We start from the raw sequence: 144,179 nt of genomic DNA on the forward strand, positions 1-144,179 counted from the left end.
CAGAGATGCTGGTGCTACAGTAAACCCCCCCCCTTACATCCTCTATTTCAAGCCCGCAAGAAATTTCTCCAAGAGGAGAGGGGCATGGATGTTCCCCCTGGGCTCAAATGACCTTTCCTCATGACCAAACCCATTCCAGTCCACCGGAAAAACGTTTTTTTCTCTTACCAGCTTGATGGGCAGAATGTTTTCTACCTCACAAACATCTTCAGTGCTGACTGAAGCAGGAGTGGCACTAGGATCTTTAAAAAAAAGGAATGAGAACGACAGGCTTGAGGTGAGACACATGAATAGAATTGGGGGTCCGTAGAGAGGCCTAGCGTTTGAGCTTGAAGGTTACTGGATTAATCTACTTAAGAACATTGAAGGACTGATGAAGAAAGGACCCAGTTTATAGAAGGATATCTTGAAACGGATATACTTAGATGACACCCAGACCTTGTCCCCAGGACGAAACAGAGGTAGAACCAGACATCTGTTGTCTGCGTGTTTCTTCAAACAATCAGGGGAGTTCAGCCCAGTCACTGTGGTGGGCATTGATGAAGTACCTCTACAAGTTGGTCAGCATCTGATTGACCCACTCCACGTGGCCATTAGACTAAGGATAAAAAAATCTGGAGTGACTTCTAGTAATTTGCACGTGGCCCTCCAGAAGCAAGAAATAAACTGGAGTCCTCTATAGATAATGTCGAGCGGTAGGCCATTGAGGCTGCTGATTTGTAAAATAAACTTCTCTGCAAGCACTGGATCAGACGGAAGACGGGATAGTGGAGTGAAAAGGACTGTCTTGGAGAAACTATTCCCAACCACCCAGATGATGGTACACTCGGAAAATCAATGATAAAATCCATTGCCATATGCTGCCAGGTAGCAGATTGTGTGGGCAAAGTAAGTAGCCAATCGGTCGGAAGCTGTTTCAGAGTCTTGTTCTGAGTGACAGGCAGAGATGATATCAGCAATATCCTTATGCAGGGTCAGCCACCAATAATGTCGGGAAATGAGAAAAGCTGTTTTCTTCTGTCAGACATGACCAGTCAACTTAGATGAGTGACCCCACAGAAGAATTCGCTTCCTGTCAAATTCGGCAACGTAAGTCTTTCTTGAAGGGAGCTGTGATAAATCCAATGTAGTGACTGTAATAATTTTGTAGTGCTTGACAATGTGTTGAAGCCCCTACTCCTGGTCGGAAGCCTGGAAGAATCTGGAGAGAGTGTCCACCTTGATGTTTTTATCAGCTGGACGAAAATGGAGAGTGACGTTGAAGCAAGTGAAGAACAAAGACCACCTGGCTTGTCGAGGGTTAAATCGCTGTGCAGATTGAAGATAGGCAAGGTTCTTGTGGTCAGTGTACATAACCACAGGGTGCGTTGCTCCTTCAAGCAAGTACCGCCACTCCTCCAAAGCCATTTTAATCGCCAACGGTTCTCGATCACTTATAGAGTAATTGTGTTCAGGAGCCGAGAAGATCTTGGAAAAGAAGCCGTAGGTCACCATGCAACCGGATGAAGACCTCTGGGTGAGAACGGCACTGGCTCCTGAGGAAGAAGTATTCACCTCCAGATAGAACTGCTTGTTATTGTCTGGACAATGCAATACAGGAGCTGAGGAGAAAGCCTGTTTCATAGACCCAAAGGCGTTTTCTGCTTCTGGAGACCACATCTTAGGATTGGCCCCTTAGCAAGTCAGGGTAGAAAATAGGAGCGGTCCAAGAGGAGAAATGCGGAATGAATTGGCGGTAGTGATTCACGAACCCTAACAAACCGCTGGATAGCCTTTAGACCATCTGGATGGGGTCACTTCAAGATGGCGGATATCTTCTCGGGATCCATTTTCAGGCCGGTCTCGGAGACGATATACCCCAGAAATGGAAGAGAAGTCTGCTTGAAGATGCATTTTTCATATTTGACGTACAGACGGTTCCTCCTTAACCTCTGCAGAACGTGGCAAACGTCCCTCCTGTGTGTTGGAAGATCGGGACAGAAGACCAAGAGCTCATCTAGGTAAACTACCACACATGTGTAGAGGATGTCCTGGAAGATGTCATGTACCAGTTTTTAAAAGACTGCTGGGGCATTACAGAGTCCAAACAGCATAACGTGATATTCGTAATGGTCGTAGCGGGTGTTAAAGGTCATCTTCCATTCATCCCCTGGCAAATTCAAATCAGGTTATACGCCCCACCTAGGTCAAGTTTCGTGAAGACTATAGAACCTTTAAGGCAATCAAATTGCTCAGAGATGAGAGGTAGAGTATATGTCACGACTCTATTGTTCGGTGTCCTGGGACCAGGGACTCCTTCCCTGTCCTTAAAGGGAACCTGTCACCTGAATTTGGCGGGACCAGTTTTGGGTCATATGGGCAGGGTTTTCGGGTGTTTGATTCACCCTTTCCTTACCCGCTGGCTGCATGCTGGCCGCAATATTGCCTTGCGCTGGCGTGTACTCCGGAGGACAGAGAATGAACTTCAATCCAATATTGCGGCCAGCCTGCAGCCAGTGGGTAAGGAAAGGGTGAATCAAACACCGGAAAACCCCGCCCATATGACCCAAAACTGGTCCCGCCAAATTCAGGTGACAGGTTCCCTTTAACGCTAGGGGCACCCTAGCTCGCCCTTTTCCCCGGATTATTTCTGATGGTGAAGTCGCCGGGGCCACATATCTTGCCTTAGCTCCTGAATCCGCAGTCTGTAACCTTCCCCCCTCCCAGGGAAGATTGGAGTTGTAGTGTACCGTAATACACCAACCAGACTAACAAGGTAATACGAACATGGGTAATGAAAAATACCAAACATACAAATATACACACATATAACAGAGGGATACACCGGGGAGTGGAGGATGGGGTTAAACCAAAGTACCAAAGTAGGAGAAGAAAGGGAATTATCACACACTCAAAACCTAGCAACAGTCTCAGATAAATCTACCAACTGCCTACTCTAATAACCACCAAAAACAACCTTCATCACTGCCAAAATAAATTTACACCATTTAATACAAAGGTGAAGTGTTTCTAATATGGAGGAAGGAAAATCAGACGCTGCGGTCTTCTAGCTCCTCTTTGTCGCGGTAAACCCATGACATGTTATTTATTCTTGATCGTGATTTGGTTGAGACCCCTATAATCGATGCAGGATCGTAGAGAACTGTCCTTTTTCTTCACAGGGAGGAAGATTTCCAGATAAATCCCCTGGAAAGCTTCTCTTCAATATATTCGGACATGGCACGGGTCTCAACCTACGATGGGATTGATTCGGTCTCGTGGAAGCAATGTGCCCGGCAGAAGGTCAATCGGACAGTCATATGGCCTATGTGGTGTTAAAGTCTCAGCTTCCTTTTTATCAAAGACGTTCGCATACTCCCAATATGCCGCACGCAAATTAGCATAGCAGGAGAAGTCGTAAGTTAGTCAGGACGAATGGGAGCAAGACAACTTTTGTGACAGTCTTGACCCCAGCAGAGTACTTCTCTGTACTTCCAGTCCAAGACAGGCTCATGTTTTTGCAGCCATAGCAGACTTGGGACAGAAGGTGAGACAGACTGGACAGTACATGATGAGGAATCTTTTCCGAGTGCAGCATTCCTACCCGAAGTTTCACTGGTTCGGTAACGGAAAGGATGGTGTCACAACTCTGTTGTCGTAGTGCTCCTTCCCTGTCCCTAATGCTAGGGGCATCCTAGCTGACCCTGTTACTTGCCCCGGGTTACTTCAGATGGTGAAGATGCTGGGGCCACGTACCTTGCCTTAGCTCCTGAATCCACCCTCGGTCTGTACCCTTTCTCAACCCAGGGAAGAGGGGAGTAATAGTGTTCCGAAATATACCCACTATACTAACAATGTAATACGAATGGGAGTAATGAAAAATACCAAACATACAAATTGTTAGCACCAGATAGGATCCCTGCTCTGACAGGCAGGGTCGCCGGCGTGTCTCTTCACTCACCCATGTTGCAGACAGTTCTTTCCTTCCCCATGCTCGGTATGCTTCCAGCCAGTCCTCTAGTCATGTCGTTAGGGCACGCGGACGTGCGCTCTCGCCCTCTTGAAGAGCCAACGCATGCTCTTGCTATTTCCTACCCAGCCAATGACTATGAGACATTATGTATATATTGCTTCCTCCCCACTGGGGAGGTGCCTGAGCAACCTTCCTGTTTCGCAGTCTAAGTTGTGTAAGGTTGCATACCAGTCCCTGCTGCATTCAACTGCAGACCCTGCTTGTTGCACTGTAGTGCAGACCTTGCCTGCTGCACTCAACTGCAGATCCTACCTGCTGCACTCTAATGCAGACCCTGCCGGCTGCACTCTAATGCACATCCTGTGAGCTGCACTCTGATACAAACACTGCCTGCTGCAATCTGATACAAACACTGCCTGCTGCACTCTGATACAAACACTGCTTGCTGCACTCTAATGCGAACTCTGCTGCACTCGGATGCGAACTGTTTGCTGCATTCTAATACAAACTCTGCCAGCTGCTCCCTCCAGTCTGTCCTCTGGGTCCAGCTGCTGCACGTCCGTTGGTCTGCCCTGGAGTGGCACCTGCCGTTCATCGGGAGCCAGGTCTAACCTCACCATCAGAGGCTCTAGTGAACAGTCAGGTGTTTACTTAGTCACGCCCCTCCAGGCTCTTCACGGTCCGTGGCACAGTGGTTCCACAAACCACGTCCGTGACACAAATGTACTGTGACAAAGTCACTGGTAATGTAATAGAGGGGAGATACTGTATGTGTCACTGCACTTTTTGGTATCAGTAATATGAAACCAAAGTGTTTTATTCCAGCATGCTATACAGTGGGGCAAAAAAGTATTTAGTCATTCAGCAATAGTGCAAGTTCCACCACTTAAAAAGATGAGAGGCATCTGTAATTTACATCATAGGTAGACCTCAACTATGGGAGACAAACTGAGACAAAAAAATCCAGAAAATCACATTGTCTGTTTTTTTATCATTTTATTTGCATATTATGGTGGAAAATAAGTATTTGGTCAGAAACAAAATTTCATCTCAATACTTTGTAATATATCCTTTGTTGGCAATGACAGAGGTCAAACGTTTTCTGTAAGTCTTCACAAGGTTGCCACACACTGTTGTTGGTATGTTGGCCCATTCCTCCATGCAGATCTCCTCTAGAGCAGTGATGTTTTTGGCTTTTCGCTTGGCAACACGGACTTTCAACTCCCTCCAAAGGTTTTCTATAGGGTTGAGATCTGGAGACTGGCTAGGCCACTCCAGGACCTTGAAATGCTTCTTACGAAGCCACTCATTCGTTGCCCTGGCGGTGTGCTTTGGATCATTGTCATGTTGAAAGACCCAGCCACGTTTCATCTTCAATGCCCTTGCTGATGGAAGGAGGTTTGCACTCAAAATCTCACGATACATGGCCCCATTCATTCTTTCATGTACCTGGATCAGTCGTCCTGGCCCCTTTGCAGAGAAACAGCCCCAAAGCATGATGTTTCCACCACCATGCTTTACAGTAGGTATGGTGTTTGATGGATGCAACTCAGTATTCTTTTTCCTCCAAACACGACAAGTTGTGTTTCTACCAAACAGTTCCAGTTTGGTTTCATCAGACCATAGGACATTCTCCCAAAACTCCTCTGGATCATCCAAATGCTCTCTAGCAAACTTCAGACGGGCCCGGACATGTACTGGCTTAAGCAGTGGGACACGTCTGGCACTGCAGGATCTGAGTCCATGGTGGCGTAGTGTGTTACTTATGGTAGGCCTTGTTACATTGGTCCCAGCTCTCTGCAGTTCATTCACTAGGTCCCCCCGCATGGTTCTGGGATTTTTGCTCACCGTTCTTGTGATCATTCTGACCCCACGGGGTGGGATTTTGCGTGGAGCCCCAGATCGAGGGAGATTATCAGTGGTCTTGAATGTCTTCCATTTTCTAATTATTGCTCCCACTGTTGATTTCTTCACTCCAAGCTGGTTGGCTATTGCAGATTCAGTCTTCCCAGCCTGGTGCAGGGCTACAATTTTGTTTCTGGTGTCCTTTGACAGCTCTTTGGTCTTCACCATAGTGGAGTTTGGAGTCAGACTGTTTGAGGGTGTGCACAGGTGTCTTTTTATACTGATAACAAGTATAAACAGGTGCCATTACTACAGGTCATGAGTGGAGGAAAGAGGAGACTCTTAAAGAAGAAGTTACAGGTCTGTGAGAGCCAGAAATCTGGATTGTTTGTTTCTGACCAAATACTTATTTTCCACCATAATATGCAAATAAAATGATAAAAAAACAGACAATGTGATTTTCTGGATTTTTTTGTCTCAGTTTGTCTCCCATAGTTGAGGTCTACCTATGATGTAAATTACAGACGCCTCTCATCTTTTTAAGTGGTGGAACTTGCACTATTGCTGAATGACTAAATACTTTTTTGCCCCACTGTATGTTTTGAGGGTTAAGTTAAAGTTGCATAATGGGCTGATTTCATGTGGACCTTCATAGAGTGTGAGGGAAGAGGTACCCTTTATCTTCACCTGTAGAGCTGCCAGGACCTGTGTGATGTTATGATCATGTGGTCAGTCACATGATGGAAAGAGTCACATGGTCTGGGGTTTAAATAACGGCTCTAGAGGCAGTCTGTGTTCAGCTAAACTGGAGAGAGGATTCTCCAGTGGTTTGGTGTCCTGAAGAAAGTCTAGACCTGTATTGCTCCAGAGCGGGATGCCACCCACATACGTATAAACTGTGATGCAGTGTTTTGTTTTTTTGTTTTGTTTTAGCAGGAAAGGCTGCATTTATTTTCCCTTCTTGTTGATTTATGCTGCATAACAATAAACCAACCGAAGATTTAAAGAGACGGTGTTCCTATTTTCTACCTCTGCATACCGCCACGTGAGTTGAACTACCACAAGTGATGTTTTGAATATGGGCAACTATCTGGGAATATGAGTAGCAGCGGTGGACAAACCACATGTCCCTGATAAAGGCAGCCATAAGATGGGAGACGACAAACAAGAAGGAGGACCTGATTAAGCATTTGGTGAACACGCAGCAGCAACAACAGCTGGCACATCAGGAGATGAGTAAGTTGCTTATCCAGCAGATGCAGCAGCATCAGGACCAGTTCAGACAACAGCAGCAGACTTAGTTGCTTGCCGAGGCGGTTCGTGGGAGACTGGAAGCCCATTCCACAAGTCCAGGTGACGACACACACTTCGGGAAGGCGGTAAGATGGACAATGCAGAAAATGACCCCAGGTAATGATATAGAGGCATTTCTGATTGTTTTTGTGCGGGTAGCAGAGCAAAAGAGACTGCCGACAGACCAGAGGGTGGAGGTGTTGGCCCCCTATCTAACTGGCGGGCCCCAGAAGGCTTTTTATGGCCTTACAAGATGCGCGGGAATATGCCAAACTTAAAACTGAGATACTGGCATGCTCAGTGGTGACTATGTCCGAGCGCAAAGGGTGCATCACTGAGTGTATTGCGGGGATAAACCTCTTCGCTTCCAAATGTTCGACTTGCTGCATCTGGTGCAGAAATGGTTGCAGCTGGAGTCCTCCACCCGAGCTCAGATAGTGGAGTGGGTTGTAATGGACAGATTTATCTACTCCCTACAGCCATGGGTTGCCCAAGGAGATCCCCGGAATGAGGATGACCATTTGGCATTGTAGAAAAGTACCAGGTGGTTGAGCAGTCCCTAAGGATACCCAGTGGGAGCCCGAGTCCCAAAAGAGGTGTAGCAGAGCCACCACTGGGAGAAGTTCGAGGCCCCCAAGGACCCATTTATGGCTTGCAAAAGACTGCTGGTAAAGACGTGATCTTTGCCTCTGTCCTGGACACATAGCGGCCAGTTGTCCTTTCTCTTCTGAGCAGATGGATTGCAGCCTAGGCAGGCACTGCTCGTATTATGCTTATTCCGCTTGCAGTATGGAGCATGAGCCCGGAGATGGCCCTCAGTCATGTCCCGTGACCATAAATGGTGTCAGGACTATTGGACTCAGGGAGTTTGGTGACCCTGATAAGGGCCACACTCCCCCACCAGTTGATCCCAGGGAAACACGTGGGGATCCGCTTATCCATGGCGATGCCAAGGACTACCCTGTTGCCAGAGTATATATAAAAACAAACTGTGGCACTGAGTCCCATGAGGTCGGAGTTGTGAGAGACTTGCTACACCCCGTGATAATAGAGCGGGACTTCAGCCTATTTTGGGACTTGTGGAGAAATGCGGGGTTGCTAAGTGACTCAGACAGATGCCAACTCAACCCTGATTAATCCCTGTCACAGCCAGAGGTGGAGGAGTTCCCCTTGTGTATCCTGGTGAGTGACGAGGATGAGACGGTGGTCAGTGAGGCCGAGGTTCCTGATCTGGGGTTTTTTGGGGAAAATTTTGGCTCTGCTCAAATGAGGGATCTTACCCTAAAAGGGGCTTTAAAAAATGTGTGTTAGATTAGGATGCCCAAGAGCCAGGGGCTGACACCAGGTACTCCCACTCTGCAGTCAATATTGAGTCACTGTATCGAGTGACCACATTGAGGGTAGGGGAGATAGTGGAGCAACTGTTGGTTCCAGGTCCCTACCGATGGAAGGTTTTAGACATGACCCATTCACATGTTTTGGGGGTGGAGAAAACGCAGGTGAGAATAATACAGAGGTTCTATTGGCCGGGGTGTTACCGGGAGATCCTAAATTATTGTAGGTCCTGCCCCACCTGCCAGATAACCGGTCCCTCTACTCACTTCCAAAGCCCGTAGTTCCATTACCTGTGATAGAGGTCCCATTTGAGAGGCTTGCCACGGATCTAGTGGGTCCTCTGGTTAACTCTGTACGAGGGCACCAATACATCTTAGTGGTCATGGATAGTGATGAGCGAATATACTCATTGCTCGGGTTTTCTCAAGCACGATCGGGTGGTCTCTGAGTATTTATGACTGCTCAGAGATTTAGTTTTCCTTGCTGCAGCTAGATGATTTGCGACTACTAGATAGCTTGATTACATGTGGGGATTCCCTAGCAACCAGTCAACCCCCACATGTACTCAGGCTGGCTAATAGCTGTAAATCAAGCAGCTGAATCAACAAAAACTAAATCTCCGAACACTAACAAATACTCGGAGATCACCCGACCGTGCTCGGGAAAACCCAAGCAACGAGTATATTCGCTCATCACTAGTCATGGACTATGCGACCCGGTACCCTGAAGCAGTACCATTAAGAAGGTGATGCTTAAGATGGTCATTGAAAAGGATGGTTGAGACTGGAACTATATGCTTCCATTTCTGCTCTTCTCAATCAGAAAAGTTCCACAAGCCTCTACTGGCTTCTCGCCATTCGAGCTCTTGTTTGGTCAACATCCGCGAGGGCTCATTGACATCGCCAAGGAAACCTGGGAAGCTGAGGTCACGCCATATCGGAGCATCATAGAGCACGTTGCCCAGTTACAGGAGAGGATGGGAAAGTAATGCTCATCGTGAAGTAGCATCTTCTCGAGGTGCAGGTGTGGGTGTATAACCATTCAGAGAGAGTGAGGCAGTTCCAGCCCGGGGACCGTGTGCTATTGCTTATCCCCATGGTCGAGAGCAAGTTGTTAGCCAAGTGGCAAGGCCCATATGAGGTGGTCGAAAAACTGAGCGAGGTGAATTACAAGATACAACCAGCCAAGCCGAAGGAAGCCGCACCAAATATACCATGTGAAGTTGCTCAAACCATGACGAGATTGGGAGTTGCTGGATATTCCTTGCCTGGGAGCCAATCGCAAAGCCACAGTGGACGATGTCACCGTTGCAGAGACTCTAACGCTGACCCAGAGACAATAGTGTCAGGAACTGTTGCAGCAGAACCATGACATGTTCTCGAAGTTGCCACGGCATACGCAGGTGGTCGAGCATGACGTGTTGACAGAGCCACACGTAAGGGTGAACCTGAGGCCCTATAGAATTCTCAAAGCACGTCGGGAGGTAATAGACAATGAGGTGAAACGGATGTTAGACCTTGTGGTGATTGAGGATTTGAAAAGTGGATGGTCGAGTCCCATCGTCCTTGTGCCGAAGCCCGACAGTGAGTGGCAATTTTGCAATGATTACCGCAAGATGAATGAGGTCTCCAAATGTGATGCATATCCAATGCACCTTGTGGACAAACTTATTGAGATACTGAAAACCGCGAGGTACATTACAAACCTCTATCTGACAAAGGGCTACTGGCAGATCCCCATGTCCCAGAGTGGCAAGAAGAAGACGGCCTTCTCAATGCCTGATCGGTGTTTCCAATGCAACAGCATGCCCTTCGGACTGCAGGGTACCCCAGCAACCTTCCAGAGGGCGATGGATTGGGTCCTGACTCCCCATAAGAAGTATACTGCAGCCTACCTAGATGACATTGTGGTCTTCAGCACTGACTGGGGTAGTCATCTACCAAAGGTGCAGTCAGTCCTGGATGTGTTGAGGAATGCGGGATTCAACATAAACCCCAAAAAAGTGCCATAGGGAAGGAGAAGGCCAAATACCTAGGCTATGTTGTCGGGAGGGGCGAAATCAAGCCCCAGATGAACAAGATTGAGGCAATCTGAGGCATTAAGGCGAAGTGAGGGCGTTTCTTGGAAATGTGGGTTACTACCGGCGGTTTATCCCAAGGTTCACCATGATTGCCGCGCAGTTGATGGACCTCCTGCAAGGCACAAGATCGTTGTTGATTAAATGTCTGCTGAGACTGAGATTGCTTTCCAGGAGCTGAAGCAGGCTCTATGTAAACATCCGGTTCTGGTCGCACTTGACTTCAGCAATTAGTTCGTGGTCCAGACAGATGCATCAGAAGTCAGTTTGGGAGCTGTGCTGTCTCAGGAAGTGAATGGGGAGGAGCATCCCATCCTGTATCTGAGTCGGAAGCTCTCTTCATGTGAGAGAAACTATGCCATCGTTGAGAAAGAGTGCTTAGCCATAAAATGGGCCGTAGACACCCTGAGATATTACCTGCTAGGTTTAAGCTCGTATCTGACCATGCCCCTCTGAGGTGGTTGAGGGAAAAGGAGGGTAAAAATGCTCTGGCAAATAGATGTTTCTTAGGCTAGGTTCACATTGCGTTCTTGGCGTCCGTTAGACGGACTACGTTACACCGCGGCATAACGCAGTGTAACGTAATCCGTTAACGCCGCCATTGAATGCAATGTCTGACGCATCGCTAGCGCACGCCCACAATGGGCGTGCGCTAGCCATGTGCCGTCATTGAGTGACGGACCCTGAGACGCGGGCTGCAGCGTTTCCGGGTCCGTCACTGCTAGCACAGATAGAGCTAGCAGATGCTCTATCTGCGCTAGCGCGATGTAACGTCGGCACTTGCGTTAACAGCAGCCCGTTAGCGTATGTGCTGAATGGGCTGCTGCTAACGCAGTGTGAACCTAGCCTTATTAGGCCTTCACGATTTCACTTTTCACATCGAGCATAGGCAGGGAAAGTTGCATGGGAACATAAATGCCCTGTCCAAACTCTCCTACTTAGTGAGTGAAGGTGCCAAAATCCCCGGCTTTGGGCAGAGGAGGGGAGAATATGTGACAAAGTCATTGGTAATGTAATAGAGGGGAGATATGTGTCACTGTGCTTAATGGCATCAGTGATATGAAACCAGAGTAAGTTGCATAATGGGCTGGTTTCATGTGGAAATTCTCTCTGGACATTAGCGGATCACATGCTCAGAACTGCCACAATAGAAGCTGACGTTGCTTGGCCATCATCACCTGGTCAACTTGTATAGGCTCTGGGGAGGATGCCGAGGCGGAGGCTTGCTGTAAGATCGCCTTTTGAAAGGAAGGTGCCAGGCGTAAAGGTTTTCTCTCAGGAGTCACCTCATTGGAATGCTCCTGGAATATGACGTCAATCCATGTAGTCAGAGACACCAGGTCATCCATTAAGGTGGGTATGTCACGACCCGCCAGCTCGTCTGATACTCACAGAAAGGCCATCCCAGAAGTTGGCTACCAGAGCCTTGTAATTCCAGGCGAGTTCAGACGAGAGTGCCAAACCATACAGCGTACTGGACCACTGTGAGGTTTCCTTGATGCAGTCGGTGGAGAGAAGAGGCTGCTGAGGACGCATGACCGGGTTCATCAAAAACCATCCCGAAGGCCTCTAGAAATGACTGAAGGTTAGACACAAAAGGGTCCCCCCTGTCCCATAGGGAAATGGGCCACGCCAAAAGCTCACCAGTGATGTGGGATACAGTGAAGGCCAATTCGAAGGCCAGTTCGAAGTGTAGCGTGCACTGACTAACCCCTTTTTGACATTTGACGTGATAATCCGTCCTTGTGACCTGGGTGTATCTGACCAGGGAAGGATTATTACCTCTGCGCGATCACCCGCTCACACGGTGATGTACGGGCGATTGCCACCGGGTGTCAGCTTATTCTGACAGCTGACACCTGGCACTACCTGCCAGGAGTGGTCACGCACCGCTCCCGGCACTTTAACCCCCCAAATGCTGCGATCATATGAGATTGCAGCATTCTGATAGGCAGCAGAGGACTGACAGCCCCTCTGTCTTTGGATCGGAGACACTGAGACGTGACGCAGGGTCCCGATCGATGCCATGGTGACCTGATATCGTCATGACGACATCCGGTTCACCAGAGCTAGGAAACTTGCTTATCATGCACAGTGCATAATCAGCAAGTTTCTTTGTCAGAAATGATAGTCCCATAGTGGGACAAGGTAGAAAACATAAAAAATAGTCTCTATGCCACAAAGAAATGTGAATAGCGGCACCAGTGTTTAAACATATAGTCCTTTTTTACAGAGGAATTAAGCCGGATTATGGACCCGATGAAGCGTGGTATCGCAAAACGGCCGTCGATCCCTCCCTTGTCTCCCTGCACACCTCTGCCCGCTGATGCACCTTACCATCTAAGATGATATTCACGAAATAAAGGACTTTTCATTCAAGCTGCCATGGTGAGTGCCGCATACTTTATTCTGAATTAGTCATGAAAAATATAAAAAAAGTAAAATGTTTTTAAATCATTGAAAAAAAATTAAAAAAAAAAATAAAAAAAAAAAAATAATTATATATATATATATATATATATATATATATATATATATATATATATATATATATATATAAATTAATAATAATAATAAAAAAATCCAAAGATATTGTATCTATAAATAAATATTTGAATAAAAAAAACCAAACAATAAAAGTACACATATTTGGTATTGCCGCGTCCACAACTACCGCTCCTTTAAAACTGTCCCACTGGTTAACCCCTTTAGTGAACACCATAAAAATAAAAAACAAGGCAAAAAACAATGCTTTATCATCATACCACTGAACAAAATGTGGATTAAAACGCTATCAAATAAACATGGTATCGCTGAAAACAACATCTTGTCCCGTTCAGCCATTCAGCTCCATCAGCCAAAATATTAAAAAGTTACAGCTCTCAGAAAAAAGCGATGCAAAAATAATTATTTTGTCTATAAAATAGTTTTTATTGTGTAAAAGTGCCAAAACATAAAAAAACTATATAAGTGGGGTATCGCTGTAATCGTACTGACTCGAAAAATAAAACTGCCTTATCAATTTTACCAGAAATGGAATGACATAAACCCCCCCTCATCCCCCTCCCCCACAAAAAAAATCCTGCTAGTTTTTACTCATTTTGCTTCCCAAAAATCTGAATAGAAAGCGATCAAAAATTGTCATCTGCCTGAAAATGGGACCAATAAAAACGTCAACTCATCCTGCAAAAAACAAGCCATCACATTACTCTGTGGGCCAAAATATGGAAAAATTATAGTTCTCAAAATGTGGTGATGCAAAAACTATTTTTTGCAATTAAACGCGTTTTTTAGTGTGTGACAACAGCCAAACATAAAGACTGGATATAAATCTGGTATCGCTGTAATCGTACTGACCCGAAGAGTCGCTTAATCACTTACACCGCACAAGGAACGGCATAAAAAATAAAATCAATTCTTCACCTGCTGTTGATTTTTTCATTCTGCCTCCCAAAGATCGCAGTAAGGCTTGGCGCACATTTATCCTGCGCTCTCCACTGAGCGCTTGCATCAGGGTTTCAGTGAAAATCTCTGAAATACGCAAAGCAGACAGAACCTGTGGTGTAAGACTCCCTATAATGAGGCAGATGGAGGCACTGTGGACGCTGTCTGATCTGTGATCCGGCGGTGTCCGTCTTTTTAGGATTGCATAAAAGTGCCATCGGCCACACTTTTGTGCACTTCTGAAAAGAAGGACACCACTGGACAGAGGCCAGGCGCAGTCCAGAGAAACTCTGCTGCCTCATTATAGTGAATGAATCCCTCGGGGGTTTCATCTGAATCGCGTCACTCAGAGATTTAGATGGAAACCCCAAAGTAAGTGCTCAGAGTAGAGCAACGGATAACTGTGATCCAAAATGTTATGAAAAAATTTTCTCAGTAAAGGCTTCAACTCAATCCACAAAAAGAGCAAGTCCCTACTCAGGTCTGTCATCAGTTAACTGAAATATAAGGGGCTTCCATGTTACTGGTAATAAAAAGGCTCTGCAAAAGCGAAATGGCTCCTCACCCGGCAAAAGAAATTCAGCAAATTCTGCACTCCCATATCCAAATGCCCCTCCTTTCTGAGCCTCACAGTGTACCTAAACCACGTATTGCGTTTGGTATTTCTGAAGCGATGAGAGCCTGCCTAACTTATGGGTGCATGCCTCCAGAAGCACGGGCTAGGCATAAAGTACTGTTGACTGCAAAGTACTGGTCACTACAGCGTACTAGTCACCACAACGATAGTTTGCAATTTTCACTCAGCAACATTCATTGCTGCTTGTTTCTGGAAAATACACATGGAGTCCAAATAGTCACTACACCTGTAGATAAATTCCCCAAGGGGTACAGTTTCCAAAATGGGGTCACTTGTGGGGGATTCTGCTATTCTAGCAATTAGGGGCTCTGTAGATGGAGTCCACAAACTGTTCTAGGAAAATCTGCGCTCCAGTAGGCAAATAGCGCTCCAGTCCTCCCGAGTCTCTCTATATGGCTAAGCAGTACTGTACAGCCACGTGGGGTATTGCCATGTTCAGAGTAATTGTGGGACAAATTTTAGTGCCATTTTTACCTTCTTCACACCATGCTGTGATTTTAATTACATCCAAACACAGTTGGTTCCGACCTTCCTATAAATGCAGGCTTTACCATGATATTAGCCAGAGGTAAGTGTTCACACCAGGCAGTCAGGTCAGGGACCCATCCGGTCCATGAGATTACCTTGACGTTTGGTGGATGGGCTCACATTTTTTGGCCAAATTTTGTGCTAAGCATCTCATGTGTTTTTTCATAGATTTCATGAGCCATTATGCTATTCACATTTGATGTATCGCACATTTCCTTGCTTTAGTACAATTGAGTGCAGCCATTCATCTATTTTCTACACCCATGTTATCAATATGAACAGAACACTGCACCCCTAGATGAATTAATTGAGAGGTGTAGTTTGTAAAATGGGGTCACTTATGGAAATTTCTGCTGTTCTGGCACCTCAGGGGCTCTGCCAATGTGACATGGCACCCTCAAACCATTCCAGCAAAATCTGAACTCCAATATTGTGCCTATGGTGCATATGGGTTATCTGTGTACTCAGGAGAAATTGCATAACCATGGTGCAATTTCTCCTCTTACTCTTATGAAAATGCAAAATGTGGGGCTAAAATATCATTTGTGTGGGTACATTGTGATTTTATTATTTTCACGGCTCAATGTTATAAACTTCTGTGAAGCACCTGAGGGTTTAAGGTGCTCACCACCCATTTAAGTACAATCCTTGATGGGTCTAGTTTTCAACACGGGGTCACTTGTGGGGGTTTCCTATGTTTAGGCACATCAGGGGCTCTCCAAATGGGACATTACATCCGCTAATGATTCCAGGAAATTTTGTATACAAATATTTATATGATGCTCCATCCCTTCTGAGCCCTGTTGTGCGCCCAAACAGCAGTTTTCTCCCTCATATGGGGTATCAGCATACTCAGGAGAAATTGCACTTCAAATTGTATGGTGCACTTTCTCCTGTTACCCTTGCGAAAATGCAATATTTTGTGCTAAAAACATATTTGTGAGGAAAATTTGATTTTATTATTTTCACGGCTCAACGTTATAAACTTCTGTGGAGCAGCTGAGGGTTCAATGTGCTCACCACACATCTAGATCAGTTCTCTGAGGGGTCTAGTTTCCAAAATGGTTTCACTTGTGGGGGATTTTCACTGTTTAGGCACATCAGGGGCTCTCCATATGCAACATGGTATCCAACAATTGTTCCAGCAAAAAGTCAAATAGCACTCCTTCCCATCCAAGCTCTGCCGCGCACCCAAACAGTGGTTTTCTCCCTCAGATGGGGTATCGGCATGCTCAGGAAAAATTACACAACAAATTTTGAGGTCCATTTTTCTCCTGTTACCCTTGTCAAAATAAAAAAAATTGGAACTGAAGTCAAGTTTTTCTGAAAAAAGTTAAATGTTCATTTTTTTTCCCAAAAATTCCTGAGAAGGACCTAAAGGGTTATTAAGCTTCTTGAATGTGGTTTTGAGCACCTTGAGGGGTGCATTTTTTAACATGGTATCACTTTTGGGTATCTTCTCTCAAAGTGACTTCAAATCTGATGTAGTCCCTATAAAAAAATTGTTTTGTAAATCTTGCTGGAAAAATGAAAAATCACTTGGCAACTTTTAACCCTTATAACTTCCTAACAAAAAAAAAAAATTGGTTCCAAAATTGTGCTAATGTGAAGTACACATGTGAGAAAGGTTATTTATTAACTATTTTGTGTGACATATCTGTGATTTAAGGGTATGAAAATTCAAAGTTAAAAAATTGCTAAATTTTCCAAATTTTCTCAAAATTTCCGTTATTTTCACAACTAAATGCAAGTCATACCAAAGAAATTTGACCACTATCATGAAGTACAATATGTCACAAAAAACATTCTCAGACTCACCGGGATCCGTTGAAGCGTTCCAGAGTTATTACCTTATAAAATGACAGTGGTCAGAATTGTAAAAATTGGCCCGGTTATTAACATACAAACCACCCCCGGGGTTAATGAACCCCTGACATAGAGTGGGGTCCCCGCCATAGTGTTGGAGGACAGACAGTCGGGGTCCAAAACTGGCAGACTGTTGAGGCATATTTGAGGTTTGTTACCGCTTGGGCAAATGCGGTGTTACGGAACTGCAACACAGAACTAGGATAGAAGGGGGAAAACTGACCCTGCACTGAGACTAGGCTGATACCCTACGATGGAGTGGGCAACCCATTCCTTGTGGATAGACCCACCCACGATCATTGGTTAATCTCAGCGAAGACCTATAGCTAGGGGGAAGCAGGTCCCTGAAAGATCTAAGGACTGGGTATAAAAACAGGTCACCTCCTAATAGAAAACACAGAGACAGCTGCAGAAACCAACTGAAAACAGAAACTAAAGATAGCAGAACCAGAGATCCCAGAAATGCACAATATAAAACACAGAAAGCTATCAAAGCACCTAGCCAGAACTCTAGCGGATTAACACTGTTGTCCAGCAAGGAATGGGAGGCAGGTGGCGGGTAATAAAGTGTGATACAATCACCTGACCTAAGACAACCCAGCACCAGGGGAAAAAGACCAGCAGCCAGAAAACCACAAGATGGCGGATGGTCAAAACAAAACAGATTCTAACATGCGGGTGCAGCCGGAGAAGACAGTGTGTCCAGGAAGGTGTTCACCAGTAGGTAAGACAGGATCTTGTTCTGTTGGTCTTTCTGAGGAGAGACCTCCTGGCACAGGTAATAAGTGAATTCCATGGCCTGTGCAAACTGTAACAGACTGGGTGGTGGAACCACTGTCCAGTAATCCGAGAAAAGTCTGGAGGGGCTAGGTGCCTCACCAAGTCTGATCTTGGATGCATGGCGGCTGATGTTACCGCGATCCGAGGAGAAATAAAGGAGGCGAAACGAGGTGCTACACCAGGACTGACTTCAGGTAGATGGCAGCTGACCCCAAAGAGACACAAGGCAGGAGCTGGCAGAGATGATAGATTTGGCAGGCACAGGCAGACACGGCTGATAGGCAGACTGGCATGGCTGATAGGCAGGTTGGCATGGCTGATAGGCAGGCTGGCGCGGCTGATAGGCAGGCTGGCGCGGCTGATAGGCAGGCTGGCGCGGCTGATAGGCAGGCTGGCACATCTGATTGACAGACAGGCAGGTATACAGGAGTACGAGCACTGGAACCTGAGAACTAACAAGCGTGTTATGAACAAACTTACAATGTTGAACAGGCACCTCCCATCACGTGCATTATGTATTGAGTGTCTTCCACTTTAGGGGACACTTTAGGATGTTGCGTACTGTCCTTTAAAGAGGATGGGACCGTGCCCTAATCACAGTGCCCGGGGATCTGCGCGCACCCCATGTATCAGCACCCGAAGCAGGAAGTATGGGATGGGGACCTCGGTGGTGAGTGAGTCGGCGTCTCTGCCAGGGAAGCGAGGCAGAAGGCATAAATGCTGGAGCTTACACAGAAAGTAGAAAGGGAAAAGAAAAGGTGAGGCAGAGCAAGAAGTTACTTAAACTTCTAAACATACCTCTTTTCACACTGCTCACACCTTCAGCTCCAAATCGGGTTATAGCAAGCTATCACTGGCAGCTACACAAGCTAAGAGGCAAGTATTTCTACCAGAGGGGAGTGTAGAAATCAGAATAGCTGAGATAACTAAGGACAGAGAGCTCTAGGAGACAAACAGCACACTTTAACCCTTGCAACAACAGAGCAAAGGACATCTACACAGATAACTGGAAGGCAAAGCAGATCCAATAAGTGCATGTGTAGCCAGATGCCATCATCTTCCCGCGACAGTGGCATCATCCTAGTATACATATATGTTCCCATCCTGGTATATATGTCCCATATCATGTGCCCCATCTGGTATATATATCCCCCATCCTGCTGTGTGTGTGTGTGTGTGTGTGTGTATATGTATATATATATATATATATATATATATATATATATATATATATATATATATATATATATATATATATATATGTTCCATCCTGGTATATATGGCCCTCATCCTCGCTCCATCCTAGTATATATGTGTATACTGCTGGACGGCACTCATAACTATCTGGCAATGACAACCACAGGGGTCTCCTGCAGACCCCGGTTGTCATGCCAACCCATTGGCGACCTGCAGTCATGTGACACAGGCGCCGATGAGCGGGGCTAGTAACTTTTAATTAAACAAAGCTAAAATCATGTTTTCGGAAGATGTTAAATGCTGCTGTCGAAATGCAAATGAAAAAACGGTCAGCGCCACACCAGGAAGTGAAGAAAAGCAGCTCACATTTTATTCTGCCTCCTGTGGCAACGTTTCGGTCCAAAGACCTTTGTCAAGCAGGTCTTCGGACCGAAATGTTGCCACAGGAGGCAGAATAAAATGTGAGCTGCTTTTCTTCACTTCCTGGTGTGGCGCTGTCCGTTTTGTCATTTGCATTTGGATTTCTTCGTCTGGGATGGACCCCCTGGTGAGGACGTGCGCCCTTATGTCCACAGAGACAATGCTATTTTAGGGTGCGGCCTGACATTTATCTTTTGGATAAATGCCGCTGTCAGAGATTGACAGCAGCGTTTAACATGTTTACAGCAGCGGGTGAATTGCAGTTCCACCTGTGGCTGTTAGGGGCACATGTCAGCTGATCATGTACCGGAAAAGTTGAAGGTTCAGCACCGGAAGCCCGCAACAAACGGGGAGGCGACCTTAGGTATACCTATACGGCTAAGGTAGGTAAGGCGTTAATCAGTATAACAGCGTCAACCTGACAGTGTCTGGTAGGTTTGCTTTAAAGTAACTCTAAACAATTAGTGTTAGTAACTAGGCAGACTAACATTCAAAGATAACAATAAACTTGAAAAAGCAAAGGAAGTCTTTCTTTAACGTCAATGTTCTGTTCACAACAGTGGTGCGCCTGGTTGCGGGAGCCATCACGTAAGTTCTCTTGCTGCAATTCTGGCCCTAATGGGGATTAGCAGACTTTCCCGCTAGGCCGCAAGTTACTCTCTGACATAGTTTATCAAAGCCCATTAAGCCTCCCACACACCAACCAGCCCCCTTCCAACCTGAGACCCTAATCCCTGCCTACCCAGTACTGTAGAGGATAGCTGGAAGTGATGGCCCTGCTCACGCGCACTGTCCTTCCACAGTTGCAGGCGCGTCCCGCCTGTTGAAGTCTCCTCACAGATCTTCTCGGCTTCACCGTCAACGGAAGTATCTCCGGACTGGACCGGGGTGGACCAGGCCTCGGCTTCCGATGGGCAATATCTGGTCTCTTGAGCTTTACTGGTTTGGGGCACAGATCTTGGTCCTGACTAGCACAGGCGATGGCTGATGCATAGACATAGACTTTCCGTTGAGGCCTTATTTCTGGCCTCAGCGACATCCCTGGAGTGAGTCTGCTCTGCTCTCCTTTCTGGCACCAAATCTGCATGTGGTTTGGCCCACAGCATTTTTATATCCATGAAATCCTTCCTGTGGGTCGCCTGATCAGGTCCATCACCCAAAGTTGCTCCCCCTGAAAATTTTCCAGCACCATTTGGGTCTGCTTGATTTTTGCCTGGCCAGCAGATGGCATTCTGTTCTCATTAATGGCACATCCTGCACAGGGGTCTTCGGGAATTTCACTGCTTGTTATTACAATTGCAACCCCAAATCATTTATGATACGAAGGATCGATGTTATTCATTGGTATCAGGGGGCAATGTTAAGAAATTGCTTGCACAAAAGGAAACAATGGATTGTTGCATTGTGATTCATCACTTTGCCATTTGTTTTTGATTAATTTTTAATCTTAATTACTTTTGTTATTTTGTAATTGGTAGCTTCTATCTTCACAGTTACATTATTTTCATCCATCATGTATTGTATCATGGTGACTTGTCCTTGCCTGCGCCCATGTGCAGACCACCTTGATAGGCACGGTTTGTATGGTTGGCCAATAGCTCAGATTTTGTCACATATATGTTATGGTGGCACAATTTGAGATCTGGAATTTTTCCTAACCATTCTGCCTATTATCTATATATTTTCTATTGTGATATATGTGATGCAGTAACCCCTGTAACAGGTAGGGGGCGCTGCATGGTCTCCCCGGGATGTGCACGGAGTTGTATTGAGGCCATGAGAATTGACCTGCAGTGATGTCAGGATCACGTGACCAGCCCATGTGATCCATTACTGTGGGTGTGGTTACAGGTACATAACGTGACCAGAGTGTGGGTCACAGGTTCCTGTGTGGTTCCAGTGTTTGGACCTGAAGGGTCCAAGTGCAAAATCCCTGAGGGAGTTCCTGAGGGCTCTGTGTGTTCCTGTGTTGGAAGCCTGAGAGGAGGCTTCCTGGAAAGCACCTGCTGGCGTGGGAGGTCCTAGGAGGAGGACCGGATCCCGGAGCAGTGCACAGTGGAACTGGGGAAGCTACAATCCTTCAGTGGCTCTGGACTGACTAGTGTGTGCCGGCCAGGCAAGTTGGTGATCCCTGTAAGGCAGCTTACCCGGAGGTGTGGACTGGCAAGGAGTCAGCAGGTGGAGCCGGAGCTCCCGTCAGGTACCGTACAGGCCGGTAGTGCTTGTGAGTTCTATGAACTGTGTGGTCTCCCTTGGGAGCTGGTTAAGGGAGTACCAGCGTGTTTAGAGACGACAACCCGGAGTCACTTGTGCTGTCTGTGACTTGGGACGTTGGTGAAGTGTACGGCGTACGGACACCCTGGTAACTGGGCGAAGTGAGAGGCCCAGCACGTTAGTGTCCGTGAGGCAAAGCCGTACACTGAAGTGTTTGAAGATGCAAGTTAATATCACCAGTTGGTACCTGTTGTGTTCCATGTTATGAACTGTGCGTAACCCGGTTTATGACGCTTAATAAACCGCATGGACTGCTTTGTTTTATAAACCCGTGCCCGTGTGCTTGAATATCGCGGCCAAGTGAGTGTCCCCCAACACTCTCAGTAAGAGAAACCTTACACTATGTACCGAGCTAACCTTTTTTCTTTGCACTCTTTGGTTGCCATACTGGTAATCGTCATTTGATATATTGTCTTTAATTTTATCAAGTTTTACATATTTGTATTTCCAAATAAACATTTTATGCTTTTATTCATTAAACTCCTTGTTTTACGCCTTATATAAATTGACTATTTTCCAGTAGCTATATTGGTTCTCATTGGCTTAGCTCTGAGCTTTATTTTTCCAGATAACCCATAATACTGAATCTAAATATGCACCTGTTGGATTTATCATTTCTCATGTATGAAAAAGATGTATAAAATACATGAAGTGTTGGTCGATATTTTGTCCAAAATTCTCAAGCTTGCCCCACACATCATGGATCCTCATTGTCTTGCCAGTCTCTGCACGAAAATTCCAAATACTCACCAAAAAGGGCATAAAATTAAAAAAAGTCATAGAAAAGAGGTAGCCATATGTACTAACACCAAGACACAATATTAATGCACTGTAGGATGTAGCAGCACCTATGATAAAAGGCAGAGTTAGCACAGGGGCAAAATACTGATGTGTGCAAAATTATTAGACGAGTGAGTATTTTAACTATGTCATTATTTTCATGCAGATTGTCGTACTCCAAGCCGTATAATATTGAATGCTTATTGACTGATAAAAAACTGCTCTGCTGAAAGATCCAGGATGACTGCTACTTCTTTAAAAATGTATATTCTGAACAGTCAACGCTTTTCAAGGTCACAGAGGTCCCCTCCTTCAGGACAAAAACCTCAGATCAGCTGTCATCCACCCGTGACTGTTAACTGGTTAAATGCCGCTGTCAATCTGACAGCAGCATTTAACTTGTGCAAACCGCATGTGCCTCTTAGCTCCACCCATCGGCGCCCATGTCACATGACTGCGGGTCACCAATGGGTGGGCGTGGCAAACCGGGGTCTGCAGGAGACCCCTGTGTTTGCCATTGCTGAACTGCTATGAGGGCTGCCCAGTGGTCGGCGATCATAGCAGATGAGCATTTTTGCTTCACACCGCAGGGCTGCAGCCCTGTGATGTGTAGCACAGGCGATCAGAAGATCGTAGCTTCTAGTCTCCCATTGAAGCAAGTAAAAAAAAAAACAGTTTAAAAAAAAGTATAAAAGTTCAAATCAACCCCTTTTGCGCCATTCAAAATTAAAACAATTAAAAAATACACATTTTTTATATCGCCACATTCAGAATCACCCGAGATATCAAGATATAAAAATTATTAATCCGATCGATAAACGGCGTAACGAAAAAAAATATAAAACCCCCAGAATTACATTTGTTCAGTCACTACAACATTGCAATAAAATGATGGGCGAACAAAACATTGTATCTACACCAAAATGGTGTCAATGAAAACATCAGCTCGGCGCGCAAATAAATAACCCCTCACCCAACCCCAGGTCCCAAAAAATGGAGACGCTATGTGTGGCGCCCCTGACGTCTGGTCGCCACAGAGGTACTGCACCTCATCCAGAGGTGTGGAACTCTGCTCTAGGGTAAGGAGGGGGCACTAACCGGGACTCCACACCAGCATCCAACACCACAACACTCCAGTCAGGGCATCTGGGTGTACCCTAAGGGAGGATGGCCTCATCCCAGTCTGGAGAGGGTAACTAGGTAGAGGGTGTGGGTGGACTGAGTAGATAGGGGAGTAGCTAATTAGGAGAGAAAGTTAGTCAGTTTGTGAGAGGAGCTGAATGGAGTAAGACGTGCAGAAGCTCCCTGTCAGAGGGAGCTAGAGAGAGAAAAGGTTGAAGAGAGAGAAGCTCCAGAAGGAAAGAAGGGGTCCTATGGGCACGGGAAGTGTGCAGTCCACCCGTGGGGCCTGCATCCACGCTGACTATCGCCACGTGGAGGGACCAGGTTGCATTGGGGAACCGGCCCCAAGACTAATGGAGAACTATAAGGCTCAGCTAGCCAGCCAGAGGCTGCAGCATCTGCAAGTGCCCCATCCAGCACATTCGCTGTAAAGGCAGCCACATAGGATCCAGGGGACCAACAGAGATTGTTGCCTGACAAGATCTGAGGCTACTGGATTGGGACACTGTGTGTGAAGCCGCAGGGCAGAAGGGTGAGAGCCAGCGCAGCGAGACGGCCAGGAAAGGAACATAGAAAGGGGGTTCTGGAAGGTGCTCCCAATTTATTTGGGAGCTGGCTGGACCACAGACCCGGAAGACACAGCACCCCGGCTGGTGACTACAACTAAGAACTATGAGGAAACATGTGGAAACTGCACCCTGCTGTGTCCTCTGAATTATTACTGCGTCACCTGCCCTGCACTACAACAACCACCATCACCCTTTAACACCATCACCACCCTGGGGTGTAGCTCTACCTGTGGAGAGCTGCAACAACACTGCTGAATCACCATCAGCCCCAGCAGTCTCTTCAAGCAGCGTCGGCTAACGTCCTATTTGCCGAATACCACAGGTGACGTCACGAACAATTTCCTTTTTCCCATAAACTTTATTCCCCTTTTCATCATCACTCTTTTATTGGATGCCCAGGGCAACTGCTGCCGTGACACATCCCTTTAAGAACCGGCCCTGTACCGAGTATCCCCATGGCCCTAGCAGGCGCTCCGCTACGGGTCTCAGAAAATGGAGCCATGTTATTTTTTTACAAAATTTGGATTTTTTTTTTTTTACCACTTAAATAAAAAAGAACCTACACGTTTGGTGTTAATGAACTTACAATGACCTTGAGAATCATAATGGTAGATCAGTTTTAGCATTTAGTGAACATGGTAAAAAAAAAAAAAAATTGTGGAATTATAAATGTTTTGCAATTTCACCGAGCGTAGAATTTTTTTTCCCATTTTCCAGTGCACGATGATAAAAGCAATGGTGTCATTCAACAGTAAAATTCGTTCTGAAAAAAAATAAGCCCTCATTTGGCCATATTGACCAAAAAACAACAAAGTTATAGTTCTGGGAAGAAAGGGAGCAAAAAATGGAAACGCAAAAATGGAAATATTCCTGGAACTTTAGGGGTTAATATTATTTTGTGGTGCTGGTAAATATGGCTGCCTTTTTTCTGTGAAGCTTTTTAAGTAGAGCTCTGCTACCTGAGAATGGATCTGTACACAGTGTACACCCTGTCTTAGTATGAGCTGCAGAAACTGGTCGGTGGAAGTGTGGGATGTTAGACCACCACTAATCTGGTATTGGTAACTCATCCTTAGGATAGGTCATAGGTGCCTAAACACCCCTTTTCGGCTATTCAAGAGCCCACAATAGCCCTTCCTGATATTAGTCTTAGGCCAGAGTCACACTACCGTATAACACAGCCCAGTGCAATGCGATAAAACATCACATAGCACTCAGCCCAGTGTTATACTATAGGGCAGCTTATGCCAATTCTTATAGATGTGCCCTTTCTGGGGCAACTTTGAGCTGATGTTTTTAGCCTGGGGGGAGGCAGTATCCATGGACCCTTCCTTAGCTATTAATATCAGCCCGCAACTGTCTGCATAGCCTTTGCTAGTTATTAATTATGGGGGAACCCCACATAATTTTTTGGGAGGTTCCCCATTTTAATAGCCAGTAAAGGCTAAGTATACAGTTGTGAGCTGATATTAATAGCCTGGGAAACTCCATGGGTATTACCCCCTTCCCAGGCTATAAACATCTACCTCCAGCTGCTTAAGAAAATGGCGTGGGAGCCCACGCCATTTTTTTCAGAAAAATAATCTTTTAATAATTAAATACATGTACAATAATTTGCACACGCACTGTACTAATTTTATTTGTCACCATCTCTTCTATCCTGTCGGGTCCTGCAGTGAATTCACTGTACGTGGCTGCTGAATTGCCAGCTTTTTTTCTATCTATCTATCTATCTATCTATCTATCTATCTATCTATCTATCGTGTCACTGACATCTTTATATCTATGTATTCTATGTGTATATATCAATTCTATTCTTTACTGTCAGGTCACGCTGTTATTTTTATTTACACAGCAGATGAATTTCTGGCATTTCAAAGGAGATCGGTGTGTAAAAATTGGCCAGCACTCGCATGGTCCGAGTGCTGTGCGATTTTATTTTTTCTCGCACCCATTGACTTCTATTGCCGAATGCGATCCAATTTCCGATTACAAGGCTATGTTCTCACCAAGGTATTGGAGCCAATTTGCTACAAAATCTTCTTCAGAAACACAGAGAACTCTTCTTATTCATGCCCATGGGATGTCCACTTTGCTGTTTCTATGAGGATTTTTTTGAATGTTGTGTTCCTGAATAGGTTTTGTAAAAAGCCAGTTGGGAGAACAGAAAGCGCATGTTGTTTCTTTATGCCGGGATCACACTTGCGTGTGCAATGTTAGAAACTCGCTTGAGTCTCTTGCATCAATACTCGGCACTGCTGCCGGCACTTGGGGCCAGAGTGTGCGGCTGCCTGTATTTCTATGCAGCTGAACGCTTCGGTCCCGAGTGCCAGCAGTAGTGCCGTGTTTTGATGCAAGAGACTCAAGAGAGTTTCTAACATTGCACACGCAAGTGTGACACCGGCCTTAAAGTGACATCTTGATGGAAACCACTCCAAAAATTGTCACTGTCAAGTCAAAATGCATAAACACTTCAAGAAAAAGTAACAAAACTCTTCAGAAAAAGAAAACGCCTCCAAAAAGCAGCGTTTCTGGAAGAGGAAAAACTGTTTTTTGAACGCATATAAAAAAAACTAATGTGAAGCACGGCATTAGGATTTTTTCATGTATGTATTCAAAGCGGTAATTTTTACAGGAAGAAATAACGCAGAATGCTGCTTTATTTTTTTAAGTTAAAGGAATGAGCACAATGATGGAAACCAGACAGATCCATCCCCTGCAGAAATGTTGCTTTTTTTTTCCCCCTATAAAAAAACAGAAATATGGGATTCCTAAAACAGATGTGAACACAGCCTTAGGGCTGTCCCACATGTCCAGATAATTCCGGTACCGGAAAAAATCGGTACCGGAGTTATCCGTGTCCGTGAGCTCACGTAGGCCATACGTGCGGCACACGTGTGCCGCCCGTGTGGCGAGTGGGTACCACACGGAGCGTGCAGGAGACAGCGCTACAGTAAGCGCTGTCCCCCCCACATGGTGCTGAAGCCGCGATTCATATCTTCTGTGCAGCAGCGTTTGCTGCATAGAAGATATGAATAATAGTGTTTAAATGAAAGATCTATGTGTCCGCCGCCCTCCCACCCCGTGCGCCCCCCCGCTGTTCAGAAAATACTCACCCGCTCCCACGTTGGCTGTCGCTGCTTCCTCTCTGCCCCGCGCCTTCTACTGTATGCGGTCACGTGGGGCCGCTCATTTACAATCATGAATAGTCGGCTCCGCCCCTATGGGAGGTGGAGCCGCCTAGTCATTACTGTAAATGAGCGGCCCCACGTGACCGCATACAGTGGAAGCCGCGGCCAGACCAGGAAGGAGCGACAGCCAACGAGGGAAGCGGGTGAGTATTTTCTGAACAGCGGGGGGGGCGCACAGGGGGTGGGGGGGCGGCGGACACATAGATCTTTCATTTAAACACTATTATTCATATCTTCTATGCAGCAAACGCTGCTGCACAGAAGATATGAATCGCGGCTTCAGCACGATGCAGGGGACAGCGCTAAACTTTAGCGCTGTCTCCTGCACGCTCCGTGTGGTACCCACTCGCCACACGGGCGGCACACGTGTGCCGCACGTATGGCCTACGTGAGCTCACGGGCACACGGACACGGATAACTCCGGTACCGATTTTTTCCGGTACCGGAATTATCTGGACGTGTGGGACAGCCCTTAGAAGTTTGCTGACTGTCAATTTAAAGTAATTTCAAGGTATTGAACATGTTACTAAAACAAACGATACCTCAAGAACCGGCAATACGTGATTCAGGGAATAGAAATGATCACTTGATTTTTTTAGTTCATTTCTATATAAATCGCAAAAAACTAGTTAAATAAGTAAAATAGGTTTCCAAAAAAATCTTGGTCGGAACTATGGCGAAGCCTATGTGTAATAACTAATGCTGTAATTTATACAAGATCTGTCATTTTATCAAATAAAATTCTGAAATAATAAAACTGCTTCTGTATAAAAAAGACAATTTATTTGATACATTTCACTTTATACAATAAAAGGTGGCAGATGAGAGGGTTACAATTGTAATCCCTTTGTATATTTCCCTTTACAAAACATTTGGAACAAAGCAGCTTGTAACCCATAGCAATATGTGTTCATGTTTTAATTTCCAGTGCAATTTAGAAAATTAAAGGGCGTCTGTCACAAAATAACCATTCAAATCCAGCAGAGGCACTCAGTGCACCCTTGGTGTAGCCAAAGTGTTCCCACCTACTTGCTTTGCATTTATGGCCATAATTTTGTTCCTTGATTGACAGCTCTGGCTTTATCGGAGCCAGAAATGGATGGAGGTAGGCAGAAAACAAGGTGGGAAGGTGAACTTAATTGTTTGGCCATGAGGGTACTCCAAGTGTGTGTGCTTGGTTTGAACAGTCATTTTTTGCAGACAAACTCCCTTTAAAGTCGACTTCTGTTTGCTACGAACAACAAGACCACATTCCTCCTACAGTTTGGTGAGACCAGTGGAGAACGACCCAATATATCTGTTACCATTCTTATTCCTGTTTGAGTGGTACAAAAATAATGTACAAAAATAGACTCTGGATAACAATGTTCATACAAGTGTACAAAACCAAGTGTTAGAATACACAGAAAGGTGAAAACATTAGCAGACTGCATGATTAACGTGTACACAGCATAGGGTAAATGTTTTATGGTATTGTTGTAAAAAATTGTAGTAAAAATTTTTTTTTTTTTTTTTTTTTTGGTGATGGCTGCCATTGTGTTTCCACAATAATCCATACACTATGGTGATTATACTAGACACTCGTCTTATAAAAAGAAAAGACATTTCTTATCAGTAGCTTTACACTCCAAATCCATCTCAGTGGAAAATCCACATTGTCATCAAATGAACAATCCGGCTTATACTGTGACTTATTATCAGTGCTAACCACGAGCTCCTGCCAGAAGGTAATGGCAGCATCTTCAGCCTGTTCGGAGGTTTCACTCCAGCAAACTAATATGTAACACATGATTGCAGAAGTTATGATGACTGACATATAGGACTGAGATGAGAATATGTATTGGTGTGGTGTGTATTCATATCTATGCACGTGCTGATTATGTTTTCCTTGCAGATTTGAACATCAAAGAGTATTTTGCAAATCTGCAGCACGTCAATTCTTTTGCAGTGTTTTTCACCTTTTCAAACAAATGGGGGGAAAAACACAAGTAAAAGCGCATCAAAAACACTATTTTACTCAGCATTTTTTTCTGTCAACACTCAATTTTTTTTGCTGCAAGTACTCAACATGTGCACCTATCCTTCACTATATTAGGTTACTAGCGTTGTCTTCATTGTGTTTTTAGTGCGGTTTTTTCAGCTGCAGTGTTTGACTCTTTTTTTGTATGTCATGATTTAAATACAGCTGCTTTGTTTTTGATACTTTCTGATTTTTTTTTACATTTTATTGACAGTCATGTGTGCTTTACATGTGTTTTTAGTGTATTTCTACAGAATAAATGCAGCGAAAATGCATATGTGTTTTTTTTACCTGCGGATTTTCCATATCTAATGTGATTCAATGGACGAAATTTGCACATAAAACTCAGCGAACCCGCAATAGTCACTGACATGTGGATTTAAAGAACCTAAAAGCACAGCGGGCATAAGATTTCTATAAATCCCACCCACTTAGGCTAGATTTGTATGTAAGACGCTGCTTTTTTTGCGCAGCGAAATAAAATACCTAGCATTAAAAACTTATTGTAGGAACCTAACCTAAGGAACCGCCAATCTTTACCCCAATGTAATTGTTAACTACATAGGGATTGGATGCAGTCGGTGAAAATAATAATTTCATTATTGGCCAGCATTTGGTAGGGGTACATGAAAAATGTTCTACATTTTCAGCAGGGGTCTTATCCCCCAATTGATTAGGACGTCTCAAGCTACATTTACTGCGGCAGTGAAAATATTTGTACAATTTAGTACTCAGAAAAGTAAGTGCTTAAATGATCATAATGCTACCTGAGACTAAAAGTCACCCGGTGTATCCAGGCAGGTGAGAAAATAATGTATCTCAGGCTTAAAGGGGTTTTTGGTCATGGATAACCCCTTGTTTAAAAACAAACTGAACTTTACCCACCCTCCCCGGGTCCAATGTTGAGTCTCCATCAGTGTCGGTTATTGCCGTCCTCTTGTCGACAGCAGCCAATAACGGAGCTCTCCGGCTCTCGCAGTCAACTAGAAAAGACACGAAGAGCTGTTGTGAAGATTCACAGCTGGACCGCGGGAGGGTGAGTAAAGCTCAGTTTGCAGTCGATGAAGAGGCTTTTTTTGAACCTGCAAACCCCCTTTAGGCTGTGTGCACACGTTCTGAATTATTTGCGGATTTTTCGCAAATAAAGCGCTTAAAAAACTCTTTAAAAATGCATAGATATGCATCCCATCATTTATAATGGTTTCCGCAATTTTTGTGCACATGTTGCGTATTTTTCGGCGAAAAAAAAAACGCATGCGGAAAAATACGCAGCATGTTCATTCATTTTGCGGATATTAAGCGGATTTCCCACTATATTATTGCATTGGGAACCTCTGGAAAAAAACGCGAAAAATCCGCACAAAAACGCGTGCAGAATTCCTGCGGAAAACCTCAGGATTTTCTCAGGAAATTTCTGCATACTTTCTGGACGTGTGCACATACCCTTAAAGCAACACTGTGTCTTCTACACTTGTTTTCTCCTGCAACAAGAATGGTGCTAAAGTCATCATACAACCCAAATCATGAGGCAATATTTCATTGACCGGATCATTGATCATGTAATCCTGAATACTCGTATAGAGGGACGTGTGTGTAGGCGTACAGGAGAGAGAAGATAACCCTCATAACTTCATTTCCTAGAATCTGACCCCAGGAATAGGCAGACGGGTAACTTCTGCTTAGCATATAAAATGTTCCCTTATTGCAGGAGTTTCTGATGATAAACCACTGCTGATATTAGCGTTTGGCTTATCGAATATCCCTTATGTCCCAGGAATCAAGAACGATATTCCTGCCGATGACTCCACAAGTGGACGGTGCATATCAGGGTGATATTCTATTTGAGCGCAAAGATAACAGTGAGAAAGGAATCAATCTTCCAGGCACATTAGTGTTTTTTTATGTCCGTTGCAGGTCACTCTTAACAAACAGACGGCTATGCCAGTAGTCCGGATTATCAAATGCACAGTCTTTTACCTCCATTTCCCGCAGAGGCTGAATGTAGCCTCTTTGTAATGCCTCTCTGTGGCATGTTTGTGGCACCACTGTGGGTTTGTCCAAGGATTTTGCCTGGCTTGAAATTAATTTCATGTCCTCATAGCCCTGTTTGTCATCTGAACTGCTGTCCTTTCTGACTTTGCTACTCCGGTTCATGTAGGTATACTCTGTGCTTTCGTCTCCTAGTTCTTGGCTCTGGTTGCATTTTCCCTTCTCGTTCATATACTCATAGTCCTCCTTGTTTTCATATTCATAAGAATTATCTGCACTGTCTTGCCGTGAAGCTTTTATGGCCTCTCTGTTTCCATCCCGTGATCCTCGGATGTCCATATACTCATACTCCAACCTCTCTGACGACTGCCTCTTCCTGTTCATATACTCATACTCATCATCGTCGTCTTCAGTGGCACTGGCCATACAAGGGGTTAGGGATTGGGATCTTTGAGACTTTAGTGTTCCATCCTCCGACAAATCTGAGTAAGAATGCAAAGAGATAAATGACGGCATAGAGTTAATATTCAATATAGACCAGGACCAGACGTTAACCCTACGTATATAATTAAACCTTCCAAAATGAACTTCTACCCATCCTGACTCCCCTTTTTAATTCCTTTCTCAATGGATCTCCTGTTCCTGAATCTTTGTTACGTTCTTATATAACTTTAATCCCTAACCCAGGTAAGGATAGAATGGATTGTAAGAACTATAGATCTCTCCTTAACTCGGACAGCAAAATATTTGATAAACTACTTGCAGTTTGTTGAAATCTTTACCTGCCTTTGATACGACCCTACCATTAGAACTTCAAATGTTCTTACTTAATGTTTTCACAGAAAATATATATCCAAGAGTACTATAAGACTTCTTTTGCATATATTGACAGTTGCAAGATGTTTGATAGCTACTATTGGAAGCAAACGTCTCTCCTGTCTCTACTCAACCTATACACTAGAATCAAGGACATTAGAAATGATGAATATCGCACTGCTGTGAATGTGAGAAAATTGGGTTGAAAGATTTACGCTCATCTGGTCCCCTTGGGACTTTTTCTGAATACCCGTAAATATCTCAGTCATCTCTTTTGACCTACTCATTAATTTCCTCTTTTCTTCCTAACAATACCTATATTTATCCTTTGCCCACATTTGTCTAGTGTAAGTCTTGTATGTCTTCCCTCTTCTCAAACTATTATCTAATATCTTAAGCATAATCTAATGCAAATCTATTATGTATTCGGTTTCACTTATTGCCATTGAAATTTTGTTTAAATATCCGCCTTTTTATTTTCTTTTTTAAAATTTCTATATTGTGAAATATGAAAATCCTTCCATACAAATTTACAGTTTTAAAAAAAATATTCTATACAGAGAATCTTCGGTTACACTTACTAATATACTGAAAAACTATTTTTAATCAGCAAATACATTACCCCTGAAAGATCTCAAGAGATTTTCTAGTGGCATAAACCTTCGGCTACACAACAACTTTTCCCATGTCACACGACCAAAGGTCGCACTATGCTGCTGCTTTCACAGTGTAATATAAGTGGATCTAGTCGCGTTTCGACCAGCAATTTTCACACATGTGAAAAGAAAAATCTGAAATTTGAGCTTCTCGTGACTTGTGTGTTGTGGTTGTGGCGGCTTGCTGTTGCAAAAGGATTCACTTATAACTTCCATTCCGCTGTTATATTGCAACAGCATAGTGCAATTTTTGCCCGCGAGCTGTAAACTGCAGCCAAAGTTGCCATGTAGTCCCAGCCTAAAAATATTCACAAGTCAGTCTGAAGTTAGGTTTCCCATTTTTGTTAGGAAATTCTGTTTTTATTTTCTGTTCTTGGAAACGAAATATGGAATACATGCAGGAGACGAGCACACACGACATCTCACAGACCTCATTGACTGTAATGGAAATCCGTTGGGTTTCATTCATGGTGTCCATCATTTTGGCAGAAAAAAAAGGAGCAGCATGCTTCCGGTGCCATTTGTATCTTATTTGACTGATCTGTCCGCAGCAAGAATTCCACCTTTCCTGCCTAGTCTCATCTATGCTCATTAGAGCCTGTTGGCAGAATTGTGTGTCCTATATCAGTAAGGCACCCGCTATTTCCGACATATGCAAATCTCATTCAATCATGGATGTTTAATGCATAAGGGGGAATAGGAAGTTGTCAGAAGCTTTTTTTCTCCTCCAGACACTTTATGCAGAAGGCGTACAAATGATTGGGTATGTTGAAATCCCCCCAACCTTGAGGACTGTCAGGCTACTGTCAGGCTGCCTCGTGCACGTTAGGTGGTTGGTAGTGTCAGGCACCTTCAATCTAACGTGGTGTAATGTATGCATGTTCTTTTTGCTGTTCAAGCTTACAGTTATATAACTATTCAAATCTATTGATTTTTGTTTCGCTCTTGGAAAAACAATTTCTACTTCAACTATTATACTTCATTTACTCCTACAAAATAATCCTAAGTTGTGTGAGTATATCTCCAGTTGAGGTGTGTACGTACCTCCCTGGCTAAGCTCAGGCATAATGTACTCGCTGTCCGTATCTGGGGTACCAGCAAGTAGGCTTTCCCTCTGCGAGCGATATGCACTGTCCAAGCGTGAGCGAGGGCTACGACTGAGACTCCCAAACCCAAACGATGTTTCCTCCGTTGCCTCCATGTCGGATAAAGTACAGCAGCCCTCGGATGACTCGGACACTGTGCGGCCTATAGAGTCCTGCCTTCTCCTGGTCATGCGCCTTGGGCTTGGATCGGTACGATGGGTTGAACTCTGGAGCAAAAAAAAACATTTTTAAATTCAATAATCAAAAAGTAATATTTAAAAAAAATTTCTGCACAGATATCAAATAAGTATCAGCTCAGTACTAGACAGGCTATCAGACTTGGTGTTATTCATTTTGGAACAAATGTACAAATATGTGAATGGTCGCTAAACAGATTTCTCTAAAGGTCTGTAAACACTTAGGTCTGTGCTCAAGACAAGGGGCCATCCATTAGCTCTAGAGAAAAGCAGGAGTCATCGTTATCATATTTCATGATTCTTTACTGTAAAAACAGTGGAAATATGGAATGATTTGCCACACCATAGTTATTTACCAGTTCAAGGGACTTGATTAGTGACGAGCTAGCGTGTTCACCACTTGATTGTGCAATGGGGTGCTCGGGAAGGCATAGAGGATAGCGGGTGCTCAAGTGCCACGACCCACATGTTTTGTGGCTGTTAGACAGCCAGTAACTGTGTATGATATACCGTATATATATATATTTTTTTTAAAGAATATTTCTATAGTGCAAAACAGCGTAATACATTGATTTTCAGTAATGTAGTTACCTTCTTGTTGATGGCACCAAGACTCTGGTTCATAGGAAGATATCCAGCAAGTGAACTCTGCACACTCTGACTCTAAATACAAAGGAAAGAACCATATGGTCACCTACAATAAGTAGACATTATGCTCACCGGAATCCACTTTTCAGCTTCCATATGTTTGCATTATGCACTAATGTGAAAGTTTTGTTCACAACCTGTCTACACAATATTTCACCAAATAACAACTGATCATTCTAGTTGTTGGCCCTCTTCAAAGAGATGGAGTGAAAGAAAACCTACAGTTTTAAAAAGCTTTTGAAGTTTTAGTGATATGTCAGAAGTTTTGAACGGCAGGGTCCAGTTTCTGAGACCATCACCAATCTCAAACAAAGGGACAGAAGTGCTCGTCTGAGCGGACACAATTCTAATCGACTCTGCTTATCTCTCCTTAAAGACGCAAGAGGAAATGTTGACGAATAGCAGCGGATGTGTTAATGAAATCCTTACTCTAGAATAGTCTATCCTCTGCCGGGATGCATAGACGGTGCTTGGAGTTTTAGGATGTGGTCCCATATCTTCATCTTCTTCTGTGCCTAAATCAGTTTCAATTTCCTCCACTTCTTCTTTGTCACTCAGTTGTGGCGCTTCCCCAAGTAGAGGAAACGGTGCAGCATCGCTGTCTCGCTGTATGGAGAAAAAGCAGGAATAAAACTTACTAATAAATCCTAAAGAAGGGCAGACCTGAATTATTCAGGAGAAAACAGTGTCAGTATAGATATCAAATAAGTAATTGCTTATTAGCAAATTAAGGTACTTGTCTTACTAAAGGGGTTTTTCCATATTCAACTTTTTTAACTAAATTGTCAGGGCTATGTTCAAAATAATAAAATCATCTGTTATTTATCATCCCCATGTCCAGCACTGACTCTTGGCCTCTGCTCCTGTCATGGTGTACAGGCTGCAGTGGTGACGTCACATCTACAGCGCTGCAGCCGATCACTGAGCTCAGCGGCTCTGCTGATGTAATTGACGCAAACTGCGAAGCCCAGTGACTGGCTGCAGCGCTGTAGATATGACATCACTGCAGCCTAATTTAATTAAAAGGGGAAAAACTTTTAAGTGCCACAAATTAAAGGATGCTTTTTTGTAGGATTGGTAAGATTTGTAGATGTCATATTTTTGGGAAGGATTCTATAAAGATATGAATAAGAAGGTTTTTTCCCCTGCGCAGTACACTAAAAGGTTATTATAAAGGTCGACGGAAGCTGCATCTCATGAAGGAGTTATAGTACACATTTTATGCTAAAATCAGCACCAACTAATGTTAAATTACCAGTGAAGTACACGTCTAGTTAACACTAGTGATGAGGAAAATACCAGTGAAGTACACATCTAGTTAACACTAGTGATGAGCGAATAGCATTGTTGCTCGGGTGATCTCCGAGTATTTGTTAGGCCTTGGAGATTTTGTTTTCCTTGCATCAGCTGCATGATTTACGGCTGCTGGACAGCCTGAATACATGTGGGAATTTGCCTCAAACAGGCATTCCTCACATGTATTCAGCCTGTCTAGTAGCGGTAAATCATGCAGCTGAGGCAATGAGGAAAACTAAATCTCCGAGCACATCCAAATACTTGGGAGATCACTCGAGCATGCTCGGGAAAACCCGAGCAATGCGTTTACTCGCTCAGCACTAGTTAACACTGTTCTCATCATTCAGTGCCACTACATAAATAACGTGGAGAGACTGGTTACTGGTTGTGTTGGGGTTTGCAATAATCAGACCACAAAATAAGAATAGGATCAGATTTAAGAAACACTCACTTTTATGACCAGGTAGCGGGGAGGATCCCTGGCCATACGGGTGAACTCATTTCCCAGCTCCTTGAATGTAGGCCGAACATTCTCATCAATCATCCAACCTAAGATGGAAATAGTACAAGTCAGACTTCAGCGGCATGAAGAATAAGAATTGTGAGACTTGGAGAAATCGATGAGACTCACATTTCACCATGACCATGTAGACATCAATGGTGCAGATTGCAGGCTGAGGGAGTCGCTCTCCTTTCTCTAGAAGGTCTGGTACTTCAGACAGACGGATACCTGGATATGGCTCATCTCCAAATGTCATCATTTCCCACAACGTCACTCCTGGGAAGAAGCACAAAATACCACCAGATATTAGTTCTTGAGAGGTAGAATCCTATGAAATTGTAAAATGATGAAGAGGAAAGACATTTCACAGAAATGCGCCACTTTCAGACAACAGACTCACCGTAGCTCCAGACATCACTTTGATGAGTATATTTCCCGAAGTGTATACTTTCCAGAGCCATCCATTTGATGGGTGTCTGCATGGAGTCAGAGTCAGAGAAAAAAACAACACAGGTAATTAAAAAGGTAGAAAAAGTAAAATCCTTCACAGCCATAGCGATCTATAATTATATACTATGCTAGGGCCAAAATTATTATTTGTAATGATAAAGTTTGTTAATCACATGATCTAGTGAATATCATACTGTAGATGGCAGTTTATGTCTCATTCATCAGTCACCTAACCGCTGCAGCCAATCACTGGCTTTAGCGCCATATATGTACACAAGTGTGACCGCTACAGCTTGGTGGCTGATGAACAGGACACCGGTCCCAGTGGTAACCAGGAAGATTTGGGTGGCGTGTAATACTTATTATATTTTATAGTAAATCCTATAAAAACACCTTTAATAAGTGTATAAATTGACCGGGAAAATCAATAAAAATGAGTGTAAAGTGGAGCTGGTTCCTATAGTTAATAACCAGATTGGTACTTTCAATTCTCAAAAAGTCTCGCAATGCGGTGTGTTGCTTCAGGCATTGCTTCCACTTCCACAGTTTTGATTGATCTCTCCTGTGCTAATTCTACAGCAGATCTGAAGCTGTACATGGAAAACGCCACCTTGATCTCATTGTAGCAATACTTCTTATCGTCTGGGTACAACAGATCGGCTACACCGAAATCTGACACTTGCACGTGATTGAGACTCTTCATGAGGACATTGCGAGCCGAGAGGTTTCTATGAACCATGCGATGTTCCTCCAAGTAGTACATGCCCTGGAGAAAGATGAGAAATAACACACTTTTAATTAACTAATCATATAAAAAGTAGGGCATGCTGATCAGCCGGGTCATGTGTATGGCGAGCTACACTCTAATATACCCATCACTGTATACCCAGTTACAGAAAATGCAAGTTTTTTCTGAGTGTGAATAGCAAGACTCACCCTGGCAATCTGCACACACCAGTTTAGCAGCAGTTGGGGCCCAATGGCACCAGTGTCCTTGTTCTGCCTGACGTACTGAAGCAGTGAGCCCATGGACAGAAGCTGGGTGACCAGCTGCAGCTGTGTTCCTGGACAAATGCCCAGCAGTCGTACGATGCATGCATGATCCAGGCTTCCCATCGCAAGCATATGCTGTGGAGTCAGACAGCTGTTAATGAACATCCCGACATGACAAAAAAAAAAAAAAAAATAGTATTTTGGTCTGTTGTAATTTAGACATCAGCATGGTGTTTGTATGTTCTCCTTCTACAAGCATGGGCCTACAGGAGAAGACCACACCTCACAAAACAGAGGTCCAGATTTACCAAGACTGGCATTGGACTGGTGCTGGACTAAGATTTAAATGTAATTAATTTGGCAGATCTTTCAACTGCAGCGCCCCATCACAAGGAACGTACTCTATACTGGCACTGGTGTACATTTCTGTTGTAATTTATGCTAATTTTGTGTAGTAAATTATTGGCCATGCTACAAAACAGCTTGATGAATTGGGACCAAACAGCTTAAAGTTAATAGCAGTTGATAACTTCCTATTTAATAAGATATTTATTAAAAGTAAATTTAAAGGGATCCTTCGCTTTTAGCACCTACATCTTAGAATAAAGCTGCATGGACTTACATCAGTGACAGCATGGAATGTCTGACAACCATTGCGATCTTGTATCACTTTGATGCTCACAGGGATCTTTACAGAATCACCTTCTGGGATCCACACACCCTATAAGGGGGAAAGTATACGTGAGAAAAGTATGTTTCAAGTGGAAAAAGCCCAAAGATAGTAATCTTAATACAGATTCAGAATCATCTAGGAAGAACGTGAATATATTTAAAGCATCACAGTATCATCACAGATATCATTCTGGCTAGATCTACTTATGTCCTGTAATAAATCACCCTGACTAAATCCTGCTGTGTAGACTAAAGGGACCCTGTCACTAGGCTTTACCTTTTTACGTTGACACCACATTCTTCATGTTTTTAATATATTCCTGAGAAGTCCACTATATCCCATAGACAGCTCTGTATACTTTGCAAAAAAGAAGCCTTGAGGTTGTCCAGTGCTGAATTCTACTGAGCACCAAGCGGTCCAATGGGCATCTCCAAACCGTGCTTGGTGGCCCCGCTCTGCCTGGTAACGCTGCCCCTCCACCTATGATTGATGTACATGGCTAGCAGAGAGCAGCGCAGGTGTGAAGCTTTGCTGGATATATGAATGGAGTTGAAGTCATCACTCATAGGCAGAGATTGGTGGGCTGGGGACAGTCTGGTGGCCATATTGGACCACTTGGTGCACATTAGGGTAAGGCAGGGGACAAACTCAAAGTGTTTTTTTCTAACTGTCTGGGGAATGTAGAAGTCTTGTAAGGAATGTATTACAAGACTGAAAACCATGGTGGCAACAGCATTTATAGGGAAAACCTGATGACAGTTCCCCTGTAAGGATATATACATGCACGTATCATATACAGTGTGGTTGGTCCACATATTGTACCTTGTGCACAGTGCCAAATACTCCAGATCCCAGAACCTTCAGTTTCTTCAGCTCTGTGCTCTTGAAGATTCGAGCCTGCACAGTGTTGGTTTTTTCTGATGGGTCCAATATTTCATTACCCTGAGGAGAAATATCTATAAAGTTTCAATTTACGCTTTGTACATTTTTTGTCTACCTAGTAGTGTAAAGGTCAGAGTAAATATTGGGCACTTAAAGCAACATTCAGGCGCTATTTTTGTTTCAGAGCTGGACAGGTGTCACTAATGTAAGCTCCCTGTACCTAGTATTATACTTACCAGCCACCGTCCTCATCTGTCATCGGTGCCGCTCCGGACGGTCTTCTGCAGTTTGTGACCTGCTGGAGCGCTCCTGAGTTTGCTGGGAGATCTGGAGGTCACTACTGAAAAGGCAGAGCAAGGATCTCATAGACTTACAATGAGAGCTTGTGCCTGTTATCTCTGACTTCTGGTCAGTCAGGAGTTGTGGTCACAAGATGGCGGATCGGGAGGGGAGCGGCACTGGGAAGAGCTGAAGATGGCAACTGGTATTTTACTAGAGGCAAGGAACTTACATTAGTGGCACCACTGCAGCGCTGAAATAAATAAAAAACTGTCTGGAATGGTGCTTTAAGGTACTCGTACACACCAGAAAGCTGTCCTTCGAATCTCCCATACATAGGTTTATTTGGCTAAGAATATTCATTCTGTACTTCAAAGGGATGAAAATCGGTCCTGGTCATGGGATGGACACTTAGATGTATGACTTGTTCCATCAGTGCGGCATCAGTGTGTCCACAACATGGCCAGGGCTAAGAAGTGAAGCAAGATGACATTCTGAAACCATGGCAAGTTAATAATGACATTGTCTACATTTCAATCATACAGAGCACAATCTATATGTGCAGAAGTAAACCCATTTGTCCAGTGTGGACTCCAGGTCTACACAAGGTTGTCACCCCTTCTAGTGTTCTTGTAGATGACACATGTCACGGGCACTGCTAGCGAACGGTACTTACGTCTCCCCTCTCCAGGTAGCGTCTCATGGCTCGCTTCTTTCGGATTCTTAGCCCTCTCCAGTACAATAGTGTTAGGAGAGAGCAGCAGCACAGAACAAATATGGATACGACCACTGCCCCCGCCACCATCGCCTGGGTTTTACTGTAAAGAAAAGAGAACACATTTTAGTTTTTGTTAACTAAAATATTAAACAGTGGGGCAATGATAGCACCAAGCAACTGGCACCAAGTTACCTTGATTCCTGCAAGTAAAACAAAGACCAAGCGAAGAATACACATAAAAGCGGTACAATAACAACAAAAACTAATAATATGCATTTCAATAAATATTAACACATTATTACGGGCATAAAAAAGCTCAGAAACCCAGAGTATATATAAACCATAATGAATCTTTACTATTAAACATACAATTAACAAGTTAAAAACATAGTGCTGCTATGTAAATATGAGGAAAATATCAATACTTGTATACCATCCAAAAATATACAGTTGTGTGAAAAATGATTTCCTATTCTTTGCTCGTTTGCCACACTTAAAGGTTTCAGATCATCAAACAAATTTAAATATTAGACAAAAATAACACTAAATGGAGTTATTAAATGCTGTGTTTTATGGAGCGAGTACATGTCTCATTTTTCTAAAGTGCATTTACTCTGTGACTATACCCCAACATGTCAATCAGTTTTTCTAGCATAAAATATATACGTTTAATAGAAACAATTTCACATTAGGAAACATTTCAGGGAATTAATATTCCTGGTGACGAATTTCTAAACTCCTATTACAGCTCTGTACAACTCATTACATCAGCAGAGCAAAAGTGTGCACATGCACAGGACGTTACTAGCCACTAGAGGGCAGCACACTACTCTTCTCGGGTCCTCTAACATGCAAGACTGCAATATTCTGTACTGTAATTGGTCAGAGACCTGAAAATTGTAATGTGTGGAAGAAATAAGGATGATCTGTTAACACTAAGAATTATGTCAGCTGGAAAGAGCAAAGGCAGTACCCATAGTGCCCCCTAAGGGTTAATATTAGGGCTTGTACACATGACCATATTTTTAGTCCAAGTGCTGCCAGTCGAAAAAATGGACTGCAATCAGATCAATAATATTCAATGGGTCAGTGCAAGTGTGCGATTTCTAACTCTGACCAAATCGGTGTTCGAAAAAAAAAGTCACAGTATATCACAGTATAATTTTATTTTTATAGATATGTTACAAATCTGTAGCATAGGAAATTGTAAGTTGTCTAGTAAATTATTAATACTAGCTGCTGAGTAAAAAAAACACAAATGATTGCACATGTATGTATTAGGGAATTTTACCCTGTGTAGTTTAACCTGCAGTTAGTTTCTTTCTAGGTCTGCGTTTGCTTCACAAGTGCATAGGGCCTTGTATAGGGGCTGGATATACTTTGGCTTGATCCTATGTATGAACTATCAAGCTTAGGCCTCGCTCACATGAGCGTATAACATGGCCGAGAGCTATGTGATGTCTTATCGGATTGCACTCGGCCGTGTTACACTATGGGGCAGTGCAGATCTGCTACTCTTTTCTCAAGCCGATTTGGCAGCGTACTGCATACAAACAATGGAGAAGAAGGAGAAATTAAGTTCTCCATCTTCTCCACACCTGTGCTGCCATTGTCTCATATAAGAGAATCAGATCCCACTAAGATGACACTGGGATCACACTGCACAGAGGCCTGATTCTTCACATGAGAGAATCATTGCTCGCATGACTCCGGCCTTAGAATGAATGTGGCTATCATATGAATGCATCTTGTACTATGCACTCGGATGACCTGGATGGCAATAGGACTCAGCAAGATGATGTATAACACCATTGTTAAAAATATAATTGTCTATATAGTGTGTCAGAAATATCAGTGTATATTCTGTGTGTGCAGACTGTGTAATAAAACATTATAATTGGGCATTAATCAGGGTCGCTAATCCCAACCCCCATACTCCTGCTACAAGGGGAGCTGCGTGCCATTACTTCATGTGGGCGGCTTCATCCATTTTATGAGCATATCGCGCTTTGCTGGGAACCGGATTCCTAGGAGTAACCCGTGTGCACTTTAATAACGTCAGCTAGCAGTAGTCAAGATGTTTCGCTGAGGAAAGCAATCATGTTCAAGGAGATAATTGCAGTGATGTCATGTGATGAGTAATGTTCCAATGCCGGTGGCTGAAGCAGCGTGATAGAGGCAGGAAGGGTGTACGGCACAGGGATTTCGCCTAATTCCTGCCCTGCCATACCGACTTTTGGAGTCCACTCCTGCTAATCACAGGCTGGTTCCTCATACAAGGAACACAAGATGATTGTGCTCACAGTTCCTCTCACCGACTGGTACTCGAATTAAAGGGTGAACAGAATTCTGCCAAAAATCATGACTTCTCTTTATCCCACATAGTTGGAAATACCACGTCAATTTCAACAATGTTGGCACATGAATTCTTCATTGTTCTACTGCTGACATATATACCTGCGGGTTATCCCGGTTCTGCTTCTATCACTGGTTATAGTAATAGTTTGTGTTAGATAAACTATAATAACTCTAGAATTTCTTTACTAATATGGCTTCTTATTATCGGTTTATTTAAAGGGAATGTGTCATCAGAAAGTGACCTAGGGTAAAGCTATTTAGAAAGCTCTTGAATGCTTGCAGTTTTCTCTGACCACTAAACCTCATAATATGCTGACACTTCTGTAGAGATCAGTTTTCAGCATTACTATCACCTGAAGAATTAGAATAAAAGATATCTCCTATACACAGACAGCACGGGATCCACCATTCATAATGGCTGATGGTCACAGCTCACATCCTCCCACTCCCCGCACAATCCCAGGAATAAGGGTACTAGGTCGCTTTTATTAAGGAAGAGGTTTCTGTATAAGGCTTGTCACTCTCGGTAGAAAACAATGATGATAAATATGCTATTTTATTCACATATGATACTTATCATGGATAAAGCCATAAAGAACAATCAGCGGAAACTTAAATTTAACATTTAAATATTTGTTATTTTTAATATGGGCGGATATGGCTAGAAATACGGCCAGAATCCCTTCTCTGGAATTTTTCAGGATGAATAAAATGAAATTCTGTTGAAGATGAGAAACAAATGGCATTTCCTAGGTTTACCTTTCAGCTGCACGCAGAACTATGTTATTGCAGTCCTGTATGTCTGGACCTACACACCTGTCAGAAAAGGATTACTGCATTAATTCAGATCATATATATGCCATAAAGACAGACTGACACATATGAAAGACCAGACTAAAACTGCATTAATTATGGTGCAAAATATTATTAATAAATGTGTCCCACATCAGTTTAAATATTACTTTTGCATAAAATGCGTCAAAAATAGACATAATATATTGGTAAAAGTGGGTATATGTGTTTTTTTCTATTTTGCCTGACTCAGTTGGGACCCATACAACAGATACCTGCCAGTGTTATTATTACAGGATCGGTGATGAAGTCTCCGCACTATTTCACAAACAAAACCCCTTAACGCCATTTCTCCAACCAAATTAGATTCCATGTATCTGCCGCACAACCATAAAAATAATGTTGGGTGGATTTAATGTACATTGTGGATAATCCATTCTAGTTACTATTTATTGGATTCGTGAATGGGCTGATGATTGAGAACTATATGCCTCACTGAAATGCCATGAAAGGTGACCTTACCCCTCTGTACAGTTCTCATGGCAGGGCAGGCAGATCTTATTCACACCGGGGTACTTGTAGATCGGTCCTTTTTCTCCCATGACCCCATTAGGACATCTGTCCATACAATGTAGCCCATCTCGGTAGTTGGCACACTGCATGCACGAGTCCGCGCCCTGACAGAATGAAGATGATCACTTGGAGCAGACAGAAAAGGTGGAAGTAATATTGTAATGAAGGGTGGGAGCAGCAGCTGGGATTTACCGTTCCGTTGCAGGTCACTGATCCCTCCACCCTCTGACATTCCGGGTGGCAGAGCAAGCAAACACCATCCTTGGCAAACTCCCTGCTATCCCTATACAGAGAAGTAATATAAAGCTGTTACCGTAAAGAACCAGACAAGGCCATTCATTGCCATAACTTCACGCTGAATATAAATAAATGTAATTACCCCTGATATAGGTTACAGCGTGGCACACAGATCCCATCTCGGCTAAAGTTTCTACACGACAGACACTGTTCAGGTCCGGGGCCCCAGCAGCCCTTGTCAGAACAGAGCGGGTCACATACTTTTCCTTCATTGACTGCAGAGATAAAATAACTCTATGAGTTCTCATTGGAGTGTACGCATCGTCTTTCCAGCTGTACTTTTTATATTAATCTCATCAATGAATGTTCTAAGATGCATGTAGTGCACTCCCTAATGTACTGCAAATGAGAAAGCCGATTATGAAGGCATAAAATAAGTGATCAAGTGGGGAAAAGACACTTATTGAAGGAACAGGCCTCCACTTACATATGCACATATGGTACTGAGAATGCTAAAATGGTCACTTTGATCAGATCTTATTAATCTGATCTGACATGTATCAAAGCTTTTAAAGGAAGTCTGTCCCCCCACAGTGACAGTATACACAAGGCTCTTAGGCTTGTAGATATAGCCCCTGTATCATTTGCATCTTTAGCGTTCTAATTGCTTGCTCTGTTCTCCTTACCCATACTCAGTACATACATAAATGCTCAGTGCACCCTTGGTGTGGCTGAAGCGCTAAGTGCACCATTCTGCCAGCTGGTTTTCCATATTCCTCTCTCCCTCATTGGGGATTGTCATCAATGGTTTTCCTGGAGTGAGCAATGTCTGCAGAGAAAGCTCAGGTGAAGTTATGCAAAAGCAATGCACTGAGTTCTTTGGCCACACCAAGGGTGCACTGAGCATCCTAATTAGCATATCTGATTAAACTTAAATTTCTGCAGAATGCAGAAGTGAATTAGAATACTAAAAGTGTGATTTTTACAGAGACTATATCCCTACTAGGCTATGTGCTTTAGCTGACAGCCTCCCTTTAAAGAGAATCTGTCACCGGGTTTTTTTCTATGTTATCGGAGAGTAACATGATGTAGGGGCAGAGATCCTGATCCCAGTGAGGTATCCCTTACTGGACTGGTTGGTGCAGTTTTGAAAAAAATCACTGTTTTCTCTGCTGCAGTTTTAGCAGCTCTCTGAATGCTGAGCTCTGTATAACCCCAACCAAACCAATGATTGGCAGCTTTCTGTGTACACTGTGCACAGGCATAAAAGCTGACAATCACAATCAATGGTGGGGACAGGGATACATAGAGAAATAGGACTACATGGCAGGAGACAACAAGTCCATTAGTGATAATCTCCTGGTGATAAAACATTGATTTTTATTAAAACAACAACACAGCCTAGTAAGTGACACATCGCTGGAATCAGAATTTCTGCCCCTACAATATGCTGTTCTTATATTTAACAGTAAAAACCTGATGATAGATTCATTTAAGATACAACCAAAATAATTGTCATAATAGGAATGTACAGTTCCTTGAAAAAGTATTCATATCCAGTGAACCGTTCCACATTTTCTTCACATTACACCCACAACTCAAGTATATTTTATTGGGATTTTATGTGATATAACAACAAAAAGTAGTAACTAAAAAGTATTCATACCCCATCAACTTTTACATTAACTAAAAAGAGGTGTAAACTTTAGATAGTATTAAAATGAGACACATTTATCAAGCAGCATGAACAATTATGATAATTCTGGGGCATTTTAAGACTGTCTGATCTAAGCTTTGCAGTTTCTAAGAATCAATATATCTTTACTAATTCTTTACTAATATTATACTGTATTATTAAGAAATTAAAGTCAGAATAAGAAGGAATTACCACAATCACTGGCAGGCTTGTTATTCTTTATATCAAAGTTCTGCCGTTTAGTTGGGGATAAGTATTTCCAGTTAATGGTGTTATAATAGCACAGATTCTCGTTTTCTGCAATATAAACCTTGCCGGCACTGATATCACGCAGTGAACGAAACCCCAGAGACGTCACATTGCTGTTCTTCATCACAAGAAGTGACACCCCACGTCTGTAACACATCATTGAGAGATCAGGTCTCTTGTCGAAAACACAAGATAAGTAAAACACAATATGGGACAAGGGAGAAGTAATAGGGATGTAGATTACCAACATTTCGACAGCAATGTGCACATATAACTCCTTATCTATACCATAAATCAGTACTGATCGTTTACCGATAATCCACTGGCAATGTACAATGATATATACCACGCTGAAAAACAGCAATTCTTCACCGATGTCTAGGAAATGCAATTAGTGATGAGTGCAAGTGCTCGTTCCTCGAGTTTGCCTAGGGTGTCCGGGTATGCACTGCGTATCGCGGGTGATTGAGTGACATGTTCGAGTCCCCATGGCCACATGTTCAACGGATGTTAGACAGCCACAAAACATGCGGGGACTGCCTGTGTTTGTCACTCAAGCACCCGCGATACTCGGTGCATACTCTAGAACAGGAGTCCACAACTTGTGGCTTGAGAGCCACATGTGGCTCGCGGGAGTGTGAAATGTGGCTCCCACCTGTCTGCCCACTTGGTGTGCTAGAACCAGGTCTAACAAATAGTTATGAAGAGCAGGTCTCCAGATGGGGACTTTTCTGTGTAATCCTACACAGGAAGATCAGATCTGGATGTGCATGTACTTGGCCATGGGGGTGGAGAGATAAATATGGTAAGCTGGACATAGGATGATCCTGCCAGATATTGAGGGGTGCTTGAAACTGGATACGACAGTGTGGTGGGATTGTACTGAATGGGGGTAAAGTTGGATCTCTTGGTTGCAATTATGCGGCCTATAAGGCAGGGTGGTACAGAGGACCAGTGTGGTTTCTGTAGGGAAAGCTTTGGCTGTCATTATACCAGTAATGGGGGACTCCGGGTGTCACTACTCGGAGGGCTATGGATGTACCTCTCAACTATCTGTCAGAGCTGGCACTAGAAAGTCTTCTGCATTTAGTTTCCATATAACGTAGAAGACAAGATACTCACATTAGACTTCGACCACCAATGGTGGTGAGGCTCGAAAAGACACTGAAGTCATTCATATGCTTTGGCCATGACTGAATGTTCAGGTACCCTAAAGTGAGATTTGTCATTAGTGTTAGAACAAGATATTATGCTCATACCCCAAGAATATAACTTGCTAATTTATCTAAATATTCAGTAGCCTTTCTTTTACCTGTTATTTCTTGCACGGTCTTGAAGACGTTGAGCTTGTTAGGGTCCAGAGCAGTAATATTCATAAACTCATCCCTAGAATTATACATATAATCAGGAAAAAAAAAAATGAAAAAAATTATACCTTCAATGGTTCTCACGCTTCTGCTAAAGAACAGAGTCCAGATTTACATTTTACAATCATCATGCTGCATGTTGCTCTGAAAGCCACCCAACAATGGAGGATATAGAAAGTATATCATGGATACTTGCAAAAACATTGGGAACCTAACTTGTCTTTTCAAACAAATGCGTTTCTTTTTCTTCAAATCAAAATGAATGTCAGATGATATAGTTATTTTAGATTACAAACTACAGCTTTTATTAAAGGTTTTAAAGTTTACGTTTGTCTGAAGGCCATAATAATTTATAGAAAACCTGTCATCAGGTCAAAAGTGGTAAATTTTTGCTCTTATTTTATTCTTGCTGCTCTTCTGAGTAATCCATTTCTTTAACCTTCCAATATAATTCCAGACATATGGGCCACTTAATTTAGTGCTAATTTATATGGGCTATACCAAGTGTTGTTGTGCCTAATACGTGATCCTGTATTTGACCTTGCTACAAACTTGGTTGGGTGATAGGTCCATTGGGTATGATTTGTTAGAAACTTTATCAATATTGTTCAGTATGCGAAAATGAAGCTTTCTTTTTTTTAACGGCCTTTGTCTCAATCTCGAGCAATGGCGGCTTTATGGATGAGCGATCTGTAAGAAGATTGTTCTTGTGCATGCCTAGATAGGTCCACCAGGGTCTTCTCTACCATTATCTTGATTGTATCAAGCCATCGGGTTGCTGGTCTTCCTTTTCACCTTGTTCCTTCTATTTTCCTGACCATGATGTCCTGCTCCAGTGATCACTCTCTTTGTACGATGTGTCCAAAGTAGACAAGTCATAGCTTGGTGATCCTTGCTTTGAGTGACATGTCTGGCTTGATTTGTTCCAAAATTGATTTGTTTGTTCTTCTTGCCATCCATGGTATTGAACGCTTGCTTAGTCTTCTTCAAATGTTGAAAGCTCATTAGATTTAATAAAAATAGTACAAAAAAAATTGGGTGAATTTCTGAAAATTCACCACTGGAAGGAACACAAGAAAAAAGTAAAAGTATCTTTATACAGATACACAGTATCTTACCAACCAGATGTGTCTCGTATATGTCTATTTCTAATACAGTGCGCAAAGCACAATGTAAATACTAAATATCAGTTTTTATCTTACCCATCTAGACCAATAGTAAGGAAGTCCAAATTTCCCAAGATCTTGGTGCAATTAATGAATCTATCAATGTTACTAGAATCCACAGTCTGGTATTTACCACCGGTTCCTTCACATGCTGGAAAGAAATAGAGGAAATAGAAAGGTAAACTAGAAGAATTCACCACCAGGTCACAATGGTGTTAGGGCAATATTCCAGTCCAGTATTCCAGAAGAGATTTCTTCCTTTTATTATTTCCATATTATTTGCATTAAATTATTAAAATAAAAAGGATCCAGAAACATCTTGACATACATTACTAGCTAACAACTGCTACTATAATCTGGTAAAGGCAATGACAAAGCACAAAAGCATTTCATCTCTACATTATCTTCGTGTCCCCGATGTGACACCACAGTTACCTTTTGGACAAAGTCCTGAACATGGCTCGCACATCTTGACTCCATTTTTCGTCACTTCCATCTTGTTGCTGGGGCATGCACGGACACAGGAGTTCTGGTCTATCACAAAATTAACTAAATATAAAAAAAAACAATATAAGTGCAAAATCCATATATAACTGTAATAATAATACTGATATGTCAACTACAAATCAAAGGAAACCTTCTGCACTTTATTCTTTTTTTTAGCAGTATGGATGGTGTATCTGTCAGGCTGGACATGTTGGCATTTATGAGGACAGCAGGTCACGTATGAGGAGCTGCTGAGAAGATACACATTAGTTAATATTTACTGAGAGGGGTCAGTTTTGCTCATTGAAGCACCGCTGCCCCTTTCGTCTGCAGTACCCAATACGTCCAAGCCCCCATATGTACAGCTCAGCTGGTGATCCAGCTTGGCTCTCATCACTGATATTTATTAGGGAGTCTGGAGGACTTTAGAATGAATAATTACAGTGGGAAAACTTATTTTTTTACCCAACCATCCTCCCACTTTAATTAGCAGGACATTCAGTTTACCTTTCCCGTGACTATCCATACCAAGTTAACTATCAGGGTCAGACATTATTACTTTCATCTGCCTATACATACGGGGGCAGTTCTTCACACAGGATCCTCCATACTGAAATTTGGCGTCAGGGCCATGTTCCATTTGACCGGTCAGAGAGTTGTAAATCAGCTGAGAACATCGTGAGACACAGGTTCCATTATCATTGAAGTTCCGACACGACTGTATGGGATAGACAGTTACCATTATGGCAAATCGCTAAACTTGGAACATAAAAACGCTGATCGTACGATTCACAGAGAATTACTTACAAAGCACTGAGTGTTTAGGGAACCTGTGCAGCCCCCCGCGCACTCATCATGGCAGCATTCAGTGGGGGTCTGGCCATAGCAGCGTCCATTGCACTGCTCTGCGCAGATGTTCTTTGTCACTGCAGGAAAACATACTTATATTGTATTTTTCATGATCATTTAGTGAATGATATCATTTCACATATAAAACTACATGCAACTTCTGTGTGGGTTCATTTGTGTGTTTGGAAAAACAATAGCTGTTAGAAAAAGTATGTGAACCCCTTAGAAGTGCCTGTATTTCTGTATTGCGTTCTGATTGTTATCTAAGTCTCAATTCTAGAGCAACACAATGAAACTAAACTAATACCATACAAACAATTGGGAGTAAATGTCGATAATTTCAAAGGGTTCACTTACTTTTTCTTGCTACTGTATGTGGGTACACTAATATAGATGACAGTCGTATGTGACTGACAGGCCTGTGTGACCACTATTGCAATGTTGTCAGGACTGTTACATATTACTGTACATATATCCTTTTACGTGACACCACGGTGCACTACGTGGCACTGATTTATATGCACCACTGTTTGGGAGCTTTGTGAAAATGCTGTATAGCCCAAAGGCACCACTGTGGCATAATTGCTCTCCAGTCATAGACATATCCATGTTTTCTTAGTGTTTTTGAGTTCTAGAACCCCATGTTTCAATAAATGCATGTTTGCAAATACTATATCAGTATACTATATCAGTTGCCAAAATAGTTTGAGATTTTGCAGCACAAGGGTTAAAGGCTCCTGCCAGTTTCTTTCCAAAATAATGGTATTTAAAAAAAACATAAACATCCTTTATCATCAGCGTCGGAAGATAGGCAGGAGTGATCATCGTTTGCCACTATGTTCTGATGTCAGTAATGGATTATTTTCTGGATACAGGCAATACAATCTTTTTTTGGACAATAAAGTATTAGGAGAATTTTTTTAGTGACCAGAAAAGGCATTCAAATATATGGATGTTATGAAGTGATGTAAACAAATATAGCGTACCATATATAAAGTGTATTTTTTACAAATTTTCTTTTATTTTTTGGGGAAATATTTAGTATTATTGTCACCATCAGAAAAGAATCCACAGAGAAACACTCACATTTCTGACAGTCTTCTTCTCCTGGCCCCCAACACTTCTCAGTACAAGAAGGATGACAAGGTTTACCTGCAGAAGACAACAAGGGTTCAGTCCCCAAAAGATAATTTAACATTCGCTCTATTTTATTTATCTAAACCATAACAACAGTCTGTGGGAAAAGGGGATATACAATGTGAGCAGAATTATTAGGCAAGTTGTATTTTAGAGGATTATTTTTATTATTGATCAACAACTATGTTCTCAATCAACCCAAAAGACTCATAAATATAAAAAATATAAAAGCATAATATTTTTGGAAGTTGAGTAGTTTTTTTTTAGATTTGGCTATCCTAGGAGTATATCTGTTTGTGCCGGTAACTATTACTGTGCAGAATTATTAGGAAACTTAATAAAAACCAAATATATTCCCATCTCACTTGTTTATTTTCACCAGGTAAACCAATATAACTGGACAAAATTTAGAAATAAACATTTCTGACATGCAAAAACAAAACCCCCCAAAATTAGTGACCAATATAGCCACCTTTCTTTCTGATGAGTCAGCAGCCTTCCATCCATAGATTCTGTCAGTTGCTTGATCTGTTTACGATCAACATTGCGTGCAGCAGGCACCACAGCCTCCCAGACACTGTTCCGAGAGGTGTACTGTTTTACCTCCCTGTATATCTCACATTTTATGAGGGACAACTGGTTCTCTATGGGGTTCAGATCAGGTGAACAAGGAAGCCATGTCATTATTTTTGCTTCTTTGAGACCTTTACTGGCCAGCCACACTGTGGAGTAGTTGGAGGCATGTGATGGAGCATTGTCCTGCATGAAAACCATGTTTATCTTGAACGATACCGACTTCTTCCTGTACCACGGCTTGAAGAAGTTGTCTTCCAGAAACTGGCAGTAGGTCTGGGAGTTGCTTCACTCCATCCTCAACCCGAAAAGGTCCCACAAGTTCATCTTTGATGATACCAGCCCATACCAGTACCCCACCTCCACCTTGCTGGCGTCTGAGTCGGAGTGGCTCTCTCTGCCCTTTACTGATCCAGCCTCTGGCCCATCCATCTGGCCCATCAAGAGTCAACTCTCATTTCATCAGTCCATAAAACCTTTGAAAAGTCAGTCTTAAGATATTTCTTGGCCCAGTCTTGACGTTTTATCTTATGTTTCTTGTTCAAAGGTGGTCGTTTTTCAGCCTTCCTTACATTGGCCATGTCCCTGAGTATCACACACCTTGTGCTTTTTGTTACTCCAGTAACGTTGCAGCTCTGAAATATGGCAAAACTGGTGGCAAATGGCATCTTGGCAGCTTCATGCTTGATTTTCCTCAATTCATGGGCAGTTATTTCGCACCTTTTTTGCCCAACACGCTTCTTGCGACCCTGTTGGCTATTTGCCATGAAACGCTTGACTGTTCGGTGATCACGCTTCAAAAGTTTGGCAATTTCAAGACTGCTGCATCCCTCTGCAAGACATCTCACAATTTTGGACTTTTCAGAGCCCGTCAAATCTCTCTTCTGATCCATTTTGCCAAAGGAAAGGAAGTTGCCTAATAATTAAGCACACCTTAAATAGGATTTTGATGTCATTAGACAACACCCCTCCTCATTACAGAGATGCACATCACCTGATTTACTTAATTGGCAGTTGGCTCTCAAGCCTGAACAGCTTGGAGTAGGACAACATGTATAAAAAGTATCATGTGATCAAAATACAACTTGCCTAATAATTCTGCACACAGTGTATATATATATATATATATATATATATATATATATATATATATATATATATATATATATATATATATATATATATATATATACAGTGCCTACAAGTAGTATTCAACCCCCTGCAGATTTAGCAGGTTTACACATTTGGAATTAACTTGGCATTGTGACATTTGGACGGTAGATCAGCCTGGAAGTGTGAAATGCACTGCAGCAAAAAAGAATGTTATTTCTTTGTTTATTTTTTTTTTAAATTGTGAAAAGTTTTTTCAGAGGGTCATTTATTATTCAACCCCTCAACCCACCAGAATTCTGTTTGGTTCCCCTAAAGTATTAAGAAGTAGTTCAGGCACAAAGAACAATGAGCTTCACATGTTTGGATTAATTATCTCTTTTTCCAGCCTTTTCTGACTATTTAAGACCCTCCCCAAACTTGTGAACAGCACTCATACATGGTCAACATGGGAAAGACAAAGGAGCATTCCAAGGCCATCAGAGACAAGATCGTGGAGGGTCACAAGGCTCTCAAGGGGTACAAAACCCTTTCCAAGGAGTTGGGCCTACCTGTCTCCACTGTTGGGAGCATCATCCGGAAGTGGAAGGCTTATGGAACTACTGTTAGCCTTCCACGGCCTGGACAGCCTTTGAAAGTTTCCTCCCGTGCCGAGGCCAGGCTTGTCCGAAGAGTCAAGGCTAACCCAAGGACAACAAGGAAGGAGCTCCGGGAAGATCTCATGGCAGTGGGGACATTGGTTTCAGTCAATAGCATAAGTAACGTACTCCACCGCAATGGTCTCCGTTCCAGACGAGCCCGTAAGGTACCTTTACTTTCAAAGCGTCATGTCAAGGCTCGTCTACAGTTTGCTCATGATCACTTGGAGGACTCTGAGACTGACTGGTTCAAGGTTCTCTGGTCTGATGAGACCAAGATCGAGATCTTTGGTGCCAACCACACATGTGACATTTGGAGACTGGATGGCACTGCATACGACCCCAAGAATACCATCCCTACAGTCAAGCATGGTGGTGGCAGCATCATGCTGTGGGGCTGTTTCTCAGCCAAGGGGCCTGGCCATCTGGTCCGCATCCATGGGAAGATGGCTAGCACGGCCTACCTGGAGATTTTGGCCAAGAACCTCCGCTCCTCCATCAAGGATCTTAAGATGGGTTGTCATTTCATCTTCCAACAAGACAACGACCCAAAGCACACAGCCAAGAAAACCAAGGCCTGGTTCAAGAGGCAAAAAATCAAGGTGTTGCAGTGGCCTAGTCAGTCTCCTGACCTTAACCCAATTGAAAACTTGTGGAAGGAGCTCAAGATTAAAGTCCACATGAGACACCCAAAGAACCTAGATAACTTGGAGAAGATCTGCATGGAGGAGTGGGCCAAGATAACTCCAGAGACCTGTGCTGGCCTGATCAGGTCTTATAAAAGACGATTATTAGCTGTAATTGCAAACAAAGGTTATTCCACAAAATATTAAACTTAGGGGTTGAACAATAATTGACCCACACTTTTATGTTTAAAATTTATAAAAATTTAACTGAGCAACAAAACTTTTTGGTTTGTAAGATTTATGCATCTGTTAATAAATCCTGCTCTTGTTTGAAGTTTGAAGGCTCTAACTTATTTGCATCTTATTAAACCTGCTAAATCTGCAGGGGGTTGAATACTACTTGTAGGCACTGTATATATATATATATATATATATATATATACACACACTTATCACTCTGTCGATACATGGAATTCGAAATTCATGTAAGCTGCTCAGTAAATTGCCAGCGTCCTCGCTACTTCTACTTCTTCTTCCTTTAAGTTGCGCCGTAGGTACTCCATGGACCAGACATTGTTTTGTTTTTCAGCACATCCCAAAGACTGAGACCGAGAACTCGAGATACCAGTGACCAACAATGGAGATTTAATTTGATTATGAGATAGTTTGATGATGCACAAATTATTTTTATAACAGAGTGGTTCACATATGTCAGATTTCACCCAACTTTCACTGTGGAGTCTGCACCTACAGCCGTATGAAATCCATGTCCCATAATGTGAGGGGAGGGAGGCTACAACCAGTTCACACACAACAGAAAGTTTCCATGTGCACAGCAAAAGGAAACTTTCTGAAGAAACAGTCATCAGATTTTAATCCACATCAGAGTGGTTACAACATTGTACGTGGCTTAAAATCCGTTCCATACATCTGAATGAGCGAATTTGTTCAGACCTCACTAAGATATATTAGTGACAAGATATTTGTCATGTGTGATCATATTCTTAGTTTGTAAAATCAGAGATGTGTCCGCTGTCAGCACAAAATACATAAATGACCGGCAGCCACGTGTAGCTCAGTCCAGCCAAGAAAATAAGCATCCTTGATGCCTGTCCTATAATACCTGGAACATCTGATAGATCTACTGGCCTGGAGTAATGGACAGGGTCAACTGTTACTTACTCTGTCCCTAAACTACAGTCTACGCACCGCACAGAGCGCCTCACCAACCAGCTGGTGTCAGTGACACTTTTTTAGGGCTTTTGTACTATGTTTTAATAATAAAAAAAAGTCTCTTGAGCGTCTTGTAAAGTGTTTGTATTAAAGCAGAAATACAACTGGCCTCAAGAACCAGGATAAGGATGGCAGAGGTTTTGCCAAAGCAGGGTTTATCTTGGCACCCACATGGCATGAGCTAATATTTGTTAAAAGGGTTTGTAGAGCTGAACTATATGGCACCTAAAACACATTTGTGACTGTCACCGCAGACATACCGTATATGCAGAGTTACACATAATGTGCATAAATGGACAGTGACATCTTATCATGAGCACCGACAAAAATAAACCAGGCAACAATAAGCGATGGCACAGGGGTAACTACAGAATACGTTGCAGAGAGTATAGAATAGATGCTTATGAAGGCTCCAGCGGTAATAACAATGTACTAAGCCGCTGCAAACACTTAAGATTGAGAAACCATTTAAAGCATTCCAGGAAAAATAGTCACTGATCAACTCTAAGACAAATGCTACGTCTTCACAATATAACGGCAGAAGAGAACAAAGGTTAAAGGGGTTGTCCAGGTGGGTAAAAGAAGAAATCTGTTGAAATATTATAATAAGAATTATTTACCTATTCACACTCCCAAAAAATGGTGCCATTACTACGTTGGTCCATGCCAGTCCTGCAGTATTGATGTCACCTTCATTGTTCACGTGACCACTGCAGCCAACTACTGGCCTCAGCAGTAATGTTTGTATGTATGCCAACAGACTCCTCAGTGATTGACTGCAGTGGTCAAGTGAATGATGGATGTGACGTCATAGTTGCAGGAATAGCAGGGACCACCGGAGTTTTGAGGACCTGAATAGGTAAGCAAAGCTTATGTGATTATTATTTTAACACATTTTAAAAGCTCTTTTTAAAAAATTGTAATACAAGGATAACTTTTCTGTATCCCCGCAGTTAGGGCTCATTCTGACGTTATTTTTTGTTTAATGTACGAGAAAAACGATCCTAGTTTCATCAAGGATCTTGCTCCGATTTTCATCGGAATGTCATCCGAGTTTTATAAGAGTTTGCTTTATCTTAGTTTTATCAGATTTTCTTGGATGAGAAAAAAAACTGAAAGTGTGTGCAGCCCCACAGGTTATACTAAGTACAAGTTCTATCCATTAAAATATAAACGAAGAACTTGAACGTGAAAAATACACGTCTAATTGAGCCCTTACTGTTATGACTTTCATATTGGACATGTCGCTTGCTAAAGTGCTTGTCTGATAAATACAACTCCAGTCCATATGCTTTATTATGGCACATGGACTTCTTAGAGGGGTCATCTCTAGGAACCATGCAGCCTCCGGTACTATTTACTCCAATTAACTCTTTATAATTAGATATCGGACCTTCCGAATCCTTAGAGTCAGGAGGCCGCCGTACACATCAGACTGCCAGCCATACCCGCCGATACTGGCAAGCTCAGCTGATGTTAGTATAACCTGTATGGGAGACTTAAGACTTATGTTTCTGACAATGATTACTAGTTAATTATTTTGCAGGTTATTACAGGACCCATTCATTGTAATATCTTTAGGAAGTCGTAAATGACAGTGTTACGCTGTGACAATGGTTACAGTGCTGACACCAGCCATTGTGCATGGTCTCTGTACATGGTCTAGTGTCAGTCATTTTCCGGTTTCCTGTATACTTAGGGTAAACCAATGCTCCAGGTCATTGTGGATGAGGTCTGTGCTTTGTAGTAATGGTATCCTTTGTATGTTCATACTGTGATAATGAGCACCTTTGCCTATGTTTTTGATAAATAGGATCTGTCACCAGTTCATAGTGGCCAGTTTTTGCTCTTATTTTAACCCTGATGCTCATCTGAGTAAGTGTTTGTTTCTTTTAAATCCACCATACAGCTCTACAGACATGGGCACTTTCTATTTAGTAGTAATCCAAATGGTCTTTAAAGGGAACCTGTCACCCCCAAAATGGAAGGTGAGCTAAGCCCATCAGCATCAGGGGCTTATCTACAGCATTCTGTAATGCCAGTTCCCGCTCTGGAGGCTTCAGGAAGATCCCGCCCTGTTTTCTGTATTGTTGTGTTTTTTGTGTAGTTGTTTTGGGTCATGGTGGTTCGAGGTGGTGGGAGGGGTCCTTGGAGTTGGTGCTAGATTGCCCTGGGGGATCCGTCGGGGTACAGATCCTTCAGTTGGTGTAAACTTTGGTTTCAGGTCTGGTGGTTCGGGGGGGGGGGGGGGGATCTTGGCAACGGTGGGCCGGATTCCCAGGTTTTAAGCGGACATGGTCAACCCTTCGGGGTATTTGGTGCTCCCGAGCCTGGGTGGTAGCGGCTGGGAGTAAATTTATGGCATGTTTTTGTCCACTCTCTATTATGGTTGACCACCAGTTTGGAGCTTCAAGGACTCCTCCCTACGTTATTTTACTGTTATTGTATGTTTATAATAAAGGCCACTGTGGCCAATTATTATCCAAGTTTGGAGTCTGTCGTTATTTGGAGTGGGTCATTCGGCGACAAATATGGGGATGTTAAATAAAAGAAGGGGATGATTCCATCTGGGTATCGACCAATAGCAATGTCATAGCCACATCACGCCAGGCATACCAGTCAGAAGAGGCGCCAGGAATGATGGCATCAAAGAGGACCAACGTGACTGCTGAACCAGGGTTGTGTCAATTTTTTGGCTTATCTCTACTATAAATCAACTGCTGTTTTGACCAACAGAGATTTCTTTTGACTCTACCCACCTCCATACACATGCATGCTCTACTATATGGGAAGATTGGGGTAGGCTGAAGTCAGACACTTCTACTGTGGCTTATGTCCTATAGGAAAAAAGAATCAGGAGCCGAGGGCAGAAATCATGTGACCGCAGGTATACAAGTGTATCAAGTGACGCCAGAAAGTTGTATTGTGGCCGGGAATATGCATATGGCGGCCTGTTTCTGGCACAAGGTCAGTGACGGAGGACTTGTAGTTCACGACTGGGCAACCCCTTTAATGATCGCCATATGTAAGCCACTATATTCAGAGATATCACTTAGAGAGAAAGTGCTGGTTTCTCAGGGCAAGAGGCAGCACCATTTCTTGGCACTTAGATGAAGTTTTTAGGTGGGAGAGCTCTCTTACAGTAATTTACATTTCTTGTTGTTATGCCTACATGGATTATTCATATGCTATAATATTAATAAGGGCTCATACCCATCACCGTTAAAAAAATTGGTCTCATGTTGTTCCTGAAATGTCGGACGTGTATCATGCAAGTGACATGCAAATGCAATCCGTATGCAATGCGATTTTTAACATTATCTTTTACATAGAGGAATTCTCTATGTCATTTAAGGATAGTTTTCAATGGATATATTCTTCAATACATAGATATATATATAGATTAGATAGATAGAAATATGTCAGTGAAATATATAATCAGTGCTTTGTGTGTGTAGCTTACTGTACATGTATTTTAGTTTGTATATATATATATATATATACCGTACATCTGAAAGCAATGGTGTGGGATCCCAAAATTGTATTAACCAGCAGAGGGAAAGCCGGCACCTGGGGGCAGATGTTTATAGCCTGGGAAGGGGGTAATACACATGGAGCTTCACAGGCTATTAATATCAGCTCACAACAGCAGACTTAGCCTTTACTGGTTATTAAAATGGAAGACCCAACAAAAAAAATGACGTAGTGTCCCCTTATAATTAAAATAAGAACTAAGAGAACTTCCCCACGGCGTTCGGGCTGACATCAGTGAGGTGAACGGAGTTCATGGTGTATGAACTCTGTACACCTTTCTCACGTTACCGTGAGGCACTGAGTTGCGGTAGCACGCGCACTCCAGTGTCTCTGCAGCCTCTTTTACAGGGGACATGGGCTTCAGAGGATTACCTTCACATCTGACATATCAGGGATATGTACATACGGTATATATATATTCTATGCTATTCAGACAGGTCACGCTGTTATTTTGCTGTACGCGGCAGATGAGACGTCGGGTTTTAAAGGAGATGGGTGAGTAAAAATTGGACGACACACGCATGGTCCGTATGCAGTGCGATTTTTTTCTCTCGCACCCATTGACTTGCATTGGCGAGTCTCATCTGATATACGAGGACAATCGCAGCATGCTGTGATTTTTGTCTCAGTCTGATCTAAGCCGAGAAAAAACTTGCAGTTGAGCACTGAATCATAGAACAACATTAGTCAGAGTGCAAATGAGTATGAGACCTTATACCGAAAGCCACAAGGGACAGCGATGGTTTCAATGTTGGTGTTTTTAAAAATATTTATTGAAATCAAGTTTACTTAGTTACTACTGTTTAACAATTTCCAGTCGCCATGTCATTAGCACCTATGGACTAATGCATACTGATCCTGTAGATGATCTGGGCAAACAGGTGTTTTGATTGTGGACAATTAATTAGTGAAATATGATTTCAGTGATTTGTTTGTCATTTGTGCAATGCAGCGCCAAAGCTGAGGCCTATTATAAAGAAAGCAAACAGAGGTGTGTAGATACGAGCATAGAGTTTCATACATTTGCCCAGGTACCTGACATGGAAACCAAATACACCTTTTGTATAAATCAGTAACATAGGGCGGAGGTTATTTCCCTTAACACGTAGCCCTGCATATGAAGATTTGCACGTTTCTCTATTGAAATCTTTCCCCAGCCAGTTATAATCTTATTGATAAGACATCTGGACTTGGTCCAAGTGAAACTGCCAAGTTCTGAAGTGTACTGGACGCAGACACTTCAGGGATACATAGTAACCGGCTCAGTGTTGTGTATAAACTCCAGGTCTGTACTGTTACCAGTAGATTCCAACGGCTGCCTGTAATAAATGTACTCGCCCCAACGTACTGCCCTCTATGATGCCTGTTTTCCACAGAAATCTTTCTAGCAACAATAAGCCTTGTCGGACTCATTTCCATGTAATGAATGTATGAATGGATGTATCCTAAAAGTCTAGTTTATTTTTTAAATTCTATTTTGATAAATTTAAATATATTTTTATTTAATAAAAAAAAAAAATCACTTTTGTTTTATTTTTAAAGCAGTGCTGTCTTGTTTCCAGTAATGTATTTAAAATTGTATAATATATGTTCAGATTTTGGAGGTGCTTAGTTTGCTAACGATCTGTGTTTTAGCTTCTATGGACCCTTTTCAGGACTATAAAACAGACATCCACTGAACTCTTTTGTATAACAATACTACTCTATCATATTCTGCTAAAGTCTCCTCTCAGACTTTTATGCCATATCTACAGGATCACTATAAATCTAATAGATGCAGGTCCCACCTGGGAACAGCAATTATTTTAAAGGGAATCTGTCAGAAGATTTTTGCTAAGTAGTCTGAGGGAACCATGATGTAGGAGCTGAGACCCTGATTCCAGCGGTGTGTCACTTACTAGGCTGTGTGCTGTTGCTTCAATAAAATCAGTGTTTTATCAGCAGGAGATTATCACTATATGACTAGGTGTCGCGTGCCATCTAGTCCTCCGGCTCTGTGTATTTACGCCCCCACCACTGATTGGCAGCTTTTTGTCAATATACCGTGTTCATAGAAAACGATTCATCAATAGTTTGAGTGGGGTTATACAGGGCTCAGCATTCAGAGCACTACTACATCTGCAGAAGATAAAACAGCGATTTTATTACAACTGTTGCATCCAGTAAACTAAGTGATACATCACTGGAATCATGGTTTCCGTCCCTATACCATGGGGCTATCAAATGAGATCGCAAAACCCCGGTGACAGATTCCCTTCAATAAAGGAGCTCGGCCTCACCTGCGTCTATTAGACATTTTTGGCAGATCCACTGATATATGTTTTAAATATCCGACATATAGACCCATTAAAGTCCACAATGCAATATATTTAATTTTCATACAGATATAATATTAATAAATTAATAATTTCATATATATATATATTATGGTCCTGATTTACGGTAGGTATTGTAGATCATAAGGGTGCGTTGGAAGCGTTTTCATTGTTTTTCTTTATGTGATAGAAAATAATAAAGCTTATAGGCAACAGTTAAAAAAAGATGAAAGTTAAGTAAAGCCAGTGCGTTCTATAAATCAATCTGCATGTGACATAAGTGGGAATCATCCAGCCGAGCAGAACTTACAGTTTGCAGCATTGTCGCTAATTTCTACTTGAGCCTTTGGATCTCGTATGATGTCTTTCCAGTCAATGGTATCGGTGTAACACAGCTGCTCATTCTTAGTTATATGAACGCCTCCCGCTAGAATCTCTGAAAACGGGCACAATAGGAAACAGTGACATTAATATAGTGTGAAGGGTGCCATATTGGGAGTGCGCTGCAAACAGGTGTACATTAGGATAGTCTGTATCCACCAAGCTGTGCATAGAAGTGTTGACATTTTAATTTGTTCTGTTCGTATGGGAAAAAATGTATGCTCCTTTGTGAACAGGTTTTGTTTGCTAAAGTTTCAAACCAGTATAACCAGTGCACTTATCCAAAGATAGAGACGTGCTCTTATTTTATCTATTTGTTCGATAGAGCCAAAAACACAATAGTGCTGGCACAGCTCCACTAGTAGTAAAGCAATGAATACTAAAACAAAAGTCGAAAGTCCAGAAGGGTTTTTCTCAGGCGGGAATGTGGAAGGAGCATGTAGAGGGGTCAACAATAGGGGCTGTACAGCTAGTCTGACTAATAGGACTGGCCACATGGAAGCTGGAGGAGTTGATTGCCAATGACAGAGTTTATTGTAGGAGGCTCTCCCCACTCGGCAAGTCAGCTTGTCCCCTCAATCAGCGGCTGCTCTGGGAACGCAGATTATTTTTGGAACAATTGTCTTTTTTTTTTCTTCCCCCGACCCCTGAAAATCACAACAGTTGAATTAATCCTTTTAATTCTCCCAAGCTCTAATTGACAGAGAGTGATAGACGCCTGAGAGGTTCTCAATGCAACTACAGTCTAACGAGGGAAGGCTAAATCCAATTGTAGCTCTACATGTAGATCAGAAGAACCTTATTGTACTGACGAGGTTGGGGATTTTTTTGCTCTTTAAAGGACGCTGAATGTATGAGAAAAGTCTAAAGGTCCCTGTATCACTTCTTCTAAGGTTGGCCCATTAAACGCCTCATTTACACACTATAGACATAGCGTAAAATAAAACTTTGTGGTCTAAAGGTACCTTCACACTAAACGACTTTGCAACGATAACGATAGCGATCCGTGACGTTGCAGCGTCCTGGATAGCGATATCGTTGTGTTTGACACGCAGCAGCGATCTGGATCCTGCTGTGATATCGCTGGTCGTTGCTGAAAGTCGAGAACTTTATTTGGTCGTCAGATCGGCGTGTATCGTCGTGTTTGACAGCAAAAGCAACGATGCCAGCAATGTTTTACAATGGTAACCAGGGTAAATATCAGGTTACTAAGCGCAGGGCCGCGCGTAGTAACCCGATATTTACCCTGGTTACCATTGTAAAAGTAAAAAAAAAAAACACTACATACTCACCCTCTGATGTCTGTCACGTCCCCCGGCGTCCGCGCTGCTGCTCAGAGCTTCCTGCACTGAATGTGTCAGTGCCGGCCGTAAAGCAAAGCACAGCGGTGACGTCACCGCTGTGCTTTCCGGCTGGCGCTTACACAGTGCAGAGAAGCACAGCGCCGGGGGACGTGGCAGACACCAGAATGTAAGTATGTACTGTTTTTTTTACTTTTACACTGGTAACCAGGGTAAACATCGGGTTACTATGCGCGGCCCTGCGCTTAGTAACCCGATGTTTACCCTGGTTACCCGGGGACTTCGGGATCGTTGGTCGCTGGAGAGCTGTCTGTGTGACAGCTCTCCAGCGACCACACAGCGACGCTGCAGCGATCGGCATCGTTGTTGATATCGCTGCAGCGTCGCTTAATGTGACGGTACCTTTAGGGTACCGTCTCACAGTGGCATTTTGATCGCTACGATGACACGATCCGTGACGTTCCAGCGATATCCATACGATCTCGCTGTGTCTGACACGCAGCAGCGATCAGGGACCCCGCTGAGAATCGTACGTCGTAGCAGATCGTTTGAAACTTTCTTTCGTCGCTGGATCTCCCGCTGTCATCGCTGGGTTGGTGTGTGTGACACCGATCCAGCGATGTGTTCGCTTGTAACCAGGGTAAACATCGGGTTACTAAGCGCAGGGCTGCGCCTAGTAACCCGATGTTTACCCTGGTTACCATTGTAAATGTAAAAAAAAACAAACACTACATACTCACCTTCTGATGTCTGTCACGTCCACTGCCGGAGGCTTCCCGCACTGACTGTTAGCGCCGGCCGTAAAGTAAAAGCAGAGCACAGCGGTGACGTCACCGCTGTGCTGTGCTTTACGGCCGGCACTGACATAGTCAGTGTGGGAAGCCGCCGGCGGTGGACGTGACAGACATCAGAAGGTGAGTATGTAGTGTTTGGTTTTTTTTACATTTACAATGGTAACCAGGGTAAACATCGGGTTACTAAGCGCGGCCCTGCGCTTAGTAACCCGATGTTTACCCTGGTTACCCGGGGACTTCGGCATCGTTGGTCGCTGGAGAGCTGTCTGTGTGACAGCTCTCCAGCGACCACACAACGACTTACCAACGATCACGGCCAGGTCGTATCGCTGGTCGTGATCGTTGGTAAATAGTTTAGTGTAACGGTACCCTTAGTAGTACAGCTCATTCCAATTCTAATGTAAAGGACTGAGCTGAGGTACCAGACACATCCCATGGAGGTTTTCTCTGAAAATAGCAGTACGTCAGTATTGCTTCTAATCGCAGGTTTACGTTTTTATCTTATTTTTTAATTTGGTTTTCATTGCTCGTATATGCAGTGATCGATCCATCAGTGTTGGGAGATGTAACACTCTACAAGACTACCATTTATCTGCTATGCATGGGTCCTCTAACCAGAGACGTACCTGTCAGATGGTGGAAGCTTAGCTTCTGGATACCACGGGTGCCATTAACCTGATTATTAAGTATCATGTAAAGTGAATACTTGTCTTCATACAGGCTCTGTCCACGAATGACCCGCAGGTTGTCCAGTGGCAAATAGGTAAAAATATTCAAGGCAATCAGCACGTATCCAGTCACTTCACGTATGGACTGAAAGTAAAGAAGAGAAATGCGCCTTACTTCCAATAAATCACATCTAAATTTATCACAATAAAATCATTGACTACAATGCAGATATTATGTCCATGAAAACAACCATGGACTCAAATGAATAGGTAATATTAACTATTAATTTCTCTTTAAAGATTAATTTTAAAATGTTTTTTTTCCTACAAATAAAAAAACCTCTTTATCCTTGAACCAAAAAAAAATACTTCAGTAGGACAACACACAGTCCCCATGATAGTGACCTTTTCACTTTAAAAATTGTAATGTAAAAAAAAAAAAACACAAAATATCAAGTCAGCATTGTGCCCAGTAGAAGATGGCAGCCAGGACAATGAATTAAGGATTGCAGGTATGTTTTTGACCATGTAGTTCATAAATCCAATGTTGTCCCCTGGCTATATATATATATATATACACTGCTCAAAACAAATAAAGGGAACTCTAAAATACCACATCCTAGAAATCTCTGAATGAAATATTCCTGTTGCAAATTTTTATTCATTGCATAGTGGAATGTATTCAGCACAATAAAACATAACAATTATCAATGTAAATCAAAATGAATATCCCATGGAAGTCTGGAGTTGGAATGATGCTCAAAATAAAAGTGGAAAATCAAGTTACAGGCTGATCCAACTTCAGTGGAAGTGCCTCATGACAAGGAAAAGATGCTCAGTATTGTGTGTGGCCTCCACGTGCCTGTATGACCTCCCTACTGTACAACTCCTGGGCATGCTCCTGATGAGGCGGCGGATGGTCTCCTGAGGGATCTTCTCCCAGACCTGGACTAAAGCATCCGCCAGCTCCTGGACAGTCTGTGGTGCAATGTGACGTTGGTGGATGGAGCAAGACATGATGTACCAGATGTGCTCAATCGGATTCAGGTCTGGGGAACGGGCAGGCCAGTCCATAGCTTCAATGCCTTCATCTTGCAGGAACTGCTGACACACTCCAGCCACATGAGGTCTGGTATTGTCCTGCATTAGGAGGAACCCATGGCCAACCGCACCAGCATATGGTCTCAAAAGGGGTCTGAGGATCTCATTTCGGTACCTAATGGCAGTCAGGCTACCTCTGGCGAGCACATGGAGGGCTGTGCGGCCCTCCAAAGAAATGCCACAACACCATTACTGACCCACGGCCAAACCGGTCATGCTGAAGGATGTTGCAGGCAGCAGATCACTCTCCACGGTATCTCTAGACTCTGTCAGGTCTGTCACATGTGCTCAGTGTGAACCTGCCTTCATCTATGAAGAGCACAGGGCCCCAGTGCCGAGTTTGCCAATCCTGGTGTTCTGTGGCAAATGCCAAACATCTTGCACGGTGTTGGGCTGTGAGCACAACCCCCATCTGTGGACATTGGGCCCTCAGACCATCCTCATGGAGTCGGTTTCTAACAGTTTGTGCAGACACATGCACATTTGTGGCCTGCTGGAGGTCATTTTGCAGGGCTCTGGCAGTGTTCCTCCTTGCACAAAGGCAGAGGTAGCGAGCCTGCTGCTGGGTTGTTGCCCTCCTACGGCCCCCTTCACGTCTCCTGGTGTACTGGCCTGTCTCCTGCTAGCGCCTCCGGCCTCTGGTCACTACGCTGACAGAGAGCAAACCTTCTTGCCACAGCTCGCATTGATGTGCCATCCTGGATGAGCTGCACTACCTGAGCCACTTGTGTGGGTTGTAGAGTCCGTCTCATGCTACCACGAGTGTGAAAGCACAACCAACATTCAAAAGTGACCAAAACATCAGCCAGAAAGCATTGGTACTGAGATGTGGTCTGTGGTCCCCACCTGCAGAACCACTCCTTTATTGAATGTGTCTTGATAATTGCCAATAATTTCCATCTGTTGTCTATTCCATTTGCACAACAGCATGTGAAATTGATTGTCAAACAGTGTTCTCCTAAGTGGACAATTTGATTTCACAGAAGTTTGATTTACTTGCAGTTATACTCTGTTGTTTAAGTGTTCCCGTTATTTTTTTGAGCAGTGTGTATATATATATATATATATATATATATTTTGTCCTCAGAGAACAGACACATGGCTACAGGTGCTGTTGCACTTCCTGGCATGGTTCATGTCCGAAGACTGGAAATACCAGAATCCTAGGCAATCTGGCAGGATAAGTGTTTTCTGAAGAACTATGGAAATATGTTTTTTCTTTTCCCTGTTCTTTGTTTCTTGTTTTTTTTCATGAACAGTTATATGTTTCCTCAAAATGAACCACAACTTATAGCTGTTTTCTCCGCCACTCACCTGACATGAACAACTTCAGTTTTGACTGAATTTAAAAAAAACACTGTGGGGGACACAGCGCTGATATCAGAGGAAAAGAAAGAAAGAAAGTAAGTGGTGCCTGTCATGTATAACATTCATTTTATGCTGTACTTTGTGGCTATCAATAAAGGTTTGGCCAGTAAGGGCAAGTTCTTTAAAGGGTTATTTCTAAAATAAAAAGTTACACTCAGATAGGATAGAGGATAACTTACTAATCGCTGGTGGTTTGGCTACTGGGCCATCTAGCTATCCAGAGAATGGGGTTTTGGATGCCAAGAACTGGATTCTACAGAGCCCCACTTTGTGGTGTATATACTTGATCTGCAGCTCCAGTCATTTGTCTATGGGACTTGACTTTCTCCAGCAGTACCATAGACAACAACTTTTTATTTTGGGAGTATCCCCTTAAAGAATGATAGGCATCCTTGTTGCTAGATAGGGCATTAATGCCGACAGCTATTCTGACCGACCATATATTACCAAGTGATTCATCTGAATTGAATCTTGTAGAACACATTTTAGTATTTTTCCCAATTAGTTAAAATGTTGAGATTTTCTTTGAAGAGGTATTTCAACAAAATACATTTATGGTGTCTATTGGTGGTTGTGTATGTCCGGCATCTTCTCCTTAATTTTCTACCCCTTTACTGCAGGGTTCTTATGAGTAACAAAGAACATTGGGTCCTTCTTCTGTGATTCTTACACTATGGCTGGTCCGAACAACGAAAGCAATTGTTACCATCCACCTCTCGTGTCTCCCCTTTATCCTCATAGTCTGTAAGCCCGGGAGCAGGGCCCTCACTCCTCTTGGTATCTGTCTTGATCTGTGTTTATTGTTATGCTGTAATGTCTATTGTACAAATCCCCTCTATAATTGTAAAGCGCTGCGGAATATGTTGGCGCTATATAAATAAAAATTATTATTATTATTATTTGATTAATGAGACTTCCAGTTGTTAGACATCTATCAGACAGTTATGGAATTTCAAGTGGAAATAGCCCTAAAACTCCACTAAACAGAACTCAGGGCATGAAATCTCTAATTATGTAAATGAGCAATGAGAATAAAAACATGTCATTATTAGCTGGTGAACAGATGCTAAACCCCTGGAATGCAGCCTTTGTGTTTAGGGCAAGGTTGGCCATGTTCTCTTGTAGTAGCAGGAAGCCTCTCCCATTTACTGCAATACTTTACCTCCTAAACTCTGTGGGTGGAATAGGGAGGGTAAACCAGTTGTGCAATAATCAGGGGAATCGGCCGGTTAAACAGGACAGGCTGGAGCCACATTCCAATGACAGACGCATTGAACTCACAGATCGCACCATTTGCTAACAAGAAAATGACATCTGTGATGGAGGCGCTCAGTGGATATCACAAGATGTGTGTTATTTCAACGTGCCGGCTGATTACGATCTACTGCATATTGCATAAGAACAAGCTGAAAAGAAAACATTGGTCTCTATATAACAGTCCCCATATGATCACCGAGGTGTATATTACCTTTAAGAAGGATAAATCTTTGTTGTTCTCAACCAGCACAATCTCAAGATTTCCCATGACAATATGGCAGTTGTTGTACGTGTTCTTTAAGGTATGATGCTGGTACTCTGCCTCGCCAGTTACACTCAGTCCGTTCATTGTGCCAGTGCAGACTGCAGAAGAAAGAGATGCGATAAGGAAACGCACCGAGGCAACCGATACATAAAATACAGGGGGTTCCGCAACAACATATACTTTCTGGTGCTGTCTTATGCCAATGCCACCCATCCCAAGACAGGAAGGACTAATAATCCCTGCATCCTTTCAGTCTGGTGTATTAGAGAGGGACCATAAGACACTGTAGAAGACGGATCATATAAGCTATTCATGAAGAGAAGAGATTGAGACAACCAGTTTGGCACAAGCCCTCAATTTTCGGGATTCTGTGAAGCTCAAATGACTTTCCACTCTTCTGCAGAAGTAGACTGAAGATTTGTAAAAACTCTGAATTTCAGTTTCTATGTATAAAAGTGAGAAATATTTGCAGCAAACTGTTAAAAGGACCCTGCTGGCAAGTTTTTTTTTCACATATGACAGCAGTGGTATGGTGGTATAGTCACTTATCTCCTGATAAAAATGATACCGTTTTCATAGCGATCAGATGTGCCAGTCCTGAGAAATGAAACATATAAGCCATAAGCAAATGAGTCTGGAAATGCACTGGGGGAGTGTCAATGCACTTGGATGACTTTGTGACACGCCCCCAATGCATTTCCAGCCTGATCTGCATATGGCTTCTGCACTAGATTTCTCATGATGTGCTCTCTACAATAAGAGGTATCATTTCTATTGGAACGCAAGCACCGAAACAGACATACCTCCACTTCCAAATGTAAAGACAAACTAACAGGTTCCCTTTAGTTATACTCTTTATTATCTGCAAAATAAAATAAAGACTCCAACAAGAAATGAGCATTGGAACATTTTTGTCTGTTTCACAATATGTCCAAGAATACTGTGAGATAAAACATAATACAATATAGCACACCATAGTTACATTTTAACTTTGAAGATAATCTCAATTTTTACAAGTGGTTTATGGATCTGCTCTTTGGAGCATGCAAGAGGGATTAGAGTGTGGATAATAAACGGCTGCTTCACAGTAAAAGGTAGAAAGCTTCAGCCGGTAAGAAAGCAATAAACATTTGAAAAATGGAGGGAGGACACGTCCAATGTGCCATTAAACAAGCGGCTTCACACGTACATGATGATTGTACCTTCCCAGGATCAAAACAGATGATCCCATGCTAGTGAAATGTCTCTGTGCGTAACGAGCCGGCTCAGACCGATCTTATACATACTGCGATTCATCTGATTGGCCAGAAATGTGTCTCATGCTAAGGCTATAACCATAAGATATCTGGCAAAGGATTTATTAAGGATCTGCTGGCTTTCCTGTCTGTTTGAATATGTACTTCCATTCTCTATGAAAATACCATTCTGGATCATCATTTCCTAGGTGAAAATCTATGGTGTTCCTCCTGGAAATGTATGAATAAACTGATAGGTAGGCATTACTCTTCCCTATTCATGCTCATGCACCTTCTACAACTCATTCAGATGACTAAGGATGACAGCCAAACCAGAATCTCAACTTGCAGACATGGTAATTTGGGGGTATTGACCCTCCTCAGTGCAAAATATGATTTGGCTAGATGAGAGGCTTAATCTAAGGGGTAACATTTCTCCTTATGGAGAGTGACATGCCAGGCCTGGTATGTCAGTATGAGGAGGATTATATGCCATGCACTGCTCTCCTCTGGTAAATTAGATATGCAAGTTGCCACTTCAATGAGGAAGAGGACTAGAACGCTAGTGCCACCTATTGGAAGTAGCAATCCTAAAAGTCAATATCGACCCTTTAACGAGCCTGGCATACCAGTCCTGGCATGTCATTCTACAGGAGAAGAAATATTACTCCTTAGATCCCAGTTTTAAGCCTCTCACCTAGCAAAAGCAGATATCATACTTTGCACTGATGAGGGGCAACACCCCGAAACACTGTCTGAAAATTGAGATTGTGGTTTGGCTTTTATCATGTGGCAGGGATCGTCAAAGGGTTGATAATAACTGTTAGGATTGCTACGTCCAATAGATAACACTACAATTCTATCCCTCTTCCTCTCTGAAGAGGCAATTTGCATATTACGAGACCATGTAGCGCATGTATATGTTCTTACTGGATGGCCCTATATGGAACAGTATAGTGCACTGCTTTATTTCATACAGACAAAAATGGTGCACCCTGATGTATACTGGTCAGACAGAGACTAAATGGATAAGTTTAGGCCCGGCGCACATTGCAATAAAAAATGGCTTCTCTAAAAACAAGAATGGAGGAATTTACACTTTACAGAATTCTTGCACCTTTGCTCTAAGAAGCAAGTTAGAGATTTCTTCAGTGTTGTGTAGCCACCTACTAGAAGTTAACCAACTATCTGACCTGCCCAGTGATTGAGGTCAATGCTCAGTAGGACAAGCCTACCAGTCTGACACGCACCCACAACATTAGGTCATTTAGTAGAGAAATTGTCCGGTATATTGTGTTTTTACAGCTGTGTATGGTACATTTCCCAGCTGCAGGTCTATGGAGTAAAACAAATGGGCCATTTTACACACAAATATTTTTTACAATCCTAAACAATATAGGTACACAGTCTAATTATGGAAATGGCCCCCTTGTATTTGGCCCCCATTTACTCTTCATTTTTTCTTTGCTCTTGTTAATACTGAAAAAAAATATGAGAGAAGCTCAATGACAGATAGGGGCGATTTTCCCCTCCAGACGTAGAAATGGGAAAGGTCAGACATTAGAAAGGATCCAAACAAACCCAAGAACATTGACAATCGTCCAAGCCATGCTGCCCCCGCCTCTGCCTATCCTGGAGAGAATGGCTTCTCTCTGTGCCGGACACAATGTGTCCTTCTCTGCAGCTGGACACAGCATCTCATTGTGCCTCGGGCAGGAATTTAATGGGGGACTCTAAGGGCAGGGTCCTTAAAGGAGGGAGATTTGGATTCAAACAGTCATGTATTTCTTAAAACTCTAAAATACTGAATATTCACTAGTATTGCTCAATGTGCCACTTGTATTATGCACACGCATGTACAGAACATGTACGCAGCTTTCGCTGTACGAGACACATCCATGTACTGATGATGGACATGTGTTCCTCCATCAGTGTCACATATAACAGTCTACATCACTGTTACACAATCACATACTTATTACATTTAACAAAAAGCCTTTGTAAAAGTCAAAATTTAATTATAAGTCACCATTGTTAGATAGATAGATGATAGATAGGTAATAGATAGATGATAGATAGATAGATAGATAGATAGATAGATGATAGTTAATAGATACATACAAAGGTAGATGGATAATTCAAGAAAATTTGGCAGCACTCCAAAAACAAAAAACGGGTGCAATAAAACCTCTAAGGCTACGTTCACACTAGCGTTGTGCGCCGCTGCGTCGGCGACGCAACGCACAACGCACGCAAAAACGCGGCAAAACGCACGCAAAAACGCTGCGTTTTGCGACGCATGCGTCGGTTTTTGCCGAAAATCGGACGCAAGAAAAATGCAACTTGTTGCGTTTTCTTGGTCCGACGCTTGCGGCAAAAAAGACGCATGTGTGGCACAACGCAACAAAAAAAAACGCATGCGTCCCCCATGTTAAGTATAGGGGGCGCATGACGCATGCGTCGCCGCTGCGTCGCCGACGCAAACCCGACGCACATTAGCTTAACGCTAATGTGAACGTAGCCTTAAGGTGATGTCCAAACCTCCAAAGTAGAAAATCAGGCAAAGGAAGGCAGAGAAATCTGCCGAAAACGTTGCTGATAATGGATCAGTAAAGCCACGGTTTTTCATTTTGATTTTTGGAGTGCTGCCTGTTTTTTTCCGATTTTCTAGATAGATAGACAGACAGACAGATAGATAGATAAAAATTCAAAAAAGAGGGCATCACTCCATATCCTTAATGAAAATGTGCATGATTTAGTCAACCCACATGTCTGGGCGACGTTTCGGCTCTGGATGAGCCTTTCCCAATCATTGGACAGGTTGCCAGGGGCCTTGCACCCGAAGATAAGTAAAACAGTGTGCTGTTCCTATTTTTATTACTAGATAGATAGATAGATAGATAGATAGATAGATATGGGATAGATAGATAATAGATAGATAGATATGGGATAGATACATAATAGATAAATAGATAGATGTGGGATAGATAGATAGATAGATAGATAGATAGATAGATAGATAGATAGATAGATAGATAGATAGATAGATAGATAGATAGATACGGTAGATAGATACTAAATATTTTCATCCCCCATTTGACATCGGCCCTGATGTCTTCATAAAAAATTGTAGGCAATAGAAACTCAACCGCAGTGAAGCCTTCAAAAGCATTTAACCCCCTTATTACAATAAACCCACTGAACGAACAAAACATCTGTTTTGTAGGCCAGTATCTGAGTTTAGTAAGTCATTGACGGGAGGAGTATCAATCAGCGCTATATGGTCATGCCTACAGGCAGAAGAGGGTGAGAGAGGGGGTTCTTCCTGCCAAACCTGTATGTGATCATGATTTACTTTACCAAGTGATGACAACAGGGCCTGGGCTAGAAGTAAAATCTAAATGATTAACGATTAATGTGACTTACACAGAACTACATGAGACAGAAGCTGCAAAATACTCTTAATCTAGAATTCGCCTGGGCTTATGGTGCCCATTGCCGTACACTTTAGCAGCAAAAGTCCACCAGAGTAACATTAGTCAATGAGATTGTCCAACCAAATAAAACTATCCTGAATTGCACTGACAAAAGTAAGTTATACATTGTACTAGTATACTTTAGAATTCCAATGTGACTTGATATTTAACAACTTCACTCCTAGGCAATTTTTTATTTTTTGCGCTTTAGTTTTTACCTCTTCGTCATTCTAAAGAGTCTTAACTTTTTTTATTCTTCCTTCATCACAAGAAGTTTTGGGTTTTTTTGAGGACAAAGTTGTAGTTTTGAATGACACAATTCATTTTACTGTACAAGATACTAAATAACTGTAAAAAAAAATCCAAGTGTTGTGAAATGTTGTGAAATAATGAACTTATGCAATTCCGCAATTAATATTATTATACATTTTTATAGCTCCATTTATTCCATGGCGCTTTACATGTGAACCGGGCAAATATAGACAAGTACAATAAACATGTGTAAAACAAGGCACACAAGTACAGGAGGAGAGAGGACCCTGCCCGCGAGGGCTCACAGTCTACAGGGGATGGGTGAGGATACACTAGGAGAGGGTAGAGTTGGCCATGCACCTGTTCAGCAGACTAAGGATCACTGCAGGTTGTAGGCTTGTCGGAAGAGGTGAGTCTTCAGGTTCCATTTGAAGGTTTCCGTGGTAGTTGAGAGCGTGATGTGTTGGGGGTAGAGAGTTCCAGAGTATAGGGGAAGCACGGGAGAAGTCTTGGATGCGGTTGTGGGAAGAAGAGATCAGAGAGGAGTAGAGAAGGAGATCATGAGACGATCGAAGGTTGCGTGTAGGTAGGTACCAGGAGACCATGTCACAGATGTATGGAGGAGTCAGGTTGTGAATGGCTTTGTATGTCATTGTTAGTGTTTTGAACTGTAGCCTCTGGGAAATAGGAAGCCTATGAAGGGCCTGGCAGAGAGGAGAGGCTGGGGAATAATGGGGAGACAGGTGGATTAGTCGGGCAGCAGAGTTTAGGATGGATTGGAGTGGTGCCAGAGTGCTAGATGTGAGGCCAGAGAGTAGGAGGTTGCGGGAGATGATAAGGGCATCTACTGTTTTTGTGGTTCCATGGTCAAGGAATGCACGGATCCGGGAAATGTTTTTGAGTTGGAATCGGCAAGAGGAGGCAAGGGCTTGGATGTGTGGCTTGAAAGAGAGAATAGAGTCAAGGATCATCCCGAGGCAGCGAGTGTGCGGGACCGGGGAAAGTGAGCAGCCATTGACATTGATGGATAGGTCGGGTGGAGGGGTAGAGTGAGGTGGGGGAAAGATGAAGAATTCTGTTTTGTCCATTAATATTGGGGTTATCTTTTAACGGCATTCATTGTATGGTAAAATATACATGGTAGCACAGTGAAAAAAAATTGAGAAGTTTGTAAAAAAATGTTGGTTTGCGTCATCATTTTCTAAGAACCAAAACGTTTTTACTTTTTCATCAATGGAGCTGTGTGAGGGCTTGTTTCACTTTTTAGGGTATGTTTCACTTTTATAAGGTTCCCACGTTCAGGATCTGCTGCAGTTTTGATGCTGCAGAATGTCCTATTATGCAAATTAGCGGGCATGCATTTATGTTTTTTCACATGCAGATTTTCCTCATTAATGCAAGTCTATGGGGAAAATCCGCATGCATACTCGCAAAAGAAATTGACATGCTGTGGATCTGAAAGACTCGCCGCATGTCAGTTTCCACGGGTGATCCACAGGTACACATAAACGCACAGTAGACATGGAATTTCTAGAAATCCCATCCACAATGCTGTAAGATCTGGCTGCTGCGTTTCTGACGCTGCAAAAATATGCAACGTCAAAACCGCAGTAAATCCTGAATGTGGGAACGTACACGTACTGTATTTCTTCAAGGAGGTGTCGGGAGTGAAAAAATGCATTTCTGGCATTTTGATTTTTTTTGTTATGTAATTTACTAATTGGGTTAATTAATTTTATTATTTTATAAATTAAACTTTTATAGGTGTGGGGATATAAAAAAAAGTGTTTATTTATTTTTTTAATAGGGAAGGAAAACCGCAAGCAACATGAATTACAGTCTGACTGCATGATCGCAGCCAGGTATAGGAGAAAATATTCTTTGAAGATCCAGTTAGGCACCAGGCTGCATTTATGCTGCGATACATGCTGCCTGCAGTTTCGGTGGCATAAATCACCTGACAGATTTTCTTTAAGAGTTCAGATTAAAGCAATTATTTGTAATGTGATGGGCATTCTTGCTTTATCCGGGAATCATGAAGTACAGGCTAGTGTAATAGAAAGTATGATATATTTTATTACTATGTTTTTTTAACAATATGTTAGCACTGATACACACAGTATTAATATCATCCTTTGCAGAAGTTAATTAACTGTAAACAATAAAGTGTATCACTGGTGAGAGGCATACCGGGGGGGAGTCTCTGAATTCTCTGTCTCCCACCCTAGCTGGATGACAGCTGACAAATGAGGTTAGGAATGTCAGACATGGCTGCGATGATATTTCTATACTCTCCAGCTCATCACATCCTCCAGAAATCATTATTTCATGCAGTCAGCTATGGCCTGTTCTAAATAATTACAGCACAAATCACCATAATGGCTCAATTAACTTATTTGAAAAACATGTAAGTAATATACAAAATTCACACTAATTTCCTTCCAATATGGTGCTAACAATTTTGCACAGATCTTACAGGCAAACAACTTCAAAGGCTGCAAAGGTGTAGCAAGTCACAAATTAGATGAGTGGAATGTCATCTGTGACACATCAGAACATTACTCAATAGTAAAAATAAATAAAGAGTATCTCAGGAATTGCAGAAATAATAACCTAATTTAATTATACTATATCCTAGTAGTGTTGGAATGTTTGTATGTTCACTACCTGGTTGTATATAAACTATACACACCTGAAGACCCCCAGACATAGCAAAGTTGACAAAGCAACCATCCAATGTGTATAGGGTCACGTCACTTCTGAGAGCTGATGTCTGGTGAAAGATTGGGCACCAGACTGTATCTGACAGTGGCTTTCTTCCCTCTTCTCATAGAGCTCATCCATTCTTGGTCAGCCTGTATGTGTATGGAGAGGTCACCTGAGATAGCTTTTGAGCATTTGGCCAGGGAACTGAGAGATTCTGCTTGCTGAGCTGCAAAATTATGCAATTGGTAGGGGCTGGTGTTCTCCCAGCCGTGATTTATATAGGTACACTTTAACGCACCACTCCAGATTTTTTTTTAGTTTTTCAGCGCTGGAGTGGTGCTACTAATATAAGGTCCTTGAAGTTAATCTTATACTCGCCCGACACCGTCTTCACCTTTTATTGGCGCTGCTCAGGTCCTGCGGTGCCATTTTGTCACAGACACTTTTGACTGACCAGAAGTCAGAGGAAATGGTCACAAGCTCTCAACGCAAGTGTATGAGAGACAGAATTCGGCTCTCATAGACTTTCATTGAAAAGTGACCTCTGGCACCCTGCAGCAAACACTGGAGCGATCCGCCATGTCCCAACCTGCTGACGATCGTCTGGAGCGACGCTGATAAAAAGTGAAGACGATGCCAGGTAAGTATAAGACTACGGTCAGGGTCCTTAGATTAGAAGCACCACTCCAAAATGCTGCACTGAGAAAATGCTGCAGTGGTGCTATAAAGGTAACGCATGCACAAGAAAATGCGCATCCAGCATTGTCACATTTGTAGTAAGTCTGCCATTACCCAGCCTGTGAGTGTGGGTATTTATAAATATATATATATATATATATATATATATATATATATATATATATATATATATATATATATATATATATTTATTACACACACACATACATACACTACTCAATCTTTTACACACACCCAAAAACATACAGTAGTTTTCAGGATGTTCTTTCGTGTCCTCTGCAGACCAAGGCATTAAGCCCCGAGGCTTACATAGAATGCGGTCTCTTTAAGGGTTTGGTGGCATTCCTGGGTCAACAGATAAGGAATGGGTCTCTGCACAGTGTCCCCGTTTGTCCTCCAATGGAGGTGACAGGAAAACAGAGCAGACCTTGTCTACTTTCCAGGCCTCCTAAGTACTGGCAAAAAACAGCAGGAGAGATTAAACCCTTCATCTTTGTGTTACTCACGCAGTGTAGGATGTGGTTTACCATCTAATTAATTTCTCTGCACAGTAGCCAACGCACAACTGAAGCAATGGGACTGTATATGACAAAGGGCAGTCTGTGCTCAGGCTCTCCTGGGTGGAAGCCATCCTAATAGATAGAGGTAAGAGGAAAACATTAATGACCCTAGGACAGAATCCGCTGCCCATATAATCTTTAGCACCTAGAAACATACATGTTTCACTATGAGCTCATGTATTTCTCTGTGTAATTAGATTAGGTTGAATGACATCTTGGCATGAGGATTGTGCCCAAAGCCCAAAGCAGTCTGAATGAAAGTCCATAAACCATACACAGTACATATAGATTCTATACTCACTTATGCTTCCATAAGGCCCCCCATTTGTAAGACTCATATCCCTCAGTACATGTGCCCTAGTTTGGGGGTGCACTTATCATTGGTGCAACCTGTGCAGCTGCACACGACCCCAAGAGGTAGTGGGGCCCATTTCCACCTCAAAAGCATTATGGTGAGCAATTGGACTGAAAAGAGCCCATACATTGTTCTTGTACAGGGGTCCTCTTCTGTCTTTGCCTATATCCGCCAGTGCCTTACTTGTCTATACTATTATATTTTTCAGACTCTGCTGTAATAGAAATCAGCCAATCAGAAAAAAGAGAGCTGCATGGGGTACAGATAAAGAAGCAGTCTGGACCAATCATGAGACAGGAGGTCTGTATTATTATTATTATTATTATTTATTGTTATAGCGCCATTTATTCCATGGCACTTTACATGTGAGGAGGGGTATACATAATAAAAACAAGTACAATAATCTTAAACAATACAAGTCATAACTGGTACAGGAGGAGAGAAGACCCTGCCCGCGAAGGCTCACAATCTACAAGTGTATCAGACTACCTCAAACTCCCTGCAGGCACTGTAGCTAAGCCTTAAGGCCCCGTCTCACTTAGCGACGCTAAAGCGATCCCGACAACGATACGACCTGTCAGGGATCGTTGCTGCGTCGCTATGTGGTCGCTGGTGAGATGTCAAACAGTGAGATCTTCCAACGATCGCTGCTGCGATCTCACTGTTTGACATCTCACCAGCGACCTGTAGCGACCTGCACAACGATGTTACATGGGAGCTATTATGACGATTCAGTGTCTGAGTCGTCAATGAGGTCGTTGGTAAGGTGTCAAACCCAGCGATGTGTGCTACCCAGCGGGACCTCAACGATCAAAAAACGGTCCAGGCCATTCCGACACGACCAGCGATCTCACAGCAGGGGCCTGGTCGCTGCTACGTGTCACACATAGCGAGATCGCTACTGAGGTCGCTGTTGCGTCACAAAACTTGTGACTCAGCAGCGATCTCGCTAGCGATCTCGCTTAGTGAGACGGGGGCTTTAGTCGTAGAGGCACATATACTACTAGATAAGATAGAAATTTTAAAGGGAACCTGTCACCCCCCCCCCCTAGGCGTTTTTAACTAAAAGAGCCACCTTGTGCAGCACTAATGCTGCACTCTGTCAAGGTGGCTCTTTTAGTTGGGGTCCCTGCCAACGCTGAACTTTTTGTTTTTAGAATTTGCCTTTCCAAACACCTCCCAGCCATCACTCAGGGCCTCCAGGCATCACCTCCACTTCCTTCATTAACGTACCCGGCGCCTGTGCTGTAAGTTCCCATCATGTGATGGGAGTCGAAGGGCAGCGCAAACTGCGCATGTAAGGAAAAAAAAAAAAAAAAAACTTACAGCGCAGGCGCCGGGGACATTCAGGAAGGAAATGGAGGCGGCGCCCGGAGGCCCTGAGTAATAGCTGGGAGGCATTTGTGTCAGGGGAGAAAAGACGTGCCCCCCTGACAAACTATAGGTAGGATAGGCAAATTCTAAAAACGAATAGTTCAGCGTTGGCAGGGAACCCAACTAAAAGAGCCACCTTGACAGAATGCCCCGGGGGGGGGGGGGGGGGGTGACAGGTTCCCTTTAATGTGTTACTGCTACTGTTCAGACGTTTTGACTGTGGCTGAGGAAGAAGGTTGAGGTATTTAAATATTCCACATTATGGCATAAAGTTCAAGGTTTTGGTGACATTCAACTCTTAGTATAAACTTGTAATGGACCAAGAAAACAAGCAGAGCTAATTTATGACACTCTTCCCTCCAGTCCAGGATTCTAGTGAATGGCCAGTACTAGCCCACAACATTTCATGGAAGATTGATGTACAAGGGCCTTATAAATACTCTCAAACTTTACTTGCCCTAAAGTACCAAAGGACTTACTTATCCATGACTTGCAGCATATCCATGGATGAAGACTATGTATATAAATCTCCAGGTATACAATCTATGGACAATATATATGAAAACCATCAGTGACCTCACAAAAATGTCTGGTCGCCGGATCACGTTTGAAAATGTGTCATGTTACTCGTCTACAAGAACTTGTTTGGTTCACAGATCAAACTCTAAAAAAATACGTCTTCTTTTTTAAGTTCAATAATGGGTTGTCACATTGTTGCTACAAAGGAAAATATGAACATAACAACAAAAAGCCTTTACAACCATAAAATACACACAATAGCCATGGTCTGACAAGCAAGAGCTGAAGACGCCTTTCCAGACTCCTAGCTGCACCTGCAGTTTCGCCTTGTTTTTTTTCTCTTCACTATGAAAAATCTATCTATCTGGTTATGTCTGTGCTGTTTATAAGTGTTCTGTGCCCTTTATATTCCCCCAGTGCAAATGCCAATGACACGGTCATTAATCATTCACATGCCTGTATTGATTAAGAGCTCTTTGTAACAATGGGAGCTATTGAAAATGCAGTGAAAGTTGGAATGTTTCGCTGTGCCGTGCTCCACAAGTTCACAGTCAACCACAGATTCACATTGGAAAGGACAAGTATTAAATAGTCCATTCTGATAACTATTGTATTAACAAGTAAGACAGTAATAACACTACACTGAGGACATTCCCACCTACTCAGTGACTTAGTCTATGCCTGCAGTCTGGGCAGATTCTTGCCACATACCATCCATACCCAGATGCCAACAGCCTTATTAGAGAAACACATGTCTCCAAGTATATGGCGCTGTGACCCAGGGAGAAAGTCATTTTATAGCGATGCTGGCAATTGGTGTGGGAATTCCCTTATAATACCTAGGTCATTTTTCAGATACTACTATCATAAGTATACATTTCGCGTTCCATAATGGTTATTTTTGGATTAGTGCTGGTATACAGTACTCAAGGGAGGGAAATTTATTATCCTTCTTTTACTTAATTTATTTAATTCGCTTAGATCCCTGCTCAGTTTACAACACAATTTCCCTTCTCGAGGACATTCACACTGATACACACACAGTGGGGCTTAGTGAACAGACAGCCCATTGACCTTCTCATCTATGTCAGATCAATAATGTGGAGCTTAGCAGTACCTGGGAAAAAATCCAAACTCCGCTCACATAGTATTCATTATCAAAGCTACAGAACATTTCAAAAATTTTGCAGTGACAGCATGCCCCCTGTCCCAATGCATCAGCCAGCTAAGCTGTTTTTACATTTTTTATTTTTAGCGATCTTCGGCTCAATCTCGAGTTATGGTGACTTGATAAATTAACGATCTGTAGGAAGATCGATCTTGTGCAAGTCTGGAAAGGTCCACCAGGGTCTTCTCCACCATTATCTTGATATTAACAAGCCATCAGGTTTCTGGTCATCTTCTTCAACTTGTTCCTTCTATTCTTCCACCCATGATGTCCTTCTCCAGTGATTGCTCCCTTCGTATGATGTGTCTAAAGTAGGCAAGTCACAGCTTGGTGATCATTGCTTTGAGTAACATGTCTGGCTTGATTTGTTCCAAAATTGATTTCTTTGTTCTTCTTACCATCCATGGTATTTATAACATCCTTCTCCAGCAACACATTTTGAAGGTGTCATTTTTACATACATACAACCCCTGGAAAAAATTATGAAATCAACGGCCTTGGTGGAGGTTCATTCAGTTTAATTTTGTAGAAAAAAAGCCAATCACAGACATGGCACAAAACTAAAGTCAGATCAAATTGCAACTTTCTGGCTTTAAGAAACACCAAAAGAAATCAAGAACAAAAAATGTGGTAGTCAGTAATGGTTACTTTTTTAACCAAGCATAGGGGAAAAATTATAGAATCACTCAATTCTGAGGAAAAAATTATGGAATCACCCTGTAAATTTTCATACCCAAAAATCACACCTGCATCAAATTAAATCTGCTCGTTAGTCTGCATCTAAAAAGTAGTGACCACACCTTGGAGAGCTGTTGCACCAAGTGGACTGACATGAATCATGGCTCCAACAAGAGAGAAGTCAATTGAAACAAAGGAGAAGATTATCAAACTCTTAAAAGAGGGTAAATCATCACACAATGTTGCAAAAGATGTTGGTTGTTCACAGTCAGGTGTGTCTAAAAACTGGACCAAATACAAACAACATGGAAAGGTTGTTAAAGGCAAACAAACTGGTAGATCAAGGAGGACAAAGCGTCAAGACCGGAATCTTCAAGCAATATGTCTCCAAAACAGGAAATGCACAACAAAACAAATGAGGAACAAATGGGTGGAAACTGGAGTCAACGTCTGTGACCGAACTGTAAGAACAGGCCTAAAGGAAATGGGATTTACATACAGAAAAGCTAAATGAAAGCCATCATAAAACACCTAAACAGAAAAAAACAAGGTTACGATGCGCTAAGGAAAAGCAATCGTGGACTGTGGATGACTGAATGAAAGTCATACTCAGTGATGAATTGCGAATCTGCATTGGGCAAGGTGATGATGCTGGAACTTTTGTTTGGTGCCGTTCCAATTAGATTTATAAAGATGACTGCCTGAAGAGAACATGCAAATTTCCACAGTCATTGATGATATGGGGCTGCATGTCAGGTAAAGGCACTGGGGAGATGGCTGTCATTACATCTTCAATAAATGCACAAGTTTATGTTGATATTTTGGACACTTTTCTTATCCCATCAATTGAAAGGATGTTTGGGGATGATGAAATCATTTTCCAAGATGATAATGCATCCTGCCATAGAGCAAAAACTGTGAAAACATTCCTTGAAAAAAGACACATAAGGTCAATGTCATGGCCTGCAAATAGTCTGGATCTCAATCCAATTGAAGTTCTTTGGTGGAAGTTGAAGAAAATGGTCCATGACAAGGCTCCAACCTGCAAAGCTGATCTGGCAACAGCAATTAGAGAAAGTTGGAGCCAGATTGATGAAGAGTACTGTTTGACACTCATTAAGTCGATGCCTCAGAGACTGCAAGCTGTTATAAAAGCCAGAGGTGGTGCAACAAAATACTAGTGATGTGTTGGAGTGTTTTTTGTTTGTTTTTCATGATTCCATAATTTTTTCCTCAGAATTGAGTGATTCCATATTTTTTTCCCTATGCATGGTTAAAAAAAGTAACCATCACTGACTACCACACTTTTTGTTCTCGATTTCTTTTAGTGTTTCTTAAAGCCAGAAAGTTGCCATTTGAAATGACTTTAGTTTTGGGCCATGTCTGTGATCTGCTTTTTTTCTACAAAATTAAAATAACTGAATGAACATCCTCCAAGGCCAGTGATTCCATAATTTTTGCCAGGAGTTGTATTTCTATTTTTTCAGGTTCTTTGAGGTTTGTCTTTTTCCAACCATGCTGCATGTATTGTCTTTATGTTCAGGTACAAAATGAATGACCATTGTATTTTCTATACCTCCGACCTGTGCTAGTGCCTCCATGCTCTTTAATGGCACTATAATAGAATGTGTAACATGAGACACGAGTATTGTGATATTTATGATCTCAAAGCTCTTATTTCACTGTCTAAAATCTAATATTTTCTATTTCCTTGACCTATTTATACAAAATACCACTGAATGTGAATCCATTTGAGTCTTTTAGGTAAAATTTACCTGCAATTAATTTATGGTGCAAATGAACAGTATGACTTTTGATTCACCACATCTACCTATATGGTTTGGAGGACAGTTTACACGCTACAAAGGACATGACCGGTTCCCTTTAAACATCATTAGGGTATGATGGAGCCAAATTTTGCCCAGTGGTATCCCGCCAGAACATATACAGCACCAACACAGGGATTTATGAGTAATATATCAAACTATATGTTCAGTAGTGTGTTAACTAAATGTGAACAGAGCCTAGAGGGTTATGCAGGGAACCAGTGCACCAATATGAAATCTAACACAAAAAATAACTTTCATTTGCCTCTATATTAAATCAGAGGCATACGGCACAGTGGAGGCCATATATACCTTTATGGGTGTTCTATCACAATTTCCTACACCGAACACAGGAAAACATCAATGCTGCTCCCATGACAAAACAATCAATCAATCTCAGAAGAGATTTGTCTACATGACGAGGTTGAACAGTTTGTTATTCATTAATTTGGCCACAACATACTCTGCTCCTGAGATTACTGCAAGAGTTTGTGTACAAAGTACAACTGAAGTCATTAAAAGATAGTGTGTTGAGGTTCAAAGTTCTGAAACCTTTGTTTGTTTCTATGTAGTAGCAGAAATCATTGTAACAATTATCACAAGCAGCTTCAATATGTAGTCGCTAACACTTTCTCAAGGCTGGAAATTCCAAAAAGTAATTCTTGATGAGACTTACCTGTTCATTTTAAGCCACTATAGGTGATACCTGATGAAGCTGCTTGAGAGAATTTCAAGCATGTATAAAATTGTCATCAGGGTAAAGTTGGGGGTACTTTGAGGAATCTAAAGTTTAAAGGGTTATAACAAAAATAAAACAAACAAAAGAAAAAAAAACAAGTTATCCTAACCATAGGATCGAGGAATAATTTGCTGGGAGTTCAACCTCTGGGACACCCAATGATCCCAAGATTTGGGCTTTACAACTTTGGGAATGGAGCTCTGCAGGCTTGTCCTGAATGAGGCACAAGTGCGCATACGCGGCCCAGACACCATTTACTGTCAATGAGGCTACTGATTGCGGCTCTCCCCTAATCCCATAGACAATGAATGAGGTTCTAAAGCCTCAATCTCCGAATCACTGGGAGTCTAGCGGTTGGAGCCCCAGTGATCAGCAAGTTATCCCCTATCCCATGAACAAGGGAAACCTTGATTTTTGGGAATAACCCTTTACCACATATGGATACACCTAAATAAAATGGGAATAGCTGGTGATATCAACTTCCTGTTTGTGGCACATTAGTATATGGGAGGCGGAAAACTTTTCAAGATGGGTGGTGACCATGGAGGCCATTTTGAAGTCGGCCATTTTGGATCCAACTTTATTTTTTCCAATTGGAAGATGGTCATGTGACACACCAAACGTATTGAGAATTTCACAAGAAAAACAATGGTGTGCTTGGTTTTAACGTAATTTTATTCTTTCATGAGTTATTTACAAGTTTCTCTTTGTTTACAGCCATTGACATGTCGCAGAGGTTAACACATGAGGAGTGGATAGAAATTGTGTTGATGTCTGGTGAACGCAGTATCCGGGTCATTGCAGCAGATTTCAATGCAAGACACCCTACACAAGAAAACTGTCACTATTCCCATGTTATATAGGTGTATCCATATAAATGGCCCACCCAAAAAAGTTTGCCTCATCACTGAACATAATGTTCTGTGTAACTGAGGGTCCTGTTCCAGTTTTTGTTTTGCCCATTCTGCAAATTCAGCGCGCCGATCTGGGTCATCCTTGTTGATATGCTGCAGCAGCTGGATTTTATAAGGGTGCCATTTGTGAGTTGCTAATATCCGCCGAAGGGCTGTTTGACTGATGGAACAACCCCTTTTAATATAAAAAGTTAATATCTTAAGGGGAACCTGTCACATTCAGAAATGATATTTACCTGCATACATAGGGTTGAATGGCAGGAAATCGCATTTAAAGCCTGCTTACTGGAGCAGCAACTATTGAGAGAAAATGGAGCACTTCTAGTCAAGGGCTGGAGGGGGGTGCAGGGAGCTGTTGCGATATAATCCCTCCCTTGCACATTGATTGACAGCTTGGTATGCACATACACACTGCAGAGCAGGCTGTGGGTAATAGTGCAGAGGACTGTAGTGTAGTGGTACGGTAACCCTTTCCAGCACCGCCCCGAAAGGCTGCGGGGAGAATAAGAGTATGTGCACATAGTGTATTTTTCAGGTGGGTGCACTCAGAAACGCGCCTGAAAAAAGCACTTAAACAATGATAAAAAGAATGAACATATGAATAGCAATGTGGCTGTTCATAACTTCAGTCTCCTTTTGGAGCTTCATTTGACTGCTTCAGGCTTCGAAAGGAATGAAGTGCTAAAAGAAGTGACCTGACCACTGTTCAGGTGGCGTCCGCTCAGACACTGCCGCTGTGTTCCTGGAGCTTCTTCCTTCAGCGAAACGCAGCACAAACAGGCCAATAAGCCGTCGGGTGTACATATCCTTAAACTTAGTTTTGTCCCTAGTGATTAACCTTAAGTCTGCAGGTAAATAGTTTCTGAATGTGAGAGGTATTGAACATTTAGAGAGAATACAGAGTGCAATATATTGGGCTTTCATGACTTTTAATCATTGCTGATGCCTTTCAGCTTACAAATTATGTTTATACTATTAGATATCAATCTATAACTCGAGTTACAGCGATGTTATCATGTTATTAGGTGTAACGTTATCTGCTTTACTTTATACAATTTTGACACCATCACTTGATTATTCGGCATTAGAGCCAGAGTTACAGTTACAACTCAGTTATTTTAGGCAATAGCACTACCCACACTGCAGATTTTGCGGATAGTTGGCATCTTATACATGTGTTCATGCTTTCCTTCTACATAGTGAATAGGATGATCTCATTCAATAAATGTGCTGTCTGAGTATTTCTACCACAGATCAGGGTGGGGGTGAGGTGTGTTCATATCACAACTTGTGATGAATGACAGCTGGAATTTTGCACTATCGCTTTGTGTTATAAGAACAACATTCTCCCCTGACGCCGGCCGTAGAAAAGCTAGTGTGGTCTCCCAAGAGGATTGTGGCTGCAGAATCTGCATATAAGGCCTCATTCAGATGGCTGTGATATTTCATGTTCACAAAACAGTCCGAGTTTCATCAGTGTTTGGTCAGTGTATCAGTATTTACCTTCAGTGTTTCATCCGTGATTTTCACATTTAAAAAAACACATCAATTACAAAGCTTCTCCCACACATTGCAATGTTAATGACGGATGGCACACAGACTACACACGCTGATGCCATCCATGTGGTGTCCGTGATTTTCATGGACCCATAGACTTGTACCGGTAATTTTGATCTGCAATTCAGATTAAAAACTAACAAGCCAACATTATTTTTTTGCAATCAGCAAAAGAACATGGCCATGTGAACAGCTCCATAGATTATAGTGGGTACATGTTCTAGTCTTGAAACTCACGGCTAGATCGTGTGCCTGAAAAACGGACATCTGAATAAGTCATAAAGCATAATATAGCTGGAACTATTTGTAGAGCTACCTCTCTCATTTAGATGTGGGCTTTTGAGTTTCATCAATGTTTTTTTAAACAGATTTTCATATGTTTGGTCAGTTTGTCAGTTTTGACTATTATTGATTTTAGTGTATGCCCCCCAAAATTGCAAGCTTCCTCAACCCATGACAATGTTAATAAGGACTCTGTAGCGCTATAGCATCCACAGAGATACAGATTTTAGTCTAGGAGAGAATTCACATTAGGTTCCCATAGAGTTATAGAATGTCTAAGAAAGGATTGGCATTAAGTTAGGTCCTAGAAATGAGAATTGCCTTAACGTGGCTTTTAGGTACACATGAATTGGCCAATTTGTGCGCTAAGTATTCTCAATTTTTCATATTTCTAGCGCAATAATGCAATTCAATTTTCATATTTCATGTTTGCATGCTATAGCGCTACAGAGTGCTGTCTTGTTTGTTTGATTGTACATGAGTTGGCAACTCTAGGTAGGCACCTGTTCACACCTAGTTCATGTTTGGATGTGATGGTCAGTTTTTTTATTTGAATGTTAAAAAGAACGGCATCTGAAATACCTGCAGACGTCATCCGTCAGATGTCTGATTTTCACGGACCCATAGACTTGTATGGGAAATGTCTCTGATTTTTTTATTTGCGGCCTTACATGGATTGCTATAGCTGGGGTATACATCACCATGAGCATGAAGTCGGAAAACAAAAGGAAATGGCATTTGGAGAACAGCAGCTTCTTCATTAGGGTTAAGGCTCAGACAGAGCACAACCTCCCATTAATGACCTCTTCTGACAGGTTTCTGGAACCCACAACTTTACCTAGGAACCTTCCTTTAAATAAAGGTAAAGCATCCAAGGATGTGTCCTCAAATGTATCACCAAAGTGCTTCCCAAATTATTAGAGTCTTGAAGTTGTAATATAACACAAATTGAGATTTAACCTATATTATTACCCTCCTAGAACACATTCATTACCTGTTACCTCTAAAGATTGACAAGTGACTGGACCAGCAGAAGAGCCCAATATTACCTGGTCACCAGAAGTGAATGTGATTAAAGCCCTTGGTGAACAAATCTAAATCTTTTATCCCATATATGTGGTAACAATTAGGAAATGTTTTAGGACACCAAAAAACTTAAGAAATAATTGAATAGATAAGAATAGATAATAAAAGTGTAGTTATAAGGGCAGCTTCACTTGCCTGTCATTCCCGGTTTAAATACTACAATGTCTGGACTGGCCTTGGACTTCTGACCTGAACTCAACAGCCTCATAGGCATGTATGAGAGGGTGTTGAATTTGGATCAGGAGACCTGTGGCCAGTCAGGACATCGCAGTCCGTACTTGGACTATGTGTGATCAGTCGAAAACTGGTTATAATTTTTGAAAAGGCGCAAAGCCAATAAGGGTACATCAAAAACTTTATTCAAAAAATTACTGACATATTTAATTCTTTTGACAGCATGCCTTTTAAAGCGTCTTTGGGTAAAAGCATGACTTTTAGAAATTGAAAATTGTTCATCAAAATACCAAAGTTGATAGATGAATATACTGTAAACCAATGTTGTACGCAAGTTAAAAATTCTGGACTAGTGGAATACTCAGCTCCACAGACGTTATTTACTATGTTATGTGGTTAGAAGGACAAGCTTGTTTGTGCCAACCACGAAAGAAAAGTCACGCTACCATAGAAGTCTTCAGAAGCTGAAACAAAACCATTAGGTAGCTGGTTAAGGATCTCCAGTGAATGGAGCACGGTCTGTTTCAATAGTCTTCCAGGAGGTCTATGATTTGCCTCCAAAGTCATTTTAAATCAATTGCTTCCTTGTACTAAAGCCAGGCCCTAATAAACATGTTTTTTCACATTATAATCCTTGTGGGGCGTAAAAAAATTCTCAAACCAAGCCTGTGTTGTGACTTCATAAAAGACCAATGATTCAGATATAGACAGGGGGAGGGTGACCAAGCTCAGCCAGGGATCCATTGTGGCTGGGAGGGTAAAAATAGACAAGAGGATGCCGAATGTGTCACTACTACAAAGTGCCTTTTGAGTAAAGGGGCCCCCCTTGGGTTGACTTTGAAAGTCTACAGACAGTGGAAAGCCAGCACAGCTGATTGAAAACCTTATCCTCTCCTCCTGTCTGGTCATTCATCAGATTTCCTAATTCTCACAATAAAACTTCATCCTTCCAAGATAACACAGTGAGTGGATACATTGTCACTTTACTCACAGACATACATCCAACTTACAACAATTCTTCAAGTTGAAAGTCATAGATCACAGGGATGATGCATACATTATTAGAAAAGAATGAAGGAAATGATTGAAGCCCAGTTTAAAGCCTGTCACAAATAAATTCCACTTGTAGGCCAAACAATATTGATATTTAAATGCCATTCTGGAAATTATTCATATAATTAAATTAATTTACAATAAAAATTGGAGTAAATACATTCTATTAACTATGCTGCAAGTTGGTCGCAGGTTACAGGCGCCTGATGATCCAGCTCCATATTCAGGGGTTGAGAGTCGGAGACGGATCTAGTTTTGAATGGAGATGTACATGTAGAAATGTACAGAATCCAGCTCTGAAAAATATATTTTCTGCTGCTAAAGGGAACCTGTCATGTCCTTTGTAGCATGAAAACTGTCCAAAGTGCGTTGGTAGTGATGCAATGTGCATCACTAACACATTTTTTTAATTAAAAATGCCGCTATAATAATGTGCAAAAAGCACTTTATATAGTTAGATCGCACCTGCTGATTTAGTCATAGGGGTGTGCTTCATTGGGTTTAATGATGTTCCCGGGGTTGAACCAACATCACTCGAATCCTCTTTGAAAAATCCTGCGCTTGCGCAGTGTGTATTGTGGAGCCGCGCTTGCGCAGTGTGTATTGTGGAGCCGCGCTTGCGCAGTGTGTATTGTGGAGCCGCGCTTGCGCAGTGTGTATTGTGGAGCCGCGCTTGCGCAGCGTGTATTGTGGAGCCGCGCTTGCGCAGCGTGTATTGTGGAGCCGCGCTTGCGCAGCGTGTATTGTGGAGCCGCACTTGCGCAGCGTGTATTGTGGAGCCGCACTTGCGCAGCGTGTATTGTGGAGCCGCACTTGCGCAGTGTGTATTGTGGAGCCGCACTTGCGCAGCGTGTATTGTGGAGTCGCACTTGCGCAGTGTGTATTGTGGAGCCGCGCTTGCGCAGTGTGTATTGTGGAGCCGCACTTGCGCAGTGTGTATTGTGGAGCCGCACTTGTGCAGTGTGTATTGTGGAGCCGCATTTGCGCAGTGTGTATCATGCAGCCGTGCTTGCGCAGCGTGTATTGTGGAGCCGCACTTGCGCAGTGTGTATTGTGGAGCCGTACTTGCGCAGTGTGTATTGTGGAGCCGCACTTGCGCAGTGTGTATCATGCAGCCGCACTTGCGCAGTGTGTATTGTGGAGAAGCACTTGCGCAGTGTGTACTGTGGAGCCGCACTTGCGCAGCGTGTACTGTGGAGTCGCACTTGCGCAGCGTGTATTGTGGAGCCGCACTTGCGCAGTGTGTATTGTGGAGCCGCACTTGCGCAGTGTGTATTGTGGAGCCGCACTTGTGCAGTGTGTATTGTGGAGCCGCACTTGCGCAGTGTGTATTGTGGAGCCGCACTTGCGCAGTGTGTATTGTGGAGCCGCACTTGCGCAGTGTGTATTGTGGAGCCGCACTTGCGCAGTGTTGATCGGGGAGCTGTACATGCGCCGTTACGAGCGGCAACCCGCGCGTGCACACTGAAGCTGTGTGTAGTACCCACTTCACTGACATGGAAGGCATGGAAGAGTGAAAGAAGGGGAGGTGTAGTTCTGATTGCATAACGCATTTCCCATGCCACTATGGTAGCCAGTTTGGACGAAAAGGGACCAGGTCAAAGAGCAGGGAAACAGATGCAACAAAAAGGAAGATATCAGGTATGGTGGCTTTACACAGAAAATGTAATGGATAAACCATCTCACCATCCATGAGGACTCTCTGGATACCAACTGAGGGATCTCAAATTTCAGAATAATTAATATGGAAGCTATAATTGTGGAGTAATAATGGGGGCTACTTGGGAAGTCCGATAACTTTGTAAAGACTTAGAGCAACTTGGTATCCATTGGAGTCCTGTTCATGAACAAATGAGAAGATGCCATCACATGTGGGTGAATTAAAAATAAACGAATTTGTGTTCTTGGAGAGTTGCCTGCTTTTGACTCCTTGTATCGGTGAGAAACTGGCAGGTGCCCCAAGGCTGGATCCCAATGGCTATACGTACAATGCTGCTTTTTTCTTTTTCCTTCATCCAATAATAGAGACATTAGATTGGCTGTGTAACACCAAGTACATAAATAACACACCGCTATGAAACATCCTACTAATCTGTGTGAATCATAATGTCTCATTATGTATTTGGACAAGATGATCTAAACTCATAACGGCCTAAATGACTTATGGTTTTCCATCAAGATATACAAATTACCAAAAAATGTTGTTGATGGTAGTTCACACGTGCTGGAATTTCAAGCAAGATTCAGGTGCTAAATGCAGATTTGGCTGTGGATTTTGGTATAGATTTACCTAAGATTTCATCCACATACAGTAAATCATTAACATCTTCAGAGGAAATCTGACAATATAATTGACATAGTGTGGATTGAATTCCCACAACAAATCTGCAGAAATTCCAACATGTGAGAACTGACCTTAGGCTAGGGTAACAAGGTGAATTTAAGCCTCGTGACAATGTCGGACTGCCAGCCGCAAGTAATGAAAGTAATATTAGCTGTAAAATAAGACAAACTATGTATAAAGCAAAACTCAGTTAGTCATTGTAAAGCGAATATTGCTTGAATTGAATTATTCCATTTTCAATAACTAAGAATCGATTGTGTAGACAGCAGGAATTACCTTTGGCGCTGCAGCTATACTCTGTTTCAGAAGAAATGTCTTACCCAGGAGGTAATGAATAGAAGATGGATTTTATGGGAATAACGAAAAGTTACACGTTTCGGCCTTGGGACAGTTCCTTCTTCAGCCACTTATTTCAATAAAATCCAACTTAATTCATTATATCCTTAGAAATATTTTTTTTTCCAGTACTGGCAACAAATCCAGAGTATTTTTGCTTCACCAAAGAAGTTTGCTGTCTCAGCGGTCGATTCTCTACTCATCCTAGCTTCCATTTGGAAGGACACCACAGGATCAGCACCGGCTTTAAGGAGAGTCCTATACATCATACAAAAGCACAGGATACTGGCGCTGTGCCCATCATTAGCATAACTGATAAAGGTTACTCTTTCCAAACGAAGTCACACAAAGAGTGAACATGTTAAAGGGAACCTGTTACCCCCAAAATCGATGGTGAGGTAAGCTCACCGTCATCAGAGGCTTATCTACAGCATTCTGTAATGCTGTAGATAAGCCGCCGATGTTACCTGAAAGAGGAGAAAATGATGTTAGATTATACTCACCCAGGGGCAGTCCCGCTGCGGTCCGCTCCGATGGGAGTCTCAGGTCCGCTCCGGCGCCTCCCATCTTCATTCCACGACGTCCTCTTCTGGTCTTCACGCCGCGGCTCAGGCGTACTTTGTCTGCCCTGCTGAGGGCAGAGCAAAGTACTGCAGTGCCGGAGCCGCGGCATGAAGACCAGAAGAGGACGTCATGGAATGAAGATAGGAGGCGCCGGAGCGGACCTGAAACGCCCATCGGAGCAGACCGCAGCGGGACCGCCCCTGGGCGAGTATAATATAACCTGTTTTTCACCTCTTTCAGGTAACATCAGGGGCGTATCTACAGCAATACAGAATGCTGTAGATAAGCCCCTGATGACGGTGAGCTTACCTCACCATCGATTTTGGGGGTGACAGGTTCCCTTTAATTCTTTTAACCGATTCTAGGTTTTCGAACCCTGAAGATGTAAAAGTAATGGCATAAGATAGAACATGTGTACAGCAATGTCGTTATAACACTGCTGTGCATCATGTTCAATTTTTGCAGTGCTTTTTCAGTTTTTTTTATATTCCATATATAACATAGTGGCAGCCTATAAAAGGAAGCAGCCGGAAGAATGGATAAGTCACTTCTTTTAGTAACTTCACAGCTTTCAAAGCCGGAAGCAGTTTAAAGAAGATACAAAAAAACGTAACAAGTGCACAGCAGGTCATTTTGACATTGCTGTGCATATGTTCATTCTTTTTGGTCTTTTGTTAGCACTTTTTCAAGTGGGTTCCAGAAAAAGGGGTTGTGTGCACAAACGTTAAGGAACGCCTTCATTAATGTGTATTTGTTGATTATTTTTTCTCTGATTGCACCAGTTGTCTCAATAAGTACAAAGCAATGTCATCGATGTGGGTGGATCAATCCAAAGGAATTGTGGGCTGTCCAAGCACTTAACTAGCTGACGAAAAGATGTGAAACTTGATAAATGTCACACATATGTACTATAAAGTTAAAAAAGAAAAAAAAGTTTCAAGGCAAAACTGGTTTCTACTTAAGTGCTGAGCTTTCCGTTTACAGATATTTCAGATTTTGATCTAGAGCCTAGTGCCTGGAGAGTGAGTTCTTACCTAGGAGTGTTTTGTATTTAACACAATTGTAGCTGATTAGTTATGAATTCATCCCATCATGCATTACATGAATTGGACATTCTCAGACATGGAATCGGATATGTGTGTGCATTTATTCTTATAGTGCAGCGCGCCGTTGTCAGTCCATTCAATGGCCAACCAAGAACCGTGTACATGCTACAAAATCCTAATAATTGATAATCTCTCTAAATCCAGGCTCCAATAGAAATTTATAGATATTATCCCAAGCATATTCACAGTTCTGCGCAGTGTGGCCTTCTTTTTACACTACTTATATCCAGGAGTTTACCACTGCTAATGGTAGGAGTTTGTTTTTAGAGCTTTTTAATAGATGTTTCTAATCTGATTTTGTAGTCAAAATATCAAGCTCAACCCAATCTCGGCTACTATTGTGATATCTAAACCTCAGTTGCCAACCTTGATAAGCGAATGTCCTCGGATAAGGGGTTATCACAGCATGCTCAGGTGCTACCTGAGTGACTTCAGCGTGCTCAAATAATATGTTTGAGTCCCCGCAGCTGCATGTCTCGTAGCTCTTAGACAGTCGCAACAAATGCGGGGACTGCATAACAAATAGGCTATCCCTGCATATGTTGCGACTGTCGAACAGCCACAAAACATGCAGGCGCCGGGAGTCAAACAGATTTTTCTAGCACGCCAAAGTGACTCAGATAGCATCCGAGCATGCTGTGATAACACCTTATCCGAGCATGTTCACTCATCACTATTGCCAACATGTGATTATTGTCTCAATTTTGACATAATTGTTATTATCTGAAATTGTGCATCCAACAGTGATATAATGATAGATCAACTGGCATGGTGTCCATACTGAATCTGAACATGTCGCTCTCTAGTATTAGGACTACACTGCGACCTTTGGGGCTTACAAATGTTGTGCAAGCAGCAAATGATAAGAAATGTGGTCACATAGAAATCCAGCAGATTTTTGTTGACTCTTGGGTCTCAGTCACAGCAATTTGTGGGTCTCACCATGATCACAATCACTCATTAGCTGCGACACAGTACCCTGACATTGTGTTTTCTTCATGTCAAGTCACTGTGTATCCCTAGCATGAACCTACTTGGAGGTTTTAGGTTCACATTTTATATATAACATCTATATTGGAATATATTTAATAAATCTGCATGCTTAAAAGGGTATACCTGTTACAAGACGTTATCATTTATCCAGAGAGTAGGTGATAACGTCTAGATCGGTCATTATCTGACCCCAGAATCGTACCGATCACCAAAAAAGTGCACTATTTTCTCCCATGTGAATGAATCAGCAGCGCATGATTTTGATTTCTGCTCCAATCTCTATCGGACAGTTAATGGAAGTTGAGTACTGTACTCTGGTTTCTCCGGAAGTCCAATAAAGAATGAATGCAGCAGCAGTTGAGTCTGCGCACTGCAGATCCATTCACACTGGGTAAAAAAAAAGCCCTTTTCTGACGATCGACGGAGGCCTGGGAAGTTAGACATCTACAAACCACCTACAATATGGGAGTACAGTCTTCCAGAAGCAAATTCTTCATGGTTAATGCCTGCTATCAATGTTGCCACCTCAAATATCATAAGATCAGTGAAATATTGTCTAAAAAATCCATTATTCCTACAATATATCCTAAAATCCCCACCGATTTTCCTCCATTTGACATAGGAATAGTTTACAGAAATCCAATGATTTGCATTTTGATTATTTTTGTAGCAGAGACTCCCACAATTTCCGGCACCTCTCCTATAATAAATGTTCACCTATGAAACATCATTTACCATCTGTTATTGGTTGAAGCAAACAAATGATAAAAGTTATAAAACCTACAATAAATGAGTTGTTGCTAAACAAAGTCCACGTATGACTAATATCTATTGGAGTGAATTCCGCCCATCTCCTGAGCGATATGCTATAATCAGGGCTCTGATATCTACAGACAACTGTTGCAGAAGACCGGAGTGTACACTATTCTTAGAAGCACAATCCCGGGTAGTGCTGCATATAAAGCTATATGGTTGCAATTTATTTCTCACAGTAGATTTACATTCATGCCTTAAATAGCATCTATGGAACTAATACGAGTCATCTGTTAATTGTAATACTTTGATTCCTGTACCGTCGGACTCCTACAATGTATTGCTGGGGGTTATATGAGGTCTTGCAGGGGTTTTGTTACTTACTCTTTTAAAGTGTGCCAGCTCAGTTGCTGTTTAAGGTGCCAGCGATGCCATAATTCACAGCCTCTAATACACATTACAGCCTCCCACTTCCTCTCGGGGCCAGGATCCCCTATATCAGAATCAGATTTCCAAATTTACAGTTCACTGCACCTGTTATGGAAAGACTATTCAACCGAGTGTAACTTTAAGAGGTGACGTGTGGCGGGTTCATTCACGGCTCACAAAATGTGTTTAATCCTGACATGAGAGAAGATATTCTCCACCTCGTCGCTGCTCACACTGTATCAAAGGATCTTCTTATCATGTCACAGAATAAAAGCCATATAAGACAAAAGTACAATTTATAATATAAAAAAAAAAATAACAAAAACAAGACAACTGACTGCGGAAATATAAATGTAAACTGTATTTCTGCCAAAAATAAAGTATTGTCTATCATTTGCAAAAAGATTTTCTAAGAGTTGTCCTCCAGTATCCAGTTTTCCGGTTGCATGATTTATAGATACTTAAATACAGTCATAGCCGAAAATGTTGGCACCGTTGAAATTGCTCCAGAAAATGAAGTATTTCTTACAGAAAAGTACAGCAATTACATATGTTTTGTTATCACATGTTTATTTCCTTCGTTTATATTGAAACAACACAAAAAAAAAAATAAAAAAAAACAGAAAAAAAGTCAAAATTGGTCATAATTGCTTACAAAACCCCCAAAATGGGCAGGACAAAATTGTTGGCGGCCTTAGCTTAATATTTGGTTGTCCACCTTTTGGAATAAATAATTGCAATCAATCGCTTCCTATAAACCATCAAGCTTCTTACAAGTCTAAGCTAGAAGTTTGGGCCACTCTTCTATTGCAAATTGCTCCAGGTCTCTCATATTTGAAGGCGCCTTCTCCCAACAGCAATTTTAAGATCTCTCCACAAGTGTTCAGTGGGATTTAGATCCAGCCTCATTGATGGCCTCTTGAGAACTCTGCAGTGCTTTGTTTCCATCCATTTCTGGGTGCTTTTTGAAGTATGTTTGGAGTCATTGACCTGGTGGAAGACCCAAGATCTAGATCGCAAACCCAGCTTTCTGACTAGACTCTGGGCGCTACAGTGCAAAACAAAATCCTTTGGTAATATTGTAAAAAAAAACAGTGTTAGAGGCAGCAAAACAATCCTAAAACATCCTTGAACCTCCACCATATTTGACTGTGGGTACTGTGTTCTTTTCTTTGTAGGCCTCATTCCATTTTCGGTAAACAGTAGAATGATGTTCTTTAATAAAAACAGCTCTATCTTGGTTTCATCTGTCCACAAGACGCTTACCCATAAGGATTTTGGCTTACTCACGTACATTTTTTTCAGCTGTAGCCTAGCTTTTTTATGTCTCCGTGGGATTATTCTGAGTGTCCTGCCAAAGCATTTCATTTCATTCAAATGTAGACACATAATTCACACTGACATTGATGCACCCTGAGCCTGCAGGACAGCTTGAATTTATTTGGAACTTGATTGGGGCTGCTTATCCACCATCTGGACTGTCCTGTGTTGCAACCTTTCATCAATTTTTTTCCGCTGTCCACATCCAGGGAGGTTAGCTACAATGTCAAGGGTTGTAAACTTCTTGATTATGTTGTTCATCGTGGACAAAGGAATATCAAGATCTCTGGAGATGGACTTGTAACCTTGAGATTGTTGATATTTTTCAACAATTTTGTTTCTCAAATCCTCAGATAGTTTTCTTCTCCTCTTTCTGTTCTCCATGCTTAGTATGGCACACATAGACACACAGTGCAAAGATTGAGTCAACTACTCCCCTACCTGGTTGCAGGTGTGATTTTCATATTGACCACACCTGTTACTTGCCACAGGTGAGTTTGAACAAGCATCACATGCTTGAAACAAAGCTGTTTACCCACAATTTTGGAAAAGTGCCAACAATTTTGTCCGACCCATTTTGGGGGGTTTCTGCAAAATTATGTCCAATTTGCCTTTTTTCTCTGTTTTTTGTGCTGTACTAATACACCAAAGGAAATAAACATGTGTATAACAAAAACATGTGTAATTGCAATCATTTTCTGGGAGAAATACTTAGGGTATGTGCACACATTGCAGATTTCCTGCAGATCTGCAGATTTTTTTTCCGCGCATAAACGCTGCAGATCCGCAAGTGATTTACAGTGTAATGTAAATCAATGGCAAAAAAAATGCTGTGCTAATAGTGCGGAAAAATCTGCATGGAAAACGCAGCAGATTCAAAGAAGGAGCATGTCACTTCTTTGTGCAGATCTGCTGCGTTCCTGCACCCATTCCATAATAGAAATCTGCAGGGGTACAAAAAAGGAAGAAATCTGCACCAAAATCTGCAACGTGTGCACATACCGAAAAAAGGCGCAGATTCTGACCTGCGTTTTCTGCCAAGAAATGCAGAATCTGCACAGAAAATTCCATAGTCAAATCTGCGACGTGTGCACATAGCCTTAATCTTCTTGAACAATTTTACTTTCGGCCATGACTGTATATCTTCCCCATAATTGTTAAAAATAAGGGACAAGAGCATGACTAGACCTGAGGAGCACGTAAGGGTGTCCCTAGCACATAGAAGAAATTAGAAGTAGTAAAAGTCATCAAACATCTCTAAGGCTAGGTTCACATTGCGTTAGGGAAATCCGTTTAGCGCTAACGCTAGCGGATTGCGCTAACGCAATGTCTTTTTCGGGGCCGCGTTTAGGGGTCACGTTAACGTCCCCGCTAGTGCAGATCCCCGATCTGCCACAGCAGGGAACGGACCTCGGGCGCGCCGCGGACGCTGCAAGCAGCGTCCGAGGCGCGTCTCAAAAGAACGGCACATCGCTAGCGTGTGCCGAAACTGGCACGCGCTAGCGATGCGCTACAGGCGAAATTTACATTGCTGTCAATGGGTGCGCTAACGGACCCGTTGCACGGCGTTAATTGCGACATTTTCGCCGTGCAACGCTGTCCGTTAGCGATCACCCAATAACGCAATGTGAACCTAGCCTAACACCTTGGAGTCTGGAGGAAAGGAGTGGAGTCCTTGATGAGTCTACTTAAATGTTATCAATCAGCATAATGGCTGGAAGGATTAGTTATGTTTGGCTCTTAAAGGTGTTGTCTGGGACTTTAACATTGGTGGCCTATCCTTGGGATCTGATTGGTGGGCATATGACACCTGACACTCCTGCCGATCAGCTGTTCCCAGTGTTGGTCGTGGCCGGAACTGCTCAGCTACAGAGCTGAACAACGCCATTGCCTAAATAGTGAAAGCAGCCAGGTACTGCACATTCACCACCTATTCACCTGAATAGGGTGCGGATGTGCAGTACCCAGCCACAGCTACTATACAGTCGACGGAGCTCTGTCATACACCTCCATAACTGAGAAGTTCAAGAAGCCACCGACATCGAGAACAGCTATTCAGCAGGGGTGCGGATGTCACCCTCCCACCTATCAGACATTGATGGCCTTTCCTAATGATAGGCCATTAATGTTAAAGTCCCAGACAACACCTTTAAAAAGGAGGTAGGAATGGCAGGCGAGCATGATTGTCTTGCTAAAAGGTTTTGAGCCTAGGCACATGGGTTCTAGCTCAAGGAGTGCATTGACTGTAGTCACACAGGAGGTTCTCAGCGGTTTCTCCCTACCCATTGCCCTGAATTCACAGGTCTCTTGAGGGCAATACAATGTAAGATTGCGGAGCACTCCCTTTCTATGGTATTACTACTGTCATGCATCTAGTCTGGGCAGCCTGAAAGTAGCCACCAAGAAAATATGTGATTCGATATATGTCTATTGGTATGACTATTATATGACTGGTATGGGGATCGCTCTTCAGTTTGGACCCCCAAACTGCTAACATTGGTACATAGGTGACAAATAAAACAGGTTTACACATCCTCATGTAAACGACAATACCATACTGCTAGAATGATAAAGGAAATCAAGTTTTAATGAGTCGCATGCTATATGTTAATATGAAAGCAAGTGTCCACTGGGCATTCATTAAACCAGGACGTGTCCTGGTCAATAGGCTGAAAATGTTAGTACCAAGAGAGCACGTAGAAAATCAAGAGAAAATACAAATGTGTAAGTCAGGTCACGGTCCAGGGTGAAAATACCAGGAGAAAGCGTATCAAAGCAAAAGGACAAGACAAAGGGATAGTTAGAACACGGTTCAAGGGTCAGGGAGCAGAAGATCAGAACAGGCAAACAGCTCAGTTAAATAGCTTGCGCAATCTCCATAACAGAGAACACCCAGAGAAAGTCCTGCAACTCCCAGTCTCAGATTGCACAGCCGAGCTGTGAATCAAAACTCCAACAGCTCAGCATGCCCATCAAAAGATTGGACAGCCGAGCTTTCAATCAAAACACTGACAACTCAACATGACCCAGTTTCCGTAGGACAACAATACACATACAACGTCCAACCCCACTGCCCACCAAGAACACGGTAAATGCTCTGGATTTAGATAGGATAAGGTATGTTAGCAGTATGCTCTGGAACGCTTATCATGAAAATGCTAACTTCTGTTACCATGATACCTATGTAGAGATGTTAGCAGTTGGAGGCAGTCAAAACTGTTAACAAATTCCTTTAAACAAAGTGAAATGGCAACCAACTAAAGCCAGCATTCCTCCTACTATTTCCAGAATTCAGGTAGATATTTTTCTGCAATTAGACTGCAAATAGAAGTCTTTCAATCATGTATAACAAAAATAATGCTTATGTTAGTTATAAAGAAAAGCATTAAAAAAATCTAAGTTGAGTGTTTTTGGTTCTGTGCACGATCCAATCAGACCACACAGTTCTGTTATGTTCCTTTACACTTGATACAGAAATGTGTGGGCTATTGCTTTAGAGGTTACTGTTTCCAAAGAGCCCTTTATTCCAATGCTTCAGTGCAAATGTGATTTAGCACTTTCCTAAAGGATCAAAGCCTTTTTTATTGAGTAGATCAAGTTTCCCACCATTGGTTTGCCATGCACATCAGAACAAAGCAGAAGCATGCAGTGATCCCAGTGCCCCACTTATCATAAGGTCAGACATAGCCGGGTATACGCTAGCTATAATGTCATCAGAAAGATTTGCATAGTTTCCTGTTGGCTGCACAACTTGTCCTTACAAATTCCTTCAAAGACTTGTGCTGTTTGCTTTATATCCATTGATGTAATCAAATACGTCTCCTATTTTAGAATTGTGAAATATTCTGCCACCCAGAGTCTATGCCACCCCGGCTCAATAGTGCACCCTCAGATTGAATTTTTCTGTATCATCTAGCATGTGACAGTGAGAACCCGCTACATGTACTCACACATACCTGCGCTTCTACATCGTCCTGTTCTCACTTATCTCTCTTTAGTTCCAAACCAAATCCCAGTATATTTACATACATTATCACATGGATTTTTCATATTTATTGACGGTGTATCATAAAGTTGTTAAACAGTATAAGCTTCTGTTTCCTGCAGCAGCATGGCTATTATTAATTCCAGAACCATGACAGCTTTGACATATCAGTTGTGTAGCGACTCCTAAAACATCCCATTGAGTTATAGTGGTCAGATTTTTATACAAGAAATAGTATTCATTTTCTCAGATTTCCTGTTGCTCTAACAGTCTGAACAAGAGAAAAATAGCACACATCAATCTAAGCTTAAAGCGATCATATACACTGGCTCTGAAAAGTGACTATATATTTGTTATTTATAGTCATCCCACCTGGTGTTCCCCCATTTCCCTTTCATTGCCTCCTCTGATAAAACGATTTAGCAATGCAACAATCCAGAGGTTCTATTCTGAATCTCTCTGACTCCAAATATAGACTAAATTCAGCAAAAGTCAGTCCTAAATCATAGATTAAAACTTAACATTTAATATGCATACCTAAAAAAACATGAATAATACATAAAGTGCTCGTGATTCACAGTATAGTGGATAAAAAATGGCACAATCTCACCCAATTTGCTGTTTACTGGTACTCAGGATTTTCCTCCAATATCATAGTGTCCGAGACCAGAAGATGGGGAGAAAGGACATGAAGACCAAAAACGATGGCGGGGGGAGGGGAGGAAATACACGGGGGCCTATTTACCCTGTCGTGCCCTCTGCAACCAACTCCCGCCCTTACAAGGGCAGTACCCAAGTGTGAGCCTGTTTTGTGATGCCTTTTTGTGATGTTTTTTTATGCTTCCCTACGCGTTTCCTCTCCCATTGGGTAGATTCATCAGGGGAATATAAAGAATTGTGGGATATTCTATTTAGAACGAGTGCCACTCCATCGGGAGATGGCTACTATGTGTCCGATGCACCTAGTTTCTGGTGGGTACAAATATTTAGCCTGACTTGGGGACTGCCCTTGTCAGGGCAGGAGCAACACAGGGGCACGACTGGGGTAGAATAGTAACCATTTCTCCCTCCCCCTTCCAAGCATCAGCAAGCTCCTGCCAGGAACAAACAACGGATTTGGTGAGACAAAACCATTTTTTTCGTGAGCACTGGTATTTATGCACTGTTTGCACTTTATCACAGTTATTGTCCATAAAAATGTTTTTATACTAATAGCATTAAAGGTTATGTTTTAACTCTATTCATAAGGTATTCTCTTGGCTATCTATATACTGTTTACTAGAGAACTTTTGAAGTGTCCTGATTGGATACATCTTGTATTTTTTGGCTTGCCTCACTTTTAACAGCAGTAGCTTCTTCTGCAGGCGTTGAAAGAATATTCTCTTCCTTTGGACTCATTCATTCTAAATTGAGAAATCGGTTGGGACCCAATAAAGCAGGAAAGCTTGTTTTTCTTTTCCAGATTATGAATAGGAACAAAGAAGAAGATGATGATGATGAAGATGACGACAAGTGAGCTACAGAGGACAGCAGGGACAGTAGTATTTAAGTTTTTCATGTGTCGGCTGGGCTGACAGTCTAAGTTTCTTAAAATATATATATATTTTGTTTAGCCAAATTAGTTAACAAACATGGATGTTTGTTTAAGCAAATAACTTATGCTGTAATGTTATTGTTTCAGTTAAATAAATCTATTTAAATTGTTATTAAAGGTCAGGATTATTTTTCTCCTTCCTAAGTACAACAGAACAGTGGTGTCCAAATATGAATGATTAACCCATTAAACTGGGGAGAAAAAAGTAATATAAAAAGTGATTCTAAAAATCTTCATCTACTTGCATGTTAAAGTAGCAAGAACTAGTTTAGGTAGAAACTTTGATTTAAATCAATGATTTAAATCAAGTTTTACTGACTAGTGATTTAAATCGTGATTTAAATTGTGATTTAAATCAGTTAGATTTAAATCAAATCCACCCTGAAACTGGACAATAAAGAAACAAGGCAGAAGAAGAATCAACGCCTTTTTGTGCTGGATAAGGATGTTATCAATATCATGGAAGGCAAAAAGAACAAACAAATCAATTTTGTAACAAATCAAGCCAGACACTAGAGAAGAACATCATGGTCAGAAGAATAGAGGGAACAAGGCAAAGGTGAAGACCAGCAATCCAATGGTTTAATACTATCAAGATAATGGCAGTGAAGACCCTGGTGGACCTATCTAGGCTTTCACAAAATCAAACTTCCTACAAATCGCGATGAGCTGGTGACGAGTCACCATGGCTTGAGATCGAGTCGAAGGCAGTTAAAAAAAAAGTTCTCACCCCTGCACAAAGGCTGCTGTAAAGGTTATGCAAATATCATGCAAAGGTTAGTGATTTCATGATGCCCTTCATTTCTACATTTATAAAGACAAAGAAGACATAGAAGCAGGTACCTAAAACTAAAAACTCTTCAGATATAGCAGTCTACATTTAATGCACCTTGAATCCGAGCCTTTAAGTCTCTGGAGATCCATCAACCAAAAGAGAGTGCATGGCCCAAGGTCACAGAAAACATCTAGTCAGCGTCTAACCTGTTCCACCTGCTACATAAAGGCGTCTATGACTGCAGCTCAGACCAGTAACTGAAGGGCAATAGAAATGCAGTCTTGTTCTAGGGCACTTGTCATCCAGATTCCAATAGTGCAAAAGGTAAATGCTGCAAATGGAGTAATAAAACTGTAAATACCTACAAGAAAATGTCTACAACTGAAACAACTCTCTCCACAATTGGCTTATAAGTGCATAACAGGTTTTAACACTATGGCAATTTTTCAATATTGTAGTCTACATCATATGAAGGTCCAGGTTATTACGCCATGAGAGCTGTGACTGTATCTGTCCTTCACTCTATGATAGACAAGGAGCTGTTATTAAATTGGGACAAGACTCACAGTATTGTACTATGCTGAAACAATAATGGGCTATTCTCTGGTGTCCTGTCTGCCCTTGAATGGAAGAACGGTTATTTTTGGAATTTTGGAATATTCACTCTTGTATTTTGGATGTTGATCCAACACAGTTAATAACAGTATATGCTAACAACTCCTAATTAATTTTGCTCAGCCTTATTTTGTATATACAGGACGTGATAACATAGCATTGACTATTTTCATCTAAATATATATTAAGTAACAAACTCTGTATGTAAGCAAATCAGAAAAAAAAGTAATTGACTTATCGCATAATATATTATATGCTCTCTTCAATAAACTTTATATATACAATTCCAGGTAACACTTTTAACTCTTATTACCTTTAAAGGCATAGCAAGATGGTTTATTTAATGGGTAACAAATATAAAAGGTACTGAGTGTGTCCTGAAAACTTAAAAACTTATTACACTGGTGACACTTAGGATAAGTGAACATGATGCCTGAAAAAGACCAAGAAAAAAATGAATATAATGCACCGCAATGTAAAAACGACATTGCTGTGCACATGTTCAGTTATTTGTTACTTACACTAAACACTTCAGAGTTGGGAAACAATGAAATAGTTAAAGTAGCACGTTCATTCTTCAGGCTGCTATGTTTGGAAAACACCAGCTCTTTATAGTTGTGAGTACAGAGTTAAGGCGCTGCCAAAAAACGATGACAAAACTGCCAGAGAAGCCTCTTCAGAAAATAAAAGGCTGCTCTGCTGTCTGAATAAAGACGTTTGCACAGCACACTGAGTTCAGTGTGGAGATTTTGGACTGGAAATAGAGATGGGCGACTGTGCTCAGATAAGGTGTTATCCGAGCACGCTTGTGGGCTAATAGAGTGTCTTCAGCATGCTCGAAAAGTATGTTTGAGTCGCAGTGGCTGCATGTCCTGCGGCTGTTTGACAAGCTGTTAGATCTCTGCATGTGTTGCGGCCATGGAACACACGCGAGACATGAAGCCATGGAGACTCGATCATAGTATTCAAGCACACCGAAGATACTCTATAAGAACACGAGCTTGCACCAATAACACCTTATCCGAGCACGCTCGCTCATCACTAATTGAAAGCTATGTAGAAATTCTCCACATCTTTCTAAAAAGTGCAGAAATCCTCATAAACCTGGGAGTTTCTGCTCATTTTCTCCTCCAAAAACAAGCAAAAAATACACCAAAGCTTTCACACCACAATTCTGTCATACAAGCTTGGAAAAGTCGCAAGATTTAGGCGCGACCCAGAGTTGTGCCTTCATTTTGGCATCTGCACGCTAGTTTCTTCCAGACTCACTGAAATAGGCAGAGCAGGAGGGGGATGAGGATGCGGCAGAGGTGTAACGGCATGCCCCGTCTAATTCACCACGAAATGTGGCATTCCCTAGAAAAATGGAAAACTCAATCCAGTACCTGACTGCAGTGAGATTTCTGGCGTGGCGCATGGAGCCGCACACCAATTGTCAGACGCCCCAGATTTCTGAAGACGTGTGCACCTCTTCATGAATCAGGAGCATCTGACTCCAGTACGCACCCTCATCAAGATCGGTGTGAACATCATCGACTATTGTCGATGGGCCTCGACTTTGGCTGTAAATGCACAATATTTAACACATTTTAATACCAATTCTAGCATCTAGTTTACTACCTATTCGTTATGTATTTAGACACTTTTTGTGCCTCAATTGACAAGGTGGTGTCTTAGTAGACAAAAAGGGAAACACGTGGGTCAAACTGTGCATGGTGTGAGGAGAGACAAAGGTGTCTAAAAATGCACTAAATATTCTGAATGAGCAAGATAAATTGGGACATTTTTGGACTAAGTATTTGCCAGTAAATTGCCCCATTATGTTCTGGAAAGACTACAACTGCCTTATGCCGGTGATTGGTGTAGTTTCCAGCAGACGACTCTGTCAACCAGAAATGTCAAAGCTTAGCACTATACTGTAGTGTAAAACAGATTTCTCCCCAGAGGAAGTAATGGAATATCACTAGATAGCTGGACATCCACTGACAATGAAGGGACCACATCTTTAATTAAAGGGCTTGTCCACAATTGGAGACAATATATTATTTTTTTTACTCACGTGCATGTAATTGGGGCTAAAGATAATTATTTCAATTGGAATTAAATAAAACTTTTGCAGCTTTTGCTTTCTACAGCCTCTGTGTTGCATTGTCTATTGTTGGCTGCAGAATGAGTCAACTGAGAATCCAGCAGTCAGCCAGCTGTAATAGCTTGAGAGAGCGTGTGAGCGCCTCTCAGCTTTTTATGACCACAGATCACATCAAAGTTAATTGAATAAGACAACAAAAAGCTCTGGAAAAGCAAAACGGTGCAAAACTATAGTAATTATACCCAATTGCAAAACATTTTAGGCCCCAAACACAGGCATTTAAAGGAGTTGTAACACAAACAAAAATATATTTTAATCAACAGATCTTGAAATAATAATAAGTTCCACAAATGGATGTGTTTAAAAAAAAATGTTCCTGTGCTGAGATAATCTTATAAATGTGCCCCTGCTGTGTACTGTTTAATGGCTGTGTCTGACCGTACAGCTCCTGGGCAGGGGAGGAAGGAAAAGAAGAGAATACAGACAGGACAGCTGGGGATCTCAAGTAAGTAACAACATTTAAAGTAATACAATAATTAAAGCAAAATAATAACGACCCTGCCCGTAAGAGCTTACAATCTACAATGAGGTGGGGGAAGACACAAAGTACTGGGGCTTATTTACAATGATGGTCCAGCCATCTTGAGGGAATGGGGATGGATAAAGGCTGTATGAGCTGGTCACCAGCCATTTTTTGTGGTGCTGTTGGGTGCGGTGGAGTTTGATGGAGGGTTATTCTCAGATAGATAGTGAATGGGCTACACATACACATAAAAGGACTTTGATTAGGGAACACAGGCCGCTCTGAACAGATGTGTTTTGAGGGTGCGCCTAAAGCTGTGTAAGTTGTGGTTAGTCCTAATTTTTTGGGGTAGAGCATTCCAGAGGATTGGCGCAACGCAGGAGAAGTCTTGGAGCCGGAGTGGGAGGTGCGGATTAGTTAGTACTACACATTACTTTTGTCTCGTCGTTCTGGGGGTCCCTTGGTATCAGAACCCCCTCTACCACAACCGACCAATAGCCATATCCGTGTGTTATCATTTCTTATCATGGGACTTTAGAGGATGGATAAAAGTGACAAAATATATTTTCATTATTGATAAATGTGCCCTGGCTGGAAAGCTGGAAATGAATAAAAGATCACTTTGGGAACGCTGACTGCCATAAAACCAGAAGTAATTTGCATCATAAATGCTTTGCATAAGAAATACACAGGAAAACAGATGATGTTTCTGGAAATCTCATACCTGGCACTTTGCTGACATATAATATATTCAGATACACAAGCGATACCGTTCAACAAACACACGGACATAATCCTGATAGAAGTGCCGCCCTACTTTCAGCTCTTGGCAAAGATGCCCAAAATTATTGGTAGTAAACTTTTAATCTTAAGGTGCCGAACACATATAAGGAATGACATCCAAGCCTGCTGATGGGAGAAGACAATTGTTCTATGGGTTTAGGGTTATTCTGATTTTCCCTTAATATTATCTATGGATTAGGCATGTTCGATTTCAACATGCCCAATCTTGTGTTCTCATTAGAGATAAGCTGATGCTATAGGTGAATTACAATAAAAAAAACACATGCAAGCTTCGCCAAACTGAGCATGCATGTGTACTAGGTCAAAACAGCCAACAAAGGTGCATGGCCAACGCCACCGTCATATGGGCCAACGCCACCCTCATATGGGCCAACGCCACCCTCATATGGGCCACCACCAGCACTTGGTAAGAACAAGTGACCCTGTGGTTAAACATTTCAGCCCTCACTGAAATCCTGCATATAACTCAATGATGTACTTGTTGTACGCCATTGTTCAAGGCCACATAGTAAAGCGCTTTATCAATATGCTATGATTGTCCGCCTCTCTCTAAGCGATAAGGAATGAAAGAAATGAATGTGTTGCAGTACTGGGCATTCTGGAATATCTGCTCTTCAAGGCATCAAAGAGTTTTTCTATCAAGCATTTCGATCTACAACCGGTGGCCCCAAACACATTGCTGAACATGATAGAAGAGAACAAGTAAAAAATTAATTAAGAAATAAATACATTTAATTTATAAAACGTGCATCAAATTCCCAAGTTGTGTGTACAATTCTCACTAAAACAGGTGTCACCAATATCACAGAATACGTAGAATAAAAATATAACTGACCAAATATTCACCAAGTTCAACTGTATTTCTGCGGGAAAACTCTGGGGATGTCGTGTGCCCCGATCCATGTAAAAACAAAAATGTATCTGAGATGTTTATTTCCCTTTATGCACAAGCACTGCACGACAGATCTGATGTGTCTGTTACATATGGAAAGTGTGTGATAGATAATAGATAGATAATAGATAGATAATAGATAGATAGATATAGGATAGATAGATGATAGCTAGATAGATAGCTAGATAGATAGATAGATGAATCTAGATAGATAATAGACAGATAGATCTATAGATGGATGGATGATAGATGGGTTTAGACAGAGTTGCTTCCATTTCTTTTTTTTTTTTTTAGACAGTAGGGATTGTCACTTTATCACATAATGGGACAGTGATCCTCCTCCTTTACAGCCCCTTGGTCCAGCAGATCAGAACAATACGGATCGTATTTACCAAACAGCAATAGATCACACGGTGCTTTGGGGCTTGTTCAGGGTTTTTATTTAGCAAATATGCACAGCTCCGTATATATAAGTGTTATCAGCGGTAGGGACAGGTGCAGTGTATACAGTATACAGTATATATATCTACTCCTCTCCTCCCAGCGATCGTCAGGTGCAGTATATACAGTATATAATCTATATACAAGAAAACCAAAACAAATTTGATGAAGGGTACAATATAGAAAAACCAAAAAGAAAAAAAACCCTTAAAAAATACTTTTAATATATATCTATTAAAAGTATTTTTAAGGGTTTTTTTTCTTTTTGGTTTTTCTATAATCTATATACTCCAGTCCTCCCAGCGATCGTCAGGTGCAGTATATACAGTATATAATCTATATGCACCGCTCCTACCAGCGATCGTCAGGTGCAGTATATACAGTATATAACCTATATACTCCAGTCCTCCCAGCGATCGTCAGGTGCAGTATATACAGTATATAATCTATATGCACCGCTCCTCCCAGCGATCGTCAGGTGCAGTATATACAGTATACATATTCTATATACTCCTCTCCTCCTAGCGATCGTCAGGTGCAGTATATACAGTATATAACCTATATACTCCAGTCCTCCCAGCGATCGTCAGGTGCAGTATATACAGTATACATATTCTATATACTCCTCTCCTCCTAGCGATCGTCAGGTGCAGTATATACAGTATACATATTCTATATACTCCTCTCCTCCCAGCGATCGTCAGGTGCAGTATATACAGTATATAATCTATATACTCCAGTCCTCCCAGCGATCGTCAGGTGCAGTATATACAGTATACATATTCTATATACTCCTCTCCTCCCAGCGATCGCCAGGTGCAGTATATATACATGCTATATATTCTATATACTCCTCTCCTCCCAGCGATCGTCAGGTGCAGTATATACTGTATATATTCTATATACTCCTCTCCCAGTGATCGTCAGGTGCAGTATATACAGTATATAATCTATATACTCCTCTCCTCCCAGCGATCGTCAGGTGCAGTATATATACATGCTATATATTCTATATACTCCTCTCCTCCCAGCGATCGCCAGGTGCAGTATATATACATGCTATATATTCTATATACTCCTCTCCTCCCAGCGATCGCCAGGTGCAGTATATACTGTATATATTCTATATACTCCTCTCCTCCCAGCGATCGCCAGGTGCAGTATATATACATGCTATATATTCTATATACTCCTCTCCTCCCAGCGATCGTCAGGTGCAGTATATACAGTATACATATTCTACAGTATATACTCTCCTCCCAGCGATCGTCAGGTGCAGTATATATACATGCTATATATTCTATATACTCCTCTCCTCCCAGCGATCGTCAGGTGCAGTACAGTATATCTATATATACTCCTCTCCTCCCAGCGATCGTCAGGTGCAGTACAGTATATCTATATATACTCCTCTCCTCCCAGCGATCGTCAGGTGCAGTACAGTATATCTATATATACTCCTCTCCTCCCAGCGATCGTCAGGTGCAGTACAGTATATCTATATATACTCCTCTCCTCCCAGCGATCGTCAGGTGCAGTACAGTATATCTATATATACTCCTCTCCTCCCAGCGATCGTCAGGTGCAGTACAGTATATCTATATATACTCCTCTCCTCCCAGCGATCGTCAGGTGCAGTACAGTATATCTATATATACTCCTCTCCTCCCAGCGATCGTCAGGTGCAGTGTATACAGTATATATATATATCACTATATACTCTTCTCCTCCCAGCGATCGTCAGGTGCCCGTGCCCAGCAGCCAGTCTGCCAGCCTCCATGCACCCCGCACAGATCGCAGCCTGCACCTTTAATAAGACACACCTTCCGAAACTGCCTCACACAATGCTGCTGGGTCAGAGGAGCAAATTGCGAAAACAATCGCACGAGAAGTCTCGGAGGAGAGAACAGGTTCCACAGCCACGATCACAGCTCTGCCCACTCCGTGCCCACGGCGTGACCTCAGCCTGGCAGGAGCCGGCTCCGCTCAGCACACGGGTCACCCAGAGGTCCCTCCTCGCCAGTCACGTGCCATTAGCCAGAACTCCTAGCGACTGTTGGGGGGAAATGTCGCTGTAAATGTCGCTTACCGTTCTGCCCGGTGACAAATCCCATGACAAGATACAGGAGAACTAAGAGAGTCCATCTCCTCGCCAAGCGCTCCATCCCTGGTACTGACAGCAGGGTTACAAGTGACCCGTGGACATGACACGCGTGGAGCAGAAGAGCCGCGTGTGCAGCAGTGTAGTGTCCTGGTAGGGAGCCCGGTACAGCGGCGGCGGCGGCCGGGACACAGCGCAGAATGTGACAGCACTTGTCTCCTCCACATTCCTCATCCCAGAGAAAGTCGCTCAGACCACGCCCACAGCTCTCCGGATTGGCTGGGAGCAGACAGCGGCTTCAACTCGCAGCTCTCACCTGCTGCCCGCACTACCTGCGTGACGTCACCAGGTGCAGCTGCGCGTATTGCTCCAGAGCAGGTACCGGCTCCGCTCGGTGACGTCACTGCGCGGGAAAATTTATAGCAAATGAGCTAGAGAACATGAGGCCCAATAGGTGCAAGTGAACAAAAAAAGAATTAGACACAAATAAAAAAAATCAGTGAAAAATAATAGAAACTGGAGAAAAAACAGGAACAAATGCAGTAATTCGTCAAACACTATGGGTGCAATTGTTCATTTGTGACTTCTTAAAGTCACCTTTTTTTTGTTGTGGTGTTTCTGGACGTTTTTTTTTCGTCACAAGCCCGCAGATGGTCCAAGAATTTGGAGCAAAATAAAAAATGTTCTTTATTTGTGTCCTTAATCATTTCCTTTACGACTTTTCAGCACCAAATATCGCAAATCCTTAACAAAATACAAAAATTTACCAAACTGAAAACTCCAGAAATCTTGTTCCAGGGTGACTGGAGTGAGATGCTCCAAAAATTGCAACATTTGGTAAAAGTTGTATTTCATGAACTTTTCTAAAACATCTGGATAAGCAAAATTGTTGAGGAAGTAAAAAAAGAAAGATCTTATAAAGTACCCAAACATACAGAGTCTAAGGAATTGTATTTAGCAACAGCATGGTCACCTGCTGATGCACCCACTATACCCACTGTACCCACTATGCCCATTATACTCAATATGCCCACTGTGCCCACTATAGCCATTATACTCAATATGCCCACTGTACCCACTATAGCCATTATACTCAATATGCCCACTGTACCCACTATAGCCATTATGCCTACTATAGCAGGTGTCCAGACCTGAACTCAGTGGTTTCATATATGCCTAGCGAGGTTGTTGAGTTCAGGTCAGTAGACACATCGCAATGTTCGTACATCTTGGTCCATACTCGGATATTGAATGTTGGGCAGGAAAAAAAAGCAATAAAGGGGTTGTCCAGGCAGAAAATATAGATGGCCTATCCAAAGGATGTGGCCTATTCTATGTTCAATATGACCCGTGCTGCAGTATTTGAGACCGGACTCTACACCCTGAATTAAGATGACTGAGTAGCCCTGTCACCTATGTTTACATCCAGCGGCCACCGGAGCTGTTTTCAGCAGATCAGCGAGGGGTGCCAGGTGTTGGACACCCAGTGATCTCATACACATGTTCTCTGCATTATCATCGTGAACGAACACTTTTTAAGATAGTCATGCAATCTAAACAGCCTCTCTTCTCTGTCAATTCCTTCACTGGTTCCCCATTGCTCAAGTTAAAAACCCTAACAATGGCATATGAAGCCACCCATAACCTGTCTCATCCATACATCTGTGACCTCGTCTTCCGGTACTTTCCTGCACGCAACCTCCGATCCTCACAAGATCTCCTTCTCTACTCCCCTCTTATCTCCTCTTCCCACAATCGCATACAAGACTTCTCCCGTGCTTCCCCCCTACTCTGGAACTCTCTACCTCAACACATCAGACTCTCACCTACCATCGAAACCTTCAAAAAGAGCCTGAAGACCCACCTCTTCCGACAAGCCTACAACCTGTAGTAACCACCGATGCATGACCAGCTCTATCCTCACCTACTGTATCCTCACCCATCCCTTGTAGATTGTGATCCTTCGCGGGCAGGGTCCTCTCTCCTCCTGTACCAGTTGTGACTTGTATTGTATAAGATTATTGTACCTGTTTTTTTATTATGTATACCCCTTTTTACATGTAAAATGCCATGGAGTAAATGGCTCTATAATATTTAATAGTAATAATAATAAGACCCATTGTAATCTATGATGCTATTCACAAGTATCTTTTTTCACGGATTGTGTGTCTATGCAAAACTCACAGAGAAATGTCAATTTTTTTTACAGTATCATGGATTAAAAAAGCTAGTACAAGTCTATGGGTCCATGAAAAATACAGCACACGGATGGTAGCGCTGCGCCATTCCTGTACTTTACATATTTAACATTGCAAAGTTTAGGAGAAGCTTTGTAATTTATCCATATGTGACAAACACTGGTGACACACTGAAGGTAAAAACGGACAACACTGACATCACACTGATGGCACACTGATCCAAAGCACTGATGACACCGGGACCATTTTTTCACGTATGTGGTTAAACACAGATGTGTCAATGAGGCCTCAAAGTGTTTAGTTTGCTACTTTGGTCTGTAACATTTGGATATACGTGACTCTCAATTGTACAATAGGCTTGTGACCATCACTAAGAAGGGCCAAAATTAATAAAAATGATCCAAATGTGACATAAGGTTTTTTTACATAGAATATGGGGGCTAGTCGTCACAATTCTGCTTAGCAGATTGACAATTGTACAAATTGTCTTCTGCAGCAAGAAGTGGTGAAATAAATCATTCTGTAGTAACCCTCTGTTTGCCTAGACTAATGTTTCAAATTTGTGAACACAAAAGGATTATTGATTAAACAGGAAAGGAATTTAGTTTTACATTCTTCTTTATTTGTGAAACTGTGCCCAGGTGCCACCAGTGACTGGACCCTTTTCTAGTTTTGTATATTGTAGAAAGACTTACAGGGGATATCCAAGACTCATATATTGAAGACCTATCCGTAAATCATCAATATGAAAATGGTGAGGGTCTGACATCTGGTAACCACACTGATCAGCTGATATCTGCTCTTGAAGTGAGTGGATAAACGCAATATATGGAGCCGAGCACTGTAGCCCCATATATAATTTAGTGGCCACTGACAAATACTGGCCAATAATCTGATGTGTATGGTGAGGTCCTTCCTTTAGCTTCACTTATTAGTTAAAGATAAACATTTCAAGACCCATTTCAAGATTCATGATTTTAAAATTTTTTAAGCCACTTTTCTTTTTTGGTCCTGTGGTATTAGTTGGCGTTTTTGGTGCCAAATTATTCAAAATGGCACACACAATTCCTGAATTTGACTCAAAATAAAAATTCTAAAATAAAAAAAAAAATCTAAATTTTCTTTGTTTTAACTTCTGGTACCCAGTATATCATTAAAATGAGAATAGAATTAGTCACCGTCTGCAAAATATTGTCACTTCTATGAAAACTCTGTCCCCAACAGTGTTTCACCAATAATTTGGGGGTGCCTCATAGCTTGAGAAGAACCTGTGTTACACAACCAATCCCTAAAAACATGTCTATTAGGCCGGTTTCACATGTCAGTGGCTCCGGTACGTGAGGTGACAGTTGCTCACGTACCGGAGCCACTGACACACGTAGACCCATTAAAATCAATGCATCTGTGCAGATGTCATTGATTTTTTGCAGACCGTGTCTCCGGGTGCCAAACACGGAGACATGTCAGTGTTCGTGGGAGCGCACGTATTACACGGACCCATTAAAGTCAATGGGTCCGTGTAAAGCACGGACCGCACACGGACGTTCTCCGTGTGGCGTGCAGGAGACAGCGCTACAGTAAGCGCTGTCCCCCCACATGGTGCTGAAGCCGCCATTCATATCTTCCCTGCAGCAGCGTTTGCTGCATAGAAGATATGAATAATAGTGTTTAAAAGAAAGATCTATCTGTCCTCCGCCCTCCCACCCCCTGTGCGCCCCCCCCCCCTGTGCGCCCCCCCCCGCTGTTCTGAAAATACTCACCCGCTTCCCTCGTTGGCTGTCGCTGCTTCCTGTCCTGGCCGCACCTTCTACTGTATGCGGTCACGTGGGGCCGCCGATTAGAGTCATGAATATGTGGCTCCACCTCCCATAGGGGTGGAGCCGCCTATTTATGACTGTAAATGAGCGGCCCCACAAGACCGCATACAGTAGAAGGTGCGGCCAGGACAGGAAGCAGCGACAGCCAACGAGGGAAGCGGGTGAGTATTTTCTGAACAGCGGGGGGGCGCACAGGGGGTGGGAGGGTGGCGGACAGATAGATCTTTCTTTTAAACACTATGTAATATAGTAAAGCACGGCACTCTGGGTATCTGGGAGGTGCTCAAGTTAGGTATCCAACCCGTATAACATCAATGAAAATATACTTGGCACTCAGGAGAACTTTGTAGTGAAGAAAAACATCATTTATTCAGTGCATCCAGTTCAACATGAACGTTTTCGGTCCCAACATAGGACCTTCATCAGACAGGATTTTTGAGTACTGTAATACATATATACAAAAATACAAAAGAATATTTTTAGCGACAGAAATTCATGATGCACATTAGTGATACAATTCAAGATTCTCAACAACAAACAACAATTGTTTGCACATTGCACATGCACATTGTATCACTAATGTGCATCATGAATTTCTGTCGCTAAAAATATTCTTTTGTATTTTTGTATATATGTATTACAGTACTCAAAAATCCTGTCTGATGAAGGTCCTATGTTGGGACCAAAAACGTTCATGTTGAACTGGATGCACTGAATAAATGATGTTTTTCTTCACTACAAAGTTCTCCTGAGTGCCAAGTATATTTTCATTGATTTCTTTTAAACACTATTATTCATATCTTCTATGCAGCAAACGCTGCTGCAGAGAAGATATGAATCGCGGATTCAGCACCAGATGCTGGTACGTGTGGTACCCAGCACGGTGCGTGTGGTACCCAGTGGGCACACGGGCGGCACACGTGTGCCACACTGATGTACACCAGAAACGTAGGGGCACACGGACACGGATAATTCCGGTACCGATTGATTATCTGGACGTGTGAGACTGCCCTTACTATACATCCCTACATTTTATTTTAATCTAATTACGCTTTATTATTATTTCATAGGACTTACTACCGTAACATATAACATAAAACCAGCATATGAATTCCCAGATCTAAACAATGCATCCAGAAGTGCTTAACACAACTTGATACATTAGAGGTAAAATAAGGGGGGTTAGCATGTATCAATCAAATTAAATGGAATTAAACAGGTACAGCCAAAGAGGAGGAAGCTCATACTTTCCAACTATAAATTATTTTGTTTCTGCTCTGAAGGTTGTGTGCTAGGGAATATTTCTAATGGAAATGAGTATTAATCTTCCCACATAGATCTTTAATCGAGGGGATAGAAAGGTATTTCCACTTTGCAATTCAACATTGCCTAGCCGAGGGAAGAATACAAGCTACCACCCATCTGAGATCATATGGGATTTCATCAATTCCAATGTACAACACTGCCAAGGCAGGACCAGGCACAAGTTGAACCTCCCTAATTGAAGAGATCAAGCTAAAGACTAGGGACCAAAAGATCCCAGTGCTTGGGCAGAACCACCAAACATGACTAAGTGTGCCTATTTGGGAACAACCTTTCCAACATTGGTCAGAATAATTGGGTATACAATGGGCCAATTTAAAAGGTGAGAGATACCATCTGATATGAATCTTGTTCAACTGTTCAAGATGATTAATACAGGAGGTCTTTTGTGCCCAATAAATAGTATTATGCCATTTTTGTAGCAGTACAGAGATAGATAGATAGATCAGATTCCTTCCTTATGATATGTTCCCACGGTCAGTAAATGCTGCGGGTTGGACGCTGCATACATCTGGAGTGCCCCCACTGCCGCAGGGCCGAGGGGCACCCGGTACCGGGCCTCTGCGTCTCAGTCCTGGGGTTGTCACGGTGGCTAGGCCCAGTCCGTGACCCTGCTGAGGGGCGTCCAGTGAAAGTTGAGAATGTGATGATGTTGTGGTGCGGTGTAGGTCGCGGTGAATAACGAGGACACCAGGTTGCAGTCTCTTTACCTCTTTACTGAAGGCTTCAGGATCCTCAGTCCGGAATACGGTTAACCGGGCTACCTTAGTCCGGCCGGTCCGATGGCACCTCCAGAGTTCCCTTTGCAGGTGGAAATCTGTGCCTACCTTCTAGCGCTTGTGTGTTGTAGTCCTTCCCTGCTGTGCTTACAGGATAGTCCTCACAACTGTCTGTTTCTGAAGTTCCCTCACAACTCGATTATGATGTTCTTCGTCCCCCCAGATGATATGGCTAGGACGCACCCATATGACGGGTGGGCTTGGAGTTCTTCCGGGACCCTAGAGTCGCCCCTCTCCCAATGTTGCCCCCTGTGTCTGCTTAGGTGATTTTGGGTGAGACAGCCCGCCTAGAACTGACTGTCCTGCCGTAGGTTTGAAGTAAGGCCTGGAGCTCAATACTTCCTCGGCGTTTCCAGCCACCGGCTACGCGCCTCAGTAGGATGTTGCCTCGTCTTACAGCACGACTCCTACTGGTGTTTCTCCTTGTTGCGTTGATCTCGTTTCTCACTCTTCACAATAAACCTCGCTTCTTGTCCTTTCTTGGGGTACCGCCGCACTGAAGTGCAGGCGCGGTCCCGTAACGTTCTTTCTGTTCGCTAGGCCTCTGTCAGGATCCCACCCCTGACAGGGACCCCCCTGAATCTTCCCCTGCAACACCCTCTGCCACAGGATGTTGCCTGGTTCCAACCCAGTCAGCTTCCTCCCTAACTTCCTATCTAACCCCCAGTTTTACCAGATTGTGAGGAGTGGCCTAATACATAGCACCCTTAGCTCCCCCTGGAGGCCAGACTGTGAAGTGTATTGTTGTCTGTGATACCTGGTCAGGTGAACTCCTTCAGTGCCATCAGACGTACCATAGCCCCCCTTAGCGGCGGAGCATCAGTACTGCAACGACCAGGACTCTGGGGCGCTGCACATCCACAGTGTCCAACCTGCAGCGTCCAGATGTTACAGCATAGTGGATGAGATTTCAAGAAATCCCATGTCCACTATGTGTGCACAGACGCCCGTGGCTTCCCTGCGAAGACGGACATGCGGTGCATCCTTCCAGACCGCAGCATGTCTATTTATTTTGCGGAGACGCGAGCCTCCGCAAGATAAATTTCACAATTTATAGGATGCAGTGATTCCTCACGGTTCAATGAAGACATGCGGAATCACCTGCATTCTAAAGCCGGCAGCGCTTTGGATGGAGCAGACATGTGCTGTGTCCAAAGTGCTGCCAATTACTGACCATGTGCACTCGGCCTAGCTATATAAGATGGTTTTGACTCTTCAGGTGAACAATTTATAATTTTATAAATAAGAGATAAACCTTTAGTCGCAGGGTTCTCTTTAAATAAAAAACGCTGTTAAGGAAATAAGTATATTATTTCTAGAAAAAGAGCATAAGGCTAGAAAATGCCTAATTTGCAGATATTGGTAAAAACAATTTAGGCAATACCTATTTATAAGGATATGATAAGGGATAAGTAACAAATCCTTAAAAATATCTCTAATTTCCATTACTCCATGTGAGGAAGCTGGAGGTCCAGGTGGAGAATAAATATGAAGGTGCCTCACTTCTATAGGAGCTAGAGGAACATCTAAGCAACCAAGGACATCTGACTATTAACTCCACACCTGGATGGGGCCGCTGCCTCACTAAGTGGGGCAGGAATCAGGTGACTCACATTTATCAGTCATTTATGGCATATTCAGTGGGTATGTCATAAACGTCTAAAGATGGAAGTACTCTTTATATACATCTACAGCCGTTTTTAATTCATTCTTGGCTGGATTAACTAAACTCATTTGTGCCCCGATTCCTTGCAGTGTTTATGCCAGAATTCTGTCGTATAGCCCCTTTATAAGACACAATATTTTTGTGCAAAAATATTGAGACTTTTGGCATTTTTTATGCCACTTCCTGCCAGCTACTTCATAATGGGCATAACATGGGTGGAGCATTAGGGGGCATGGGGATTGGCTATCCTTGTCCATCAAATTCACTCCACTGCAGGGAAGTATCATAAACTGGCAGGGAGGACCGGAGCGGCAGCACTTGCCACTAGGATGCCAGCAAATTCTTCAGGTAAGTATTTTTTTGCCATTCACTCCATTCATCTTAAAGGTGTTGCTGATGAAAACAAGTTATCACCTATCCAGATAAGATATCACCTATCCTGACGATGGTCCAACCACTGGGACCTGCACCAATTAACGGAACAGGTAATTTTTATCCCCGAATGGGAACTTTCATGCCCGTTAAAAAAGTAGCAGCAGGTTGGACTTTCGATTTATGCTCTATTCATTCTCTATGGGGCTTCCGGAAAAAACGAAATGGAGCTCTCTGGTGACCTATAGGGAATTAATGGGGCGGCAGTCACGCACGTGCAATGCTGCTCTGTTCTATTGACAATAAAAAATGAATAATCAAAAAGTTAGCACTAGAAAACCCCCTTTAATTTTTGCTGATCATGTAAGTGTTCATTCATATGACCAGATCTTGAAAATAGTTTAGTACCACTTTAGAACCTGAATTACCAAGGATTCATTAAAAAACACAATTGCCTATGTAGACTTAATGGCTGTAACCCTAGACAGGCATTCTGGAAACATTGCCGTTTTCATCCAAGACATGCTGCTTTTACTGAACTAATTGTCACAAATTTCACACTGGACCCGCAGGACTGAATTGCTAGCTTGTATTTGTCCTGTGAATTGGTTGGATAAGTGTCTATTGTTTGTCTGCACATCTCATGAATAGACCATTTAGAATGTCATCCCTTTAGGGGTTGTTTGATAATAGTATCCATCATGGAGAGCTTGATTTTCAATAAGACAGTGAGGATCCCTCCTGTGTAGGGCTGTCTGGGCTGAATTTAATACTATGAGTGATTAGACAAAAAATAGCAATTTTGCTTCCTACATACTTACAGCTATTACACTGTGCTCACCCATTCTGGTAGTGTGGATGCACAGAAAAACCAAACTGCAAATTACGGTTTTGTAATGTGGAGCGCCCCCGCACCGCCGCAGGGCCGAGGGGTACCCGGAGCCGGGCCTCTAGGTCTCAGTCCTGGGGTTGTCACGGTGGCTAGACCCGGTCCGTGGCCCTGTCTGTCAGTGGGGGACGTCCGGTGCAATAAGTGGTGTTGTAACGGTGCAGTTGTGGGGTGCAGGTCGCGGTAAATAACGAGGACACCAGGTTGCAGTCTCTTTACCTCTTTACTGGAGATCTCTGAGTCCTCAGTCCAGAATACGGTTCACCAGGCTGCGCAAGTCCGGCCGGTCCAATGGCACCTCCAGAGTTCACTTCACAGGTGGAAATCGGTGCCTTCCTTCTTAGCGCTATGTGTTGTAGTCCTTCCCTGCTGTGCTTACGGAAAGTACCCCACAACAGTTGTGTCTGTTTCTTAAGTTCCCTCACAACTCGATTAAATGATGTTCTTCTAATCTTCCGTCCCTTCCTGATGTTACAGTTGGAACGGCACCCGTTTGTCGGATAGGCCTGGAGTTCTTCCGGGACCCTAGAGACGCCCCTCTCCCGCAATTGCCTCCCAAGACTTCATAGGTGATATGTGTTAGACAGCCCGCCTTAAACTGACTGTCCTGCCGCTGTTTAGAGTATTGCTTGAAGCTGAATGTTATAATACTCCCTCGGCGTTCCGGCCACCGGTAATGCGCCTCAGTAGGGTGTTGCTCCGGTCTTACAGCACGACCCCTACTGGAATTCTCCTATTGCTTGATCTCGTTTCTCACTCAGCACAATCTATCTCGCTTCTAGTCCTTTCTTAGGGCACCGCCGCTATTCTGAGCAGGCACGGTCCCGTTACGTTCTTTCCAATGCCAAGCCTCTGTCAGGATCCCACCCCTGGCAGAGACCCTACTGTCTCTTCCTCCACAACACCCTCTGCCACAAGGTGTTGCTTCGTTCAATCCAGTCAGCCTTCTCTCTAACTTCCTGCCTGACCCCCAGTTTACCCACTATGGTGGGGAGTGGCCTAATGAATAGAACCCTTAGCTCCCCCCGGAGGCCCTGCTGTGAAACATATTGGTGTCTGTGATACCTGTTCGGAGGAACTCCTTCAGTGCCATCGAATGCACCATGGCTCCCCATAGTGGCGGATCCACAGTACTGCAACGACCAGGACTCTGGGGCGCTGCACTCCCCCCTGGTTAAACACAGTACTCCGGGACTGGGAAGAAAACAACAATACAGGTTAGCAAAAAGACATACAATTTTGTTGAGTGCAAAACAATAAGTATACTTGAACAGGCTTCCCTTTATGGGAGGTGAGGACACTTTAACGTTACAAACATAATTAAATATCATAGCAACAGGCTACAATTAACTCTCATTACCCAACCGGGTATTCTACTAAGTGCAATTTGATGAACAATAATTTAACATTGCCTTCAAGGAACATACACTCTTAGCTCGCTAAAGGCCTTCCCATAATCACATTACAGGGCAAGTTAACTTTTCATTCTCCTACTTTGAACCTGCAGGACCGCCTGTCCCTATGGCACCAGACCTACTGCCTCTCCTTTCTTTTACAGGACCGCCCCGTTCAGCCAGGGCCTACTGCCTTTCTCTACTATACATGGTATAGACATAACATTCCTTTCAATTAGAGAACATGGAGCCGGCTCTACTTGGCTCCTATTAGGACTCACTCACTAACCCCTACGGGTTCACTTTCTGTCCTTAGTAACACATTATTAACTTTCTATGGGGACTCAGGGTTTACCTTCTATCCTCACCTTCATTATTACTTTCTTACTTTCACTTAAGCAGAACTCTAAATCTGCCCCTACGGGCTTTCTGCATCTTTCTTTTTCAAAGAACATTATCTAGGTTTCACATTTTAAACAAATTGAACACACATAACTTTCCTATATGCAAAGCAGTTACATTTCTTCCAGAGCATCATCATCAGCATTTCTTCACATTTAACTAGTTAAAACACATACAACTTTTCTCATTCCAACATTACCATGGCATTACTGTTCTTAAAACAGTATCTCTCGTAAGTACGCTGTTGGACATCCCCTTTAAAAGAGGATCAAGTCTTTCTGAGGTAGCTCGTCTTCTCAGTCTACCAGTCTTTGTTCAGCAAAGGTTCCAGAACGGTATCTTCGCAAAGAGTCTTTAAATAAAACCAGTAGGAAGCGCCTTTAATAAGGTGCAAACTATTTACAAGCAAGTTTGGATCATGCACTGTTCATGATTTCTCAGTTTGTAAAACTTGTGCAAAACTGTAGAAAAAAACAAACAATAAGGATCCCGGGTCAACTAAGGGATCCATAAATTGTTAACCCTGGACGGGTTTAGTAACAAACAATCAGGAACAGTAACTATTTACATTTTCAGGTTTCCGAGGTTTATTCTTCCAGGTCTGGGGCGGTCTCCCCCCCGGTGGAGGCAGCTCCTGAGCTGGTAGTTGGTCTCTCAGGCGCCCTCAGATCAGCCGGTGCCTGAATTTGAAGGCTAATCCTGCTTGCAAGTTCTGGAGCCGCTACGAGGCGTACGGTGGTGATAGGAATAAGATCTGGCAAATCGGGATCATTCATGATCGGAGCAACAGGGGGCGCTCTTTCAGGCCCACACCGTCGAACGTTCCGGGCACACCATCCTTGTGCACTCCGATGGCGGGTGTAGGTCACCTGATCTCCCCTCTGTAACGGATCACCATTTCGGCTGCAGCAGGGGGTCTTCACGTTATAGCTAGTAACAAAAACATCAGTTGGTAGCCCCGGTTCTTGTATGGAACCCCATCCCCTCTTCGGGTGGTAGGCCAGCACGGTTCCCCGCTTTACCACGTCTTTCCTACCGGGACCAGACTTCTTACGTTGTGTGTCAGACGATTCGGTCTCGTCTCGATCTTTCCAGTGTTGAATCAAACATTGCTTATACTGTTCCCAGGTAAGTACCGCAAGGGTGAGGCCCTCTTCCCGGGTCCCATCCGGCCCGGTCCAGGGGGTGTCCCACCGAAGGATCACCCCGTCTAGGCCCTCATCTAGGGGTTCTCCCATCTTGGTTGGTAGTGGGGGCACTAGCTTCCCCATCGCGTTAGAGGTGAGGATCACCCGCTCCACCAAGAAGGAACGATCATTGCTAGGGTGAGGAGCGGTCACAGGAGCTGGATCGATCGGAGGAACCGGATCGGTCGGGGGAGCAGAATCGACCGGGGGAGTAGGGGCGCTTTCCATACCTGCGCCTGATGTGATTCCACCGGTGTCGATCCGTTCCGCCGACAAGGACACTGGAGTCAGCTGCTGCTCGGACCGCGGCTCCTCCAATGCGGTCCTCGGACGCGGCTCCGCTCGCTGTGGTTCCTCCTCCGCTGGCTCCGAGGACGGGATGGGTAAGCTCAGCTCCGCGGCCGGTTCCAACGAATTCAGATCTTTCCGCTGCATTGGACATAGGTCCGCCTCTGTTGAAGGAGGGCAAGCCGGCACCGCTTCTTCCTCATTCCGGCACTCGCTGTTCTTCATCATGATCTGTTGATCGGTGGCAATGCATGCATCTGACTCCGCCATTTCTCCGAGGTCGGGCTTCTCCATCACCCGCTTCCCGCCGTTGCAAATCAGGGGGTTGTCCTCTGCTTTGGGGCAGGTCATCTCCTTGCAGCCAGAAGCGCAGGGGGCGGTATCCATTTCTCGCGCCATTCTGGTAGTCTCCTCCCATAGCACGCCCTCCTTCTTCTCCGAAGTAGCAATGGCGGCGGCTTTTGGCGGGAACTTCTCTTGGTCAATGGTAGCACACAGTCTTTGCAATAAAGTACAGTTCAAGCACAACAAATCACAGTCTCTAGGCACACATGACCTGATTCTTCAGGCTTAAGTAGATCCTGTTCGTGACGCCAAATTTGGAGCGCCCCCGCACCGCCGCAGGGCCGAGGGGTACCCGGAGCCGGGCCTCTAGGTCTCAGTCCTGGGGTTGTCACGGTGGCTAGACCCGGTCCGTGGCCCTGTCTGTCAGTGGGGGACGTCCGGTGCAATAAGTGGTGTTGTAACGGTGCAGTTGTGGGGTGCAGGTCGCGGTAAATAACGAGGACACCAGGTTGCAGTCTCTTTACCTCTTTACTGGAGATCTCTGAGTCCTCAGTCCAGAATACGGTTCACCAGGCTGCGCAAGTCCGGCCGGTCCAATGGCACCTCCAGAGTTCACTTCACAGGTGGAAATCGGTGCCTTCCTTCTTAGCGCTATGTGTTGTAGTCCTTCCCTGCTGTGCTTACGGAAAGTACCCCACAACAGTTGTGTCTGTTTCTTAAGTTCCCTCACAACTCGATTAAATGATGTTCTTCTAATCTTCCGTCCCTTCCTGATGTTACAGTTGGAACGGCACCCGTTTGTCGGATAGGCCTGGAGTTCTTCCGGGACCCTAGAGACGCCCCTCTCCCGCAATTGCCTCCCAAGACTTCATAGGTGATATGTGTTAGACAGCCCGCCTTAAACTGACTGTCCTGCCGCTGTTTAGAGTATTGCTTGAAGCTGAATGTTATAATACTCCCTCGGCGTTCCGGCCACCGGTAATGCGCCTCAGTAGGGTGTTGCTCCGGTCTTACAGCACGACCCCTACTGGAATTCTCCTATTGCTTGATCTCGTTTCTCACTCAGCACAATCTATCTCGCTTCTAGTCCTTTCTTAGGGCACCGCCGCTATTCTGAGCAGGCACGGTCCCGTTACGTTCTTTCCAATGCCAAGCCTCTGCCAGGATCCCACCCCTGGCAGAGACCCTACTGTCTCTTCCTCCACAACACCCTCTGCCACAAGGTGTTGCTTCGTTCAATCCAGTCAGCCTTCTCTCTAACTTCCTGCCTGACCCCCAGTTTACCCACTATGGTGGGGAGTGGCCTAATGAATAGAACCCTTAGCTCCCCCCGGAGGCCCTGCTGTGAAACATATTGGTGTCTGTGATACCTGTTCGGAGGAACTCCTTCAGTGCCATCGAACGCACCATGGCTCCCCATAGTGGCGGATCCACAGTACTGCAACGACCAGGACTCTGGGGCGCTGCAAATGCATTTATGGACTGTTCCTACAGTGCCCAATAGCAATGCCAATCACAGTGTAAGGTCACACTTGCGAGTGCAATGCGAGAAACTCGCACGAGTCTCTCACATCAATACCCAGCACTGCCGCTGACACTCGGGACCGGAGCGTGTGGCTGCATGTATTTCTGTATTTCTATGGTCCCGAGTGCCGGCGGCAGTGCCGGGTATTGATGCGAGAGACTCGCATTGCACTCGCAGGTGTGACCCCGGCCTAAGACAAAAAGACACATTGTGCCCCCAGTAAAATCTGTACCCCTTGGCAGGCACAGCACCTTCTGCCTCAATAAGCTCTCTCAATTCGTAATTTCCTGTTCCTGTGCCGATCTGCACAAGTAAATGGCTTTGCTGATGGGGCAATTTTGTCATAGATCACCTCAATAGTGCCATGTCCTGAGCAAAAAGAAAGCTTAGGGAGCTAAGAAATGCATTATCCTATGAATATTGAACTATTATTCCAGACTACATTTTACATTTTTTTGTAAGTCTGTCTATATTTTACCTTTTGAGAATAAGGGCTTATTCAGACGTCAGTTTTTCTTGTATGAGTTCTATCCGCAGTTGTGTAACTGGATTCCGATGGGCCTTGCAGTAAAATTTGGACCTGGGTGCTCACCTACAGTTGTGGCCAAAAGTATTGACACCCCTGCAATTTTGTCAGATAATACTCAGTTTCTTCCTGAAAATGATTGCAAACACAAATTATTTGGTATTATTATCTTCATTTAATTTGTCTTAAATGAAAAAACACAAAAGGAATTGTCCTAAAGCCAAATTGGATATAATTCCACACCAAACATAAAAAGGGGGTGGACAAAAGTATTGGCACTGTTCGAAAAATCATGTGATGCTTCTCTAATTTGTGTAATTAACAGCACCTGTAACTTACCTGTGGCACCTAACAGGTGTTGGCAATAACTAAATCACACTTGCAGCCAGTTGACATGGATTAAAGTTGACTCAACCTCTGTCCTGTGTCCTTGTGTGTACCACATTGAGCATGGAGAAAAGAAAGAAGACCAAAGAACTGTCTGAGGACTTGAGAAACCAAATTGTGAGGAAGCATGAGCAATCTCAAGGCTACAAGTCCATCTCCAAAGACCTGAATGTTCCTGTGTCTACCGTGTGCAGTGTCATCAAGAAGTTTAAAGCCCATGGCACTGTGGCTAACCTCCCTAGATGTGGACAGAAAATAAAAATTGACAAGAGATTTCAACGCAAGATTGTGCGGATGTTGGATAAAGAACCTCGACTAACATCCAAACAAGTTCAAGCTGCCCTGCAGTCCGAGGGTACAACAGTGTCAACCCGTACTATCCGTCAGCGTCTGAATGAAAAGGGACTGTATGGTAGGAGACCCAGGAAGACCCTACTTCTTACCCCGAGACATAAAAAAGCCAGGCTGGAGTTTGCCAAAACTTACCTGAAAAAGCCTAAAACGTTTTGGAAGAATGTTCTCTGGTCAGATGAGACAAACGTAGAGCTTTTTGGGCAAAGGCATCAACATAGAGTTTACAGGAGAAAAAAAGAGGCATTCAAATGAAAATAACACGGTCCCTACAGTCAAACATGGCGGAGGTTCCCTGATATTTTGGGGTTGCTTTGCTGCCTCTGGCACTGGACTGCTTGACCGTGTGCATGACATTATGAAGTCTGAAGACTACCAACAAATTTTGCAGCATAATGTAGGGCCCAGTGTGAGAAAGCTGGGTCTCCCTCAGAGGTCATGGGTCTTCCAGCAGGACAATGACCCAAAACACACTTCAAAAAGCACTAGAACATGGTTTGAGAGAAAGCACTGGAGACTTCTAAGGTGGCCAGCAAAGAGTCCAGACCTGAATCCCATAGAACACCTGTGGAGAGATCTAAAAATGGCAGTTTGGAGAAGGCACCCTTCAAATATCAGGGACCTGGAGCAGTTTGCCAAAGAAGAATGGTCTAAAATTCCAGCAGAGCATTGTAAGAAACTCATTGATGGTTACCGGAAGCGGTTGGTCGCAGTTATTTTGGCTAAAGGTTGTGCAACCAAGAATTAGGCTGAGGGTGCCAATACTTTTGTCTGGCCCATTTTTGGAGTTTTGTGTGAAATGATCAATGTTTTGCTTTTTGCTTCGTTCTTCATGTGTGTTTTGTTTTTTTTCATTTAAGACAAATTAAATGAAGATAATAATACCAAAGAATTTGTGATCGCAATCATTTTCAGGAAGAAACTGAGTATTATCTGACAGAATTGCAGGGGTGTCAATACTTTTGGCCACAACTTTATATGTTGGTCAGATGTATGGGTGTTTGTAGCGTTCTAAAACCTATGAAAATATGCTTATTCACCCCCATGTAGTAATGTCCCCCATCCTGTCTCCTGACAGTAATAATATCCCCCTCCTGAAACCTTGAATTCATTTCTCCTGTCTTGGGCCCCTTCCTGTAAAAATGCCCCCATCCTATTTAAATGTCACCCATCCTGGTCCCCTTCCTAGGATAATGTCCCCCATCCTGAGTTCTTCCTGAATTAATGCCCCTGTTCTAGGCCCCTTCCTGTAATAATGCCCCCTCTCATTCTATTTATCATTATTATTATTGTTATTCATTTTTATAGCTCCATTTATTCCATGGCGCTTTACATGTGAAAAAAGGGGCCTACATAGACAAGTACAACAACAATAATAATTACAAAGTCACCATCCTGGGCCGCTTCCTAGTATAACGTTTTCCATCTTCAGCCAATTCCTGCTAAAGTCCTCCATCCACAGCCCCTTCCTGGTATAAAGTCCCCCTCTTGGCCCCTTACAGTAATAATGCACTCCTGTATCCTGGGTCCTATCCTATAACAATGTCACCGAATCTGGGCCCCCTACTGGTATAATGGTCCCCATCCTGGGCTCCTTCCTGTTATAATGTTCCTTGTTCTTTAGCATATTTCAAGAGGAAACAAATGATTATTTTTACCTCACCCTGCTCTCACGACATGTGGGGTCCTCTTGTATAGCCGACGTAGGAACCAATAGCTGACTTCGGCGCAACGCATGATGTCACTGCCATTACGCTGCCTGTGATTGGCAAGCCGACATCAGCTGCCGGACTCTGATTGGTGACATGTATTGCAGTGCAGGGAACCGGTGGGTCTCTTCGCTGCCATACATTTGAGTTGAACGTGTGTGAAATAGGTGCTGGCATCGGCGGGCCCCTCTCAGTCTATCCGTGTTCAGATGACATCAGTTTGCTGTTCATTTTTCACGGACTGTTTGAAAGGAGAAACAAGGAAACCTCCATCAGGTTTTGTTTTCACCCACTAATGAAACTTTGACCAAACTCTCACGGTAAAAATTGACACTCTGCCCAAACTGATGAAACCCTGATCAAAAACTCTGTTGCCACTTGTTTTCTTGTGAACAGTGATTTTTTCTTGAGAAAAAAAATCAGACGTCTGAATGAGGAATGAACCATATTGGCCTCGGTGTAACATCTTGAAACATGTTATTATTGTTCATTACACATTCATGCCTAATACAATCTGTAATTATTACTGGAACAAGCAATGAAAAACAATGAAGAGTAATAACCGTCCTAAACCAAATAAAGGATACTTATAAGAAAATGAAAAACTGGGAAGTCAGTATCTACGATAGAAGAACACAACACACACATTTTATCATTTTATCAATTAGAAGATCCTAAATTTTAATGTTTTATATCTCAATAATTATTATAATTTGTATAATGAATACTGTATAATGAATCTATATCACTATGATGATTTGTGAACTAAAGAAAAAAATTAAGGCAATATTTTTGTTACATTTTACCCATGTAAAAAAACTTTAAAGGAGTATTCCCATCTCCAAGATCCTATCCCAATATGTAGTAAGTGTAAATATAATATTATCAAATACCTCCAATTAATAATGTAGTATAGTTTTTCAAATTTGCTATGTCGCTTACCCCATGTGCAGGCATTGCAGTAGCTTAGATATCTATGGTTACAACACTCATATAGTAACCGTTAGTTAGTTGCTAGTGATCATATCCATGGATACTTAAAGGGAACCTGTCACCTGAATTTGGCGGGCCCTTTTTTTTCGGTCCGATGGGCAGTGTTTTCAGGTGTTTTATTCACCCCTTCCTTTCCCGCTGGCCGCACGCTGGCCGCAATATCGTCTTGAAGTTGATTCGCTTTCCTTCATAGAACACGCCTGCACAAGGCAATCTTGCCTTGTGCACGCGCAGTATGCTTTGCCCAACTGCGGGCAAAGCCGAAAAGCATTAGTGCGCATGCGCCGGCGCACTATGCCACGGAAGTATTTAGCTGTGTTTCGGGACATAGTGCGGCGGCGCATGCGCACTAATGCTTTTCGGCTTTGCCCGCAGTTGGGCAAAGCATACTGCGTGTGCGCAAGGCAAGATTGCCTTGTGCAGGCGTGTTCTACGAAGGAAAGCGAATCAACTTCAAGACGATATTGCGGCCAGCGGGAAAGGAAGGGGTGAATAAAACACCCGAAAACACTGCCCTTCTTACCGAAAAAAGGGCCCGCCAAATTCAGGTGACAGGTTCCCTTTAAGCTACTGCAATGCCTGCACATGCGGACATAGGTTATCATGAGAACTATACTACATTTCTAATTGGAGGTCTTTGCTAATATTATTATTACACCTACTACATATTGGGATAGGATCTTGGAGGATCTAGACCTGTCCTCTGCTTTTGACACAGTTGACCACTGCCTCCTACTACAGATCCTCTCCTCCTTTGGCATCAAAGACCTCACCCTATCCTGGATCTCCTCATACCTTTACAACCGCACATTCAGCGTCTCCCACTCTCACACTACCTCCTCATCCCACCCTCTCTCTGTTGGAGTCCCCCAAGGCTCTGTTCTAGGACCCCCTACTCTTCTCAATCTATACACTTGGCCTGGGACAACTCATAAAGTCCCATGGATTCCAGTACCACCTTTATGCTGATGACACTCAGATCTACCTTTCTGGCCCAGACGTCACCTCTCTGCTGTCCAGAATCCCAGAGTGTCTATCAGCCATATCCTCCTTCTTCTCCTCTCGCTTCCTCAAACTCAATGTGGAAAAATCTGAACTCATCATCTTTCCTCCATCTCATAGATCTTCCTTACCTGACCTATCTATCGCAATTAACGACATCACGCTTTCCCCGTACCAGAAGTCCGGTGCCTCGGAGTAACCCTTGACTCAGCCCTATCCTTCAAACCGCACATCCAAACTCTTTCCACCTCCTGTCGCCTCCAGGTCAAAAATATCTCCAGAATTCATCCTTTCCCCAACCGTCAATCTGCTAAAGTGCTTGTGCATGCCCTTATCATCTCCCGAGTTGACTACTGCAACATCCTTTTCAGTGTCCTCCCTGCTAACACCCTTGCACCTCTCCAGTCCATCCTTAACTCTGCTGCCCGACTAATTCATCTCTCTCCTCGCTACTCCTCCGCTTCCCCCCTCTGCGTATCCAGTTCAAATTACTAATATTAACCTACAAAGCCATCCATAACCGGTCTCCTCCATATATCTCTGAACTAATCTCCCTATATCTTCCCTCACGTAATCTCTCGACCTCCTTCTCTCCTCCACACTTATTCGCTCCTCACCCAACTGCCTCCAAGACTTCTCCCAAATATCCCCCATCCTCTGGAATTCTTTGCCCCAACACATCCAACTATCAACCACATTCGGATCCTTCAGACGGAACCTGAAAACCCACCTCTTCAGGAAAGCCTACAGCCTGCACTGACCCCATTGCCTCCTTACCACTACTGAAGCTACCGCGTCACCAACACCGGAGCTGCTGCAACTCCCTAACCCATTGTCTCCTTCCCCACCATCCTGTAGAATGTAAGCCCGCAAGGGCAGGGTCCTCGCCCATCTGTATCAGTCTGTAATTGTTAGTTTGCTTACTGTAAGTGATATCTGTAATTTGTATGTAACCCCTTCTCATGTACAGCACCATGGAATCAATGGTGCCATATAAATTAATAATAATAATAATAATAATAATAATAATGGGAAAATTCCTTTAAGTTAACAAAATACAAAAACAAAAAGTCATGCTGCAGTAAAAAAAATAATAGTTTTGACAGTATTTGAGAATGTAAAAACAATAAAATATTTTTTCTAAGGCCAAAACTATCTGGATTCTGAATTGTTCACTGTTTTTACCATGGGACAACAAAGTTTACCAGCTGACCACTAAAACAATAAAAAATTAATTTCACACCAGGTTAAGGGTATGTGCACACGTCCGGAAAGTATGCAGAAATTTCCTGAGAAAATCCTGAGGTTTTCCACAGGAATTCTGCACGTGTTTTTGTCACGTTTTTATCTCGTATTTTGCGCGTATTGTGCGCGTTTTTGTGTGGATTTTTCGCGCTTTTTCCCGGAGGTTCCCAATGCAATAATATAGCGGGAAATCCGCTTAAAATCCACAAAATTAATGAACATGCTGCGTATTTTTCGCGTAAAAATATGCAACATGTGCACAAAAATTGCAGAAACCATTATAAATGATGGGATGCATATGTATGCGTTTTTTAAGCGTTTTGGTTGCGAAATCCGGAAAGTGTGCACACAGCCTTAGTGTATAAAGGGGTTTTCTGACTCTAAAAATAAACTGCTGATCACCAAAAATTTAGTACTGTATATATACCTGAAACCATGAAAATCATATTTCTGGGGTTATATACAATATAGGTGAATCTACACACTGTGCACAATTATTAGACAAGTGAGTATTTTGATCATGTCATCATTTTTATGCAGATTTTCCTTCTCCGAGCTGTAGGATCTCTTGTAATAATAATGATAATAAAGGTCGCACATTAACCCCTTCACCCCCAAGGGTGGTTTGCACGTTAATGACCGGGCCAATTTTTACAATTCTGACCACTGTCCCTTTATGAGGTTATAACTCTGGAACGCTTCAACGGATCTTGGCGATTCCCCATATGTGGGGGTAAACCACTGTTTGGGCGCATGACAGAGCTCGGAAGCGAAGGAGCGCCATTTGACTTTTCAATGCAAAATTGACTGGAATTGAGATGGGACGCCATGTTGCGTTTGGGGAGCCCCTGATGTGCCTAAACATTGAAACCCCCCACAAGTGACACCATTTTGGAAAGTAGACCCCCTAAGGAACTTATCTAGAGGTGTGGTGAGCACTTTGACCCACCAAGTGCTTCACAGAAGTTTATAATGCAGAATCGTAAAAATAAAAAAATCATATTTTTTCACAAAAATTATTTTTCGCCCCCAATTTTTTATTTTTCCAAGGGTAAGAGAAGAAATTGGACCCCAAAAGTTGTTGTACAATTTGTCCTGAGTACGCTGATACCCCATATGTGGGGATAAACCACTGTTTGGGCGCATGGGAGACCTCGGAAGGGAAGGAGCGTCGTTTGACTTTTCAATGCAAAATTGACAGGAATTGAGATGGGACGTCATGTTGCGTTTGGAGAGCCCCTGATGTGCGTAAACATTGAAACCCCCCACAAGTGACACCATTTTGGAAAGTAGACCCCCTAAGGAACTTATCTAGATGTGTTTTGAGCGCTTTGACCCACCAAGGGCTTCACAGAAGTTAATAATGCAGAGTCGTAAAAATAAAACAAAAATTTTTTCCCACAAAAATTATTTTTTTAGCCCCCAGTTTTGTATTTTCCCGAGGGTAGCAGGAGAAATTGGACCCCAAAATTTGTTGTCCAATTTGTCCTGAGTGCGCTGATACCCCATATGTGGGGGGGAACCACCGTTTGGACGCATGGAAGGGCTCGGAAGTGAAGGAGCGCCATTTGGAATGCAGACTTAGATGGAATGGTCTGCAGGCGTCACATTGCGTTTGCAGAGCCCCTAATGTACCTAAACAGTAGAAACCCCCCACAAGTGACACCATGTTGGAAAGTAGACCCCCTAAGGAACTTATCTAGATGTGTGGTGAGTGCTTTGACCCACCAAGGGCTTCACAGAAGTTTATAATGCAGAGCCGTAAAAATAAAACAAAAATTTTTTTCCCACAAAAATTATTTTTCAGCCCCCAGTTTTGTATATTCCCGAAGGTAACAGGAGAAATTGGACCCCAAAAGTTGTTGTCCAATTTGTCCTGAGTGCGCTGATACCCCATATGTGGGGGGAACCACCGTTTGGACGCATGGAAGGGCTCGGAAGTGAAGGAGCGCCATTTGGAATGCAGACTTAGATGGAATGGTCTGCAGGCGTCACATTGCGTTTGCAGAGCCCCTAATGTACCTAAACAGTAGAAACCCCCCACAAGTGACACCATGTTGGAAAGTAGACCCCCTAAGGAACTTATCTAGATGTGTGGTGAGTGCTTTGACCCACCAAGGGCTTCACAGAAGTTTATAATGCAGAGCCGTAAAAATAAAATAAAAATTTTTTCCCACAAAAATTATTTTTCAGCCCCCAGTTTTGTATTTTCCCGAGGGTAACAGGAGAAATTGGACCCCAAAAGTTGTTGTCCAATTTGTCTTGAGTGCGCTGATACCCCATATGTGGGGGGAACCACCGTTTGGATGCATGGGAGGGCTCGGAAGGGAAGGAGCGCCATTTGGAATGCAGACTTAGATGGAATGGTCTGCAGGCGTCACATTGCGTTTGCAGAGCCCCTAATGTACCTAAACAGTAGAAGCCCCGCACAAGTGACCCCATTTTGGAAACTAGACCCCCCAAGGAACTTATCTAGATGTGTTGTAAGAACTTTGAACCCCCAAGTGTTTCACTACAGTTTATAACGCAGAGCCGTGAAAATAAAAAATCCTTTTTTTTCCAACAAAAATTATTTTTTAGCCCCCAGTTTTGTATTTTCCCAGGGGTAACAGGAGAAATTGGACCCCAAAGGTTGTTGTCCTATTTGTCCTGAGTACGCTGATACCCCATATGTTGGGGTAAACCCCTGTTTGGGCACACGGGAGAGCTCGGAAGGGAAGGAGCACTGTTTTACTTTTTCAACGCAGAATTGGCTGGAAGTGAGATCGGACGCCATGTCGCGTTTGGAGAGCCCCTGATGTGCCGAAACAGTGGAAACCCCCCAATTATAACTGAAACCCTAATCCAAACACACCCCTAACCCTAATCCCAACAGTAACCCTAACCACACCTCTAACCCTGACACACCCCCTAACCCTAATCCCAACCCTATTCCCAACCGTAAATGTAATCTAAACCCTAACCGTAACTTTAGCCCCAACCCTAACCCTAACTTTAGCCCCAACCCTAACTGTAGCCTTAACCCTAGCCCCAACCCTAGCCCTAACCCTAATGGGAAAATGGAAATAAATACATTTTTTTTATTTTTCCCTAACTAAGGGGGTGATGAAGGGGGGTTTGATTTACTTTTATAGCGAGTTTTTTAGCGGATTTTTATGATTGGCAGCCGTCACACACTGAAAGACGCTTTTTATTGCAAAAAAATTTTTTTGCGTTACCACATTTTGAGAGCTATAAATTTTCCATATTTTGGTCCACAGAGTCATGTGAGGTCTTGTTTTTTGCGGGACGAGTTGACGTTTTTATTGGTAACTTTTTGGGCACGTCACATTTTTTGATCGCTTTTTATTCCGATTTTTGTGAGGCAGAATGACCAAAAACCAGCTATTCATGAATTTCTTTTGGGAGAGGCGTTTATACCGTTCCGCGTTTGGTAAAATTGATAAAGCAGTTTTATTCTTCGGGTCAGTACGATTACAGCGATACCTCATTTATATTATTTTTTTATGTTTTGGCGCTTTTATACGATAAAAACTATTTTATGGAAAAAATAATTATTTTTGCATCGCTTTATTCTCAGGACTGTAACTTTTTTATTTTTTTGCTGATCATGCTGTATGGTGGCTCGTTATTTGCGGGACAAGATGACGCTTTCAGCGGTACCATGGTTATTTATATCTGTCTTTTTGATCGCGTGTTATTCCACTTTTTGTTCGGCGGTATGATAATAAAGCGTTGTTTTTTGCCTCGTTTTTTTTTTTTTTCTTACGGTGTTTACTGAAGGGGTTAACTAGTGGGCCAGTTTTATAGGTCGGGTCGTTACGGACGCGGCGATACTAAATATGTGTACTTTTATTGTTTGTTTTTTTTTATTTAGATAAAGAAATGTATTTATGGGAATAATATATATATATTTTTTCATTATTTTGGAATATTTTTTTTTATTTTTTTTTACACATTTGGAAAAATTTTTTTTAACTTTTTTACTTTGCCCCAGGGGGGGACACTACAGATCGGTGATCTGCCAGTTTGCATAGCACTCTGACAGATCACCGATCTGAGAGAAGTGCACGCTGCTTCACAGTGCCTGCTCTGAGCAGGCTTCTGTGAAGCCACCTCCCTCCCTGCAGGACCCGGATCCGCGGCCATATTGGATCCGGGTCTGGAGCAGGCAGGGAGGGAGATAAGACCCTCGCAGCAACGCGATCACATCGCGTTGCTGCGGGGGGCTCAGGGAAGCCCGCAGGGAGCCCCCTCCCTGCGCAATGCTTCCCTGCACCGCCGGCACATCGCGATCATGTTTGATCGCGGTGTGCCGGGGGTTAATGTGCCGGGAGCGGTCCGTGACCGCTCCTGGCACATAGTGCCGGATGTCAGCTGCGATAGGCAGCTGACACCCGGCCGCGATCGGCCGCGCTCCCCCCGTGAGAGCCACCGATCGCGCTGGACGTACTATCCCGTCGGTGGTCATACGGGCCCACCCCACCTCGACGGGATAGTACGTCCGATGTCAGAAAGGGGTTAACTACCAAAGATTTAAGAACAATCAAACGTGAAGCAACCAGGAAGACATTATCCTCCAGTGCTGTCATATTGCAGAACTGCAACCTCCCTGGAAGCCCAAATGTACAAGGTGTTCAGTGCTCCGAGACATGGCCAAGGTGTTATGCCCAACTCTGGTGCATGTGGATTTGTGGACTGCCTAGGAAAGGGCGTAGCTAAGAGGTTACCAGGTGTTCACTGGAGCTCCTGATGGTGGAGACAGAGTGGGCTGCAGGGAGCCGCCAGGTACCACTCCTAGGCAGAATCTGGTACTGCAGGGGTCAGGTTCGCTGACCTTGATTAGGGCTAGGTTCAAACACGCTGTTCTAAGATAGTGGATCAGGGACTGACCGTGCGGACCGGGGGACAATGTTCAGGCTCTGACTGCTCACGGACCGGGGATGAAGTTCAAGCCCTGTGTCATGACACAGGACGGGGTTCTTCTTCAGTTCTGGTCAGGTAGTGGTTAACCTTGTTTAGCCTTTCTTTGGTTCAGGGAGGGTTATGTAGGTCTGCTGCTGGCCTGGTTCTGTATCAGTGATACTTTTGCTTACCCGGCTTGAATTGTTGACCAAGGTTATCGTTCTGATATCGCTGTGCTTGTGTATCCAGTGTATGACCCAGCTTAGACTCTGTTTCTGCCTCTTGATTCGGTACTGCTCTGTACTCTCTGGTTCTGACCCCTGGCTCTTTCTTTGACCACTCTCTGTCTTGTTCTTTTGTCCTGCGCTCCCGTTTGGCTACCGACCTCGGCTTGTCCCCCACCATCTTTCCGTCTCGTCCCTGGCTACTACTCTTTTTTTCCCGGCTTCTGACCTCGGCTTGCCTGACTACGTACCCAGCGTTCACCTAGCTGTTGGTTCTCATCCGTTCTCTGAGTTTGCCTCCGCCCCCCGGCGCCTTCCCGGCCGTCACATGATATGCCAGGTTCTGCTCCGCTTTTCCTCGAGCACTGCGGTGTCCGTGCATTCCAGGGCTGACCTACGTTTCACAAGCGGCTATCCATTGAAAGACACACAGTTGTTATGACCCCAATGGCGAGGGTCTCAGAGGAACGTGGAAGTCTGCAGAATACAAAAATCCAGCTCATAGGGTAGTGGTAACTGGGTTGACCATATATCTACTCCTAACGCCAACACTAGAAGTAGCCGGGGATCATTCCTAAGTTGATTCTAGATGACACGCGCCAGCCGGAGAATCTAGCTACCCCTAGTAGAGGAAAACAAGACCTTTCTTGCCTCCAGAGAAGGGGACCCCAAAGCTGGATAGAAGCCCCCCACAAATAATGACGGTGAGGTAAGAGGAAATGACAAACACAGAAATGAACCAGGTTTAGCACAGAGAGGCCCGCTTACTGATAGCAGAATAAAGAAAGGTAACTTATATGGTCAACAAAAACCCTATCAAAATCCACACTGGAAATTCAAGAACCCCCGAACCGTCTAACGGTCCGGGGGGAGAACACCAGCCCCCCTAGAGCTTCCAGCAAAGGTCAGGATATAGATTTGGAACAAGCTGGACAAAAATACAAAACCAAAACAAATAGCAAAAAGCAAAAGGCAGACTTAGCTGATATAACTGGAACCAGGATCAGTAGACAAGAGCACAGCAGACTAGCTCTGATAACTACGTTGCCAGGCATAGAACTGAAGGTCCAGGGAGCTTATATAGCAACACCCCTAACTAACGACCCAGGTGCGGATAAAAGGAATGACAGAAAAACCAGAGTCAAAAAACTAGTAACCACTAGAGGGAGCAAAAAGCAAATTCACAACAGTACCCCCCCCTTAGTGAGGGGTCACCGAACCCTCAACACGACCACCAGGGCGATCAGGATGAGCGGCATGAAAGGCACGAACTAAATCGGCCGCATGAACATCAGAGGCGACCACCCAGGAATTATCCTCCTGACCATAGCCCTTCCACTTGACCAGGTACTGAAGCCTCCGCCTGGAGAGGCGAGAATCCAAGATCTTCTCCACCACGTACTCCAACTCGCCCTCAACCAACACCGGAGCAGGAGGCTCAGCAGAAGGAACTACAGGCACAATGTACCGCCGCAACAAGGACCTATGAAATACATTGTGAATAGCAAACGACACAGGAAGATCCAGACGAAAAGATACAGGATTAAGGATTTCCAATATCTTGTAAGGCCCAATAAAACGAGGTTTAAATTTGGGAGAGGAGACCTTCATAGGAACAAAGCGGGAAGAAAGCCATACCAAATCCCCAACGCGTAGTCGGGGACCCACACCGCGGCGGCGGTTGGCAAAGCGCTGAGCCTTCTCCTGTGACAACTTCAAGTTGTCCACCACATGATTCCAGATCTGCTGCAACCTATCCACCACAGAATCCACCCCAGGACAATCAGAAGGCTCCACATGACCCGAAGAAAAGCGAGGATGGAAACCAGAGTTGCAGAAAAAAGGCGAAACCAAGGTGGCGGAACTAGCCCGATTATTAAGGGCAAACTCAGCCAACGGCAAGAATGTCACCCAATCGTCCTGATCAGCAGAGACAAAACACCTCAAATAAGCCTCCAAAGTCTGATTGGTTCGCTCCGTCTGTCCATTAGTCTGAGGATGGAAAGCAGACGAAAACGACAAATCAATGCCCATCCTACTACAAAAGGATCGCCAGAACCTGGAAACGAACTGGGATCCTCTGTCTGACACAATATTCTCAGGGATGCCGTGCAAACGAACCACGTTCTGGAAAAACACAGGAACCAGATCGGAAGAGGAAGGCAGCTTAGGCAAAGGAACCAAATGGACCATCTTGGAGAAGCGATCACATATCACCCAGATAACGGACATGCCCTGAGATAGCGGAAGATCAGAAATGAAATCCATGGAGATATGTGTCCAAGGTCTCTTCGGGACAGGCAAGGGCAAGAGCAAACCGCTGGCACGAGAACAGCAAGGCTTAGCTCGAGCACAAGTCCCACAGGACTGCACAAATGACCGCACATCCCTTGACAAGGAAGGCCACCAAAAGGACCTGGCCACCAGATCTCTGGTGCCAAAAATTCCCGGGTGACCTGCCAACACCGAGGAATGAACCTCGGAAATGACTCTGCTGGTCCACTTATCCGGGACAAACAGTCTGTCAGGTGGACAAGACTCAGGCCTATCAGCCTGAAATCTCTGCAACACACGTCGCAGATCCGGAGAAATAGCTGACAAGATAACTCCATCTTTAAGAATACCAACAGGATCAGCGACTCCAGGAGCATCAGGCACAAAGCTCCTAGAAAGAGCATCGGCCTTCACATTCTTTGAACCTGGTAAATACGAGACAACAAAATCAAAGCGGGAGAAAAACAATGACCAGCGGGCCTGTCTCGGATTAGGCGTTTAGCAGACTCGAGATACATCAGATTTTTGTGATCAGTCAAGACCACCACACGATGCTTAGCACCCTCGAGCCAATGACGCCACTCCTCAAATGCCCATTTCATGGCCAACAACTCCCGATTGCCCACATCATAATTTCGCTCGGCAGGCGAAAACTTCCTAGAGAAAAAGGCACAAGGCTTCATAACAGAGCAACCAGGGCCTCTCTGCGACAAAACGGCCCCTGCCCCAATCTCTGAAGCATCCACCTCAACCTGAAAGGGAAGTGAGACGTCAGGCTGGCACAAAACAGGCGCCGAAGTAAACCGGCGTTTCAACTCCTGGAAAGCCTCCACGGCAGCAGGAGCCCAGTTAGCTACATCGGAGCCCTTCTTGGTCATATCCGTCAAAGGTTTCACAATGCTAGAAAAGTTAGCGATAAAACGACGGTAGAAGTTAGCGAAGCCCAAGAACTTCTGAAGACTCTTAACTGACGAGGGCTGAGTCCAATCAAGAATAGCTCGGACCTTGACTGGGTCCATCTCCACAGCAGAAGGGGAAAAAATGAATCCCAAAAAGGGAACCTTCTGTACACCAAAGAGACACTTTGAGCCCTTGACAAACAAAGAATTTTCACGCAAAATTTTAAAGACCAACCTGACCTGCTCCACATGCGAATCCCAATTATCAGAAAAAACCAAAATATCATCCAGATAAACAATCAAAAATTTATCCAGATACTTCCGGAAAATGTCATGCATAAAGGACTGAAAAACTGAAGGCGCATTGGAGAGCCCAAAAGGCATCACCAAGTACTCAAAATGACCTTCGGGCGTATTGAATGCGGTTTTCCATTCATCACCCTGCTTAATGCGCACAAGGTTGTACGCACCACGAAGGTCTATCTTGGTGAACCACTTGGCACCCTTAATCCGGGCAAACAAGTCAGACAACAGCGGTAAAGGATACTGAAATTTGACAGTGATCTTATTTAAAAGCCGATAATCAATACAAGGTCTCAAAGATCCGTCCTTTTTTGCCACAAAAAAGAATCCCGCACCAAGAGGGGAAGAAGACGGACGAATATGTCCTTTCTCCAGAGACTCCTTGATATATGAACGCATAGCGGTATGTTCAGGTACCGACAGATTAAACAGTCTTCCCTTAGGAAATTTACTGCCTGGGATCAAATCTATAGCACAGTCACAGTCCCTATGAGGAGGCAGTGCACTGGACTCAGACTCACTGAAGACATCCTGATAATCAGACAAATACTCCGGAACTTCCGAAGGCGTAGAAGAAGCAATAGACACAGGCAGGGAATCCCCATGAATACCACGACAGCCCCAACTTGAGACTGACATAGCCTTCCAGTCCAGGACTGGATTATGGGTCTGTAACCATGGCAGCCCTAAAACAACCAAATCATGCATTTTATGTAAAACCAGGAAACGTATCACCTCGCGGTGTTCAGGAGTCATGCACATGGTAACCTGTGTCCAATACTGCGGTTTATTAGCTGCCAATGGTGTAGCATCAATACCCCTAAGAGGTATAGGATTTTCTAATGGTTCAAGAGTAAAACCACAGCGCTTAGCAAATGAGAGATCCATGAGACTCAGGGCAGCACCTGAATCTACAAACGCCATGACAGGATAAGATGACAGTGAGCAAATCAAAGTTACAGACAGAATAAATTTAGGTTGCAAATTACCAACGGTGACAGGACTAACAACCTTAGCTATACGTTTAGAGCATGCTGAGATAACATGTGTAGAATCACCACAGTAGTAGCACAAGCCATTCCGGCGTCTATGAATTTTCCGCTCATTTCTAGTCAGGATTCTATCACATTGCATTAAATCAGGTGTCTGTTCAGACAACACCATGAGGGAATTTGCGGTTTTTCTATCACATTGCACCGAATTAGGTGTCTGTTCAGACAACACCATGAGGGAATTTGCGGTTTTGCGCTCCCGCAACCGCCGGTCAATTTGAATAGCCAGTGCCATAGTATCATTCAGACCTGTGGGAATGGGAAAACCCACCATAACATTCTTAATGGCTTCAGAAAGGCCATTTCTAAAATTAGCGGCCAGTGCACACTCGTTCCAATGTGTCAGCACGGACCATTTCCGAAATTTTTGGCAATACACTTCAGCCTCGTCCTGCCCCTGAGACATAGCCAGCAAGGCCTTTTCTGCCTGAATCTCAAGATTGGGTTCCTCATAAAGTAAACCGAGCGCCAGAAAAAACGCATCAAGATCAGCCAATGCCGGATCTCCTGGCGCCAGCGAAAAAGCCCAATCCTGAGGGTCGCCCCGTAAGAACGAAATAACAATTTTTACTTGCTGAGCAGAATCTCCAGATGAACAGGGTCTCAGGGACAAAAACAATTTACAATTATTCACGAAATTCCTAAACTTAAACCTGTCTCCGGAAAACAGTTCAGGAATCGGTATTTTAGGTTCTGACCTAGGATTTCTGATAACATAGTCTTGTATGCCCTGCACACGAGTAGCCAGCTGGTCCACACTTGTAATCAAGGTCTGGACATTCATGTCTGCAGCAAGCATAGCCACTCTGAGGTAAAGGGGAAAAAGAGAAAAAAAAAAAACTCAGAATCTTCTTTCTTATAATCCCTCTTCTGCAATGCATTAAACATTTAATATCGGCCTGGCAAACTGTTATGACCCCAATGGCGAGGGTCTCAGAGGAACGTGGAAGTCTGCAGAATACAAAAATCCAGCTCATAGGGTAGTGGTAACTGGGTTGACCATATATCTACTCCTAACGCCAACACTAGAAGTAGCCGGGGATCATTCCTAAGTTGATTCTAGATGACACGCGCCAGCCGGAGAATCTAGCTACCCCTAGTAGAGGAAAACAAGACCTTTCTTGCCTCCAGAGAAGGGGACCCCAAAGCTGGATAGAAGCCCCCCACAAATAATGACGGTGAGGTAAGAGGAAATGACAAACACAGAAATGAACCAGGTTTAGCACAGAGAGGCCCGCTTACTGATAGCAGAATAAAGAAAGGTAACTTATATGGTCAACAAAAACCCTATCAAAATCCACACTGGAAATTCAAGAACCCCCGAACCGTCTAACGGTCCGGGGGGAGAACACCAGCCCCCCTAGAGCTTCCAGCAAAGGTCAGGATATAGATTTGGAACAAGCTGGACAAAAATACAAAACCAAAACAAATAGCAAAAAGCAAAAGGCAGACTTAGCTGATATAACTGGAACCAGGATCAGTAGACAAGAGCACAGCAGACTAGCTCTGATAACTACGTTGCCAGGCATAGAACTGAAGGTCCAGGGAGCTTATATAGCAACACCCCTAACTAACGACCCAGGTGCGGATAAAAGGAATGACAGAAAAACCAGAGTCAAAAAACTAGTAACCACTAGAGGGAGCAAAAAGCAAATTCACAACACACAGTGTGTGTGTGTCTTTACATCATGGCTGCACACGGACTAGGAAACAATGTTAAAGCGCTGGCTGTACTTGGACCAGGGGAGTTCAACAGGACTGGTTGCACTGGGACCAGAGGACTTCAGATACAGGACACTGGCCACATCGGGATCAGGGGACATCACAACTCACAAGTAGCACGCTTTAATCACCGATGATTCAATGCTTGGTGACTCTCTAAGGAAGAGGGAGTCATTTAAACAAAAAGATTCCCATCTATTGAATGTGAGCCATCTTGCATGGTGAACACAATATGCTAAATGCCTCACATCAATAGGCTGAGGGCATTTAGCAAAATGTGCGAGCTGCCCCTTTAAGAGAAGGGGACAGCGCCACCTGGAGCTACGGTTCACATATAACCAGGAAGCAGGAGGCTCTCCGGGGACCGTGCCGAGGAGCTGGGGCAGTGAGTAAGGCGGGCATGGAGGGAGAAGGGGACACCATGCAGGGGTGCAGGACATAGCGATACATAGCGGTTTTGTGGACTGATGAGATGAGAGCGACTCTTGGTGGACTGGATGGATAGGCCCGTGGCTGGATCATTAACAGGCATACATGTAGAAAAGCCGCGGAGACACCATCACGTGTTTCTCAACGCAAGCAATGAATAGCCAGGTCTTTCACCGGGAAGGAACAACCACGGGAAGGGCAGCCTCCAATAAAGGAAAACCACCTATGCCAAAACATGGTATCCATCCACAGACAGCTGTTTCGGGGTATTTGCCCCTCATCAGTGTGGAGTAGGAAAATGGCTATTAGGAGCAGTACCTAGTGAAAAGACTATAAACATAAGGATGAGTGACCTCGGGGAGATCAAAACATCCAACACCGCGGAGACACCATCACGTGTTTCTCAACGCAGTGATCCAGAACACTGCCCCCATCCCTTAAGGGAAATATGCAAATACATGTAGAAAAGTGCTGCTCCTAATAGCCGGTTTCCTACTCCACACTGATGAGGGGCAAATACCCCGAAACAGCTGTCTGTGGTTGGATACCATGTTTTGGCATAGGTGGTTTTCCTTTATTGGATGCTGCCCTTCCCGTGGTTGTTCCTTCCCGGGGAAAGGCCTGGCTATTCACTGCTTGCGTTGAGAAACATGTGATGGTGTCTCCGCAGCTATCCCACATGCATTTGCATATTTCCCATAAGGGATGGGGGCAGTGTTCTGGATCACTGCGTTGAGAAACACGTGATGGTGTCTCCGCGGTGTTGGATGTTTTGATCTCCCCGAGGTCATTCATCTTTATGTTTATATACATTAACAGGCAAAGGCCTCCACTTTGACTCAGACAACATCAAGGTGGAGGTGGGGCACTGCTGCTGACAGTTATTATTAACCCCTTAGTGACGGAGCCAATTTGGTACTTAATGACCGAGCCAATTTTTACAATTCTGACCACTGTGCCTTTATAAGGTTATAAGTCGGGAACGCTTCAACAGATCCCGCTGATTCTCAGTTTGTTATTTCGTGACATATTGTACTTCATGCTAGTGGTAACATTTATTCGATACTACTTGCGTTTAATTATTAAAAAACAAATATGGCGAGAATTTAGAAAATTTTGCAATTTTCA

The 144,179-nt window shown here is 43.1% G+C and overlaps 1 protein-coding gene across 2 annotated transcripts; it reads right to left on the minus strand.

The window, feature by feature from the left end:
- Window positions 1–29,540: 29,540 nt before the first annotated feature.
- Window positions 29,541–111,134, minus strand: ERBB3 (erb-b2 receptor tyrosine kinase 3). Of its 2 annotated transcripts, none has more exons than XM_077297540.1 (28): window positions 110,894–111,134; window positions 68,535–68,686; window positions 64,556–64,742; window positions 61,764–61,889; window positions 51,374–51,439; window positions 50,246–50,364; window positions 50,018–50,156; window positions 49,388–49,501; window positions 48,989–49,103; window positions 47,732–47,805; window positions 47,542–47,629; window positions 46,363–46,565; window positions 44,617–44,749; window positions 44,430–44,520; window positions 44,187–44,341; window positions 43,632–43,688; window positions 40,473–40,614; window positions 39,458–39,577; window positions 38,585–38,683; window positions 37,906–38,097; window positions 37,580–37,735; window positions 36,920–36,995; window positions 36,649–36,795; window positions 36,469–36,566; window positions 35,151–35,327; window positions 34,665–34,736; window positions 33,836–34,103; window positions 29,541–31,801 (listed from the first exon to the last, which is right to left on the minus strand). In XM_077297540.1, exons 1-28 carry the CDS (start codon window positions 110,967–110,969, stop codon window positions 31,230–31,232), a joined length of 4,014 nt encoding a protein of 1,337 aa, XP_077153655.1. In that variant the 5' UTR covers window positions 110,970–111,134; the 3' UTR covers window positions 29,541–31,229. The 2 variants fall into 2 exon arrangements, with proteins under 2 accessions (XP_077153655.1, XP_077153656.1); XM_077297541.1 differs by lacking the exon at window positions 110,894–111,134 and adding an exon at window positions 69,392–69,409 and having other exon boundaries at window positions 31,084–31,801.
- Between the last annotated feature and the right edge of the window lie 33,045 nt (window positions 111,135–144,179).

The sequence above is a fragment of the Ranitomeya variabilis genome, chromosome 3, assembly GCF_051348905.1.
Source record: "Ranitomeya variabilis isolate aRanVar5 chromosome 3, aRanVar5.hap1, whole genome shotgun sequence".
NCBI classification, from domain to species: domain Eukaryota; kingdom Metazoa; phylum Chordata; class Amphibia; order Anura; family Dendrobatidae; genus Ranitomeya; species Ranitomeya variabilis.

Bases quoted from the DNA above. Each gene is read 5' to 3' on its own strand.
- ERBB3 (XM_077297540.1), bottom strand. From the start codon at position 110,969: ATGGAGCGCTTGGCGAGGAGATGGACTCTCTTAGTTCTCCTGTATCTT. The intron at 38,684-39,457 runs GTACAATATGTG...TCCCCCTTATAG, and splicing joins TATTTGGCACTGTGCACAAG to GGTGTGTGGATCCCAGAAGG. The intron at 36,996-37,579 runs GTGGCGTTTTCC...GACTCCATGCAG, and splicing joins ATTGCTACAATGAGATCAAG to ACACCCATCAAATGGATGGC.